The 144179-nt window shown below is 41.4% G+C and overlaps 1 protein-coding gene across 3 annotated transcripts; it reads left to right on the top strand.

The window, feature by feature from the left end:
* The first annotated feature begins 33777 nt into the window (after positions 1–33777).
* On the top strand, positions 33778–140779 carry zfhx3b (zinc finger homeobox 3b). Of its 3 annotated transcripts, none has more exons than XM_055229049.1 (11): positions 33779–34115; positions 71098–73548; positions 73705–74284; positions 74969–75462; positions 94253–94484; positions 120338–120445; positions 125654–125790; positions 126608–126808; positions 128747–128870; positions 129036–134507; positions 134776–140779. In XM_055229049.1, the coding sequence occupies exons 2-11, from the start codon at positions 71134–71136 to the stop codon at positions 136479–136481; spliced, it is 11469 nt and encodes a 3822-aa protein (XP_055085024.1). In that variant the 5' UTR covers positions 33779–34115; positions 71098–71133; the 3' UTR covers positions 136482–140779. The 3 variants fall into 3 exon arrangements, with proteins under 3 accessions (XP_055085030.1, XP_055085024.1, XP_033847610.1); XM_033991719.2 differs by having other exon boundaries at positions 74966–75462; XM_055229055.1 differs by lacking the exon at positions 120338–120445 and having other exon boundaries at positions 33778–34115; positions 74966–75462.
* Positions 140780–144179: the final 3400 nt, after the last annotated feature.

The raw sequence follows: 144179 nt of genomic DNA, 5'->3' as shown, positions 1-144179 counted from the left end.
GCCCTATGACAAACAGCGCTGGCGGCCCGAGGTGTGTGTCAGGGGTGTTTTTCCACAAACTATTCTATAAAAGTGTAACTGGGCTGTATTTGCCCTTTCCTCCTGCTATGCGTTCAGCCAACAGGCCCCCAAAGATCTCTTAAAAAAATGCTGATCCAGAGAGGGCTAGGCTAGGGCCCTTGTAATCCTTCTAGCTGTGCTCTGCTACAGTCAGCTGCTAGCCAGTGTTCCCCCTCTACACATTCCTACACTGTCTCATCCCCATGCACGTGATGTGAGTGACAATACACTGGGATGCAAAGGGGCTTGTTTGGGCCTCAAGCTAATTACCGCACATTAGAGCATGACTAAATAAATCTTAAGTGGCGCTAATTGGCTGGCATTGTAAACAATAACTGTGTGATTTACCCAGGGGCACTTAGGATAGCAAGGGGCTGGGGCACTGGGGACTGGGAGCTTTGGCATGGTTCCAGCAGTGGGATCATAGCACCATCCGTCAGCATGCTGTGTCTTCATGTTTGAGTCACACCCCACTTGGCACTGCTGAGGGATTCACCATATGCCCCACACCCACTGCACCATCCTATTCCTGACATGTTCCCCGCAGCTCGTACCAGAGGAGAATAAGCTACACATGACAAGTACAATGACAGTGGAGCCCGCTGTGGAGCCGTCATACATCACTGTGTTAATAAACATGAATTAGTAATGATACAATTAGACAGTCAAATAAAAAAAATAAACTGGCTTTTCTTTTCTACAAAGCTATACTTTTTAAATGCATCTTGCTACAATAGAACTTTAACTCACGGGGTCCCAAGCCAGTTTGCTCGTGCTGTCTGGCAAAATTCGAATGGTCTGCCCTTTGTAAAACGCTTTTGTTTTAAGCTTTCAAGCTTGAAATGGGAATTAAGGGCATCTATAACAATTGAATTTTTACACTGTGAGATGAGTAAAGTGCTCTATTATGTTACCTCTTGTACCAGCTTTGTGAAATGTTCAAATTTCAATATCTGATAAGTTGTTTGTGTTTACAGACGATATCCACAGCAAAACATAAAATGGGTAGATTGATTGTTGTGGTAAAGTAAGTAAGAGAAGTATTTTGCAAAAATACACATTTTCAAAGAGACGGAATCAGTCGTTGGTAACCTAAATCAAAACATGTCCATACACATTAGCTAAGGCTGCTCACTGTTGCACTAGAGATGCAGCCAAGCTCTGTCCCATAGTGCATTGACTGCCAAGTGGAAGTGTCTGTGTATTTAATGTCATGTTTGTTACTTTTGTAGGCTGCAGCAGACAGGCGGCGGTGACAGAGGGCTTTTGAAGAGCCTGCCTCCCAGACTCTCCGTGGCCCAAAGGTGTGTGTGCATGTGCATGCAGACGAGCCAACACAACACATTGAACAGGGCCAAACATAAAGTGCTTCACTCTGCCAATGCACTCACCAATGAGGAGAGGGACATGGACCAAACAAGTGTGGAGCTAACGCAACAAATTCACTCAACTTTCTAAACACTGTTTGTCAAACATTATGTGACTGCATTTCCAACCAGCCCTCGTTCAGATTGGGAGAATGTTAATGCTCTTTTCCCTCTACAAAAAACAAGGCTGTGCAATCATATTTAATCTACACTGTGCAATATTAAACAGTTATTCATTTTTGGTTCAATATTAAACGTTCCTAATTAAATTTATGTTTTTCTTTTTCATCAGCAAGTTGTTGAAAGTTGAAAAGAATTGCATAACATTTAATATAAAGTTTAAGAGAAAGTCTCTCATAAGATAATTGACATTAAGCTGTGACAACCGGCTACTACTCAAAAGCAATGAAGCAATAATAAAATATAATTTACAAAAAACGTGGAAAGGAGCCGCATAAATAACTTAAACTGATCATGTGTTAATAAATCACAGCAATGTGATAATGTGATAAATCATTATTTTTAATTCTTGAAAAACAAAAATTATTCTTGATAAAGAAAAACATTTGTAATTTTTCTGTTGAATTGATTTATTTTTCTGATGAATTCGTCCCAAATGTGTGTGTAACAGTGATTTGCATGTTCACCATCTGCCAGTGCTGGATGCTTGCGTCTCGACTGGCTCATTTGTACTGTCACTCTCCTGCAGTGTTTTACTACTTTCCCAGGGGACATGTGTGCTTTTGTTAGCTTTTCTGTGAACGCACACAGGCTAATTGGTTGATTAGTTCAGGTTGGCTGCTCTGTTAATTGAATTGTAATTTAGATTTGATGTCTCTAATGAAGATCCTAATTTACTGTTTGGCACCCATCCAAGGCTTTATTTTTGCGAGTGGGGAATCAAATAGGAAACCAGGAGCGCACTTATGTGCATTGAATGCATATGAAATAGATCTGGTGGTATCAAATATAGTGCAGATTTTCATCACAAAAAGGTAAAATCTAACTTTTAATTCATAAATGTAAATATGTTTTTCTTTGTTATTAAAGGTGCACTATGTAACTTTTCTGGCGGAGGGTCCGTCACCTGCTTTGTTTTAAATACTTCTATCTCCATGGAGATAGGCAGATCATGCCTCTAGGACACGTTACAGGTCAGATCTGTGGAGAGATTACATGTTTTTCCAAAATATTTAGACACCTGTAACTGACTAAATGCAAGATAGAGAAGTTTATGGTCATACTGTGGAACATTCCTGGTAAAGCACATCACTAAGAGGGTTGAGGACACCACACTAGAAAAGTTACATGGCGCACCTTTGAGTAAAGTAATAAAGACAATGTAGCGTTGACAAAAATCCTGAAGGTTCTAATGGAACAAAGCAGGAAGTGTGTCTAATCCAGGCTTAAGCCAGGACTAAATCTACATTAACCTGCACATTACCGTAAAGATTTGTTTCTTCAAAATTGCAAAAGACCCAAAAGTGTTATCCAAATAAGCCCAAGTGCCTCTATCAGTCTGTGAACCACAGTTTCAGAAACATTGCACTAAACAGTGCGTGTTAAACAGTGTCCCACATGTCACTTAATCAAGAGCGATGATCAATAGTGTGTCCCTCATAAGAGATGTGCACAAACACAAAAGTAAAACTTTTTTTTTTTTTTTTTATTGTTCTTAGCCTCAATGTTTCTGTAAAGTTTTTACAGTGTAGAACAGGTTATTGTAATATTGTACTAAACAGGTCATAAAACATTTCTTCTGAAACTGCAAACATTATATATTATTTCTATTGTGGCAATACAAATACTTTTCTGTATATAAGACTAAGAGAGAACTTTATAATAAAGGTATCTATAGTCATGACGTCAGTCTCTTCTCCATATGGTGATGGCAGATTTCTTTGAATGCTGTGTTCAGTGAGGCTTTGTTCCAAGTCAGGTTCAACATTTCAAGGTTCCCCCTGAAGCTGTTTTGTAAATAAGTATTGTATCCACATTGGAGTCCATCTTGGGGGGAAAAAAAATCAATGAAAACTTGATTTCCCTTTAACATGAGGGGGTGGTTCCACCTAACTCCACCTCCTGCTGCATGGAGCCTGACTTTGAACACTTAGTGCTCCTGAATGAACATATGTACTGAATCCATAAGATAAGAAGAATTTATTCCATTGCAATCATTTGCCAACATTCCCAAAATCCATTCACGTGAACAAACTGCATTTGTCTGTAGATAAATGTATCCATATCGCGTGTGGATGAGTGTGGATTTAAGCATATTCCTGTTTTGATTCCTCTTCTTGAAAAGTATGTATTTTTTTGAAGGCCAAACTTTCTTCCAGATGACTGTGCCGTTCATGACAGGTGCACTGCTTAGTGGGTCTAAACAAAACACAAACAACAAATACAGAAGATAAGTTATGTAGTTTTGCATTTTATTTCATTTCAGTTCATTCATGCCTTAGCTCTGAGTAGCCCCATGCAGTCTACAAACATGCAACAATGCACATGGATGCCACTGAGCATACTTGGCCTAGTAGCTCAGGCAGAAGCAGCTTCAGTCGTGGAAATTATTTTCGCTGCGTACATATTCAAACCGTTCCGCCATTTGTCATTTAGCATACGTTTAAGACGCTATCATTAGCCACCCAGCACCCTCCCGCCCTTAATGAGAAAGCAATTACCACAGGCTGGTCCCTAGTCCCTGTGGCCTGGCAGCGCGTCCGAAGCCTTCCTACCTGCCTTTAGCCTTGGTCTGTGCTCAGATTCCTTCTCCTCCTTGTACCTCTTCTGCCTTTCACTGTGGCTGCAGACTCTCTCTCTTTCTCCATCCTTTGCAGCTTCTCTCGTTCGCTCCTCCCATTGCAAAGCTTCAGGCAGCTCAGGGTTTTAGACGAATCACTCTCACAATGGCTGATCAATACAGCTATTGATCCACTGGCAAAATGTTTATAAAATCATTCTGGGCAGCTGCGGTGCAGCAGAGAGGGAGGCGGGGTGACGAAAGGACCAGAATGCCACACCATTTGCCTACGAGCGAGCCTGCCCCGTCCTGATTGGTTTGCCATTTGCCCGCCTTGCCAGGAAGAAGGCTGGCACACTGTGTGTTCTGTGTCATTGTTGCTCAGTATGCTACAGCCCTCCCTGGTCTGCAGTGCAAACTTTTTAGATCACCAAGGCACAGCAGGCGGCTTCACCTCTCTCCTGCCTGCTGATGAATGCTTGGCAAGCTGGGGCACAGCCAAGAAATTAATTAGCATAAATTACTAACGGGGAGGCTATCTCAGCCTAATGATCCCCAGTGGTTGATTTTCCTAGCTCTTATCTCCACAGTGAATCTTACCTTTCTGCAGTGCTCTGGTGTCAGCCCTGCTCTTGATGAGGAGCCTGCTCTGCAGTGAATAGGGCATTTTAAAATGCACAACCAGACCCCAGACCTGACATACTAAATACTGTATGTATCTCGATACCACAAGCAAATCCATAAATCCAGGTATATGGATGTATGATGTCCCTGGTTTTACTGTCACAGGGACTTCAGTTCTTACTCATTCCATAGTTCAATACTACTGTAAATAAAACATGTGTACAGTTGTAGTTTAGGGAATTTCTGACAACATTTAGTCATCTTGTTCTTCAGTTCTGTTCAGCTTTATGACAGGGAGGGGTCTTTGGTGATGGTGTTTCTTTACACAGAACGCATAATGGCAGTGTGGTGCAACTTTTTCCCGAATGACAACTGTAGCTGAACCAGACGAACATCTGTGAGCCATAAGGCGCGCTGCCTCAGTGACCCAGAGACCTCAGTCCTCTGGAGCTGGCACCAACCCACTGCTTGCTCTTCTCCTCTGCTTTGGAGGACAACTTTGGCTTTCTTCATTTTTTTTTATTGATGACTCAATTTCGATGAAGCACCCACACAAACAACCACATGCTTTTGGATGAGACATATGCAGAGAAAGTGTTGCTGAGTAGCAGTAATTTACTCTCACACTTTCAGTAGTGGCTGCAGCCCATTCATTACCAGAGCTTGTAGTAATGAAATAAATCCCTCATCATGTTGTGTCTGTGGTCTGTGAGCGGCGTGTGGCTGCTCACCCCTCTCTCTTCTCCAGATGTTCTTCCACGCCTGTCTATTTTCTCTGGCATAAAACATGACAAGTCGTATCCTTTTGTACTATTCTTTCTTTATCTTTTTGCATTTTTGACTGCAAATAAATTTTTCACATTTGCACTTTGTTTTTTCTTCTATCAGACTACTGAGCACTTTGTTTTCACGGGCTGAGCTGTAAACTATTCTCTAGTGCGTATTTTGTTCTCACTCTAATGTCATTATGTCGATCACTTGCTATGTGGCAGTGTCAAGGCGTCTACTAAGTGAGGCATGGAAGAAAATGACCTTTAAGGCCGTATGTTAATAAACAGAATAAAAACAGAACTATGTCCAAGTCCTACATATATAGTGTTAGAAAAGACTTTTATAAAGAAGAAGAAACTGCCTATATAAAAGAATAGCACGCACACTTGCACTTTAGTCCAGGGTTGAATCATCTTTGCATTCAGACACTGGAGGTCATGAATCTGCCACATTTGTTCTTGTGGCCTAAGTTCATGGCTTTGAATGAAAAACACTCCTGGCGCTAGTGATTAAATGACCTTTCCCAAGATAATAAAAATCACTTTTTGTAATTATCAATGCACTCTTAGTTAACATTATTTCTGCTGCTCAGTATAACTTTTGCTCAGCGCTGTATCCATCTGTCACCCATAATGGCAAATGGAACCTCTTTGACTGTGCCTGATGCTTTACAAAAGGGAAAGATTCAAAGCGATCCTGTATCTTTTTCTGTTATGCTTTGCCCTGCCTCTGTTGTAGTACAGTGTTACAGAGCGCTAGTTAATGCCGCTACAGCTGGATTGGCCTCCTTTTCCTTGCTCTGCTTTTTATTGATTTCAGGCAGACATAGAGACAGACAGAAAGAAAGGGTCTTTTCAGGAAGAAGTTAAATGGTCAAGTAGCGGGTGGAGGGTGGCTTTCACCACTTTATTGACGAGGTGGAAAAATGTCACTATTATAGAGGCCCTTGCAGCAGATAGCGAGCTGATTGGATGAGTGCCCCCAGGTCAGAGTGGAGCACGTTCCTTCTGCAGCCAAACGAGAGCAAATAAAAGGGCAGAGGAATCCGCTTGAACTGGAGGTGAGCCTGCACTCCACAGGCCCGGCTCTGGGCTACACTTCTCAGGGCGCCTGAGTCAGAGAGCGCTGGATTGGACTCAGGGCTGATCTCTGTAGCACTCCGTCGTCTTACTAAACTTTGGTTTGAAAGTGTAGATCTGAGTGATTATACTGCCTCAGGGATGGCTGCTGTGTCAAATGAAAACTAGATAGTCTGAAATCAGAAGGTAAGAAATATTACCACTGAGCAATGTCTTCTAACTTTTAGATGTGTCTTTAGATTAATTGAATGCCATTGCAAAGATTCTGTAAACCAATGCATTTTATGTGTGTTGTCTTCGTTGAAGACCCCTGTTCCGACCCCCCCACCAATGTAAGACACTATTTTTATGTGCGTGGTGGTCAAAGAGGTTCCAGGTACAGACTGACAGCCAAGCTTCCATCAGCCTTCCCCAGGGTGGCTGTAGCTGCAGAAGCTCATCGTCATCAGCAGTGAATACATAATGCACCAGAGAATGATGTAATGATCCTAAAGCCTTGATAATATTTGGGGGATTACAAAACTATCAAGTAACCCAAATGTTTTCTCATATAAAAGGAAAAACAAAATCCCATATGTTCACTGAGTGGCAGTTTCAGAGTTCATGTTGGAGGCCATCACAGGCCCCGCCCCTGCTGTCCATCCCTCTGATAATTAAACAGCACATTATTGCTTTGGCTCCTCCTCACTGCTCCAGACAGGACTATGGAAAGGTCAGCATGTCACAGAGACAGAGAAGTGCTTAATCAGAGGTGAAATGGTTTCTTTTCCAAATTGATTCCAGTTCAGATCAGACAAGAGTATCTTCTGTTAAGCCACTTAAAGACTGGAGCGGACGGCGGCAGGCGCTTTTAAGAGGGCTTTTATAACGAGACATTAACAAATAAAACCATTCTGGGGACATCTGGACGAGGGCCCAAAGACTATTGGCCTCTGAGAACAGTTTCTGTCTGTAGACCCATCTCCACTCTGTGTTTATGTCTCCTAATGGACTGCCCTGCAACACACATGCACTCACAGTATATTCATGTAACCACTGAGGAACATTTTGCTTATACAGATACATGAGAACAGTAACATTTTTATTTGACTATTGACATAAAACACTAAAATAAATATTGTGTTTTTTACCTCAAAACCAACCCAATTCCATTAAAGAGTGGACCCCAAAGGCTTGTCCCTTCACACCCTCCTAGAAGCTGTTTTTACATTGCACTTGTCACAGCCGTGTACACAGAAGATAGAAACATCTGAGCTGGCCCACACCCACACACACACATGCAAGCTGAACATTCACTGACTCCCTTATGCTGAATGCATAATATATGTAATGAAATAATGTTTCCAGTGGGGATGGCTGTGGCTGGGGGATGGAGATGTGTAGTGAATATCAATGTTGCTCCCCTCAGACTCCCTGGTTCAATTGGTTTGATAGTGGGGGGTAAATGAACATGTGGGAGTGCAAGAAGCTTTATCCCTTTGCCCAAAGCTACTGTGAAGTTCACACACAGAGGAGGGGCTCACTGCCCACTCACTCATTAGGAACATTGGATTCACATACACTGATATTGCATCACGCCATGTCCACCAGCTTCTATGTCCAACTTGGGTTAGGATCAAACTCAGGATGGACAGATAAATACTGTGCCATCTGCTCTGTTAGGTGACCACCTGTGCTGTTTCCCATCATGATGCATACAACCCCAACCATACAGTCGTGTCCACTCTGTGCCACGAAAGACACTGTGAAGTTGAACTCCTGCTGAACAATGTGATGAAAGTGACTGGAGAGACAAATTCCCCGTGTCTCACCTCTCCTGAATCTTGTCAGAGTGAGATGCTGTGTCTCTGTCAGCTGCTCTTTGATGTTTTAAACATTACCATCCATAATGTTTTCAGCATCAGAATTAATTGCTTTGCTTCTGTGTCCTGCTCTCTTCATCCTCGGCTGAAGAAAGCATAAATCAAGGCTAACTACCTTTGTGTTGAGATTTTAAGGTCAGGAATTTTCAGGTGAGACCAAACTTGCATATGTCTAAGAAAATGTGTGTATGTGCTGTGCATTATAACAGAATAACCCTGTGTTAGACTGAACTCTCGACATGAATCTACTGTTTGTAGATTCCTAACCCATTCTATACAAGCATTACAAAATTATTCATACGACGTGCCATAAATATGAATAATCCAATGTTTTCTTTTTATTATGATATCACAGCAAAATGAATTGCAAAATGTAAGAATTTTTGCCCACACTTTAAATTCCATTAAATTGGGTAATTTTACAAGAAAAAAAATCTGAACTATTATGTGTTATGAGATAGTGCTCATTGCATGATTCAGAAAGTTTTGAACAAGTTTGTGCGAGAATGTCAGAGTGCTTTTCTAATCTCCAGATGTTGAGTTATCTGTAATTCCCAGCTGTGTCCGGAGAGGTGCAATGAGCTGGAAACTGTGTGTCCTGTTAAACTCATCAGACTCAGGGAAAAGTCATTAGTGCCTTCAGATTGTTCTCTGCTTAGCAACTTCATCCTAAATAATCTATCACTAATTTCTTTTCCTTTTCAAAATGAGTCACACCCTTATTGGGACACCTCCTCTTGGGTGATGGCGGCTCTGAACGCTCTCGCAGGCCCCACAAAGTGAAGTCTGGGTGAGGAATGTGTGAAGCATCCAAGGAAACATGAATGACTCTTTTCCCACAAGTATGAAAAAACAGAGACCAGGGCTGTGGAATCTTTGTGACGCAAGAGTTGAGAGGGATGGACACTGTGCACTTGGGATTTAGACTGTTGTTTAAATGGTGCAGTCTGAACCTGATGAGCAAGCATTTGAATTTAAAGGTGCACTGTGCAACTTTTCTAGTGGACAGTGCACCTTTAAACCAGGGAGATGTTATTGCATTGCCTGGACTTTTCCACAGAATGGCATCAAACTTATCTATTAGACAAGCATGCTGATTAAGCCAGAAGGACAATCCAGATCTGTGGAGAGGCAACCCCACTCAGTAAAAAATAATGTTTTTCAAGGGATTTTGAACAAGAAAAACACCTGTAATAGGATAAATGCAAGATACATAAGTTCATACTATGGAACATTTTGGGTTAAGCAATAACATCTTTGTGAGTAAAAGCAGATGGGAAGTTATTGGCAGTAATGTAACTGAAATAACCACTGAAAAATAAACAATATAAAGGTTCCCATTTTTATAGTATATGTATATTTTATAGTATTTGGTTTATATTCACAATCACTATTTTTCTGAATGTTGTCCTGTTATTAAAAATGTAAAAAGTCATTTTTTGTTTTCTGTTGGTTCATTAATATTACAACATATTTTGCACAGATTTTATTCACCTTATTCCAGAAGTTTCCGTGGGACCCGCCATCGTCATTCGGGTTGTATTATTTTGCATGGGACTGCTGATCTTGACAGCAAATACATTCTATAGGGATTACAAAGCCGTTTGAAAACCTCCCAGAGAATCAGTGCAGTGTTGCCTTGTTGGTCACATGAACATTGAACATTTTATTCTCCATTTAGATGAACGGGATTGCCACTTAACCAGAAGTGCCACCACAAAGAAACCACAGTTTAGTCTCATTTATAGCAATAGTGGGCGGGGCATAATAAGGTCAATAAAACACAACTGTGCAGCTTTATACTATACACTGAAGACGGAATAGTGAACTAAAACAGAGAAGACAGTAGAGACGGTTTCAGCGTGATCATCTGGACATTGTTTTTACGATCAAGACGTTTTGGCTCCCATCCAGCGGCCATTTTCAATTTTAAAGAAATTCAAAATGGCTTTTGGATGGGAGCCGAAACGTCTCGATCGCAAAACAATGTCCAGATGACCATGCTGAAACCATCTCTGCTGTGACCAACTCGTGGACGAATGAGGGATTACACATCTTATAAAACAAGGAAGAATAGCACAGAAGAGGCCTCAAGAGTCCTTCGGAGAGACCTAGCTGATTACCACTCTGCCAATGCCTCTGTAATCCCTCATACATTATGCCACAAGGTTGAAAGAAATTCCCAAATACCAAAACAGAGCAAACTTGAATAAGCCTTTTCTTTTCTCTTCCTCATCTAATTACAGCTGGCCCATAATCGCTGTTATATTCATCATAGTGCTCAGTATTTATAGGCTCTGTTTTGATCATGGTAATAATGTCAGTGGTGAATCCCTGGAAGCCCAACAGGAGAGGCGCACATCAGAGTATGGAGAGGAGGCAGCAGGAGAGATGGGGGCCTCAGTTCTTGGATGCAGAAATTATTTTGATGTTGAGAGCTACGACAACAAGGCAGCTACTCCTCAGGTTTGAAAGTCGTCTCATCTGTGCTGTACTTTATTTTTCCTTTCTTATTACTCTCTCATTCATTGATTTTATTACATTATATTGAGTTAATGCTTCCTTTATTTAGGGGGAAGCCGACTGCCCCCCTCGCATTTGCTTTCAGTATATATTTAACACCCACATGTGAGGCCGGAGCCTGGGGAATGGAAAGGAAAACAAGCCTGGCCTCTCTCCTGGCCCTTCCGAGCTGCCCTACTATAAATACCTCTGTGTGGTGCACCAGGCGCTGCACCAGTGGCATGGGAACTACTCTGCCTCTGAGGGTCTATCCCGGGACACTTGAGTTCACTTTGGGAAGGTCTGGCCCTAGCTACAACACTGTGACCTGAATAGTGGACGGGTAGCAGTGTTTTGGACAAATTTCTTAGGACAGTCCATTTTCAGAGATGGGAAGAATACTTTCAAAATAACAGGGTATTTTGAAACATATTCCAGTACATGCCCAACCAGAGTACTGTAGTATGAATACTTAGCGTACTTTCATTTATATTGTAGGTTAAAAATGCAACATAGGATAAAATCATCTTAATGTTTGTTGCACTGTTTGTTTTAATTGGAGAAGAAAAAGCAAGAGTGCTGTTTTCTTTCTCTCTTGTGCAGTTTGAAAGATAACTTGCATGATCAAATATTGCATTGTAGTCTGTGTATTTTAATAGTAATAGTAATAAAAATAGCATTCTACATATTTTCGGTACATGTATTCAGTTAATTCCCTACACTGTCCCTGTCTGTATCATTATCAAAACATCGCACACAAATTAATCCGGCACAACCACTGAACTCACTGTAATATTCTTACATCAACAGCGTAAACCTGTTACTATTTTGTCATTGTCGTTCATTTACTAAAGGCAGTAAAGAAAGTCAGGGCCTTATCAAAATGACATGTCTCGTGGTCAGTTCTCACCTCGTCTTTACCTACAGCTGATCCACAGTGAGAGTGAAGGCCCGTCCATGTTGTGATCTGTGTCAGTAAAGTACATCGCTGCTTGTTATGACCAGCTAAATATAAAGAGAGAAGATATTTTTAGGCTGATTGGTTTACATTGGGTTTACGGTGGTTTGGTATACAAATATGGAGGATTCTGCTTTTCAAACGTGAGAAAAAAAAACAGTTCCCCCTTTCTTGGCTGCGGTGAAGCGTTTGTTAGTTACTCCCATAAAAATTGATTTCGACTTTTCAAAGGTTTGTTCTTCACAGTGCTGTCTCTGTTTCGATGCACGACAGGCTCGGCTCATATTTTCAGAGTTTGAGGTAATAGTTTTAAACTGACAGACTAAACATCTCTCCCCCAACTGTTCCACTTCTACAGAGTAAATAGTTTTATGTGCAATACACAGGCACTCTCCCAGCTGTGACTGACATGCCATAATGATTCTTTCTGGGGGATTTGTGGGGCACAGGGGAATTGTTCAGCTCCAGTTCAGCTTGGTTCACATTTGATTAAAAATAATTATTGAACTAATAGCTAATCGGGTTTTAGCGGTACATATTTCAGTATCTCGCGGAATAATACACGGAAGAATTTATTGGTTTACATTGTTCTGGTTGGTGATGACTTTCCTTATTATAAAATTGCACTTTTTTCCCCTCACAGTTAAAATGCTTTTGCAATGTATTTTTTGTAATAATAACTCAGAGCCGCAGAGCTTAAAACGCTGTCCCTAGATCTAAACTCAGACCAACAGTTTCGCATGTTAGCAGTAATATGGATCCACACTAAATAATTGTATTGCTCCTGCTGTTGTTTTGCATAAGAAATGTAGTTGTACACAGTTTATTGAATGTGCTGCTTTCTGGGACACTGTTATAATGCCACTCAATTACACATGATTTGGTTCTCTTGTTGCATCCACCAATTCAATGTTTTGGTTTCTTCCTCCCACACTTCTCCTCACTCCATTTCTCTGTCTCTCTGCTCTCTCTCTATCCTGCAGGCCGCTTGTTATTTCTACCTACAAGGTCCTGTAATGAAGTTTGACATAAGCACAGGGATTAAATATGCGGCGGAGGGAAGAGAGAAAGGAGCTCTGTTACACACTCAAGGCCAGTACTAAAATGGAACCAGATTGTGACACTTGGAGGGGAGAAGTTTGGGAGAAGTGCCGAGACTGAAGAGAAAGCAAGAACAGGAGGAGCGCTTGGACAGACAGGCGAGGCTTGAGCCAGAAATGCAAAAATCAAAAAAGAAAAAAAAAAAGATTTATGAACAATCTATAAATCATAATAAATGTTCTCTAAAAAGTAAAGGTATTGTGGTTAAAAGAAAAACAACATTTAAAGTAAAACATATAGAAATCATTTAGGGACCCTGCATTTGAAGTCGTACCATTTTGAAAAGCTGATTTAAATACATAGTTAATTTGACTACAGCATTTATCTGTAAACTAAAGACCATATGGCAGTTTAAGTCAGCACTATATCTTTAACACTGCCAATATAGGAAAAGGGCTTCATATAGACATTTGTGCAATACTATGGTCTTAAATGGAACTACTGAATAAATACTGTTGGTAGAACTGCTCTAACAAGTAAAGCCAACCAGAGTAATTACCTCCCATTGACAGTTGGAAAGCAGAAGAAATGGTGTGGACTATAATGAAGAAGGAAAGAGCATTGCTAATGCAATCACTCAATCACCAAATATATGGCTCAGATGAGCCTTTGGTGCACCAAGCGTGTCGATAGGATTTTCTTCTGTTCTGAACTCTGAGAGGTCTCACGTGGAACTTTGCATTCTTAAATAACTCCAGCAAAATGCTTTAATCTTAATGAGTCTGAACAGCAAATCTCTCATCTGCAGCCAAAAGGATTAGGAATGCATAAAAAAGAGCGCTGTTCCACTTTGATGAATTGTGTTTAGAAAATCCCTGGGCATGAAGTTCCCCCAATGAACAAAGCGCAAGGCAAGAACGGACACTTTTAAACAACAGAACTTATCAAAGGGAAACACAACATGCATTTAAGAGAAAATACAAAAGCACACAAGATCCAACTTCTCGCTCAAATGATAAAAATGACAAACTCCTCTCTTCAATCCACTTAGCTACTCTGGGAATCAGAGCAGCAGCTTTGCACAAATGACTTTTATTGTGTTTTACGGCTTCATCAGGAGTGTGTGTATTTATTCGGCGTGATGCATTTTGCTTTTGTTAGGGATAAGTAAATGAATTCATAATTTTTGCCTCTTGGTGGAAGCTTATGAAATGGGTGATGAAGACAGGGGTTGATGAACTGAAACAGATATGTGCCGAGAGGAGTCCGGGGCTCAGAGAAAAGCTGCTTCCAGCATTCTCTGCTGCGCTGAGTGTAATTGGCTAAACGTGCACAAGTTTTCCTCCAGCTTGAGCCTTGTGTTAGTTAACTATGCCATTTCACAGAGCTGTTTGTTTGTATTTGATTAATACATTATTGATAATATGTTAATGTAATCTGAGTCAAAGCAGCAGAGCATTTACTTGATTAATTATTGCTCTGTGGTGTAATTTCCCCAATCAGCCTCTCTGAGTGTTAGGGGTTAGAGCACAAGCCTCTGGCTAGTTCTGACTGCTCAGACTACAAAGAAGATCATTGCACTGGGACCTGCTCGGGGTTCCCCCCTACGCCCCACCTCCTCCTCTCTCCTCCGAGTGCCCCAGGCCTCCACCAAACTACACCAGGCTCATTTTCACTCTCTTTATTTTACCTTTTGTGCCAAATCACAGTTTGCTTTGCTCTCTTTTAAGGGACTCAAGACTGACGAATAAAGAAGCAGAACAGGCATTATAATGATAAACATCATGATATCTAAGTCTTTTAAATAATGGAAGGTGCTAACAGTGTGCTATAGTTTTAATGTAAATACATAATATCCCCTCTCCCGCTGATGTGTCTCTGTAGCAGAGACATCCATGTCTGCTGTGCTCTGACTGATGCTAAATATTAGCATGCACTTGACCCATATTGATTAGTAGTAGGATGGATCCTGAGTCTAAACATCTGCTCACCACAGTGTGGCTGTGAATGACAGATAACATCTGGGAAGTCCAGCGCTATCACAGGAACAATGTTGCTATCTGGCCCGCCCCTGGATCTGCTCCCCTCTCCCAGGCCTGTTCCCCTTGTCCTGCTCATAAGCACATCCCTCACATTGATTTCCCATTAACCCCTTCCAGACTGAGGAGCTGCCCACCCAGACATACACACACATAGATTGATTAACAACATAATGACATGAAAATGGCTGCAGGTCTGAGACCCCTGGGCCCAGCCCTCTTCTTTTATCATAATAGCACCTCTACTTGTCTGCTCTCTCCTCTCCTTGTCCTGACCTCTATCCATCCTGTGTGTCCACACTGCTCTCAGTTACATGCCAGTATTCACATGCTATTGAGCCTGGCCCCATACTATATTCAGGCTTACAGTACTCAATGTTCTCATCTGCTTTCACAAAGCCATGATAGAACGTATGTGTGCATTTGCAGGTATGTAATGCTGTTGTCACAGAGCAGTCATGTTCATTTACAACATTTTTCTATATGCAGTGTCATTACACACATACTCTTTATGCTAATATTTAACATATCGTTTCAAAGTTATTAGCTGTGATGGGAAATGTAGTTACAAATATTTTTTGTATGGACGCCCATGCTAATGCACGTGAGTTTCTACTCTCCTGTGCAGCGTAACTACCTGTGTATTGAAGTAGTTGCCTAAAAGGATGCATGGTATCTTTGTGCTGTGGACTTCCCCTGCAGCTTTAGAGGCTCAGATAAAGGAAAAATGTTTGTTGGTTGTGTTTGTGCATCATATTGGAGGCAGTTAAAAAGGGCCTTCCTTTTAGTGTGGCGTGCCTCCATCAGTCCCAGTCTCTGAAGTACAAAGAGCCCAGAGGAAGGAGCTTCACAGCTGTTTGTAAACTATAAGAACAGCAAAGGTCAACAAAGTAATGTAGTGGATTTTTGTAACGCATTTTCATCTTTCTGTGTTCCATAGTGAGGCAGCAGGCTGTGCTCTGCCTCAGTTGTACAGCTGCATTTAAATAAATAAAGGAGAATAATGGTGAAAGCATAACATCATTGTATTTTTTTGATAAACTCTGGAAAATGCATGGTACAAGCTAAGAAGGGCACGGTTTAAGGGCACGATTGCCTTGCAAATCTACCATAGCAATGTTTTGGTGGAAGCGATGGAGAGGAGGAGTGCTGATGGTGACATGTCGTGAGGAAGAGCAGTGGGGTTGGAAGCATGTTACAGTGTTATCTATGGAGCCGAAGCCTTTGTTCACCAGGCGAAGAGGTATAGATTTCCTCTTGGTGTCAGCGCCTTTATTTAGGGCTCCGGGAGAAGGGACAATAGCAAACTAATCCACTGCTGAATCGGGATTAATATTCAAACTGCAAAATTAATTCACAGCCGTGAAGCAAATTCTAAATGTGTCAAAATGCTCAAACAAATACAGAACAAAACAGCCCGGCTCTTTGACCAACAATCTTCCAGTCTCCACATTTAACTATGATTTTTTTTTCTGGTTACTTCATCCTCTTCTCAGTTTGTTTGATTTGGAAATTGATCTTCATAATGATTTTCTATAGAGAGGTGAGAGCCGGGGAAAGCAGTATGTTGTTTTTGGCTATTCTCCTCTCTAAGCACGGGATTGAAGATCTGAATTTGAATATTTATCATTGAAAATAATAGAGGTTATAATAATAAGTCACTTCAAAGCTCGGTTGTAAGATTTGAGGATTGGAAGTGTATCACATCAAAAAGGCCCTGAGAAGTTCACCACCAGTCTCATACCTGGAAAATACAAATATGTTTTTGCACAAAGCTTGCAAAATGTAGTCCATTTTTGGTTGATTTGCTTAAAAAAACACAAATTCTAGGTTATATCATTTGACTTGTGTCAGGAGTTGTTGTTGCAATTGTAAAAAGGTGACACTGTCTGTAAGACACAGGTGTACAACTCTAGTTCCAACATAATCTCACTTGATTGAAGAGGATGTTTGAAACATCCTGGTTTGCATTTGAAACAACTGACACCTTGCCATTTTGACAGATATTTATTTTTGTAAAGAAACGTGAGATGTGAGGATTTGATAGACAGTGAGGCTAGCAATACTTTTGTTGAAATGAAAAGCCATGCTGGTGCTCTGCATTTGGGTTTTAGCTGACAGCATTACTGACCTGATTCAAAAGAAAAATGAATCGTTTGCAATAGTGTGTGTTTTGGTGTGGTAATAGTTAGCGCTATGTGAAATTTAGTTGCCAGTCATTGAACATGCACAGTGTGAAAATGTTAATACTATAAAGAGATAATATAAAGGGGGATTTTACTTCTATGGGGTATTAATGGCTAACACATAACATAATTAGACAAGCCTTTCATTTTGAAAATGCTATATTTGCCAAAAACAATTTATTAAACTTAAGTTTCCCTGCACTCCCCCTTCAGGGCACTAGGGGCACTACCACAACACTAGTTGTGATAGTGCATTCTGTCAAAGAAACTACTGCACATTGCATCAGGTTTGTGAAGTTGTAGTGTATTGTTTTGGATCCTGCTTTTGTGTATTTATTTTAAAATGGCCATGTGGGAGCATGGGTTACGCTGACTTGTGGGCTGAGCTTTAGGTAGCCTTGTACTGCTCACTGTAAGAGGGTTACAATAGTGCCTGGGAGAGATCGCAAGATTACTCAAACATACAAGGATGACATAAAAACACACAAGGACATATAAAAGCACATCAGGTATGTTTTTGATAGAAAGCTCCAAAAAGTTGATTTTGCATAATACTCCCTCTTTAAATGAATGTATTTCATGTTGAGCCATTCTTCCTTTTATTTCCAGTCATAGTTACATTTAGCGGCACAGTAATCCTTCACCACCAGGTTGTTTGGCCATTTCAAAGAGCATTGTCCATTCAGAGATGGTTCAGAGGCTCAGGCCATTGATAAGATCTGTTCTGAATTTCTGTAAACTTCATCTTTTATACATGGCTACATAATGTGAAAGGTCATTTTGTCTTAATCCTCAAATCTGTTGCACCAGGCCGTTGCCACGTTTTTATGAAGTTAAAGGAATAATCGTACAGTCCATTTTGAAGACCATCCTTATTATCTCCTCCAAGCTCCAATCAGAAGATATCATTATGAGTGGCCTATGAATGCAGAGCTAGAGTGATTATTTCTGCTCCCTAATCGCGCCCAATCAGATCCCTGAATCAGCTGGACGGTGCTCCTGGTGTGAGCTTTTATTATGTCCAGTGATGAATCATCCAGGCTGGTCTTATCCCTCTTAGACATACAGAGCCGTGTTGACCTTTTTACCCAGGGAAAATGGGAAACCTCACCTTCATCAGCACCACGCTCACCTAATTTCACTGCTGCTCACATATAGCCTTATACAGTCAAACATTGGTTTATGATATAGACAGAAGCCTATTCGCAGTTATCCACATGTACTCTTCCTGTTGTGTGGCTGTATTAACATCATAGACTGTATAATGAAGTGGACTAAGTGAGGGAGATGCCACCCATAACATTTGGTTCCAGTCAAATGAACCTCATTGAGGCTAGTATCATAGCAACCAAGCAGCCAATCCAGAGCGAAGCTGTTGAAGGTAACGCCCCTTCCCGCCAGCACCCCTGGTTTAGCTTAGCTAGAAAGAAGGAACCTCGTTGGTCTGTAATTAATGTTCTTATCTTGATTTACTGACAAAACAGCAAAATAAAAAACCCTGGATCATGTAGAGTGAGTTAATGCAAAGATTTTAGACCAAAAATGACAAGCCTGACAGCAGCAGTTGCAGAGTAAGGGGCGATAGTTTTCCAATAGAAAGTCAATTGGAATCAAAGTTGATGGAGCCTGACGCACAATCATGCTCCCTTCCTTTTTGGAATGTGGCGACTAGCAGGTTAGCCATGTCCACTTAAATACACAGTCTATGATTAACACTCGCCTCCCATGACAGTTCTTCACTAAACCAGGGGAGAAGCCTTTTTATTGTAAGGCTAAACTAGAAGATGTTTAAAGATAAACTTTTCTGGTGGGTGGTCCGCTGTCTGCTTGTCTGCAATGTTATTGTTTCTCCCCAAAAGTTCCACAGTATGGCAATTAACATATCTAATAATTATTTATTGTTTATTATTGTCTATTGGCCTCTGCGACTGCATGCGCTGCGGCACTCTGGGCCTGCTGGTACCCGTCAGCTGCCTCGGGTGTCCCACAAGCTAACAAGGCTCGATAGAACTCCTTCTTCAGCCTGACAGTATCCCCTGCTTCCAGTGTCCACCACTGGGTTCAAGGGTTGGAGCAACAACGAGCACCACAGAACTTATGACCACAGCTACGATCAGCCACATTAACAATAGAGGCAGAGAACATGGCCCACTCGGACTTCATGTCCCCAGCCCCCCCCCCCCCCCCCCCCCCCCCCCCAGCCTTCCCCGGGACCTGGGAGAAGTTCTCCGAGAGGTATGAGTTGAAAACCCAGATGACAGAGGGGTCCCCTAGATGTCCGCAACAAATCCTCACAGTACGTTTGGATCTGCCCGGTCTGTCTGGCTTCATCTGCCAGCGGATCCAACTCACAACCAGGTGGTGATCAGCAGACAGCTCTGCCCCTCTCTTCACCGAGTGTCCAAGACACGCAGCCAGAGGTGAGTTGACGTGACAACAAAGTCGATCATCAACCTCTGGCCTAGGATGTCCTGGTGCCACGTGCACTGATGGACACCCTTGTGCTTGAACATGGTGTTTGTTATGGACAAACTGTGAGTAGCACAGACGTCCAGTAATAGAACACCACTCAGGCTCAGATCAGGGAGGCCATTGTTCCCCATCACCCCTCTCTAGGTGTCACTGTCGTTGCACACCTGAATGTTGAAGTTCCCCAGAAGAACAATGGTTGGTGTACTGGGTTGAACTCCAACATATGATAGTTGAGGTTTGGGGCAATAAGCAAGTCCACACCAGCTCGTAGCCACCCGACTGTTGTGGTAAAAACAGAGCTGAGTACAAAGGAAAAGCACTCGATTTGCTGATCAGTCTATGCTCCTACCCTCACCTATGGCCATGAGCATTGGGTAAAGACCGAAAGGGCAAGATCGTGGATGCAAGTGGCTGAAATGACTTTCCTCCGCAGGGTGGCTCGGCGCTCCCTTAGAGATAGGGTGAGGAGCCAGCTGAGGTAGCTCGAGCATCCCTTCCAGATGCCTCCTGGATGCCTCCTTGGAGAGATGTTCCGGGCATGTCCCACAGGGATGAGGCCCCAAGGAAGACCCAGGACACACTGGAGGGACTATGTCTCTCGGCCGGTCTGGGAACACCTTGGGGTCCCACTAGAGGAGCTGCACGAACTACCTGGCATGACGGATATCTGTGAGTCCCTGCTTAGACTTCTGCCCCTGCGACCAGGTCCTGGATAAGCAGAAGAAAATGGATGGATTGTTTATTGAGCCACAGTAGCTCAGTTGGTGCTCAGTTGAGTGTTTGTCCACTGATCTGAAGGTTGGCGTTGTTATTTGAGTTCCTTGAAGGTGGAAAAGTGCTATGACCGTTAACCATGTGACCATTTCATTATGGTTAATTCTTACTGTGCATGGGTTTTCCTCTCCACAGATCTGACCTGTACCTTGGCCTAGTGGTGTGGTCTGCTCTTCTAGATAGATATGTTTAATGCTATAGTGTGGAACATTCTAAGCATAGCAATAACACCTAAATCAGGGGTGTCAAACTCATTTTGGTCTGGGGGCCACATACGATTTAATTTGATCTCAAAGGGGCCGGACCAGAAAACTCAACATAAATACTAGCAACAAGTAGAAACATTTGTGCAGCGAAACATGTAAAATGTTTTTATTGAAGAGAACTGTTCCTTTATAAAATATTAAGAACAACCTGAAACTGTCTCATTTTTGTGCAGTGCAACTCAATACAGTAATTAAAAAAAAAAAAAAAAAAAAAAAAAAAGCATGTGCAGATTAATACACAAATTATTTCAATTCAACATTCTGCACAGGATTTAGTCATGCTTTGTTTTTGATCCAGAAACTTGGCATCTTTTAGCCTGCACAAGTGCATCAATATCAGGCATCATATCCTAAGTAGCTGCCAATTTCAAAATGTTATTTAAGTCCGTGTGTGTTAGCTTTGACCGCAGCTTTGTTTTATTAAGGTTCATTATTACGGTTTTGAAGATGATGCTATTTTGCTAGCACTCAGAAAAAAAAAATTTAAAAATTCAATTTTTGCTGAGTGTATTTTTATTACAAATCAGCTGAGGGCCGGATCAAGTCTGTAGCCGGGCCAGATCCAGCCCCCGGGCCGCATGATTGACACCCCTGACCTAAATGAAAACTTTCCACCAGAAAAGCTGAATACTTTAACATAATAAAATTAATAACATGATAATCAAAGGTTGTTGCCTAATGTGAATGGGGGAAAGTTAGCTAGATATTTCTGTTCAAGTGATTTACATTTATGAAACACACATCCAAAATACATTTATTCAGAGTTGATATTATAAACTGTATAAACAGTGATAGCAGCTCCAGTGGTAAAAGTATGGCAGAGGTAGTAGTAGTCATGGTATAAACATGTGATACTTTTTAATAAGCAAGCTTTCTTTTTGCATAAGTTTTAAGCACTTATGCCTCAGTTTATTGTGACGCCCTGGTTTTATCTAAGGCACTTCTGTCTTGTTGTTTAAGTTCTCCGATACTTGAGTCTACACTCTGAAAGGTACAGTTTGTTCACAGTTGCACTATGTAATTTTCCTCCATCTTTCTGTGAATTAATACAGGTCCAAAGGGTTATCCATTTAAATCCAAGTGAGTTATTAGGAATCCTTTGTTGGTGAGTGAAAGTGTGTCAGACACAGGCAGATGAAGGTGAAATATTTATTCCATGACTGCAGATGATATTTGACTGTTATTGTTTGTTTTGTTTGGTATTCTGCTCCTCATTTGTGCAGTGCTACACTTTTGTGGGTAGGTCTAACAAACATGCACATCAACTTTAACAAAGGTGGACCCCGTTGCTGTAGCTTTAATTAGACGGAAATTGTAAACAGGCGCATGGCTCTCTTTCACGGATTATCCATAGTTTATGAGTGAGTGTTTGAAGTTCTGAAGGGCTCTGAATCAGCACTGCTCCAATCTTGCACTTATAGGACATTGTTGTCTTCAATTATTTTCAGTTATATTCCTGTCTGTAAGAGGCAGCGGATCATCTATTATTTAAACATGCAATGGTTGCTGTTTATCTGGGATTTTTAAAAAACTATGTTATCTTTTCACATTTTTTTGATTAAGTGGAACAAAGTATAATAAAAAGCAGTTTCAAATAGGTGTCTGTCTGTGCAGTGTGAGTGCTCATCTGCCATTATTATGATTTAATGTGAACGGTGCCAAGCAACTGCCGAGAGAGAAGATCTAAGGAGCGTCAGGACTCCTCTAGTATGTACATAAAGGCTTTACACACACATGAACTCAGGCTGTGCATGCAGCTGACAAATAATAACAATGGCTTTTATTCATATATTCTAATACCAAATGGTAGAAAATATATTTCAATTGGAATAGTTTATAATCATAAAATAATTATGAATCCTAACCCACCACTATACACATACTAAGCTTCAAGTCAAGTATTTTTAATCATGCAAACCAATTGCTTTATTTATTTATTTATTTATTTGTTAGTTTATTTATTTATTTATTTATTTTTAACAGGTTTCAGGTTTTTATTTGATTTCTTTCAGTCCTATGTATGGATTAACTGACATTAATATATTTATATTTTTAATGATAAAAGTATTAATTATTTTCTCCTGATGTACTCTACCATGTGGTTACCCAGGTTTAATACCTTTTTTGTTTTAAAACAGAAATTATAACGAGCACAAAAAAATATATGGAAAATGATCAGTAATCAGTTTATGTTAAGTGTCTTAGCTCTGACACACCTGTTTGGTAACTCCCCTCTTACATTTTGGAAGATGACCTTGATGGCTTATGGCACAACTGTGTGGCCACAGCCAGTGTCCAGCCTGTCTGACTGTCCTGTAATGAAGTTGTCAGTATTGCCTTTCTGTCACTCAGCTATTACTGAGAGAGATATGGAGCCATTAATAGAGGCTGAACGAACAAGTGCTTGCACTACTGCATTCAGAATGTACTGGCCTATAAGCAATATAAAACAGAAATGTACAGATGTACAGATGTACAGATGATTGTCTGCCATTACAGCTGTGATCCTGTATGGAGATCCATATGCCCTGACCTTAATGACTATCTAAAACAGTGTACTCATGTGTTGATAAGTGATCAGATTAGACAGACAGGGAAAGGTCAGGCTGCTTACACACATGCTTAAGTGGTGCTGTTTCTCCCATGGCCTATTGGGCTCTGTGACACAGGTCAGAGTGGAGGAAATCCCCAAAGCCATCCAGCTGCTGCCATCAGAGACTCTTGGCATTCTTCTGTCTTCTAACTATTTAGTTGTCAGTGATTTGGTTAAGTGGAATTGACTTTTATCTGCGGTGTGCTGTGGGGCTGCCACTGGCAATTCAGAATCCCCTTTCCTCAGCTCTGTCTAAGCCTGGTGTCACATCCAGCACATTGCTATTGGCAGCTGAGCCAGTCCTAATCAATAGCCCGGTCAGGGATGGCCCGCGGCTCTGCTGTGGGTGGGCTATTGATCCCAACACTCACTCCCACAGGTCGCTCCCACAAACCTGTAAGTCGTGCCCTTTAAAGCACTGAGACAACAAATTAACAGCATCTGCTACCACTGGTCCCCGCAACTGTACACATCATCTGTGGACTCATCTTAGACCACAAACATAAACACACATATTGATATATGTACAATTATTTTTAATGTTTGATGGCTGAAGAACTAAAACATGCAACTGTGGAGAAGCTGAAACACTGTTTTCACATGTTAGACCTGTGGACAAAGAGCACAAGTTCAGTTATTTTTGTAGCAAATTTAAATGTTGCTCCCAGAGCTCCTAATCACCACCACAGTAAGAACTCTTGGGAACAATTAAACATGGGTTTAAACCACAGAGGTAAAAATAATCATGCGCAGTTTCCAAATAGAAGAGGCTTCAAAAGAGCGTTTGAGCTATCACAAACGCCTGCTGCTTGTGTGCGCCTCTTCTCAACCAAATTTCAGTCACGCTGGAATTATTGGAACATATGACAAGTGCATTTGTCTGTCTCCACCAGGCCCATGAGGAATTCAAAGTTCTTTCTTACACGCTTTAACTGGAATTGACAGCAAATAAATATGTATTGTCTAAGAGACTTTGTTGTCACATACGAGTGATCCTCTGCATAGCAGTCAATTAAATATGTCAATACAGGAATATGTCTTGTTCTGCTCACAAAGAATTAAGTTTTTCCTTCTGCATTTCCAATAACAATGGAAACTATTCACAGCAAATGATTTGGTATTAAATGTAATTTTAAGTCATAAGAGGCTATACTTACATACAAAAAAATAAAAAGGTGGATTAATTTTGCTGTCTCCAAACAGCTAATTATTTCTGAGATGTTGATGGAAGTCATTCTGCTTTGGTTTGTTTCCTTTGAGAGACATTCATTATGTTGTATTTTGGTTGGGATACTGAAATAGTGGCTTCTCTTTCATGATGAATAAAACTGTCACTCTTTAATGTCTTCCAAACTTGTTTCTAACCAGTTTATTTTTGTGCTTTTTTTTCAGGTGATGGCTCTATGCTGACTGTCTCTCCTTCTGACCTGGGAGTCCCCATATCCCAAACCATATAGCTTTGGAAATCCTGGAATTACCTGGAGTTCTAGGAGAATATCACCAAAACGTTTCTGGTGCCCAGGCACCACATTAATAGCTTTATTCTACTTAATAATCTTCTGTGAATACAAAGACGAGGAAAGTCTGGACATTTGCAATAGCCACTGTTGTTCACCATGGCTTTGACCAACCTGCTGTGACCCAGAGGGTGTGACCTTTCTCCCTGAGGACTTCAAACACACCGTGTCAGAGAGGCTTCTGTGCAGTGGACTCAAAACCCTATCATCAGGTAAGTTTGTGAAGTCTCTACTGCTCCTGCTGTCTGTGCCCAACGCTCTGTAATGCCATCCACACTTTGAACACAGATAGCTCAACCTGTGAGTTAGAGTAAAGATATATACGCTTCTTGAATTGGTTCTTTTAAGCTGTGCGCAGATGGTACTTTTTCAGATTAACACTCTTTAATTATTTTGATCAACATGAATTCTTACACTACTTTTTACCAAAAGAATATAAACTGCTATTACATTTGTATGTTTTCTACCCACCTTAACTTTTCTTTCATATGCACACACACGCACACACCGGCATGCATTCACACACACACACACCATGCACACACACACAAGCACACAGACAAGCACACAGACACGCATTCACACACACACACCATGCACACACACACACACACACACACCCCAGCACACAGACACGCATTCACACATACCATGCACACACACGCATACACACACAAGCATGCACACACACACAAGCACACCCCAACACACACACACCATGCACACGCATACACACCCCGACACGCACACACACACACGCACTCATGCACACACACACACATCTTAAGTCCCGTAATCACATTATGCGTTTACTGCATAACCAGTTTATGGTAAACATGTAGCTGTTTATGATTTCAACTGACAACATTTTCTCCTAGATTTTTTTCTTCAGCTGTGAGAGGGTGTGGTGTTTCATATGTATAGGTTGGCTTTGTACTTCTCTGCTGTTAACAAAACCTGTATACACAGTAAAATTGATATGTTTGCATAGCAAATAGTATAAAAGGTAATACTAGCAAAAAATAATACTGATGAAATCTGTAAAAATGAAGGACTTTATGAAATAGATGTGAGATGTATTTATTTCATTGTGGATGTAATTAAGAGTGTGACCTGAAATCTGTGAGTTGAAGATGCCCTAGGTCAGCTGGTCGGCAATAGCACAGCAGCATGCAGTGGAGTGTGAAGAGGAGTGGGCAGGTCTGGCTGCACAGCTCCCCTCCCTGGCCTTCAGGGCTTTGACACTAGACCTTATTTTTCATGTGGGCGGCATTCTGGGCTGGTCCCTTTGTGTGCACACCCCCCTGTTCTGAGGGAGACATGCATGATTTCATACATGAAAGATATATGTAATTGGACAGCATGGCCTATGCAATACATTTACAATTCTAAACAGCCCAAACCCAGTACCCTCCTGAGGAAATGCATTTGTACATATAAAAACATAAGATCAGAAAGAAAGGAAGACAAAACGCAGGTTATCATTCTTGTTAGATGCTATATTTCTCCTGTGAGTATTCTAGGTTCATAAACCATGCTACATGCAACATGCATAATTTCCTCTATTCTGTTAGAGTATTTACCCCCTAAATTCATTGAAATCACGTTCTGTCTGAGTCAAAACAACTTTAATTAAACATCACAAAAAACAGTTAATATGATAATTCATTTGACTGTCTTTGTTTCAGTGCTTTGAAATAACATTTAAGATAATACATTTTTAACACTTGTAATCGTACCTTTGTGTACAATAGTGTTTTCACCATTCACCATGATCTTTAAGTCATCATCAACCATAAAAACTAAAGCTACACTTTACTGAAGTATGAGATGTACAAAATAAGCTCATTGGTTAACATAAGAATAATGCTGCTGATCCAGTGAGCCTTTTCTCATCTGCCACAAATAGGAGATCACATCACTGTCATTTGACCACTGGGAGCATGTGACCTTTTACCATTCAAGGCCTATTTTTAATGTTGATATCTTTTTGAGACAGAGAAACACATTCGGTTGAGAGATGATATTTTCACTGCCCTATTACATTGTAGTATAAATTGCTCAGTTCCTTACCTTAAACATACTGGGATTTGTGTGTGGACTTTACAGTCTATATTGTAACCCACTCTCACTCTTTCCTATAGGGGTCTATACCATTAACTAAATAAAAAGCAAAGAAAAATAGAAATCCACAAGCTTCCATTTGCCTCCATTATTGACTTGATGTAGTGGCTAACTCCCTCTGTGCTTTCAGCCAGGGAAGTGCCTGAACTAAACAAAACTACTATTTGTGTTTGAGGGATAGTTCACTACAGGAATGAGGTCAGTGGACTGGTGCACACATGTGGAAATTCATAAAGCCGAGGGGATCACAGCTGGAGCGGACCACGAGGCTCAAAAGTGCAGGTACTGTGAATGCAGGTGTAATTTTAAGTGCCTGTACACAATACACCTGCCATATGCATTTAACAAAGTAATGTATTTTCTATTTTTGTAATAATTCTATAATCACTTCAATTTCTGATGCTTTTTGACATGTGCATTTAATTCTATGCATTTACTGGTCACTGCTGAGAGCTTTAAGCCTGAAATTGAAGCTTACCTACTTGAGCTCACGGCACATAGAAAAGAAAAAAAAACAAAACACCAGAGCCCATTGGGGAAACATCTATTATATTCTGCCATAGGACACTTTGACCAAGTGAAGTGTTTTTGTGTTGACCACAGGTAGCTCCTACTGTAGCTCTGGGCTGGTCACTTTTAGCTCACACAAACTGGTGGTACATGGGTGAAGTCCACAAAGGTACAGAACACTGGATTTTCTGTCACATTTTCATTTTAGGCCTATCCATTTCCTTGTGTTGCTTTACTCTGCAAAATCAACTATCTCCCAAAAACAAGAGGAGTAATGCAAGGCCTATAAACCTGAAAAATAAAAACTCGTGTTATAAAGCGAAATTCTTCACAGTTTACACAAAGGCTTCACCATGACCCTTTTCTGCTCTGGTTTGGTCTGAATAGTCGTAGTCAGAGCTAGTCTCCCCGAGTAGAAGTGACGTTGAGGCGTCCAGAGGCTGTGACGCAGGACTTGGATGTGACCGCTGGCTTTACTCTTAGACTCGACTTGTGTGTCATTTCCACCTGTCATCTTTCATCTCATCGCGCTCTTTAACACGCGCCTTCTTCACGTGGACAAATTACGCACTTTATCTTTGTTTCATGTTGCTGTGTAGGACTGTCTGACATTGCACCGCACGGTTTGGGCTGTTTTATAAGCTCTCGTGCTGCAGCTGTCTGGACAGTTGTCTCTCATTTTGGAAACCAACGCGCGAAAAAATAAAATAAAACCAGCCTTAAGCCGGATTCGGAGACAACAGCTCCGAGGATTTTCATGTTATTTCCGTTAAAATTAGTGGGCCTATTTAAAACAAAATGAGGCCTGCGTGAAATGATAGGCCTACTGTAGGCTAATGAATACGATACAAGCCTAAAGAGTTTTATATCTGATCATTTAAAGGACACGACAGATACATGAGGCCTACATATTTACATATTTATATATTTACATCTTTACAATTTAATCATCAAAATGTCATGAATTCCAAGCTCGCAACAATTAAAAAAAAACATAGGCCTATTTATTTAGTTTAGTTATTGGACCATAATAAAGCCTACACAACGTGTGTGAATCTAATTATGCGCGTTTATGTCCCTAATCTCTTTATTTGTGTGACTTAATATTTTCTGCATTTCAAGAGAATCAAATTCAAAATATAAGTTCACTGCATAATTTAACGTGTGCATGTAAAATAATAATAATAATAATAATAATAATAATAATAATAATAATAATAATAATAATAATAATAATAATTTTTGTTCGTGTCACCTTAATCCTTGTGCTATTTCTTTTACCCTATACCCACATAAGTTCCTGGAACAACTTAGGTTTTTTATTCACTTGTCTCCAAAAAGGGCACAATATAACCTTTTTCTTTTTTTTTTTTTTTTTTTTTCAAATTGAGAGGGTCCAGTAAACCTTTCAGATATGATTGCATACTGACTGATGCAGGATGCACATTTGGCTTGTTGTGTTAACACGTCTATTTCCTTTCGATGAAAGTCAAAAGTGATTGCTGAATAATGCATGCAGTCATTAATAAAGTAGTGATAGCAGCAGAGGATTGATATGCGTCTGGTTTCTCATGTAAATGGATAAAACTGACCAGACAGACGCTGTGTTCCGTTTACACTGATCTCAACAGCAGTAGTCTACTAGAAAAATCAGGTCGAGCTGCAGCAGCCGAGATGTGCAGCAAACTGCTCCATCCGCTCCCAGCGTCCACTGCGGCACCTTCTGAAGTGACACCACACAAAACAAACAAGAGGCACTGGTCCATGCAAATATTCATTTACTATTTCATTTAAAACAGCGTTTTCCATTTTATTATAGTTCATTAAACAAGTGTGTTAAAATAAAATCTAAAAAGAAAAGGCAATACAAAAGGCAAAACATGAAACATTTGCATTAACAAGTGCAATTTAATCTGAATTACAGCTTGGTCGATTTACAGTGACACACAAAGCAAGAACACATTCATTCTAGCTACTTTACAGAAGACACTTGTGTTTTTACATGAATATATTTGAAAAAAATAATAATAATAATAACAAAAATCATGTTTATATATATATATATATATATATATATATATATATATATATATATATATATATATATATATATATATATATATATATATATATATATATATATATATATATATATATATATATATATATATATATATATATATATATATATATATATATATATAATCTAACAAATAACAAAGACAAATTAAAAAGTATCAATAACTCGATTAACTGTCAAAACATCGCCTATACGTTTGGTTTTTTTTGTTTTTTCGTTTACAGATTAAAATATCACCTTATGGCTCTGATCTTCTATTGATCTGGGTACACTAGTCTTTTCTTTGTACCGTGGCATTGTATTTATGTGTTTGTTTTATTTAGACGTGTATCTTCTGTTTGTTCGCAGTTTGGTTCATGTTTATGCTCGTGTTGACAGCGCAGATTCTAACCCCCTAAAATGTTACTGGATTTATCCATATGTACGCTGTTGGAGCAGGAATTAAACTATTACGTCCAACACGAGGGTTTTTCATCTCGAATCGCTCCAGCGAGTGTAGCTCTGTGCGCGCACGGACATGAGCGCGTGTGCAGCTCCTCCGCAGGCGCTGGGCTCTGTGCAGAGGAGCTGCGCTGCTTGATCCTTGTGGTCACAGCCTGAACATAAGAGGGCGCTCCCATTGCACCTGGCTGCGCTGCCCTATCCACCCGAGTCTCTCAGGGAGCCGGACATCAGACTTTCAAGAGCGCTTCTACAGCTGCATCGACTCCCATGTTTCACGCGTGCACACTGTAGATACATGCTCCCAATGAGGGAAAAACACATTTTGACAACGTTCATAGGCTGAAACACTGGCACGGTGCTCGTGTGTCCGTTCATATATTAACATATTTCATACAGATATAGGTCAACCATAAATTCCAACAAAAGCATCTATTGACTGGTCCATCCATCAGGCGACTCTATAGAACAAGGACGTGCTTTTGAACGGCCACATGCTGCGACAGGCTAAATGTTTGTATCTGGTGTAGTATTTATTTGGTAGCATCTCCAAAAGTCAGATGCTTTTCCATGTGTGTTGACCGTAGACAGATGAGTTACAGCCTCCTCCTTGTTTGTCTTGCTCTAAAATAATAAGTCCTTGCTGACCATAGATCTTCATAAAGATGTGCGAATTCACTCAGTTCTAACTATTATCTTTAAATGCCTCCTCGCTCATTTTCTATGTTTCATCTCAGCTTTTCCTCCACTCCGGTGCGTGCACGAGCCCCATGCGCGAACACGACGGGTTTCTTAAGTGTTTAAATACATTTAAATTATTTTTGTCAGTTAACGTGACAGTGGCATTAAATCTGTGGGAGCAGCGGATAAAACGATTGTTGCGCTTTGCCCCGCGCCCCAGTTCACCATTTTGTTCCGTGCGGGTCTAGTGATGGTCAAGCGCTTTTATGTGGCCCACATCCACTGAGCATTTTGCATTTAAGCCACTCTGCCTTTCTTTGTCATATCCACGGGCTGTCATAGCCACAGGTTGTGTTGAATTTGCAATGCCACTCGTCGATGTATGCCTATTGAGAGTGGCACGTGGACAGTTATCCTTCCCACAGAGAGGCGCAATTGAATGGTGCTAACACAAAAGCCCAGACCCTGTCAGTTCCCCCTTTTTCCTTTTCAGAGATGCACGAGCCCTAAAAGCACACGGGCCTCCGTCTGCCTGCTCCTCGTTTTCTGTCGCTCCGCCATGCGCAATATGGTCACTGATGGAGCAATGTCAATCAGGCCTTTGCATAAATTTGTAAACTGAAGTTTGCATTGTTCGGCTCTAGGCGGCTGACTCACTCAAAGCTGCCTCGTACCAAGCCTCAAATTACACCAAACTCTTTTATTATCTGCGAGCCCCTTTAACTCCTCTCATACGCGAATTTAAACCTATTCATTTTTACAATCTCTTCTTCCCGAGAGAGCAGACACGTCGGAAATCCTCGAGATTCCCGCGGTCTGTGTCTCACTGTGGAGTGAGAGTGAGCTGGTGCGATCTCCGTGTCTTGTAGTGGTATCTAGTGCTACACACAGGCGTTCTACAGTGGGCTATCTCCTTCTACCAGGTAACAGTGAGTGTCTTAGCCAACGGGTGACAAGTGCAGAGAAAACGCAACGTGAGAGATGGGGAGCATTCAAAAAATAGCCTATATATATTTCATGAGCTGATTTAAAGGATATATGCAATTTTAACTGTGGAAACGGTGTGTCCCAGGGGCTTTCCGTAACCTCTCATAACCTTAGAGTCAAAGGCCTAAGAAAAAAATGAGAATGAAACACATTGTCTGTTGTGGTCACCCTTTCCTCTCAACGCATCACTATTTCACCACAGATTTACATAGACTAAAACAATACTAGTAAAACATGTTCTCAACAAAACCATTATGAGCATTCACAAAGTTGCAACATAATATTGGATCAAATAAAAATACACTTAGCCACTAAACTTGGCATTAAGTGGACCAGCACTTGTTGGAGATCAAGCAAAAAAAAAAAAAAGAAACAGAAAAGAAAAAGCGCACCCTGATACTGAGGGTTTGTCCACCACTTTTCAGAAGATGAACAATAAAAAATACATAAAATATAAAAAAAAAATTATCATAACAATGAGCAGCAAAAGTCCAAAGGGTTGATTTTTGCAGTTCAGGTTTTATTCCGAGGAAACAGGGATGGATGCAAGTTACAACGATTTAGGAAAGACGAGATGCTCAGTGCGCAAAGAAAGAGCGAATGTCAGTAAATGTACTCTGGTATTGATCACAGAGCGTTCGGAAATTCCTCATCACCAAATCTCAAGTAAAATCAGCTACTAGCCAGCTGGCCTTCTGGCAGAACATCAGTGTACACAGTAAAAGTGATGCTTTAAAGGCTAAGAAAAATAAGCAAACAATAATAAATGAACAGAATAATAGGGAAACGTGTTGTGTTTGATTCCTCTCATATACAGTAGAGCTTCAGCCTGATCAAAAGTCACCTGCTTTGGATCTGTGCACGTGTACTGCGTTGGCATTTGTTTTATTATTACAACGCAAAAGAAACACATGCACACACTGTTACGCCCAAATAGGTTACAAAAGTCTGATTCAAACTGAGCTCTATATAAGATCCTGAAACACCTGACATAAATAAGATAAAGCCTCGTGTCTGTCCGGGTCAATAAAAAAACTACATAGGCTACATTTGTGTTGAACTATGCATAAACTGACTGTACACAAAAATATAATTAAAATTAAAATGGTGATGATTAAAAATACACCTCATTGGGTCTCCAACAAATATGAGCATGTGCGAGTGGAAATTTTAAAGGTCTGTTCTGCAAATCTCTTGTTTCAGTGGATAATAATAATACAATAAAACATCATCCATGGGTCACAAAGAATGTTTTCTTATTAAGCAAATTATATGAATATTTTAAAAGCATATTTTTTTTTTATCAACAACATGTAATTATTCGAGATTTAAATAACTTCTAAATAAGAGTTGTGCCCATAAACGCAATTACACGTAACAGCCTATTATTACGTTTACATTACGCTGTTATTTTCACAAATGTCACTAATCTTGTGCATTTTAAGTTCAGATAAAGTAGCAGTAGTAACTAAATGTGGAGTAAAGTCATCGTAAAACCAAGCGCGGATTGAGGTAAATGTAGTAAAGCTGCTGTTACGCACGCGACGCGCACGTTTATGTCAAATAATAAAGAATCACAAATACATTGTTCCTCTATCGGGCACTAGATGCGCCTTTACTCGACTGTGAACTTTGTAAGTTGTCTAAACTACATCCTCTCGCAGTTGTCTATCTCGGTTAAAACACGTAAAAAGAGCCAAAAGTGATAGGATAAAACAAAGCCCAGCGGTTCATGAGCCGGAAGCGCTTGATAATTGCGTCCGTGTTTTATTTTAAAAAGTTAATTCGGTGTAAAAAGCTTGCAAAATGTGGGAAAACGCGGGGTAAAGCGGTGCATGTAGCCTCGGACTTTGCCAGCTCTGCCGCTTGCGCCACTATTAACTTGGACTGTCTTCCGTCTAATCAAACTCTTACTTTCCGCTCGTCTTAATTCCATACTTTCAATTCCTGATCATTACTTTGGTGTTTTTCAGCTTGTATCTATCCATCCCTCCTCCTCTTCGTTCCCCTCCCTCCCTCTCTCTCTCGAGCTCTCTCCTTTGCTGAATCTTATTGATCCAGAAGGCGGCTAATTAGCCCTTCCCTTCGTGCCTGTGTAATGAAGCACATGCGCACTGAATTAATCACAGCCATTTTTTGCAGGAAACTAATTAGCAGGAATAAAGATCCAAAGAGTTTTTTCTTTTCAATCATCAGATCTCACTTTCACCTCTTCCTAGCTCCCTCTAACACAAGACTCACCGCCTGCTTTGCATCCAAATTATTTTTATATTGCCTTTAACAACTAATACTCCGTTTTTACACTCCGCAACAACAATGATCTTTCTTTTGCCACCCTAAGCGCAAACTGACCAAAAGGGGACTGCATTGATGGGATCTTTAGCCAAACCATCACTATTCTGGATTAAAACGCAAGGATCACAAAGCGGCAGCAAGAAATTGTAAGTTTCAACTTTGTGTTTGTCTCTTTTAGTGTGTTTCTCCGATCCTATTCTTTTCGCTGTGGACTTATCTCTCTGTCGGTCCGACTTTCAGCTACGTACACCGGAGCTGTCGATCCTCACGTTATGAGAAAAGACTCCCAATTTCAAGTAGATTTCATGCAAGTAGTTAGCTTTTATTCACGATTGTTCTGTTTTATCGTTACCTGTGTTTACATGAGCGATCGTCCTCCTCTTCGTGAATGGAAGATAAGAACTGGGCAAGAGACAGCGATCCGCTCCAAGCAGTTGATCGTACAAAAACACCATTTCAGACAAATATGTGCATTTCTTTGCATCGTTATGGGTGTCATGTGAGGTTGTGGGTGTCAAGAAGCATGTTTAGGGCACAGAATCGGTAGAAAAACACAGTGTTACGCGAGCGAAAGGCAACGGTAGCTCCGCGTAAGCGCAGCCCAGGAAAGGAGCTCCAAGTCCAGCCTATGGGTCCATGCGTGTCCGGTGAAGACGAGAGCACCTCGCGGTCTCTGTTTTAAGACATTTTCTACCGGGCAAATCCAGTGGGGCTTTCTGAAGGGATGCTTGCTTCTAATTCTTCTTCTTGATAAACACATTTTGCTGTTGTCCGATTGTGCCGAGCTCGTGCAGTCCCTCCGCCCTGCCTCAGCTCCTCCAGCTACACTTTCTCCTTTATCGTAATCTGTCCGGCTTTTGGCCATGTTTTATTTTTCCACCCTCATACTTTTAGCTACTGTTTTAAGTCGATTCTCGCTCATTCCCTGTCGAAGTCACATGCAAATTGATCGACATGTGTATAGGCTATGTGTGTGTGGGACGTGCGCGCGGGGGCTTGTGTTTGCGCGAGTGAGAGTGTGTTGTGCGAATGGAGCCCCCGGTCTCGTCCATGGCACGAGCGGACTAGAAGTGCACCGAGAGCGGACGTAGATAGTAGGGTACGGTGCGCCTGTCATGCTGCACACACAGGCTGCTCCTAGGATCACTTTTCCTCTAATACCGGGCTCTCCTCTTTACTCCGGACTGCCCGGGAAACGATCACCAAAACTGAAAACAAAACGTGAACCTCAGCATACACAATCTGTATCTAGTTACCGTTTCAAAAATGACTGCGTTTAAGTACTCGTGGAGGGTGCACCCATGCGCTCATATCCAACTAGTTTAACACAATTTACGCGTAAAGGCCTTAACAAAATAAATACTTAGCTTGCTACAAATTCAATGCTATAGTTTAAAAAGTCAACCCTGCAAAAACAAAAAGCGGTTTTGCTTTGTATGTCTTTAGTGCTGATCGTGTCAGAACATAGATAAAAAAATAGCTCTATAGTTTCGGCCAGTAATAAAGAGAATCCCAAGTTAGTCCTATATTTTTCCCAGAATGGAATGAAGCGAGTAGGGATTTTGCTAGTAAAGCAAGAGCAAGGCTACGAGTAGGCGCCTACCGTTTAGGGGGACTCAAGGGGTGTGTGTGGGTGTGTGTGTGTGTGTGTGTGTGAGAGAGAGAGTGTGTGTGTGGGGTGGGGGGTATGGGTCAGACAGCAAGAAACCGGGGGAACAGGGGTCATGGAGTGAGCGCACAGATAAAAAGGAAAGCAGAGGAAAGCCCCTTGCAAACAGCCCAGGGACGGTAGTAGAGAGGAGAGGCTGGTTGTTGTGTGTGTGTTTTGGGAGCAGCACAAAGCACTTGTGGTTGTCAGCATCTGCACAGATTAAGACTTTGGTTTTAGTTTGGAGTGTGAAGAAATAGGCCTGATGGCTATAAAAGCTCGCCCAGGCAGCGGGTCCAATAGGCATTCACATTTTATTTAAAGACGAGAATTGTGGAGGAGACGACTGATGTGGGGGGTTGGTTTAGAGGGGTCAGATAGCCAAGGGCCATGAGAAGAGCAAGCAGGGGAAGAGGGCACACAAACAGAGTCTCATCTAAATCAAGAAAAGGAGATTATTTGTCCATTATTGAACTCTAATAAATGCATTCACATAAGTCGATAGAGTTTTTTTTTAGGTTTTTGTTGTTGTTGTGAAGTCGGCACAGTGAACAGGACAGGTACTGTTTATACCATGCCTGTAATGCTCGCTGCCTCCCCCGTCTGACAGTAACACTCCCCTCTCTCCTCCTCTTCTTCTACTCTCTGTCTATGTCTATGTCTACGGTTACAAAACAAAGACGAGCACAATAGTTTATTGTCATCTCATGTGTCTGATTCCTCTCTGTCTTGTCTCAATGTCATATTTGTGTTTAATTATAACTGTTCCTGCCAAAGCTATAGGAATGTCATTTGGATGTTTTCCATTTGATTTCTCTGACATGGTGTTTGGTGAAAGTAACAACAGCACTGTGTTCTTGTCTGTAAGGATGGACGAGCCCTCTATAGGCTTCAAAAATAATTGGAAGGCCTGTTTTAATTTTGAACCTAGCAGGGTATATTCACACTAACACTTATATTAATTAAAAAAATATATTTTTTTATTTCTATAGGGCTGACCTTGAAATTATGTTATGTATATGAAAATTGTACCCATGAAAATAATGAAATGGTGACGGACTTCATTATTTCTATGATAAACCACCATGGCGTAATGGCTATTCAGAGTGTGGTTGCCGTTATAGTTATTTATAGGTGAAAAAAAAAAATACATTTGAAGTTTGAACTATTATGCATGTGATTTCACTGATAGGTAGGTGCTGTATGGGCCAATGAAAAATCCAATTTTGATTTTAACACTTACATTACCATTTTGAACAACATCGCTGTGAAGATGGTCGAGTAGAAAAAGCATCATAGACTTGTTTGATCATATGGGGGTAACCACATCGAGAGAAGGAGACAGCGCCTCTGGCTGTCATAACCCCTTCTCCTTATTCCTCTCTGCCTCTCCCTGCCTCTCTATTTTATACAGTGTGTGAGTGTGTGTGTGTCCATGTGTGTGTGCTGCATCGCTCTCTCCCCACCTCTCGGATGATGGGCACTGGTGCAGTAGGGAGCTCTGCCATGTCCCTGGTCTGAGAGAGCCCTCTTTGGGTGAACACTGTTCTTATGCTAAATTCACAATACATTAATTTCTTGAATTTATTATCAGCAAAATCAATAAATATTACATAATATTAACAACACTAATATTATTGTTATTATTAAACATTGTTTATAATATTATGAATTATTTAAATGAAAGGCCTGTCATTTCCTTGTGTGTTCACTGAAGTGATTTTGCTGTGAGTGCATGAGGTCACACTGGACGGGTTCTTCCAGTTGCTTGGTGATGTTGTGGTGGTGTGTACGGGTGGTAGCTCAGCTCGGTGGAAGGCCAGGGTAGTGTGAGGAGAGACAGGCCGCACACATGACTCTCATGCTCAGGTCTGTGCTGTGTTCACAGATGCTGGAGTCAGTCTTTAATCTTTACAACCCTCGTGCTCACAGTTCCTCTCCTCGACTCCAGAAACAGTCCATGTCTCCATCAGTATCTCCTTTTTATCTTTACAAGTAAACTTGATGGCCATTTCTATGGTTTGTTCTCTCACAGTGTGATTTCATGTTAACAATTATGGTCATTGGTAGAGAGATTTATGAGGATAGTCACACGCTGCATCCATGACATTTTTTTTGTCTGTAATAATATTTTTAAGTTGATTTATTTTTCAAATCAGTTTATACATTATGTGAGCTAAGATAGAGACAGTTATTACGAATATATTAATATCAGTTTACCTGTTAGTCACTTTTGTTGCGACACTCTTAAAGCAGTATACTGGTTGAATGCTGTTCCTTACAGTAAAAGGATATATTGTGATCATGATATAATGTTAGTTGTATGTCCTTGAGATGAACAAGTATATTGCTTTTGTAACAAATGCTCAGTATTTAGTATAGCAGCAAGTTGATCTAGGAGTTCTTTGAATTATTAGCACTGAGTATCGTGGAAGACATAGTTGACCAGGCTGTGCAGATGTAGTATAGTGAGTAGTGTATTGTTTTGGGCAGTGTCAGCCCGCTCGATGCTCTGGGATTGGCTGAGCCGCGAGGCTGCGTCTGTGCAGAGTACATACGTCCACACACACGTACACATGACGGGATGACAGTGACTACGCCGAGGGCTGCTAAATTAAACAGAGCTGAACCTCGGCTAAAGCCCACCCCTCTCTGGACCATGGAGGCCAGCATTCCACCCTCCTCACTGGTGCTTATCATCACAAAGGACAGAATGCATAAAACATGGAGGACGCTTAGACACAAGCGGGCCAGGTTGCCTTTCTCTCCCCGTGCACGCTGAGCCCCGAACAATACGTGGGCCCCTCTGGCCTGTGACTCTGACGACACACATGCACACGTCTTTTTATCCTTCCTTACTTCTTTTTCATGCTCTTCCTCTTCCTCTGTGTTACTGTGCTCTGTGGACTGATAACTGCCCTGGCATTGTTTATCTGTGTCTGTGAAATCCGCATTGTGTTACTCCAGTGGAAGTGTGCAGCGGCGGTGGCGGCTGCTGCTGTGTGGAGTGTGAGGTTTCAATACTAACAGTACAGAAACAGCCCAGTGATATATCCTTTACATGTGTCATTTTTGCACCTTTTCACAATAGTGAATTTTTAGTGAATTTATACTGAATTTACAGCATGCAATTTTTTCCAGATATTTTTAGAAAATACCAAATCAATATAATTTGTCATGTTTTAGCTAAGTTTACATTTTTGGACAATAGCTTTTAAGGGACATTGCTTTACATAATTCTCTTTGGCAGAACCTTGTTTTCTGAAGTACATTTAAAGTGCTTGATGTGAAGTGTGGAAGTATTTTTCCACTATATTTCTATAATCTATTTGTTAATGATTATAATTAAAACAGAAATACCAGCTTATGTTTTCCTATCACAGATGATGTGGATGATTAAAGTTTAGTGCCTGCATGTTCTGGCCTCCAGTAGCTATTTTGCACTTCCTCTCTGTGTACTCCCTGTCTTATCTATTCATTTGCAAATGTGAGGTAGGTGGTGCTCCCACATTCCCGTTGGAAGAGTGGACAGAGAGGGGAGGCACACATGACACAAGCCGCAATGTATTGTGCAGAATAGTGAGAAAAACGATTGGAGCTAGGGTGAGCCTGTGCTTGTCAGAGAAAGGCCAATGCTCAATTCATTCAGTTACACAAGTTACCACAGCTCTACTCACTCATTACATAGTGCTGCCTTAGCTTATGTTCTCCTCAGGTGGGCCAGTGTTTTCCCTGTTCTTCCCTGGAGACGGCGCTGACAGTAGTGAAGGGGTTAAGAAGCAGGGATAGCCCTCTTTTGTCTCAGCGGCCCTCGGTGCCATTGTTGTGCTGGAATTGAGCTTGGTGCACCTCACTTGACCACAGCAAAGCAATAAAATGGCCTCTAAGTGCTAGAGCCTCCGTAGTCCTCTGATGTCAGCTCTCTCACAGCTTCTGCCCGTGCTGCTTTACCTGTCTCTACACTGTCCCTGGACACAACAAAAACTACTAAAGTACACTCTTTTGTTACTTTTTTACATTTAAACATGTTGTCCAGTAATTTAGTTACAATTGTTCTGATTTTAGCTGCAATAATAATAAGTTGGTGGATTATAAGAAGTTGTTGCTAGTTTATTGTCTGATATTTAAACATTTTTGTACAATTGTATTTAATATAAAATTGTGATAATATACAGTTTAAAAATCATCATGTGTTTGATATAAAAATTTAGAAATTAAAATGTGTAGGTAAACACAGGTAGCACAGGTTTATACTGAATTTTTTTTTTCAAAATGTTGTAGTGCGAGCATTGCTTTTGAATTATAAATGAGCATATTATTCAGTCCTATGCTGTCTTTCAAATAATTCTCATACATGCCATCTCTTTTTCCTTCACTATTATATTTTTCAGGAGGAAAAATGACAATGCATTGTGTTGGGGGATGGGGAAGCTGATGGCATAGATGATTGTTTATAGCTACTCCCACCTTTGCAGACATTGTAATTAAAAAAAAGATATAGTGCATGTCCGTCTGTCTCCATCCCATCTTGTCAAATAAGCATCTAGCTGCCGCAGCGAGCATGTCTGTGGATTTATGAAAGCGCTCCCATTGGCTGAATTATAATTGGCACCGTCTTGAGTGTAAACCATTTTGGCCAGGTGTCATACAGACTACAATGCACCAGGCTGCAATTAAAGCTACATTTCTGATAACCACACTCTTATTGCACGATTCCAGAGGGCGGTTCTTCTTCCCGATATGACGTTAGCTCACCTTAGCGCAGCCCTTATAGTTCATCTAAAAAACAAACCGCGCTTTCCTCTGTGGGTTTCACTGTACCTAAAACAAACGCTCTTTCCTCATTTTCCCTGTGTTAAATGAACAAACATTAGGACCTCAGTGGCTCATAATAAATTTATTAGAGAGAGGAATACTCCCACACAGCGCCTCCAAAAAGCAGACATGTACTACAGATTGTGTGTTTAGCCTGGGGAGGTGAATAGCTATCCTTGCTGTCTGTTTAAATGTATACGTTTTCAGATAGATAAATGTATTCTGTTCAACATAATTTCTGTAGCTGCCTCATATATTTTTTTATTTTTATAAATTAACCTTAGCATCCAGTATATTCATTTTTACTACCCTTTAAGAAGCTTGCATTTCATGTTGCTTACCGTCGTCTTATTGCAGTATTTGGATACCATTCGGATACAAATGTTGTGTTGTATTTTGCTGTGTCGTGGCAGAGGTTTGGTGCTGTCCGAGGGGGGAGGGGCAGATCCCAGGGGAGTGACACCGGGCTAGACGGCCGTGACAGACCGGTGACCCTGGCTTTGTGACGTCACCGGCCTCGTCTGGTCACCATGACATTCATTTTTTCCTGCCGTTTAATGAATGAAGATGGGGGCATGCCTGGTTCATATTAGTTCATGGTGATCTGAATACAAATTTCCATATATGTTTTGTGTCTGTGTATCTGGGATTAAAAACAGTTGCGGTGTAGGTGGACGACAATACGGCATGCAATAATTTGGGTTCGTGTGACGTCACCGTATTCTGCAGACCCTAGAATTAAAACTGATGTTGAAGCCTGAAATCAATGATAATAATTTGCTATATACTGTCTAAATCATTAAAATGCTTTGACCTGGTTTACAGTTAACATCTCTAATTACTGTTCCTCACCACATGAAAGAAAACACTGGTGGAGTTTTTGTTAGCGTATTTGTTTCTTTCTATATTACAGGTGATAGTGATCGAACACCATCAAATTCTAGAGCGTAAATGCAAACTATTGTTATGCCACAGAAATATGTTATTTCATGTGTAGTGTATCTAGGTCACACAATATGCCATTTCCATCGTTGCTCAGGTAGTCACAAATAGCAATAGCAAGTCTTGATGTTTGAAGCGGTACAAAAACACACCGTGACCACATGTAGGAAGTCAACATGTTGTATATGCTTAAAAAACTGCAAGGCTCTCTTTGTACGTATTCATATAATATATTCACTTACAACTGGCATCCTCTGTCCAGTCTATCCTGTCCCAACACGTATGACATTTAGTAACCATAACAGGAGGTGGACTTTTTTTTTTTTTTTTTTAGGAGCCAGGTGTCTTTCTCATGTCAGATCATGCCCTAATGGGAAACAACAGGCCACATGGCAGGTGAGAGACATAATGTTAGGATATAGTTTTCAATCTAGTGCCATATTTGAGATCTTTTAAAGAAAATATTGTAGACTGTGTTACTTGGATTAGCACAGGAAGTATAGCTGGTACGGAGCGTTTCTGTTTCCTATCCAGCAGCACTAAAAGGAGGGGGACCGGCTTTCCACACGAGAGAGAGAGAGTATGTGGTTTTGGAGCAGAGCGAGGTGGTGCTGTGGTGGTCAGGGCAGAGGGGCTGTGAGAGATAGATACCATTCTCATCACTTCCTTCCTTTCTTTGCTAATCTGTCAAAACAGCAGAATGAGATGTACAATTGCCAACTGATTGTTTATACAGAACTTGGATGTGATACAGCTTTCTGACTGTACTGCACTATTGCACAAATGTAGTCACCATAGGGTCCTTATTCATTATTTGGCTAAACAAAAAGAAAGGCACCTGTACTTTTCATCCTGTTCTATATCAAGCTTGTCTGATACATAGGAGAATGTACTTTCATATGACAAATAGCTGTATGAGGTGCTAACAGGAAGCCTGGCTGCTCTATTGCACAATGTGTAAGAAAGAAGAAGTGAGGAGTGCTCTGGTGTGAGCCAGTGTAATGCATGCCAGCCTGCCTGTTGTGGGCACAGCTCAGGCAGAGGGAGGGGCACACAAACATAAGTGGACCCCTGAGACCTCCTGGAGGGGTAGAGGTGTGGCCAACGTCTGTTTTGGGCATGGCTTGTGTCAATGTGTTTAGTGTTTGCCTGTGAGGGCATTTATATGCAAATGTAAAACAACCTATTGGGGTTGCTAATTACAGCAGGGCTTTGTGTGTGCCAGGCTGAGTTCAAGCGCACCAGGGCTGGACTTTCCCTGCTTGTTTACTTATTGTCTTTCCTTATTACCCCTCATTGACACTCCTCTTTTGTGTGGCTGTGCGTTTGCCTGCATGCTGACTCCGCCCCCTGTACTAGAGTTAATGTAGTAGATTAAAGAGCCTGCACTGGCCCTGTTTACTTCCTCTTTCATCTGGTGGCACAGCTCGCCTTTTACCCATCCCTCTGGTGCTCTGTCTAGCCACCACCATTCAGGAAGCCTTCAGCCCCTCTCTCCTATGACTAATGCTCAGCTAATTACTTTGGGTGATAAAAATGCATTTAGGTCAGATTCTAATGCAATGCAAATTTATGAGCATGTAGAAGCAAATATTAACTTGTAGAGTCAGTGATAGTCATTGGGGACAAAGGTGCATCTCCCCTAACGATTAAATGTACAGGTTTTATGTGTGTCTGCTGACAGTGTCTGTCTCTCTGCTGTCTGTTGGTAGAAAACAAACAGCAGTGATAACAGAAACGAGCTATGCATTTGGGACTGTCCCAAGTACCTTTTATTTTATTTGCACCATGTTCTATTTTTAAAAAGTACAGGAATGTCCTACTGTGTTATGAATGAACAAACACAATGAGATAATATGAATTAGTACATAAATCACTAATATGCAGAGTCATTCCTGTGGTATGTCACACAATTACTGTGGCTTTGCACTACTAATTTGCTTTTCCTTTCTCATACTATTCTGCTGAGGACTAGTATTTCTGGGCATGTGTCTGTGTGCCTGCCTTATCAGACAGGCTCTGACTGTATTCAGAAATCAGCTCTGTATACACAGCCATATCAGACTGGCTCTGCTGCATTCCTCTTAAATTGTCTGAAGCTAAAACAAAGGCAGAAGGATTAGTAAACAGCAGCATAAACTTTTACTATGTACTATGCTTAGAACTTCCTTACTTCTTTTATTCACTGACACACATTAGTATTTAGTAGTAGGACTTGGGGTGAGCCTGCTTGGATCAAAGGCCATGTGTTGGGGCCAGAGCACCTCATAGCAAACAGCTGTCCCTTGCTGTCTCTTAGCCTGGTCTGACAGCAGCTAGAAATATGAGGCCTCCCTGGACCTCTGCTCTGGGACAGCACACCCAAACTCAGCAAAGCTTTTGTCCCAGCTCTCTCTCTCTCTCTCTCTCTCTCTCTCTCTCTCTCTCTCGCCCATCCATTCATACAAAGGGGGAAAGCGAGCATTTGTCTATGCCCATTGGCTCATTCAAGCACAAAAACACATTTTCACATACACTCCCAGGACCAGCCTTCCAAAGCTACTAAATTACTACATGCCTGATTTTGCGTTATTGTCTGTTTGTGTCTCTTTTATTAGTTGTTTAGTCAATTTGGCACAATTTGTCTGTCAATCGTACTTCCACTCTCCCCTCCTCTTTCTCGACTAAACATTGTGCTATAGTCTCTTTCTACACTGACAGTAGCAGCATTTTCTCTCTTTCTTAACCACAGCCACATTTCTGGGATTTCTGGCCCTGTGCTACTCCAGACCTGACAAAGTTGAGAAAGGCATTCAGCTCGGTAATCCGGGCTCCCTCCATCAGGAATGCTAATACGTGTGATTGTGTGACCCACTGAAGCCCAGCAACATCTGCAGCAGCCTATGGCGAGCCCCCGGCCTCCCACAGCCTCCCACCCTGCCCCCTGCCTTTGAGCGCTCACTCGCTGCCATTATTTCATTGTTTCACTTGATGCCTGGGACTGGCCAGTGCAGTTAACCCTGTGCTGCTCGGACGGTGCGCTTCACAGTCCAGAACACAGGGCTAGAGGGAGGCTGAGGCGAGTGTGTGTGTGTGGGTGTGTGTGTGCGTGTGTATGATAGCCCTTTCCCAGGAAGCCCATCTGGACACCCCTGCACAGCTCCCACTGTTTACTTATACATTCCAATACTAGTCAGTGGGCATTTTCGCACAATAAAACACAGAACATTTTCTCACAACTTGTGATGGAAACTACCCTGAATTTGAGGTTTTGAGTTTCAGCACTCTGTTCTTTAGACACTAATTCAAATATATAAATGGTGTATCTTGTTTCAAAAGTTATTTACTTGTTATTAATGTGTATTAACTATGTTTAGTCTGGTTATAAATGTGAGCTCATTAATACTACACAGGCAATGGACCAATACAGTCACTGTCAATATATATTTAGTAAATATGTTTTGAAATCTGAACACAGGCATAGTTTGAATGATTTGTACTTAATCAGCATGAATGATCTCTGTGATTTTATGTACAATTTCTCAAGCAATGTTTTCACATAAATTACCACGGGGTCAGGATCTATTTAAAATAAACAATCACAAATTGTTCTGTGAGAGCAAATTTAGTATTAAAATATTGTTCTTAGTTTAATAATGGGATTCAGTGTTTTAACAGAATATGTAGCTAATAAGTTGAAGAAGCAGTTTTTGCTTTGAACTCTGTGCTGAGTTCTTTTTCTGTTAAAAACATTTGAGCAGAATATTGGCCGTATGGGAATAAGTGGGTCCGTTCCCATGATGGCTCATTGAAGTCTGTGGTGGAGGGACAGCCAGTCTTTTTCAAACTTTTACCATAACAGGATTCATTTGTAACAACATGCTGCTATAAATCTGCTCCACTATCTGCTATGTACACTTCTTTACATTGTAGAGACTGTGTGATCTGCCTGAGTGAAATAAGTGGAGATTAGCTGCTGCCTGTTCTCTTGTTTATAGACATGTTTCAGGGTTTCAAGGCAGTTTAAAAGGAATGGGCTGTGCTGAGCCAAATTGGATCTGGGTATGTAAATACTGCTCTGATGTTTAATGAGAAACAAAGTTAGCTAATTATAGCAGCTCGGAGAAACATGAGGAGGACAGTGGGAATGTTTCCATCACTCCCCAGCTCTATAGATTACTGCCTAATTGCCTCAATCGAATCAGGCGGAGACATTAGCCAGCGAGCAGAGGGAGCAGAGAAACATGGGGATAGGCCTGATTACACCTATCTTTGGGTGGCTCTTTAGATTATCCTACAGGGGACAAGCACACCGGTGTCTGTCAAAGCGCAGCTCTGGTGTCTACTGTAAGACAGAGCCCTCCCCCTGTGCAGTTATGAAGGTAGAGAAGAGCAGGATAGCAGGGTGCTGTTCTCTGCCACGCCAGCCAGCTGCACAAGTGATTCATACTCTCTGCGGAAGTGTTTAAAACTATAATTACGTGTAATTCTGACACATGTTTATGCTTGATTTTACCAGACAGCCTCTCCACTAATGACAAAGTAGCACATACATACTCCCCAAACATTTGTGTTCTAACCTTTACTGTCATGTAGTGAAAAAACATTCCACAAATCTATCTTTGGGTGGATGTTTTGACATAAATCACTTGGTCAAACAGTTTGGAAAAGCTGTTAATAGAACTATGTTTCTGAAACAGTCCCTGAGCATGGCAATGCTCCCCTCCCTCCCACCCCCCACCCCCCCACCCCCCCTCCCGTTTATTTCTGTCTCCCTGGAAGTGATGAGGAAGGAGGAAGCGGACTTGTTTACTTGTGTTAATTCCTCTAATTCCTGTTAATGAGACTGGAGGAATTAAAAGGCAGTTTAACCATTTGCTTGCAGCCAGACAAGAGAGCGGGAGAAGCTCCACTGGATGTGTTTGTGGTGAGCACAGTAATATTAAGGTCAGCTGTCTGAAATGATCTCATGTTGAGGAATCAGCCAGTCAACAGGGCCAGAGCATAACCACCATGACCACACTTAAGTCATGCACCTAACACTGCCCTATCTGCTATACAGTGCATACAATATATACTATACTTCTAGTCTAACAAAACTATTTTATTAAAAGTTTGGAGATGACCACTCAATCTAGACTCTTTTGTGCTCAAACTTGTGCCCTAGTGAGATTTGTCATGGAGGAACTGCATGTCAGATCTTAAGTGTGGGTAACTCAGAGCCCGAGCATATTTCTTCTTTAAGTGTTCCTTTGGGAAAATGGACACTGTAAACAGATAATGGCACTTATGCAGAAAGCACCGGAAGTGGGGGGGCTTACTCGCTCCAACTTTTAGCATGTGCTCCGGATTAAGACGTGTGAATACTAGCAAAGCCTGCAGTAGTAAGATAACTGAGCATTGTACTTAGGTGTATTTGCTTTACAGATATTGTATCAACAGTTGGTCTGTAACATGGCGTGTCAAAGAATTTGCTAGCGGGTCATTCACAGACATAAATATATTGTGTTAGCTGGTCACAGATGAAGCGTTTCCCCTTTCCTACTTTAACACTATTCTATGCCGTCTTCTCTCTTCCTCTTACACACGTGTTCCCATAATTTATGGCTGCTGGCTCCTTGATCAATTGATAGCAGGGAATCCTTTAGTAAATAGAGTTTTAGACACATTGCCAATAGACCTGGGCTATTGATTGGAGTGTAAATTAAAAACTTAATCAGGTCTCTGAGATAAGATTTATCTCCGCCCCAAGCAAATTACAGGGCTGACTTGGAGACATGGAGGCTGGCCGCTGGGCAGAAGAGCACTGCCCCTTTGTGGGTGCCAAGTTGTGGGTCTGTCATTCTGTGGTGGCTCCTGTTATGGCTATAGTAGATTACCCCTGAGTAGATAAAGATGTAGTAAAACATAGTAAATGTCTGCACAAAACCTGTACAATCTATTTATAATATATGTGTTCATTATTTTGTTCCTCTTCATCTTTGTCGATATAGATGTGTTTCTTTCTTTGCATGTTTGATCACCCACTTCCATAGTGAAGAAATATGTCTTTCATTACAAAGGCTTTTATTTCTTCAATAATATTCTCATCTCAGATATGATAAAATCATGCAAGTTTGTGTTGTCTATATCGTAAATGTATTTGGACAATACCTGGGATTGGACATTGATTAGGATATGGATTGCCACAGTAATTGCTTTGGGAAATTTTCTTTTCTCTTCTTCATTATCAACATTTGAAAATGGGTGTATATTCAAAGCTAACTTTCTTTTATCTTAAAGCACTAATACTGTCACTGTCTGGCCTTTCTATATTTTTAATAGAAATAGTGAAATCTAGGATAGGTGTCTGGATCTTTGAGTTAGTAATTAAAACCTATTTTTTCTTGTGATTAAGTCTGTTATTAGGCTCCTCTCAGGGATTATAGCACTTCCCATTATCTCTTATTATAGACCCAATATACCGCTGTGGAGCAGATGACATTGACCCAGAGAGAGACACGCAGCTCAGAAGGAAAATGGAGAGCAGACAGTTCAAGAGGTCACAGGTCCATTAGCACACACTGTAAAAATAATAACACAGGCAAATGTGCAACAGCATTATATACTGTATATGTGGAGATCGCTTTTGCTCCGTCAGTGTTATAGGGCCCCAAAAGATACAATATATAACCGTAATGATGGCCAAGGTTCCTCTTTGTCTAGTTGTGGGGGAGGCTGAGACCATCAGTAATAGGCTTTTTGCCTGATAAGCCCAGAAAATACTCGTTTAGTTAGTGAAAGTGCAGTGGGATCCTGGCCTGATAAACCCGCTGTTTCCTTCTGTAATACCCAACAGCTAAAATCAATAGTTGGGATAATTCTCTCGCTAGTCGTCCACCCTCCTTTATCTGCAGCTTCTCTAACCATGTACACGGAGGTGGTGGTTAAGAGGAGCATGCCTCATTTACCATGGAAGTTAGACACACACAGCTATCTTTGAATATATCCAGTTGTCCTCATTTTATTGTGTATAATCTGCATGTGTACAGGCAGTCTTTGAAGCCCCTCACTCCACTACAAAGCAGTAGTATACATGGCACATAGGTGGTCAGTTGGCTGGTGTTAGCGTTCAGGTCACCTGAGTGTAGATGTAGGAAGTGTCTGTCAGCAGCAGTTCACTTCAGCTGTCACCCCCCTCTGTCAACATCAGCTCTTAGCTCTGACACAGTGCTTCATTATTAGTCTGAAACATGTAGCTTTGGGGCTGCTTTGTGGATAGAAGTACATCTGTGGTAGTAATGCCAATATGCCTAAGCCAGCATTTTTTATGTCCAAAAGTACTAGTCCTACGTCACGGCTGAGCGTCCTGCTGCAGCCTTTTATCACCGTGCTGGCAGCTTCTCCGAGAGTTGGCTGTGTGTAATCTGTGTGGCCATCGCAGTTCTGCTGTAAAATACAGCCTCAGGTGTTAGTAGACAGGGTGGTTAGCCTGCGACACCGTTACCTAAAGTGCAGTGTATTAAAAAGCAGTCAGGGCCCTGGATCACAGTATATCACAAGGGAGAGGCAGTGATAAGACCAGGCTGTCTGCCTGCAGATCAATGAAGGTTACTGACATCATATCACAAAGTGAAAGCCAGTGCTGCACCCCTAGCTATTTATCAGCAGCAGAGGAGAGAGCAGTGCAGTGAGGACAGCAGTGTCCTCCTGTGGGGGCTTCAGCTGCTCATGGTGCTAAGCACAGGCTTTGCAAATGCATTTGGCATAATACTGAAAGAAAGACTACTTTTTATTTCTTTTTTTAGAATGAACAATGCCAAGGACTGAGTCTGTTTCCTTTCACTGAAACTGTGGTTCGAGTCTTGCTTTGGTATTTCTTAACATTGATTTGTGTTTGTAAAAGTACTTTCCAGAACCTTGAGCCCTTTCTTTGAGATCACCTCATGCATGTCGAACCTTGGTCTTGTCATTCATTTTCATTTTATATTTGACAGCCACCTGAGACAACTGAGGCTAATACATTTGAACTATTCTCTTAATAGTTAAAGGACGCAATTACATCTGTGAAACAATATCAGTTTCTTTGGACAAAGTATGTTTGTAAGCTGATGTTTATTTTGTCCTTTACATTAGTTTAGTATTGAATGGTGAGGATGCACACTGCACTGTGTCCTGTCCGACACAGATCATGCTTACAGGTGCTGTATGAGTTTCATTTATCAGCTGTCTGCGGCACAATGTGGAGGATTTCCCCCAATGGGTTAGTGTGTAACTGCTCTGTCAATACATGCTTGTCAAGCCTTTGAGAGTGTGGGGAAAAAGGCCCCTTACTGCAACGCACTGAAGCCACTTATTGAGCAGCCAATAGCTATTTACCTCTGAATAGTGGCAGGCAGAGAAGGGGCTCAGGCTGCCCAGAGAAAGTGCAGCTCAGATCATCCTGCCCCATGGAGTCTAGCCTGTATAAGCCCAGGACAGGAGGAGAAGCAGAGGCGCACACAGCACAACAGGCAGCAGACAGCAGGCAGCAGGCTCCTGGTCTTTGCAGGTCCTGGCTCTGTGTCGGTAAAGCCCTGCTTCCTCTGTGGAATCTCACTGTTGACAGAGTGCATCTGGGGCCTGGGAGAGCTTCCAGCATACTGCCTGTTACATGTATATACACCCAAACACATGTAGGGATTGGCCAGGCAAAGATTAAAGAAAACTTCAACATTTGATGGACGGATCATTAACACTTGTTCTTTTTGTATTTTTAATCATCATGAGACTTTGTTCCCTTAAAAAGCATGGACTTTGAAGCTGCCTTTTTAAGTGTGTATCTTTCCTATTTAGTTGCGCTGTTGTACTGGACCAATGGTGAAAGATGGCTTTTTAAAAACCCCTGCTCTCTGTTTTAGAGTTGTAAGCCTCCTGTCAGGGCATGTCCCATATACCTGAGTCACTGCAGCAGGAGTTAACCCTTGCAGAATTAGCAGTAGTAACCCAACCCAAAGATATACAAAGTAAAAGCAAAGTCCAGAGACCATCTCACATAACTACACGTTTCTAGCTCAGAAGCAGGTTTCCTTTCACACTCCACTTGTATTTGATGTATTTCAAACTGAGATGAGACATTAATTCTGAGCTAAGTAAGCCATATGAGAGCTTTGCAATCCGATTTCTCACTGTGCAGGACCAGCTGTCCAAACACAGCGGGAGGAAAAAGAGCTAGAAAAACACATTATATCAACATTTAACAACAGTTGCTCTGTAATCTGGTATTACTTCCACAAGCAAAGGAGTGGCCAGTGTCAGGGCAACGTGAACTCAGATACTGTTGTAGTAGGAAGAAGTTCCTTTGGAGTAGTGAGGCTGATCTGTGAAACTCTACTGAGCGTCTTAACCAGAAGCCTGGACTCCATCATTGCTGATGTGCATGTGAACACAGTCTGTTTCAGTGCTCCAAAATAAATAGTGTAAAAGAGTGAGGAGCTGCAGAACCATAATCCACCACCAGTGTCTTCCTCTCCCAAACTTCCTCCTCAGCCCTTCTGTCCCAGTACTAGCTTGCTGTGTGCTAGCTTGTGCACGCTTGTGCATTGTTGCTCGGTGTAAGATGGCACATTATGAGGGGAATTCCTGTGAAAGAGCTGTCTTACAGAGAAGTGCTTGTTTCTGAGCTTGTCGTGGGTGGCATCCCAGCATTCTTCTTTGTGTAATTTTTGCCCACAATGACCCTGTGTATTTCACTTGTCTCTTCAGTACAACAGTACATCACTCGTTAATGACTCCCGGACACCCATATGGAGCAAAAGAGCTGTTCTGCTTCCCTCACTAAAGGAACGGTGAACATTTGGAAGTCAAAGTTGTGTGGCCAGTGGAGCGTGGTTTAGCACAGAGGATGGAGATCAGACAAATAATAAGAGTGAAAATGAGAAGTCATGACTAGGCAAAAGTACGCAGAGTTGTTCACACAGTGGAGAAGTCTGGCTCAGTGAGTCCTCCTGCCAAAGCTGCAGCACAGTGCACACTGTGTCCTCCTGTGTATGTGTGTGTGTGTGTGTGTGTTACTCAGGTGCGGTTAATGTTGGCACCAGATCTTCAGGCCCGCGGCAATAAACAACAGAGCAGGCAGGAGGCCAGATGCAACTCCACAAACTTTTAACCTCTCCCTCTGCTAATCCCTGGCCATGCTAGTAACTCTTTCTTTTTTTAACTCCTACTTTCACCTCTGTTCTTTCTTCTCCTCCCACTGCCTTCTTTCCTCTTCTTTTAGTCCCACTCTCCTTTTAAGCAAAGGCACTGTGCTGACCTCTAAATAAAGGCTGGAACACTACAGCTGTTACCGACTTCAAACAGCCAATAGCTCAGAGCTGGAGTCTGCGCGGGTGCTAGAAATAATGCGGCTATTAAAACAAACTTAGAGCCGTCTTTGCTCTCAAGGCCTTCTCTGTTGGAGTTGACCACACCAAACCAGGCCTGAGACTATAGCACAGATAGGTCCCCACAGTTAGCCCTACGCCAGCTCAGTGAGAGAAAGAATGTGCAGGGGCAGTGTTGACTGGGTACGAAAATCTGCATAGATCATGCTTTTAATATGATCTTCTTAATCAGAATAAACAAAGCAGTGTGGCCTTACATTGACGTCAGTTACTTCATTTGACTAGACTTAACGTATGCAAATTGACATGCAAAAAGCTCCTAAAACATACACATGGGAATTAATTCAGTGATCACTGTGGCACTAAAAAGGCTGTTATCCATTATATCCAACATGATCAATATATATACTACTGCCTCACGCAACACTGCATTCTTGTCAAGAGCAGTTCCATTTGAATGTTGCTGTGAGCATCATTTTTAGACATGTGGTTTGTACTTTGTTTGTCCCTGGTGGAAAATAATTACAAGTTGTCAGGGTTGTTATTATGAGCTCGAGTGTCCAACCTTCTCCTCAAATTCAAGGTTGCGATATGTTAATTACATGTCTGATGTTAATGATGTCACCATACAGGCAAGTTTGTTCTCAAGCTTGTGGACAGAGGGCTTTACTGAAGGCTATTCTTGTTGAACTTTTAGTAATATAAGATCTTCTCAGAAATGAGAGGTACAAAACACAGAAATGATAGGTATTTGTAAGGTGTGACAATAAAATACCTTACTGTATGTGAAGTGCACTTCTACATAAACTTTTCATGTTCTTCTATATGTTATCTTTTCTTTGTAGGTAATATACACATAATTTTAACACTAAGTCAAAAGGCAGCATACATTCCAGATGCCAATGAGTGAATGAACAAGTGCAGGAATGGATATAGAATTTCTTCCGAGGCAGAGGGGAGACTATAGACTGACATGACTACAAGCTCAGAGAATGTTGAGTGCAAATCTCTGTCGACAAGCTGTGCCCCTGCTCTGCTCCACCTGGGGAATGCGTTACCTAATGGGCCACAAAAGTGCCTGAAGACTCCAGCTCTTATCGCTGATATTAGATGACCCTGCAAAAACAAGAATCCATCATGAGGAATAAGAGCTGCACAGAAAAGTAGGATTGAAGTCTTTTCTCATTTTTTGTGGACAGAAGGAAAGAATGGTCTGTAACGTTATCTTGTTCACAGTTACAAGAATCCTGCTTGCAGAGGCGATGGGTTTCAAGTTTCTAATATGTATATAAAGTTTCACTGCACAATGGCTCTTTTGTCTGGAGCAAACTGAACACTCCCCCTCCTTCTTTTCCTCCCTTCTCTTGTAAAAAAATGCATTCATGTGCTTGTGTGGCTCTGAGGACTCAGGTTTCTGCTATCTTTGTGTGCCATGTCGTCACTCACTCCCTCAAGCTGAAATGTGCCTCTTGCACAGGCAGGCGCGCTGCCAGGGCTGCTTCCAGCCATGGATTAGGGAGAATCCAGGAAACAAGCAACTCCTGACAAAACAGCAGCCTGACAGGTAACAGAGGAGGCAGACAATAATGACAGAGCTTTTTGTTTTCTGGACACTGTGAGCCGGCTGTGTAAGTGCCTGATCTGAAACCTCTGCCTTCTAATTACAATAGTGGGCCCCATTAGGGTAGAGGTCTACGCTGAGGATTATTCTCCTTTTTGTACTGTATATTTGTGTGGGCCAGTTCCCCTCTGCATCAGTAGTTATAGGACAAAGCCCTGCTACTTTACACACATTTCAGTGGCCCAGCTCTGGTGCACTTCCTCCTCTGCTCCTGCTGTCTGCTCAGTGCACTGCGTCCTGTGCTGACTTTGGAGATGTTGATGAATTCTGACAGTGTTGTCACAGTGCTGACTCTGTCACGTGGCTTGTGTTGCGTTGAGTTGACAGTGACTTTTGGCATGGCGTCTTTAGAGGTGCATTAGGTGGTGCCTCCATGTAGTACTGGCCACCAGAATTGTGTCACCAGGTTGATGGAACAAATCCAAAAGATTTGCTGAAGCAGTTTACAGGATAACACATGGCAATACCTTGGCACATAAAGGCATCATTGAAACGGCGTGCGATATAAACCTCACTGAATGTTATATTGGCAGAAATGTCTTAAACATAAAATGTGGGTCAATATAAAAACGTCATCAAATGCTTTCAACCTCTAGGCACAGCAGCACTGATCGAGCTGTCAACATTAGATAGATCCTGCCTCTTTAAGCTGCTAGCCCTTCTAATAGATTCTTAAGAACTGGCTTTAGTGCATGTTAAACCAGGATTACCCAATCAATTATGGCTAGAACAAACAAGGATTACTTAAAACACTACATTTTTCTTGTTGATAGGGTAAAAGCTGGGCAAATGGAAGATGCAGTGCAGTTGTTGATAGTGGTCACAATGCGGTCATGATCAGTCCATAGGCACCAGAGCGACTGGAGTCCTGTCTTTGACAATGCTATGGTTGTGCTGTTTAACCTCGGCTTTTGTATTCATTCATTTGCATAATTTCCAGGTATCGCTTCTGTGTTTCCATTGATGACATAAATGAACAAATCCTTTATTATGAGTTGGGTGTGGAAGTTTGGGGGTGGATCTGCCTAAAACTCACATACTCGCACTCTCCCTGAACTCTTCTTTTGTTTACATTTAAATCACAATCAACAGCTGTAACTTCCCTCACAATGCTGTGCAAGTAAAGACATATATTCTTGCCAAACCAGATCCCTGCACTCATGTGTCTCTGTGTTTACACATTTGCTCTTGGCTGCTGAACTACCACACACCCCTAAAATACCACAAAGTCATACATAACCCCAGTGTTACATTGTACTGACTGGTATATGCTAGCTTACTGGAATTCCTATAAACTATATGAAGACAAAAGTAAGTACTGAGCATATGGGATAATGCACCGTGTTAATTTCAGCACTGCCAATGCCTCAGGAGTCAACTGGAATTGGTCTGGAGAAAGTTGAAGGATTTTACCGTTTCTGACTGCACATACACAAATATGTGTTTTTCTCACATTCATTTTCCAAGTTGTCAGTCAGAATTTAGACAGCAAAGAATTGTCCTCTTTGGAAGTGGGTTGACAGACTGCTGAAAAAACAACATAATCTGTCTTTGTGGGAATCTACTGCTCAAATACTGTGCACCCAAACCAGTTTGTTAAACGTGTGATGAGCTATTGCTAAAAGAGGCATATTCACACGAGACACTTTAGGATTTCTGCACACTCTTCAGCTGAAATTGATGTATTGTTTTGTCCATACAAAGAAATGTACCAGATGGACTGATTCAAATACAAAAGGTAAAATCAGCAGCCTTCCCATTCTCAAAAAAGTGTTTGTCCCATTTTGAAATGAATCCGACTTAATTAGGAAGCAGAGAGAGTACACAGAAAGCATTCCTTAATTAGCTTAGGCTGGCTGCTGTAACCAGATCCACTGCATTAATGACAACACAGCCCCTGTGAAAAGCATCATTGTTCTCAAGATAATTGTCCTTTTAGTTAACGCGGCTCGGGAAGGGCTCTCCTTGTTAGAGTAGCTGGCTGGGACCAAGGACAGGCACAGTAGGCGGGGAGGGAGTAACAGGACTCATCCTGGCACTGTGCCCACTGTGACAAGCACACTTGTCGCTCTGCTCAAGTCCCCTTGGTATGCAGCAGAATGAGTTGTCCCTAAGGTGTGGCACTAGGGGGCTGGCCATTAATTATAAAGCCTGACTTTAATGAAGGAGGGGCAATCAATAAGATAAAGCTGATGTATGCAAATAGCATGCTGATTATGCCACTTGATAGCCGGTCATATTGTTGGCCTAAGAGAGCACAAAGTCAACATCGTGATGGAGGTACGACAAGTTATAATCCAGCTTTGATATGTTTTGAATACATTTATTAGATGTTTATTTGGGTCTTGCCTTAGACCTGCAGGGTTGTGATATATTTTGTAGTAAGAAAAAGGTGCAGTGACAAACATGGTTCTAAGAAATGGTGTGACCGGGGCTGGAATTTGAGTGGGATGTGTAGCTCCTGGTCTGAGGTGTAGTGCTGTTAGTGGCACTGCTGTTAGAGCTGATAAGGCCTATAAGGGAAAGGAAGAGAGGCTTGTTCACCTGCTTGGATATGTGCCCGTGCACTGAGATCTTCATTGTATGCAGCCAGCTGGAGCTGTTGGAAACTTTATACCTGCCTTTAAGCAGAGAGGGAGGGCAGCCAAGAATTAACTGCTGCCTCATCCTGGCAGCCGCCAAAGATGCTGTCTGCCTTCATTCATGTGTGAGAGGAAAGACAGTGGGGGTTGGCAACATATGGCAAAAAGTGTTGTGTTGGGGGTTTTTTTGTATTACAGAATTGTACACTGTTGATATCTGATCATTTCCATTCTGAATAAAGTCTATACTAAGAAATGTGTAATATACTACTATTTGTACTACCTTAATGTCTCGGTTGTGCATCTGGTGGGTAACAGAATTTTATGAAATTGTGGTCAACTGACCAAAGAGGTGCTGGTTGACATTACTAACTTATTCCTGTTTTATAGACATATGATAGATGTTTGGTATGACATGTGTCTCACAGAGAAAACCTCAGCAGTGGAGGACAGTCCAAGGGGAGACCCAGAAACAGGTGGTGACCCTGTGCAACCTCAGAGTATATTATTGACCAGAGTCCAGCGGCTGAATTGATTGCTTTATTGTATTGCCATGAACCTCAGTGGCCGGAGACCTCTGCTTGACCCTGGCCGGACGGAGCATCACAGTGACCCTCACCTTAGCTGAAGAGATATGTGGCTTTGACCTGTTCCCTAATGGTGAGGTCCTGACCCACTCAGCCCTGGCCTGAGCACAGGGCTAACATGAGCCTGTGCAGCTCTGTCTTTGGTGTCACTGGAGGTAATTTAGAGGCTGGGGGTAGGCCAGGGTCCTAGGGGCCATGCCGCTTTTGCTCTGACCGAGTAGCTTCCTTTGACCTACCAGTGTTTACTATGTCAGCAAAAAGTACACATTTATCTTCACCAAATTCCATAGATTATTGGAAAGGCCTGCATCTTTAATAGAATGCTTTCATTTCCAACAATCCAAAGATGACTTGTAGTCATGTCACTGGTATGAATAAATATTCCATTTGTGTAACACAATTGTATGATTTAGTTGAGACTTTGAGGAACCATTGTAACTCTTTTGGATTTTACGGTCTATGTGACTATGTGACAGGGTGCAGACTATTTCCTGTTCTGACATTTCCTATTTCCAGATAGCTGACCAAAAGAATATTTTGAGGCAGCTTTTTCCTGTGCCCACTGTACTTTGTCGTCACTTGCACTGCTGTATGAACAAACGCATTACCTGTTTTTTAGTACACATATTTTTGGCAATAGGAGAAAAAAGCTTAATCGTCAAACTGAGACTAGACTTAAGGAGTGTTCCATACATACCTGGTGAAGAGGGGAATGTATATGGCCCCACCCACAAAACTGCCAGCTTCTCTAATAGTCGCTAATCATACACTCATGAGCAGGGCAAACAGATGTTCTCCAAAAGACTGCATGTCAGGTCTCACAACGTTGGGACAAACAACTGAAAAAATAACAATTTTAGTGTGCATTTAAAGTCTTTTCTGACGTAGAACCCACATCCTCTCACTGGGTCTCTATTAACACCAGAGACCAACTGCATTGATTGGGAGTGGCATGTTATCGGTCGAGTGGGCTTGAAGCACATTGATCAAACAGAGCTAACTATGAGAAAATGTTGATCTGCACAATAGATAAGAATGAAGCTTTATGACTTTATAGATGTCATAGCTAGAATGTGCTAATAATTATTCATGTTGATCCAGATTGGGCGTACCAGATTTATAGTGGCGGTCTGTCCAGCTCCTGTGGTTTAAGGTGCATAATAGACACGCGCCACGCCAAAAGTCTACTCATTGGGGGCCTATGCTTAAGAAGGGGTTATTTTCTCCTTTCATTTAATCCCCTCCAGCTCACACGGGCACAGACGCTCACTGCCTCGTAGACAGTCAAAGGGCAAACCACTGCCCCACCTCCTGTAGGTGCACCTGGCATCTGGGAGTCCACTCGGATTACATCTTCCCAATTACTGGCTATGTACTAATTAGTAACCTTCTCATTTTACACCGGCCCTCGTGCTGTTAAAATATGAACGCATCTGTCAAGGTTAGTTTCTCAGGTTTGTGCTGGTCAAGATAACATAATAGAGGATATTTCTACATATATATTGGCTATATGTAAATAGCTGGCATGTAAATAGCTCATGCTGAACAGCTGTGTAAAGGCAAACCCTAACATGTGCGCGCATTGTAGGAAACGCACACTAGGGATCATTTAAGCTGTCATCTTGTAATTTGTAGTGGCACTCAACTTGAACTTTGAGGGTGAGTCAGTTAGGCCCTCTGTGCTTCTCACCTCTCTGAAAGCTTGTTTTCCTGTGTGCATGTTCTGAACACTGCACAAACATGGATGACTTCAGTTTGTATGTTTTGCTGCCGAGTGTGTGTGTTTTTATTAGGCCTATGCTTGCAGCCTTATGGCTTCAGTCCCACTTGGCACGTGTAATGATTCTGCATTCACATAGCAGTCTAAGTGAAAACTCACTGCTCCATAGTGATAATTCATTCACAATATTGCGCTATATTTAGTCCCATACACATTGAGCTTTATACTTTGGCACCTGCATGTCACAGACAGTAAAATGCCAATGATTCATTTCAGTGGTCAATGGAAAATCTTATTTTCTGATGTAATAGGTCCTGTCTGAAAGCTCATGGTATCCAGTTCTCGAAATGTTCAGGCTTCTTTGACTGCTTTTTATCAGTGTTCTGTGTCCTCTCCCTCCAGTTCTGCATTTGTAACATTTTCATCTGTATACTGATTTTCTTGTTGTTTTTTGTTCCTTCCTGATATTGGCCTTCAATGTGTATTTTTCATTCCTGCGATGTTCTAGGTGAGGACTGAAGCCTGGTGTAAAGCATTATGTTCACACACATTAACCTCATGTTAGCACTGCCTGAAATCACATGCTGCATAATACAGCATGTATGTTCTCCAAAAGACACAGGCTTTTTTAGAACGTGAAATCCTTGACTTATCTGCCAAAAAGTTCACCATATGTTCTTTCAATACAACATATGTGTTTTTGCTAAATAGTATGTAATAGGCTTATTTGTCTAGGGAAGTTGATATGATGTTCACAAATCAGTGTTGCGGCCTCTCCTGTCTCAGAGCAGATGTGGCAGTCATGTCATTTGGGTTTGTGAGGCTAAAATATGAGTCAGATGGTAATGTTGTTCGCTGATGTCAGGCCTTTTTGTGGCTGGTTCCTCTAGATGTCGGTATGATCTGAACTCTGACAGCCCATGTCATCTTTAATGCCTCACTCCTCTGCTGTAGCTCAGTAAGGCTGATTTATAACTACCAGGTGCTACAGTATGCAAGGATGAGAGAAGACTGTTGTGGCTATTTCATTACAGGATGAACAATGTCTACAGTGTGTGCAGACAACTGTCCGCTGTAGCTGCTCAAGAATGCAACACAGCTAACATAACCAAGTCAAATCCTACTAGCTTCTTATAAGCTCATCAATATATGTTGTACTTATGTTTTAACATAAGTAAACATGGGGCACGATGTACATAGCTTTTATTTTTTATGTGATCCTTTGTTTGGTTGTTCCCTCAGATAAAAATATTTGCAACAAGTGCAGATGTTTTTAAGACAGTCGTGATTACCTGTCAGAGAAAGTGCAGTAATCTTTTAGTCAACATCTATCTCCTTATTTCTGGATGTTCACCAACAGCAGGGGTCTCAGAACACTCTGTCAGTGTTACAGAGCCCCAAAAGCCGTTTGAAATTCCTGTACACTCCAGTGCTGAGCTATCTTTCAGCAGTACCCTCCAGGCTGACTTGTTATATGTTTAACAAGTTTTCTTTTTGTTTTTTCAGTTTCCTCTGTTGACAGTTACCCATCACAGCTTTAGTCAGCAAGAATGCGCTGTACCTACCTGAGTTTACCTAGGACTTTTCTCTTGTACACTAGAGGCTAACTTTTCTTAACTGACTGAATCATCTGTAAATGATACGTTTTTGTATGCAATTTCCACTCAATCATAGTTGTAGCTGCCTATACACTAAGAGGTATTTAAATTAACTAATGTGTAAAGTAAGATCCAATTTATAACTCGGTCAGGTTTTTATAATGGGGGTTGGAATAAGAAGAGAGAGAGAAAATGTCATGCTTTTTGAACAGTGCCAAAACTTAAAGGGCTCATGAAAAGTATTTATGTTCCCAAAGAATTTCCACTTTTTCTTTCTAATTCTTTGTTATTAATGACTTTAGCAAATGTGAAGTGGTGAGTGAATGTGTAGTGTTCAAAGGAACCCTCTAATTATTTATCCAGGATATCCTACACTAGCATTAGCGAGCCAGGGTGTAGTGGCTTTTGAGTGCTTTTCTGCTGAGATTTTAGAATGGTTTCAGCAGGACTGCCTATAATCCTTGTTCAGTTAGTAGTTCATAGTGTTGTCACGATACAAAAATTTCAACCTCTATTTCAATATTAAGATAAAGGCCCAATTCTGATAGCACAATGACAATTTAATGTAATTTTCTAAAAATAATTGTGATGTCTTGAATATTATCATGTCGTCTTAGTTCTGTTAAAATATTAAGAACATTCTAGAAAAAAAATATTCTGGAAAGTTTTATGTTTTTTTTTTTCCTTCTCAGTATCAATACATGCACAAATTAGTATTTAGTTTTGAAACTCGTTTTTGTTTATTGTTCAAGTATCATTTTTTTTGGAAAACCCCAGTGGCCAATCATGTATGCATGCCTTTATATATGCTAAAATAGGTTTATAATTGTACCCTACTTATTTTCAATTTAAAAAGACAAAGTTCCTATTAGCTTCCTGGCTGCTGTGGGCCCAGACAGCTTTCACCCACATCACTCGGGTTTCGCAGTCATTTGACCTTCACATAGCTTCTAAAGGGGATCTTATCACCCTACTCAGGTTCAGACGTTTAACCCAACACTGGGCTTAACCCGGAGCCGTGTGCCACTGCCACTACATCAGGCCCTAATGCTCCTCTCCTGCATACCACTGTCACTGAGCAGGCTGCTACCACATTTCTACTGCTACTATCTCTGCCCTGACAGTAACATATTGGTTGGTTGTTTCTTGTGGTGTGTTCTTCTGTTTTTCTGCATGTGTATCTCTTTAAGAACAGTTTTGGAGGTGAATATTTGTTTAATTCCAGGTGCTGGTAAAACCTGTGTTCTCTTTCATAGCATTCGATTTGATGTCTCACTATAGGATACGCTCTCTCCACGCCCTACATCAATACGCCAGCCCTGAGTGACTGGCAGTGGTGACATTGTGACGTTGGCACCCTCTTACAAATGCCACAGGCATGAAGTTGCGTATTAACACCTCTTCTCACTTCACTAAGTCAAGTTACTGCAACTTTTGTGTCTCTCACTGCTAGGTTAACTGTTCACAGGTAGGAGCTAACACCTCTGTCATCGAACATTAGCTGTTACTGACACGGCCTCCTGCCACCATACAGGTACTAGGACTTTGCATTGACTAGCTTTGTGTTTGCTTTAACGCTAGCTACGCCAAGCTGACTTTGCCTTGTGTGCTACCACTTTAGTTAGTGACCATGGCTACAGCTGCAAAGCTTTCTACCACCACAGAGTTGGACACGAATAGCGCACTTGTGGGGACAAAGACACACACCAGGTCTGCTTGGCATGTCTTAGACTCGTGCCTTCTTTCTCTCGGTTCTGCTGCAGGCTTTCCCTCCAAGTCAGAGACCCGGTTCTGAGCGAGCCCTCAACTGAAGCAGTTTGGAGCAGCCACACACAGACATTTGGAGCTAGACCTTAGGTACCCTCTCGAAGATGAGCTGTTCCTCCTGAGGTATGAGGAGGAGGATGGATCTTTGGATTTTTTGGTTTCAGAGGACGACAAGGACACGTCCTTTGTTCACCCGGGCCAATGCCAAAGCTCCCCACTTGTGGCTCAGGCCAAGGATGACCGCTCAGTGCCGACTTGGACAACGTGTATAAGGATTGCTTCTGATTGGATTGTGTACCAACAGGTGCTCCAGTGCTTTCAGTACTCCACTCCACCTTGTAAAGACAGAGAGCTGGAGGAATTACACAAACTCAAAGTGGGTGTTAAGGACTATACACTAGAGGCTCCAATTTGCCACTGTATCTCCCAAATCCAATGTCCTCTTCTCCTTCCAAGTTCAGGTACAGTCAGCTATGATCCTAGCAGAGGAAATATCCAATATTTATATCCAATATTAATATCCAATATCTCAAGATACAAGTTTCTAATGCTCACACACTTGGCCTTGATTTGTTTGATCCATCCAGGCGATTGGTTCACATCCACCGACCTGAAAGGTGCATATTTTCATATTCCCATTTATCTGCCTCACAGAATATTTGAGGTTTCTGTTTCAAGGTGTGACTTACAAGGACACGGTGTTCCCTTTCGGTCTCTCCTTGAGCCTGAGAGTGTTTGTCAAATGTTCTGAGGCTGTGCTTGCCCCTCTCAGTATTCACTTAGCCACTTATCTGAGCAACTGGCTTGCTCAAACAAAAGATTGTACTCGCTCATCTGCGCAACTTAGGGTTCATTGTGAATATGGGTTAGATGGCTTTGGTGATCCTTGTAGTGAAGCTAAGCAGGCTTTACATTACACCTTTTCAGTTTTGGATGTCTGCACTCAGGCTGGACTCTGTACATCACCTAAGGCACATGGCCCATGATCACTCCCCCGGTGCACACTCTCATTGCGAGTATGGAGAAGTATCCTGACCTTGGCACTGTCGATCAGAAAGGTAGTCACGACAGATACCTGCTTGAAGTCCTCGTCTCCATCGCACGCACATATATTATGTAGAACTTATGGCAGTGACTCGTACACTGAAGTATTTTCTCCTGTTCCTCTGGGGGCACCATACGCTGGTGAGGACAAACAACACATCTGCTGTGTCTCATGTGTCTCAAGACTCCAAGTGGGACTGCGCACCCTGAGAGTGATCACGAGTCATCAATGTAGGTGCTCTTCTCTTCAGGGGCAAACCCTTGTATGAAAAATGCAGCTGGTATGCCACCAAATGTTATTAACTCCATTCAGAATGTAAGGGTTGCATCCACAATGTCACTCTATGATCGTAAGTAGAACATTTTTGACTGTCAGCTGAATGTCATATTGTCATTTCTGCAGGTACCATCCAAGTGTACTTGCTTGCTCTTTCAGCATACCTTGTTGGCTTTTAAGTCTGTAGGCCAACACCTGCTGGTTTGTCATTTCATGAAAGGAGTCAGGAGACTATTGCTTGTGTCCAAGCCTATGTTTCCGTTATTGGACCTGGATTTGTGCTTCAGGGACACTTCAGGCTCACTGTCCATCCCTTTGAGGTATTGGGGGGACATTGATCTGAAGACACTGTCACTGTCACTTGCATCCTGTTTCTATGCAATTCAGCATAGATAATATCAGAGTGACCCTGAGCCCCAATTCAGCCTGCCAACCACCTTTCCCAAAGGTGGTTGGCATCTGTACCCAAGTGGATGTGGATGCTTTTCAGCCTCCTCCCCACACATCTGCTGAGCAGCAGCATTCACACAGGTTGAGCCCTGTCCGAACTCTGAGTGCCTACGTTGAAGGGACCAGATCGTTTTGACAGGCGGATTAGCTGTTTGTGTCCTGAGCTCAAGGGAAAGCTTGTTTCTAAAACTTTCCCTCTGGATTGTAGAGGCCATTTCATTGGCTTATTCCACTGCAGGCCTTCAGGCCTTGGTTGGCCTTTGGGTCCATTCTACGTGGGACATGGCAACCTCATGGGGCTCATGGGAACTTTAGGTTACTCTTGTAACTCCGGTTCTCTGAATAGCATGAGTGAGATGTCTCACCAGACCACCCTTTTTGCTGCCAAGGTGAAGCGAGAAGAGGTGTGTTTAGTGAATGACGGGCAACGCTGTATTTGTGGCATTTATAGGGGGTGCCAACGTCACAAATGCACCACTGCCAGCTACTTGGGGCTGGTGTATTGGTATAGGACTTCTATGATTATGTGATGGGGCATGTCCCATAGTGAGACATCTCATTCATGCTACTCAGAAAATCGGGGTTATGAGAGTAACCTAAAGTTTGGTTTGTCTTTCAGATTACACAGAAAGACCCGGGATTGCAGACATCCATGTTCTCTGTCTACATATGGCCCAAAAATTTGTTTAGCATTATTATTTCAGTCATCTCTCAGGTACTAAGGCAATCAGATGTATTAGATGATTTATGCAGAGTTTGCATAAATTTGATGTAAATCTAATCACAATTGCAATTCTTGTCTGAAAAATGTATATTCAATCTTTTTCCTGTAATTTTTCAGAGCTAAGTCATATTGGACATCTCACACCACAGCTCAGAGGTTGACCTGATATTTGCTTTCTTCCTATTTAATAAACCTATGCATTATGCTGATTTTGAGATTAATCCAAATAAAATGGGTCCTTGCACGTTGCGGTTGGGCTGTGGCTTACAGGAAGAATTATTGGGAACAAATTGAAAGTGCGTGTGTTAGCTGTACAGTTGACGGGCTCTCTGCTACATTTACTTAAAGCTGTGATAATAAACTGTTTTATCATTGGCCTGCTGATCAATATTGTGGCTTTTTAAGGTTTAATATTTCAATGGTATTGATCATTTTAACAAGTGCATATGTGGTTGGCCTTGACTTGACTGCTGTTTGAAAGTGTGCCTGTCTATATGTTTTCTATAGCATGTTTTTCAAGTTTGATGTATGCCTGTGGAATACCTTATAGTCTGATTTGAATTCTTAAACAGTTTGTGATCTCTCCATCTTATCTAGTTACAAATACAATTAAATGGACTCACTTAAGTGTATTACTTTTTCCCATAGATTTTAAAAAAGGTGGACATTTGATAATTAAACACATTTTTTGTAGCTTTGAGACTTTAGTTGAAGTTGGTTTGCCGTATCCTTCCTTCTGCCTGTGCTTTGCTAATGCTACCACTCACACTGTTTATCTATGAATATCTCTCCGCTTCACATCCCCCAAAGAGATGATGGTTTGAATCTTGTTTTCTGATTGATTAGTACCAGGGCAGCCCTTATACAAAGTACCAAGTGTTCTCACAGCATTTCTGCATTTCTCCACACTATGGGAAAGTTCACACTGGATGGGAAATATGTCAAGTTCCATGTCAGACTGTTGCAAATCAGTTAATACCCATATCTGTTGGTCTAAAATTGAACAGAAATGGCGGATGTGTGTCTAACTAATCAGATCAGTATCTTCTTAAGTCTTGTGTGAACTTTTAACCTTGAGATGAATTGGCCTTTAACCTTACTTTCTTTAAACCAACATTTTAAAAATCTCCTTTAAGCATTTACAAGGATATATTTTATGCTCTCAAACACAATACATATATTTCAGAATGGTTTAGCTTGAAGCATACACGTTTTGCAATGTATAAATTGAGGTTGCATGATCTGAGATAAAGATAATTTCAATAACTGTAATTTGTGCTGAAGAAGCAGCAAAACATCTTCACTCCTACAACTTTTTGACCAGTTCACAGATTTTATATTTTTCTTTTATTATGATTTCTATTGTGATAACGATATTATTGCAATACTTGAATATACTTCAATTTACAAGACAAACATAAAACAAAAAAATAAAATAAAATAAATAAATAACAGAGATTATACTAAGCTACAATAGTGAATGAAAATTAAGAATAAAATTGTACTTTTTTACCTTTAGATGCTTTAAAAAAAATAATTTTTATCATATGTCACAGTATATTTATTTCCTTTTTCTTTCTTTGATTATTGCCTTAGTCAGTATTGCAATATCAGTATTTTAGCTGTATATTGTGTGTGTAAATGAAATAGTTCTCTCAAAGCTGCGTTCATAAGAAAATACCTTTATTGTAATTGAAATGGCTGTAGTTCTTTTTTTCTCCTGGCATTTAGCGGAAACCTGGGCGCTCCTCTTTCTGATAATATCACTCATATAAATTGCAGCGTGACATTTAGGCTCCATTGTCAAAACTGTTGTGAGAAGATATAGAAATAGATAATGTTGTGATCTCCCGTTCTCTCTGTGAATGTTTGAGTGAAATGATGCCAGCCCCCCCATGCTGACTGTTAATTGGCGGGAGACTGGGAGCGTCCTGCTGCGTCTTCACTGCTTGCCTTTGCTTTGCCACCCCGCCAGGTTCCTCACCAACACAAGGCACAACCCTGTAATTAACCTACAGCTAATTAACTTCTTCTAATTACACCAGCATGCTGTTTCCATTGCGCCCCTCTGAAAGTTAGCATAGTCAATCTCAGAGGAGGCTCCTATCTCACCAGTTTATCAGACTATCTGTGTACTTATAACACCCAGTTTTGCCCTGATGTTTTCTTCCCTATCCAAATCACTTTTCTTCCGTTATGCAACACTGAAATGGATTAGCAGAATTAGATGGTGTTGCGTAAAGGGTAAAATCATTTTCAAGGTTCTATTTCAAGTCTATTAACAAAAGAGCCAATTGATAGTGAGTACAAACAAATCAATTTTAGCTCCGGCCATTGTTGCTTGTGCGAAATGGTTACTAAATTGAACGCTGTACAACATAAACAATCAGTGTTTTGTCTTCTGGGTATTTGTGTTCATATTCTAATCAGCCAGGATTGTTTTAGATGTTGCCAGTTTTGCTTTTCCTCCTGGGCAGTTTTATTTAGTATTTAGAAATCTGATCTTTCCTACATCCCTTTGGTTTGCAGTGCAGAGATAAAGAAGCTGTAGTTGCTGCTATGTTTGTGCAACTTTGTTTTATGAATTTTTTCCTCATCAAACAAGAGCTATCCACAAAAGAAAGTGCAAATTCATTGCAGAAAAAAACCCCTGAATGACTGATATAAATCAAATGCACCTTATTGCCTTGTTTCAGATGACACCACAACATTCTATGCGCTAATAATATTTAATACAGGGGACTAACATTAATATTGTTAAAATGCTGTTTTTTGTTGAAATACAGGTGCAATATTTGAGCATTTTCATGGCAAAGTACAATGTTATCATTAGCAAAAACTGCACAATAAAGTCTACCTTATCATACCTTTCAAATTTGTGCAGGATGTGAATAATTTTGGACAGTATCTGGTAGAAATAGCATCTTAGTAGTGACTGTGCCTTTTTACTCACACACTTGTAAACACACAGGCCAGTCCCCTCCCTCCTTCTCTCTCTCTCTCCGCCTCAGAGTCAACACAGCCATGGCTATTTCTGTTGCGCAGACTGATAGCTCCTACTGAAGATCATTGATTTTACGGGAAGCCCTGTTTACAGGCTGAGTGCCATCGACCTGAGGTGACTTTTGCCTCCTGCTGCTCAAGCACTACTGTAGCTCCTGTACGTCTGCATTAGCACAATAGGTAAAGATGATATATGCAATCATCAACAATACTGCTCTTTTTACTTAGATTCAATTACAAACTTGAATCGTATCAATGTTTACAATGCTCTGTAGAGATAAAGAGAGCGAGATATGCCCTCAATAAACTATCTTGTCTACAGGTAAATTAAGATTCCCTTTTGTGCATTTGCATTTGGTCCTGGATACTTTTTATACAATATAGAAAAATAATACAGAAATATGCTTATTTGTGGAATAAAAATGGCATGTAAAAATGCTCGCAGTGAAGTTTTTAAAATTTGCATATTGTCGGTTTTGTTGTGTTGTGACTTTTTCATGTGATAATAGTTTTAGATGAGATTTTAGCAAGATTAAACAAAAGCTCTTTTCTCTGGCCTGGATAATATAATTGATGTCAAACTCTGAATGGCCATGTTTCTTTTTTCAATAATAATAAATAATAATAATGTTACATATTGCTTTACCAGATGTCACTTTTACAATTTTGTGCATTATTCATTCATTTCATACTTGATGGTAATATATTATTGTAGCCACAGCTGCCCTGGGGTAGATGGAGGGAAGCAAGACCGCCACTTTGCTCCGGTTCTCCGACCACCATCGATCACTTACCCTCACACCACATCCGTACTATTACTATTATTTACCCAAATAAGATATTGTTTATTTTCTCTAAGTGCATCATTGACTTATGCTAATGAGAACAACAAATGCTTGCCTTTATTGATAGTTAATTGTAACAAAACTCTGAGATAAACCTGGGTCTCACTCCGCCTCAGGACTACAATGGTTCTCCCATCAATGAGCATGTCCCTAGTGCAACATCAAAAGCCTTCTCCTGCTTTATCAATAAGAACCCTTCCTTCCCACATCTTCCTGTAACTTGCTTAGCGTTCACACCATTGATTTTCCAATAAGCACCCCGTACCCTGCGGTGGCTGGCCTGGTTCTGTGATGTCTCCCAGACGAAACACAGATGAGCAACATCACTGAGGGACACTATAAACTAAGGCCGCCTGTATTGTTAAGGGGCCTCTAGGCGTATTAAGAATTAAATTTTTTTTTCAGGTGTTATTCTCTGACTGCCAATGTGGTAGGGGAGAGGCAAAGATCCACATCATATCTAGTGCCTAGTTAGTTGGAGTTGTGATAGAGCTGTAATCATCCCCAAAAGAGAGGGGTCCTCCTAAGGTTTGACCAAACCCGGGATGAAAGTGATGAAACTCGCCTGTAATCAGATTAGTACTGTGTTTCATTTTGATCCCTATCCTTACAAATCAACATCTCTAACAGGTATCCATTCACTGAAGTATGAATTGTATCTACTCTTATGTAGTTTTGTTAAAGGAGCACTATGTAACTTTTCTAGTGGTCTCCTGGGTATTATTGCTTTGCAGAATGTTTCACAGAATGGCATTAAACTTATGTGTACTGTTTGTATTAAATTTCAGCTGTCTTAATGCAATAAAAGGTATAAATTCTTATTGTGAGAGGGATTGCTTCTTTGAAAATCTGACCCATAACTTCACCTGGTGGCTTTACCTGCTTGTTTCCATGGAGATAGATAAGTTTAATGCCATATTGTTGAACATTTCAGGCAAAGCAGTAACATCTCCATGGAGACAAACAGCTGGACGACCCTTCACCAGTAAAGTTAAATAGTTCTAAAGCACTAATCAATCATGCTACTGTCATTAGGGATTTTGTTAAGCCATATTGTTTTTGTTTTCCCATGTCGTTCAGGCTGGTTTTGGCAACATATTACCTTAGTGGTTGAATAACAAGGTTGCTTTATTTACTTTCCTATAGCATCTCCTTGTCTATGTCCTGTACTAGCTCAGTCCTTTCAGGTTATTAAAGCTCTAAACAGGTGTGACTGAGCCAGGCAGACCTCGGAGAGACAAACAGTGTTATATCAGCCGGGCCCATCTGCGACTTGCCGACTCCAGACAATCCCATTGCTCATCAGTAACCGCTGCAGGTTATTGAATTACACCATCTTGATTTTAAAGGGCAATCCTGTTTTCTGTAAGCAGTGGACACGGCGCTCTGAGCTCCAGTCTGCAGGCATTATGTGATCCTGTCTGCCACTAATTGTTGAAGGTATATTTTATAGGGATAGGGATAGGGGTAGCAGAGCAGGAGAAGGGAAACTTTTCAGGTCATGTGTGAGAAGAAATGTTAATGACTTCTTGCATGTGGGCCCAGTGTGTCAGGCCTGGTCGGGACAGGCACTGGAATCTAGAGGAGGAGTCGATGCTGCAGATTACACGAACAAAGTGTCAGTCACTACTGTGCTTAGACAAGACACTTAAAATCACTGTGCTTACTGGGACAAACCTAAACAAAAGCCAATACTGTTGCATGTTTGTTTAATCTGACTGCTTCCACTTATTTATTGATCTATTCGGTAACACTTTATAATAAATATCCCTTTAATAGTCTTAATAAAACATGAGCAAATAGTTTATTCAAAGTGATTCATGATTCAGCAACTGCATAATACCCTAACCCTAACTCCTAATCCCTTATTTAAATAGTTACTTGTATTGTTTTGGTCAGCAGTTGTGTGAAATTCAGTAGTTTTGCTAAAATCAGTCTACGATGATTTATTTATTTTCCATTACAACATAAGGTTGAGTAATCCTTATGAGCTGCAGTGCTGAAAGAGCTCTTCATCAGACATTCATGAAGAAGCATGCAGACATTATCAATCTCCCCTCTGCCTCACAGCTTAATATGTGACGGTGTGTGGGGGTAGACTCTATTCTGATCACAGCTGAAATTTGCATCTCTAAGTAAATAAGTAAATAAATCAAGTGGGTGCAGTGAATGTGCTAATCAGCTGAAACATGGCAGCGAGCGTGGTGCCGGGAAACTTTGCTCATGTAATATTCAGCACTAGCAGGTTAAAGGGCAGGCCGGAGTTATTGGTTTCAGCCCGATTGCCCCCTTTAATCAATGCTGGCTGCATCCCTTTAATAAAATTATTAGCTCAGCAGTATCTAGTGCTATCATTTTATCTCTTCTGCGCTCTAAATTGCTGCCTGTGTTGGGCCGCTCAGATGCTCGGGGCATGGCCAGGCTCCCGAATGCTCAGCTCCCATTTATTATTTCAGAGGCTAAAAGATGGCTGAAGCGTTTGAGTGTGGAGGTTATTGGATGTTGAATACACAGCTGTAGTGAGGTACCCACTAAGCTAACGCATTTTAGGCAAACTAAAAATTCTTGTATGGTTTGTCTCATCTTTTCTTGATAGTTACTTTTACTCTAACTGTATGCAGAGTTTAAAAAGCAATAGTATGAAGGTTTCATGTTTTTGTTGGTTATGTAAATGTACCACACACTGATGGGTGGTTTTTCAGTGTCTAATTATCTCTCAACGAATCTATTTGATCCATTAAGTTAGCCTGTTTCTCTCTTTCTGACTGCGAGTTAATTAAAAACGGATGTAGGATCTGCAGAATATAAGATTAGGGGTGTTGTTTGGAAGGTGAAGATAAAAGATGATACCTTCTTGATATGGCAGGCAGATGAATCATGGATGGCTTATTAGTGCTTGTCTCAGGTATTGTGTTTAAGTGCCTAATCTACTGTAATGAGCGCCATGTCATTTTTCCAATTATATCTCATACTTTTGTCTTTCACCCTATGTGCCATGCATCTAGGTTGAATCTTTTAATGCTTTTATACTGGTCTTTTTATTTTCCATTATAACCGTAATAATCATCATATCATATATTTCTCTCACTGTCATTATCTGTGTGTATTTTTACTTAATGTCTCCAAACAATAATCTTACCTACAGAGCAATAATACATTTTCTTTTACTTTGTGTCTTCACAGGCCTGGATGCGATGAACGCCTCATGTAGGCATCAGCATGGACAGCTGTGAGTCTCCCGTAGTTTCTGGGACAGACAATGGGCTTGGCTCCTCCCAGCAGCAGAAACCACCACAGCCCTGGAACGATCACTCTAGCTCACAGGTCCCTTGTACCAACCAGGCCCCTTCCCTGGACCCTCTGTCCATTCCCAGTCCATACTCTTCTCTTGGCCAAAACTCCAGTGCACCTCATGAAGGGGTGAGAGAGCAGCCAAAGCAGACATCACCACTCACCCAGCTGGACAGCTCTGCCACAGGTCAACTGGGCTCCAGAAGAGAGGGCCTCGAGGAGGAGGAGGAGCAGGAGGGAGTGAGCTGTGGAGAGGAGGAAGACTTAGAGGACTTGGATGAAATGGAGATTGACAGCTGTTTTCCAAGTCTTCAGCCCTTTCCTGGGGTTACAATGGCTCCAAGGGGAGGAGGGGGCATACCCTCTCTGCTGCGTCACCAGGCCACAAGACATCAGGGAGCCCCTGAAAGTGGAAGTGAAGGAGAGGAAGAAGATGAAGAGGAGAGTAGTGATGTGGAGAACTTGGCCGGAGAGATAGTCTACCAGCCAGATGGCTCAGCCTACATAGTAGAGAGCCTGAGTCAGTTGATCCAAAGTGGTGGGGGTATGGTACCAGGCCTACTCCCTACAAACTCTCTCAGCAGTGGGGGGAAAGCAGGGGAACCTGCAGGGACAGTCTACCCTCAGATCATCAATACGTTTCACATAGCCTCATCATTTGGGAAGTGGTTTGGTAACTCAGACCAAGGATTCCCCAATACCTCAACCATGGCAGGCCTCAGCCCTGTTCTGCACAGTTTTCGTGTTTTTGATGTGCGGCACAAAAGCAACAAGGATTACCTAAACAGCGATGGGTCTGCCAAGAAGTCATGTGTATCCAAAGATGTTCCCAACAACGTGGATTTCTCCAAATTTGATGGGTTGGCCCTTTATGGCAAGGGCAAACCTATTCTCATGTGTTTTCTCTGCAAGCTGTCCTTTGGTTATGCACGTTCCTTTGCCACACATGCTGTTCATGATCATCGCATGACACTGTGTGAGGAGGAGCGGCGGCTACTGGGGGACAAGCATGCATCTGCCATTATCCAGGGCATAGGGAAGGATAAGGAACCTCTCATTAGTTTCCTGGAACCAAAAAATAAAAGTACTCCTCTGCCACCTAACCTGCTCCCCATTAACTCTGGTCAGAGCTTCTATGGGACCTTCAGTGGTGTCCATCTGGAGCCTGGCAGCAGCAGTGCAGGTAGCGAGGGTGTCCTGAACAAAGACTCTGAATCTGGCCTTGAGCAACAGCAGCAACCACAAACAGCACTCAGCTCCGTCCTCTCGCTTGGCGGGCTCAGTGTTCCCAAAGCATCCACTCTTACCTCATCCCCAGGCTCTGCCAAAGACTCCAGTTCCCTACAGGTAGGGAGAACAGAGGAGCCTGGGGGGAAAGAGTTGGCTTGCAAAGGTGAGGATGGGGGAAAGGAACAACATGAAAGTAGGGCCCACCTCCTGAGTCGGACTGGAGGCTCAGAAGAGGTGGAGGATGTGTTATTTAGAGAAGAGGAAGAGGAGGTGGCCTGTGGTGGTAACAGTAGCAGCGGTGAAGCAGGGGAACCAGCTGTCTCAAACCAAAGCATTTCCAAATCTCCTTTATTAATGCCTAGTAGCGCTCTCCAGCCTTCTGCCTGCACCTCTGCAGTCAGTTCCACACTCAGCAGCAAAGCCCTTGCTTCCACTTCCTCTTCTGTCAAGGACGAGGGCTCAGCTGCAGACGGTGGAGGGAGGACCTCGGAGCTCCCTCTGAGCTTTAACTGCCAAGGGTCCTCTGGCTCTATGGCAACGGCGGCAAATGCCGTCAGACGAAGTGAGGATGACACTGCTGGCACTCCCTCCTCACCTCTGTCCTCCAATGCTGCTGCTGATGAAAGTGCCAATCAAGATAGTGCCACAGCTCCAGAACCAAATGATTGCCCGGCCGAGGGAGAGGAGGAGAATGGCTCTCTTCTGCTTCATCACCACATGCACCACCACCTCCATGCCTCGTCTCACAGCCACACCCACCCTCTCACAGGGGGCCCCTGTGACCTCTCTGTCCTCAGTGAGTGCTCACAGAACCATGGGAGTGGAGTTGGTGGAAGCAGCGGGGTAGAGTGCCCCAAATGTGACACAGTTCTTGGCTCATCGCGGTCCTTGGGTGGTCACATGACAATGATGCACTCACGAAACTCATGTAAGACACTAAAATGTCCCAAATGTAACTGGCATTACAAGTACCAGCAGACGTTGGAGGCCCACATGAAAGAGAAGCACCCAGATTCTGGAGGTTCCTGCATGTACTGCAGCAGTGGTCAGAGCCACCCGCGTCTGGCCCGAGGGGAGAGCTACACCTGTGGGTACAAGCCCTTCCGCTGTGAGGTAAGACATCGCTCTACCTGCACTCTCTTTTGTTTTTTACACCTCCATGTTGTATTAATTTAATTTAACCTTCACTTTAACAGACAAAACATTAACAACAAATTCTTACTGATGTCTCACTGTCTAATCTAACAGTTTGTTAAAATCTTTCATCAGGTTTGTAACTACTCAACCACCACAAAGGGTAACCTCAGTATCCACATGCAGTCGGACAAGCATCTGAATAACATGCAGTCACTGCAGAATGGAGGCTCCATTGGCTCTGCACAGGAGCAGGTGTTCGGGCATGCTCCAGGAGGTGTGGTGGCTGTGCCATCGGTGACACAAGCCAGCAGCCATCATCCTCCTCACCACCACCCCACTCAGTCCTCCAGCCACATGGGAGGGCAGTGTGGTGCTCCTTCACCCACCAAGCTGAAAAACAAGCCCACGTGGAGGTGCGAAGTGTGCGACTATGAAACCAATGTTGCACGGAACCTTCGTATCCACATGACAAGTGAGAAGCACATGCACAACATGATGCTGCTCCAGCAGAACGTCACACAGATGCAACATGGCCGCCTCGGGCTTGGAGCCATGCCTTCACCGTCTGAGGCTGAACTCTACCAGTACTACCTGAGCCAGAACATGAGCCTCCCACCGGGACTCAAGATAGACCCTGCTGGAGCAGAGGCACAATTTCTGATGGGGGGCTTTCATCTGGACCCTAATATGGCTGCCTTGGCTCCTGCACTTGGTAAGAAATAAGTAACTGTTAATAAGTATTTTTTTAATTTTTATATACAATATTATATATATATATATATATATATATTTTTTTACATTTATATTATATATTATATATTATATTATATTATATATACAATATTATATATATATATATATATATATATATATATATATATATAAAAAATCATGGAAATAAAGAAGAAACATACTTTTGGTAGTATAATGATACATAAGCACAGAAGGCCAGTATGACAAATGTCCATAGCAATAACTACTGTAGGGTCATCTCTCATTATGGACCTACATAGTGGAAATATTGGCCTACATTTGTATCCCACACAGTAAAGTAAATCTGTAAATGATTCTGCAGTTCAATCATATTTCTTGGAGAAAGTTGTAAGAACTGCATTTGGCAGCAATACTTTTTGGCGCTATAACTATGTATTATTCAACCTGAATGCTCAGACTGGCACTGAAAGATAAAAAGGTTATTTGCCTAAATGTTGTTTTTTGAAACATTAAAATGAACAAGCATCCTGTTGTCCCATCACTTCACCATTCTTTTGCTGTCTGAAGACTACATGCTATATTTGCTACTTGCTTCCAAATATATAATGTATAACGTGTGCAGCATCATCAATATTGATATAGTAGAATATAACAAATTTTTATCTGTAATTTGTTCCAGTAGGAGGAGATATTCCTATGGATGTCCGATTGGGTGGAGGGCAGTTGGTGTCTGAGGAGTTGATGACTTTGGGAGAGAGTCTGTCCCAGACCAGCGACCCTTCCCTGAAGCTTTTTCAGTGTGCTGTGTGTAACCGCTTCACTACCGACAACCTGGAGGTGCTGGGCCTGCACATGGGAGCTGAACGCAGCCTGCCTGAGGAGGAGTGGAGGGCTGTGGTGGGAGACTCACACCAGTGCAAGTTGTGCCACTACACTACCCAGCTCAAGGCCAACTTTCAGCTGCACTGCAAGACAGACAAGCATGTTCAGAAGTATCAGCTGGTGGCACACATTAAAGAAGGAGGCAAAGGCAACGAGTGGCGCCTCAAGTGTGTGGCCATTGGAAATCCAGTTCACTTGAAGTGCAATGCCTGTGACTACTACACCAACAGTCTGGAGAAGCTGAGGATGCATACTGTCAACTCCCGACATGAAGCTAGCCTCAAACTCTATAAGGTTGGTGTAAAAACACAGTGCTATTCCCTCCCTTTAGCTTTATTCACTGCCATTACCAATAATCTGTCAAGCTTGCAAGGCAAATACGAAGTATTTTTACAATTATTTTTCTCTTATGAAACCTTGCACATTGCATATATACTAGTGATAGTGCTTGTTTGCTGTTACTGTTCGCTGGTTGTAACTTTTAGTTCATATTGAAGCCACACCAGATAGTGGTAGAGGAAACTGGTTTGGCTGCGATGGCTGAACCAGTAGAGACGAATAAAGAAGTGTGAGGAGACAGAGGTTTGGTGCTAATACTCCTCGGAGCGGGAAAGGCTGAATCGTTCTCGACAGCCGTATTGATTTTTGCTGGACTTGGAGCTTCACCTTCTCCTCTAATCATTCCATAATAGCCAATGGATGAACACTCACCGAACAAATGGCCATAAATCTAACAGGCCTGATTCCACTTAGGTATCTATCCTATGTGTCTGTGGCTTTAGCCACTCTACACTTAACCTAATCTGGCATAGCTGTGCACACCAGCACATTGACCCACAGACACAGTAATAAAACATAGCCCTTCTATTATACATACACTGCTATTAGGAAATAATTATAGCTGCAAGCATTCCCTCCTGGCATTGCATACTGTCATTGAATCTTTGGCCAAGAGATTTCACCCACCATATCTGTATGAATACAGATGTGTTTACTAGAGAGCATTACTCCTTGTTAAATAAAGTAAAAACATTTACATGTATGAATACCAAACAAATTAAACCATTGAATCATGTCATTTTAAGACCAAATTAGTCCCACTTCAAAATGCACAGGATAGCTTTAAAGACAAGAGGATATTTAATTAAAGCAAAGAGGATATTTGTTTGAGTAATGTGCTGGCGTAATTACAGTGTTTTCTCCAGACTGGAGCTGGGCTGAAGTGATTCATTTAAACTCACTTAAAAAGGCTATTTGAAAGTCATCCAACAATGTGAGTACTTCTGCTCTCTAGTGGCATCTTTGCACTTGGGCTTTATGCAGCAGATATTTTTTATTGTGTGAAAACTGACAAGACAAAGGAGCTTCTAGAGAATATTTCAGACAGAGTATTAAGATATAGTCAGATCAGTATACAGTATGTGTGAATAGTCAGTTGTACTAGCAGCAAGTATACTATGGTATTAAACTCTTGGCCTGAGGAGCTGTACTGATCCTGGCCCACATTCCAATGACAGTACCACCAGCCTGAAATAGACAGGCTCTGACACTCTCTTACTGCTCCTCACACCTATCAAAGCGCTTATTGGTCTCCCAGGGTAAATACAGCGTAGACAGTAGCCCATTTACGTTTTATGATCTGTGCGTACCACTGTAAGCTGTAAGCCTAAAATGCAGAAGACACTCTCTTTTTGAAGACAGCAGACATATGTCACACTGCTGCTCAGGCAGAGGGGATTAAATATGTACAACACATCCAGGCATGATCATTTTTTATGACTTAAGCCTCTTAAGATGGCTCCATATTTCTTAAAACCAATTGATCTTGTGACTAAGAGCGTGTTCATTTGTCCAGAAGTTACCTGCTCACTCAGCCTCAGAACAGTAAGGCCTTTATGCCCTCTGCCGTATAGACAGGCTTCAAAAACAAAGATGTACAGTGGTTGACAAGAATTATGTCAGCCTTTTATGACTCTCAAATGTGATTAGCAGACAACAAATATATATTTGTGAGGTCTCTTGGCTGCGCAGACTCCCCACATCGTTAGAGTCTGTGCACTGTGTTGGATTTACTATTCTGGTAAAGATACTGACAGCCAGAAGTCCACAGTGGGCCACAAGACCATAAACAAACTTTGAATATTATGCAAAGTACAAAAACAGGAAAAATCATCATTAAAGTATTACTCTCACAAAAAATAAATCTGAAACAAATGGCACCATTTGAACCTTTTTCAGGGGAAAATAAATCATTGAGTCAGCAAACACAGCGTCAGATGTGGGAGATGCTAGGGACACTTCACCCAAATCAAACTGGTTTGCATTAAATAGAGCCTTTGTGTGCACAGCTCCATATAAATTGGAGTCTGTAATTACAGGAATTAAAAAGGAAGGTTTAAACTGAGGGCTAAGCTGGATGGGATAATTTGAGAGTCTGTGGTATGTGGTCCATATTAGGGCTTTCTAAAAATATCACCCCAACTACCCCGCATGCTGGAATGTTCCGAAAGACTACTGAAGATCCAGCGAGGCGTCCCGGCGGCATGAACCTCTGTAACCTATGTCTTCTCCCGTTTACTGAGAAATATACAGTTTTAACTTCCAAACAAAATACCAGTAGAATAATGACATGTCTTGGGGCTCACCTGGACCCAGGTGTGGCTGCAGCACAGTTCAGGATGCTAAGTGGTGTTCCTCTCTCACCTCATTGGCTGCCTCCACTGTATCTGTGAAAACAAAAAAGCCATTCTAATTTGATATAGATACAGCATGTACATAGTTCATTGTTATGTAGATAGCGTATTGTGTGAACAGTAGCTTTTTGTCTGCTTATGCTGCTGAGATGAGTGGAACTAGTCCAACGGGCCTGTTATATGCAGACATAATGGGTGGGGTTTAGGCCCAGCCACAGGCCTCCGCTTCCAGTCAGGGGTTAGGCAAAGGGGAGGAGCTCAGCCTTGGGGTTAGCTGGCTACCTTCCTCGTCTCAGGGGCCGGTGCAATCGGCGGTAATTGAGATTGATTGGATGTTATTTTTCCTCTTGCAAATGTAGTCCATTAGCTTGGCACATGCATAATCAGTTTAGAGCACAGTTAGCCGAATGTAATCATGTTCCTCGGTGTCTGCTAGCACAAAATCCACTCCAGATGCCGCTTGGCAATGGAAGGAGAGGAAGAAAGTGCCGTCACTATCAGACAGAGAATCTTTAACCGAGAAAAGTCCTCACACCCTGGAGCTGCACACACAAACTTTTCACATGTTGGCTGCATGCAGTGTCTTCATCTCTCTCAACACATTTGATCCCACATGGTTTTATCTATCCTGATTCCTGACATACACAGGGTCATTACACAACATTTCAGATAGACTTGCACTATTTTCCCCTTCAGTGCAATCCAAAAGAATCAGTTAACATGGAAGAACAAAAAATCTCATCCTCACCACAGAGAGAATAATCACAATGAAACCTAATCGAGGTGGAAGGGCTGTGATGTGAATGAGAGGATTAGTGGTTACATTAAAACACATTAGGGTATTTTACTGATGATGCTATTCAGCAAAACAACCCGCTTCTCAGATACAGGAATGCTTGCCCCATTGACCTCTTCCCATTAATGACTATAAGTACTAGGATTGACTCCATTGCTCTTGGACAGTATACACTGGTGCACTAAGGGCTGGGTCAGAACCATCATGTATCATGCTGCAATTAAGTTCCCGTACATTTAAATCAGATGAGGCTTTACCCATTTTCAGATGATATATGATTTATGCCTGTTATACAATAAGTAAGGTATAATCAGTGGATCCTAATGGGTTCAAACTTTGAGAAACAGAACAAGCCGTGCCATCTTAAAGCAAAATATAATGATAATACTTTATACTGGGAGGCAGAACAAATTGATGGTGATAACTGATGACAAAAGGAATAGAAAGATATGGAGGAGCACATATAAAGTGACTGTGTGCAAGATTTTGTATTGGATGTTAAGTCATTAAACGAAATATATGCAAATGAAAAAGTTACATATTGAAATGAAAGGCTAGTTCCAGATTTCCAGATGATTGCATGTTGTTTTTAGTTACATTTGGCATCATATCATAGCTGATTTTTGGGAACTGAGGTTGTAAAATTGTGCCAGGTAAAAAGGAGGTCCAGTGGGCGCCAGACTCCCCATCAGACATGTTTAAGAAGTGGACAGGGATGGAGGCTGCAGCAGCAGAATGAGAAGGGGCGACAGGAGGGTTGGGTGAATAGATACTCTGCTAATTATCATGGCTGGCCTATGATTGTTCAGTAATAGTGCTCAGTGGGAAAGGTTGCAGCAATTCCAGGAAGGGCTGAGCTCTGATTTACTGGTACTACCGCTCTAATAAAGCGCTTGCAGCACATCCTGGGAGACAGCCCATTCTCTCCTCTCACATGCACCAGCGTGTTAATGCACATACACACAGAGCCGAGCAGGCCTGCCTCTCAAGTGCCACATGACAGCAGGCATCTGAACTCCATCAATTACATCATTTATTAATCGCCGTTTATACACATTTTGATCAAAACTTTCACTTTGCATGTGATCAAAAACTGACATCACTCATAAGAAGAGCTAAGTCTCCATAGGCCTCTGTAACACCTACTCAGTTCTGTCACCTAATCCAACTTTCCTTTGTGCTGTAGAATTTGCCTGTGGGAAGTTGTATGCTCTAACCCATGTCAAACACATTAGAGCTACGTAGAGTGGTGAGTGGAAGAAGAAAGAATAGAATGTAACAATACAGAGAGGAGGTCTGTGAGGGGGCAGAGGGGCTCACTGTTTGGCAGTGTGCAAGAATTTCACAACTTTTGCTTTTTACCTCTGGAGAAGACTGAGGGAAGATCCCAATGCTCCGACCTGTAACACAGCTGCAGCAGCTTTGAGGGTTGGTCTGACGTGTGACACCAAAAAGAATAGGGAGGAGTATGGTATTTGTACATTTGAGAAAACTGAGTATAATGCAGGGATTTAATGCTTACAGCGGTCACAAGGCAGTGCTTTTGTCTCTCTCCAGGCACATTTATCTGTGCCTGGACACGGACAAAAGTGACCCCAGAAACAAAAGCATCCAGAATGTATTCACTAGTAAAGGAGCTATTGTCGTTTAAACATACCAATGAACTAACAGTATGTTCTGCTTTTATTTTCACTTGATGTTTTAGAATACAGTTCAATCACATATGATTCTACTTTGATATTAGGCCCATGATTATTTGTTATTAGCTGACTATTTCTGTGAACACATGTATTTGGCATTCAAACTTTAGTAAAATTAGTGTCCATGTAGGTTCCAGATCACCTGAGCACAAAGTCATTAATTAACTCACGAATACTGATGTAAAGAACAAACATGATAAAGTACAGAATACTAGACATTTATGGCTACATTCTATAGGCCAATACAGGTTAAAGTTATTGGAAGCAGGAAAAATACATACAATTGGTGCTCAGATTTTTTGTGTGATCATGGATCTAAATCACTACTATGTTGTGGATTTTCCTCTTGATAATGAAATGCCATCAGTGCAGAAACTACCTTCAGTAATTCAGTGATTATAACACTGTGGAATATGAAAACTGCTACAGTTTCTGGAGGAAGTTATCTTTATATTTGGTGACTGTGCCAACTTGAGTTGAGAATATCTGTGCTGGGGACTATTTTGTGGGCCACATGTTTTATGTGATGTCTATAGACTTAGAGGCCTCTTCTTTAGTGGTGCAGCAGAATAGCCCTTTCACAGCACTATGTTCATCCGTGTTTTGCCTAATTGCTATGTGCTGGAGTCTGGGCTAGAACCGGGAGTTATAAATCTATCAGCATTGTGCAGACAATGATTTCTCCAGATGTAGCCGAGAAAGGTTTCATCCTTTTGTAATTAAGTGGAGCAGCCCAGGGTGTCATGTGTTTTTATTGGAGCCTCTGGTAAAGATCATTTTGCACCTTGTTTTCTCATCATAGTTTTTATTGAATACAACGACTAGTTAAGATGGAAAGATTACAATATAAAAGCTGCAGAGACGTGAACGTCTTGTTTAAATGATTGTATGGAAATGACTTGGCAGTGATGTAAGAGACATTGATGAGGGAGTGTGGGTTGGAGCCGCAAAGGGGAACGAGGCAAAGTCTTGGAAACAAAGCAATTACATAGTAGCTTAGATGAAGAATATGGGGAGAAAAGTTCCTTTTTAACCCGAGGAATGTTCCCAAATGTTATCTTTCCCACGGGTACTGTCTTCTACACCTGTGTTCTACTTTAAACTCGCTGCAGGAGCTGAGCGAGGGGGAGGAAGCGGGAGGAAAGTGATAGTGAGTGTGTGTGAGAGAGACAGCTTTAAGAGTTAGGGACAAGAATGCTCTTGAGCTTTTCAAGGGCACAGATACTTTATGGCCTGTGCATTCCTCCATGACAAACTGATGCCCAGAATAGACAGAGTGGTCCTCACCTTCACCTCTGCTGCTCCTTTATGTGGCAACCTCAGGGTTAGTCCGTCTGAGGACTTTTTACAAGGCAGAGTTGCTGAAAGCAAACCATTGAAGTTTTGGCTCTTGTTCTCTGTAAGCACTTCCACACATTTGTGGCTTATGAAGTTCTTTTTCAATCCCATGTTCATTTACAAAGACCCTGAGCCTCACAGATCTCCTCAGATGCACAAAAAGCACTCACTGCTTTGTCTTAGCTTAGAAAACATTTTCATGTCACCACATTCAGTCAACACTGTCCTTAAAATTAAGCACCACTGAATAATTCAAACTTAGCGTGCCTGCTTCAGATGACCAATCTCTGTCACTAGATAGGAATTTCCTTAATTTATGCCTGTTAGGTTGGAACAGTCATGTTGAAATAATTTGAACCATAAGCGCTGTCTGTGGAGCTACTGTTTAAACACAAACTTGGGGAGCTGTTAAAAGTTGAACAAGGATTTGAGAGATCTAGAATGCAAATAATTATTCAAATGATCAATGTATTAATTTGCAAGGCAAGAGAGGGGGAGAGAGAGAGAAAGCATCTTAATAAATGGAGTGCTATTTTTACTGATGTCACTGGGGTGTGTAGTCTTTTTGCATCTGTAGATACAGTGCAAATCTGAAAATCTTTTGCTTTCTTTTTTGTCCAGCCATGCACATATTGTTTTGATCAAACATTCCATCTCGTGTAAAACTTTAAACTTTAACCATAAAAGTACTAATGATCAGAACTTATCTAAAAAATATAGAACTATTCCAAGCATTAAACATAACTTTGAATGATTTAACAAGATGAAGCCATCTCTACAAAGTCACGGGTTTCTATTCAAAAATCAAAGCCCATCTGCCATCTCTGATCAGAAGCAACAGCCATCAGACCAGGGTTACCAAGGCAGAACCGGAAAAGCCATTAACTGCCAATCATTGCATCGATCGACAAGCCGGTCCACCAGCAGCCCCCTTCACCCCCTCGCCCCCTCCTCTGCCCACAGACACACACTTCCACTGCTCTTACTGTACACTGACAGACCACTCGCACTGACAACTTACATTAAGCAACACACATCATTATGCAGCAGTCTGTGGAGTCCATCTTCAACCTGTTTCTGTTATGATCGTACACAATTCTATGTAAAAAGCAATAATAATATTTGTAATTATATAAAGTATGCATGCTACTGGAAGAAAATAGTAACTTGTGTCATGACCAGCAAATCCCTCCCTTTTCAGTGCTTCTGTCGGTACAACTGCTAATACTACGTACGTCCTCCATGTAATGCTTATTTACTATAGACAATATAACAATTCGGAAAAAGAATGTCATTACTATTTATCAGTGGCCCAAATGAAAAGATTTTGTGTAGTGGTAGAATTTGAGGAGTAAAGGTCACAGCTGGTGGATGTTAGTGTATAGAGCTAAGAATCTAGTCCTACTGAAGAGTTTCAAGCCAAATATGGTATCAATTAAAATGTATTTAACTGGCTGTAAGAGATGGATTTGCTATTGTACTATGAGATTTACCAACCATTTACCAACTATCCCCTGCGTAGAGAAAAAAAAACATGTACATATCAGCGCTTTTCCTTATGGGTTTGAATCTGGGCTTAACGGTTTTGGAAAGTTATCCAAACAAGTCTATGAACCAACAAACTAACACAAGAATCACATGTATTTCAGAACATGCTTGAACAGATCTAATCTATATTTAGCAGTTTTTATGCAGGAAAATAGAGGATATTTTGTTGTTCATGGAGGTACTTAATTACAGCCTTTGCAATTTGCTAATTATGTTCATTCAAAATGTAATTTCGGTTTAATTACTATTAACCCTGCAGCCCTAGTTTTGGATCTGTAAACCCCTTCTTAAAGTTGCATTCAAACCCAGTAGTACCAGATCTCCACATTCCAGTCAATACAAGCCAAACCCCCATAGTGTAATGTAGTAGTTTTAAACAAATGCTTGTGTTGGTGTTTTCTGCTCTACTATCTGTCATGCCTAGTAAACGCTGAGTGTTTATTGTTGCACTTGGCTGCGCCCTCTGCATGGCCACACAATAGGCAGAGACACAGTAGCAGCAGCAGCAGATATGATAGATGCAGCCCGAGGTCTATAAGCTTTAGGTCTGTGGTGGCCTCATTCACACATCAGCACAGAGACACTCCACACCAGCCATTTTCTCTGCTAAATATTTGTACGATGGATTTCTAAACAGTGGAGCAGGAGCCCAGATCAAAGTGACACTTAAAATAAAACTGCCACTATTCACTACTCACACTTATCAAGGACAAAAAGCTACAACACCGAATGGCCACTTATACTTGAGCCCAGCGTTCATGCAGTTGTAATGCAGCAAGTAGAAGGTCGAAAGTTACCAAACAGTAGTTAAAGGTTATGAAAATATGTTATAGCTGCAACACTGATATTAGCATCTACACTCCCCCAAGGTCATTGTCTTTGAGATGGATTGTAAATGGTTGTTGTAAAGCCCAGGGGCTATGTTAAAATATACCAGCCAAGAGAAGAGATAGGGTGTCGTGGTCGTGGTAGCAGTGGTCATCCCAACCGGGGAGCAAACCAGTCAGAACAACCAAAGGCCAGCACAACAGGGATTTGGATATGAAGTACTTGCATTAACTATAGTGTATATTTAATGTTAAGTTTATACAAGGTGCTTAAAGTCACAGTCCAAATGCTCAAGTCTCCAAGTATTGACAGAGGGCACAGATTCCACGCCCACAAGTTACCCCTTGCCACTCAAAAGCTCAATAAACATACAGTATATGGGTGTATATCTTGTTGAACATTGCCATTTATGCTTCTATTGGGGCCACATGCAGTATTGTATGATTCCAACTTTATCTCTGGTCAACCATACAGAAGGAGAAGGATGTGGCTAACCTCTGTGGGAGGCTATTGGGATCGAAAATGAATGCATTTATATTGACACTTTCCCCATGGCTGTATAGCACAGGAGTCTCGGGGGCAGGCTAGTTAGAAACTGACGTAAAATACTGTGCAAAAGTTGATGAACGACAACAATAAAAAAAGCCACTGTGACTCAAACTTTAAGATCCAGTACAGTACAGGTTCGAGGAAGTTATAACTGTATGTAAAATCTAGTAAGATAATTCTATGCTATCCCATCAACAGCACTGTCTTTTGTCTATGCCTCCGTTGCTGCACAGACAGACAGTAGATTCCTCCTGCTGGGCGTGCGCGGTAGTGCAAGAGTGAACATCAGAGAGGTGGTGCTGAGTGAGGCCGGCTGACTGCAGGCTGTGGTCTGCAAGGCTCACTGAATTATTACTGATGGTTTCAGGGCCAACTGTCTGACCACAGGACTGGGGAATATTAATCATTTATTTGATTGTCTGCATGTGCTGATTAATCAATTTGAGTCGGATCTCCAGGATTAACTACCCTATTATTCCCCTGTATGAACAGATAAGACTTTAAAATATCATATTCCATTCATCATTTATATTTTTAGGTCCCTGCTGATAAGGGTGAAATAAAAACTGAGGTGAGGCAGTAACACAACGGAACATTCACGGGACAGACGATGGGAAGGAAAAAAATCTTTAACTGCAGATTTGAATTTTTTAGAAGATTGGGTAATGAGAAGCTCTTCAAAAGGTTGAGAACAGAATCAGTTTTAGAGCACAGAGAGACAGTGAGGGGGTGGAGACAGAGAAACAGGAAGTAGATGGGAAAGTGATATGTGCCTCCACCTGGAGTACTACAGTACACCACACAGGAGGAGGGGTCTGCTTTGGTTTGGGTAAGTCGTGCTCTAACTCTCATACAGCTGTGAGTAACTAATGCGACTATAGCTCTTTCCTGTTTACCTCAGCCACTATCTGCTCTCTATAAATCCTCAATCTGTCAACTGTTTAATGTGTTGTGTCATGTGGTAATGCCTTTGATTCCAACATGCCTCCGTTTGTAAATACAAGAGGCACTCAAAAGCCTGTGGTTTCTTTACAAGCATGGCGCCCCCGGCGCTTTGGTTGGGAATGCACTGAGAGAGAGAAGAGCGGAGAGCAAGTCAGAGGTGTTCTACGATATACTTCCCCTTGCTCTTCTGCCAAACCCTGTCGCCACGGCAGCACAAACCTGCTTCAGAGCAGAGCGGTGCTCTACTTACAACATTGTATTATGCTTTTTTGTTTTGTTAAAACTACTCATTAGACTGACACTTTTGTAAGATTTACTGATGAATCAAAAAATGTAATTTAACAGACTTTTCACTGCTGAAGAGACTGTTATAGAATGTTACATCCATTTGAAAACAGTGGGCGTAAAATAGTTGCTCCAGGCTTGGCTCTGCTTCAGCACCTCCCTAACCGTCTTATCATGCTCTCTGGGAAATTAGAGCACTCCTTTTGGACAGTGTTTAACATAAAGGTCAACAAATTGTTTAATTGGAAGAGTCATCTAATGCATTAGATCCAAATCACAAGTTGTCCCAGGAAAAAAGAATTGAATATAATTGTGTAACTTACATGTGCAAGTTTTACTGAGGAACACAACAAGCTCTTGTTGGGTGCTGCCCTGTTTCAGATGTCCCCACATGGACAACCAGCACAGTGACCTCAGTGATGACACTGGCTAATGGCGTGGGCAGTTATTTTTGTAGCATCCAGTAAGCGCTCAGAGCCAGTCTTTGTGGGCCAGTGCAGAGCTTTTTGCCTTTATGACTGCAGCAATAAGCCTGCTCCAATTAGCCCGGGCCGTGTTTGATTTTTAGTGATGACAACTATATTTCAGCTGCAATTACGCTGCGCTGGGAATGATGAAGGTTTAGGTTATTGATTGTTAATTGACCAGGTTGATCAATGAACACTTTTGTTCCATTTTTATAGAAAGTGGAGGTAGGTTTTTCTTTGCTAATGAGCACGCCCAACGGAATGACCCTGTTAGGAAATCTGTGTTGCGCAGCTCTATATGTATTAGTGATAGATTTGGTTTTTGCTGATGGGAAAGAGGGGGGCACGGCAAAGATCACCATTTTTCACCAGAAGTGCATTATTCCCCGTGGGCATAGGTCAGAGGCTACCAGGGTCTTGGGCTGAAAAAAATCCAAATTATCTTTCAATGACATTGGAAGCATCCGTGCCTTTTCAATTTCCATTACACACACGGAAATAGCTCCTGTTTTTACATAAGACTAAATATTTCAGATTTTGGTGCTAAGTTCTTCTTGACCCTAAAAGTGCACCGCTATTCAAATGCTCGACCCAATGGTATTTTTCGTGCCACTTGAAACCTCTCTGCTCTGTTGGAAGGTAAAGCATTTCATTTACTGCAGTATAAAAAGCTCAATGGGGAACACTGGTGGGATGGATTGTGCGGTGAATTGCTTAAAGAACCCTCAACCGTAGTTTCATGTTCTATGCAAATGTGCTCATATGTAGACCTGCTCTTTGTATTCAAATCCACTCGACCCTTCCTATTAATTTTGAATTTAAAGACCTCTCTAAAAAGCTGCTTTTTCTCTCAGAACTATAATGTTTATACACATGGCTATGTTAAATATTGACACCAGCTGAGCACATCTTAGTCCTAATGAAATTCCAAAAGGCATAAAATATTTACATTTTACATAACAAGAATACAGCTTAGTTAGAAAAATATGCATTGCTTCATTTTATGTAGCCTGAAGCAGTGACCAATTATATGGCAATAAAATATTTACAATACCAAACTGAGATTGCCAGCGGTGAAAACCTGATAATACATGCTTGAGGAGATTGTTCTCAGTTTTATATTTGAACCAAGGCCAAAATGTTAGCAGAAGTATTAACTACCAATGGGATTTTTGTACTCCATTCTTGCCATTAACAGTCCTATACAGTTGTTGCGGCGGCCAGAATGGTGCCTGTCATGCATTCCTGGAATTTGCCTTCAATTCCCAGAGACATACACTTCCATTTGATTTATAGTCTAAACCTTCTCTGTTTGGTGTAACAAACTTGTAGATAGTCTTCTGGGAATGTTACTCAGGATCACATTGTTGTCATATTAGACACAACTGACATTTAAACTGGGGTTTTAGTTTTTATATTATAAGTAGATAGAAGGTGATTCAGTGACATTAGAACAGGCCACAATTTCCCCCGGTGAATAGTATGCACAAATGGAGGTAAAGCATAGAGCATTTGATTATGCTGCTGTTTGGTACCAGAACAGCATTTCACTCACTTTCATTTGAAGGTAATTTTGTAGGAAAAGTTATAATGTGTTTCCACAGTACGACATAACTAGTGATAACGACATATCTGTAGTGAAACGTCTTCTTAATAATGTCTTTATTGTCACCGTTGGTCAAAATGGAGGCCTGTTGACAGTGCAGCGTGTGATAAAGTGAATGGCATGGGCAGGTCCTGATTTGCCTCATTCAGCTCCAGATGGTACTCTGCCAGTGGATGTCAAGCAGTTGAACAGTTGTTTGGGTACCCCCATGGCTCCACCCTGCTCTCGCCTCCTGCAGGTTGTCTTATTGTACTGCAATTTTGGCAAGCTCCTCCCAGCATGGCTTTCATAAAAGCACCGGGAGGTTAAGCTGTTAATTAGCTACTGAAAGAGGAGGGCAACAGCTTGCTGTTAATTTGCTTTCCTCTTTTTTCTTGTTTGGGGTCTGACATCATTTCCTGCCTGTTTAGAGACATGGCTTTGTGTCACATAAGCAGGGGCCCGCTCATTAGGAAAGGGGAGATGTGTTTATCAGGCTGCCATTACAAGTGCACATTATGTATGTATGGTCATGCTTATCCAAATGTTCTTAATGAGAGAGAGCCAAGACAGCAGAGCAGGCTCCTGTGGGCATAGGCCCGGGCTCGTTATCACCACACAGGGCATTGATCTCTGCAGCGCCTGCACTGGCTGCTTCCCCTTCTCTCCTCTCTTTCAGAGATAGGGCCACACATGAATTATGTGGACGCATTGATCAGCTGATTGAGAGCTATTGTTTTGAACCGAGGGTCATTATTGAAGGAGGGATTACCCGACTCTTGTTCCATGCATGTGTATGGGAGAGTGTATTACTCAACTCCTTGTCACAGCATTACTTGTGTTAGTTCACGTCCGATTTGCAGCTGCTACACAAACGTGCCCCATACACACTTAAAGTGCTGCAGCCTACACAATCAACATGGCCCAAATGACTGCCTGCATTGATTGCCTTCCCTCTGCAATTATGTTACCATTGTTTACTTTCGTGCATCTTACTCATTCAAAAGGAATTCAATAATTATTGCTTTATTTAATGTTAAAGTAAGTCAGAGTGGTGGGTGTGGAGCACTGGTAGCCGCATTGTCTTTAAGTATCTCTTTACACCCTCCATGGCTGCTTTGTTACATAGGCCTGTGTTAAGTCTAGCTCTCTGAGGACTCACATAGTGATCTATCTTCACCCCGCTGCCCTCCATTACAACTGAGGTCCGTTTGGTTTTTACCTCGCCTCCCAGAGACAAATATGCAGCCTGGTTTTATTCACCACTAGTGATGGATCATTACAACTCGAGGCACAGGAGGAAGCAACTTAGTGCATTACCGGCTTTGAGACGTCGCTACAGGATGCAGGGGAGGTGACAGGGATTAAGACAAGTAAAGGAGAAGAGACAGGGGGATCCTGAGCAGGAAGTCTGAGATGTCTGCTTAAAGTAAACAGTACCTTCTTCTTCCACATCTTTACTTTGAAGAAGATTGAGATGTGTGCTTGTTCATTGATACATAGCAGTCTCTACACCTCTGTGGTTGGAGGTGATGTGCATATTACTTGCAGACTGCACTGGCCTGAGCTGCAGAAGCACACTGGATCCATTCACGGTGAAATAACCTGCTTGCGTTCCAGGAGAATCCCACGGCGCAGATTTATGAGTGTCAAGTCCCCAACAAATGTGCGCACATGTTCGTATACCCTGCTGCTAGGAACAAAGAAGTCATTACATTGAAATATTTCCATTGTCTGCACTGTAACCCTAAACATGATCGTCACCAGTCCCTAAATTTACACTAATCCTGATTTATTATCAGGATGAGACATTGAGCAACTGCATATGCTGTATTTATCACTTGACTTTTCCGTGGATTCAGTTATATTGAGATGAGATAGGACTCCAAAGTCACGCAAGGGTGTTTTCAGCTCCCTTTGGCTGCAGTGTGATTTTTCAACCCAAGAGCTAGATTACATTGTCTGCTTACAGAATGAAACAGTTACCTCACAGGGTATAATTGCTGCTATGACATCATTAAGTTTAAATAACCAAGGTGTTGCTTGCCTTTTTTAACAAATGTGTATCCAGGAATAGGTTTCTGTCTCAAATGGCAATGAAAAAAGCATTTGCTGATTTGAGAGGAGGATATTGTAGAAATGTTGGTGTGAACGATGTTGGAGGTTCAGAGCCAAAGTTCAGAATTGTGTTTGTTTGTTTAATCTGTAAAAACTACTGACCTTAATAAAATATAAGTAGTTTCAGTTGAGATATAATGGTTTTGTGGCTAAATGGAAAGATCATGGACCCCTGAACTCGAAGATTTTCATTTTCACAGAGAAAGAATCAGAGCATTTGTACAGCACTCTATTGCAATTTCTTTTAATACTTTATGTCTGTGTAATCCCTTTACTGCTTTCCTTTTGCAGTAACCACACAGCAATTTAATGGTAGAAAAATGCCACTGATCATAATACTGTGTGGCTGTTCAGTTGTATCTGATCTACTTGATGTCTATTTTTGTAGGTTGTTGTTGCATGTATAATAACTCAGTATATGATATGCCTCTATTGGGAGCCATTCTTTTGGATTGCTGCCTCCCATCCACCCTTCCAGTAATATACCCACCTCTATCCTGCACTCGACGGGCTCTCAGCGACCACAGTGTTTGGTGTTAAAGGTGCACTTTTACTTTGCATTTAAGTGGATGGAAATGCAGATGTATGCAGAGCTGTGGGTGGCTACCGTTAGTGATAGGAGCAGGTACAGCCCACTCAGAGGTCGGAGGGCACAGTGGAGTTTGGAGAGAGGGGCCGGGGTGGTGCCCACACTGTCCTAGTGCCTCTTTACCTGAAAAAGACTCAGGGCAATGCGGCAGCCTCCACAGAGAGTGCAGCAGTGATTTAAATGATATCTCTGTGGAGTTAAACCAGGGCACGGCTGTTGTATTTAAGTACAAACTAAGTAAATATGAGGCTTTATTTTATCCAGAACAGCAAACTTTGACAAACCAAATTTACTTCTATTTTGTCTGTGTGTCTGTGGCCATTTTATTTCTGTCTGTTTCTGTCAGTTTTAACTAATTCTGTGTTTGTGACATTTGAGTTTATATTTTTTTCATAATGTGTAATTTCTTATCCAGTTTTATTACGAAGAATTTTTCTAACTTTATTTCTCTGCATGTGTTCTAAGGACTTTTTGACATATTCTTATTTGCCTTGAAGTGTAACAAAGTCATATCTCTCATGCATTAGGAATCCACAGCAGTTTATATTGTATGTCTATTAAATCCAATAACACACGATATGACGCCTTCTCATGCGAACGCCACATCTTCCATGGTCAATTGCTGCTGAGCACATCAGTATATCCTGCAGTGTATACTAAGCAGTCACGCGTTTGTACTTGCTCAGCTGAATCCACTATACATCTGTTATCAATTCCCAGGCCTTAGTGGTATTGAACCCATGCCACAGTACCCTGGGCCTGCTCCTACCCCCTCGGCCCCACAGCTCCCCTCCTGTTGGGGCCTCCGTAGGGCGCTACAAACCCCTCAGCCATGCCGACCAAAATCCTCTCCCGGTCCAACATGATTTTTTCATTAAGCTGCCAAATTCCTGCACTCCAGTTGGATGTGATTTATCAACCAGGGGCTTCATTGCAGATTCATATGAAACAGACCCAGGTCCTGTCCCAGTCCTTATTATATTTCAAAGTGTACACAGCATTTACCGGTGTGTGAAAGTGGAGGGATGCAAATGTGAGGGTGCTTTTGGCTTATTTTTAAGTTTTTACATGAAACGGTGAAAGATATATATTAGGCTACAGTTTACTTAACACACAATGTGTGGCACAAGAAACTCAATGTACTGCATTATTGTACAAAATACAGTGAAGCTAAGTCGTGGATTAAATATTTTTTCTTATCATCTTGAAGTAATAATATTTTTTGTAAAAAAAAATGTTCTGACCAAAGTCCTAATAAACCCATTTTTACTAGTTTTAACTATAAATAGAAAGCTTTAAAATCAAATATTTCAATGGATTTTCAGTAACAGATAGTACTGAGCATTTTTTTAAATACAATAATGTGTATGTGTACTTTTTCTTTTGTATCTGTAAATCTTGCACTGTATTTTTCCAGCTGTCTGATACACCAGGCTTCTTCTGTCATTCTATTTAATATTACCTCTGCTTATCTTGTCTCTATCCAGTTTTACTGAGGCAGAATTAGCCCCCGCTGTCCAGGTTGTGTCCAGTGCACAGCAGTGAAAGTGCTGCTTTACAGGTGTGGCTGTTTGACATTGCAGAGCGAGGCTTCACGCAGTGGGGTGGGCCAGCTGTAGCCCTGTAGAGACTCCACTCTTGGCCAGGTTTATAGTGAATTATGGGCAATTGTGGGGCAGCCGGTCTCAAGTTCACTCCTATATAAACCTTGTGCTTTTTATGAGAAACAATAAAACTCCCAGGACTTTTTTTCCTACCTCCAGAGACCGGCTTTGAAGTTCCTCTCAGGTGCTATCATTTTTTAAAACTTGTCTTCTGGTAGATTTTTGAAGTAGGAGGAGCCTTCTTATTTTAATTTGAAACATGTGGCCTGACTAAAAGCAGTTTGCATGATGGATTTGGTGTTGTCTATAACTGAATCTGCCTCTCAAGCATCTTAGCTTACCTCAGATGTAAAAGGGGCTGTGGAGGAAGAGGAGGAGGGCTCTAACAATATCCAGCAGCAGCACCTATTCATGACATCATGCATGCCTTCAAATGAGGAGAGAGACGAGAGCACGCACAGACACCCAACCTTTTAAAATCACCTAATAACTCTATTACACCGAGCAAAGGGGCTCACAAAACTGTAGAAAAAAATCCTATTCTTTTTTTCTGGAAGCACTGTCTTAATGCACATTTTAGGTGTAGAAGTGAGAAATATGAAACCGAGGAGAAGGAAATACAATAGTCTTGGAAGCCCCAAAGCAATATTACAATATTGCCTGAAAATTAAACATGGGTAGGAATGGACAAGAGCATTTCAGAGTGGTATAACGTTATTATGACTTTTTTCATGGTCTTGTCAACACCTGATTTAGACTTAATGCGGTTAAAGGTCTAATGTTACCTTTGCTTTTACCAGCTTCCCTGGTAAATTGTACTATAGAAAATGGTATGCCCCTTTAGATGAGATGTGTTTCATGCTAATTTGGCATTTTTAATAAAGGGTAAAATTAACATTATGGCTATAGTTCATAAATGCGTTTCACATTTGATGCTCAGACAATATATATCATATTTGTTTTAAAATGTTAACCTTATCAGAATAATTACAATCAACATATACAATAAACTGCATTGACCGCCTGCTGTTGTGTTTGTAACCACCTTCAAATCAAACAACAATGAAAAAAAACTTAAAAGAACTTCTAGTGATTGACATTGATTACATGTGCCTCTCTCCACAGCTCAACCTGGAGTGAGTTCTGCACAGACATGACACCGCGAGGCATACTGGGATTGGGCCCTTTATATTGTCCACATGCAGAAACAATCAGTGTGATGCTTTAGGATAATGGTCAATACTCGTGTAGTGCGCACAGGCCTTAGCCATATTGTGTTGGACTTGCATCATTGATTGAGCCATGCAGGAGGTAATTAGACTGGATCTGTGTGGTGTGACAAGAGCTTGTGGTGGTATGCTGTCACTGCAGGGTGTGGGCCATGTTGTGATGCGGCGCAGGGCGGGCTGGTGAGCCTGGAATACGCCTGTCCAAGTGTATTTAGAAAGAGCACTGGGCTTGACAGGTCAATACCGCTGCTGATTTCCTTTCCTCAGAAGGTTGTCCTCCTGTTGTGGAATGTTCCAGTTTGTCTCTCAGAGCGCTCAGTCCCCCACCTGCGCCACCATCCAGGGCCTGGCTTCCTCCACTAGTGAAAGAGAGAGAGTCGGGATTTAACGCGCCCTGATCAATATTTAGCATCCCATGCGTGAAACAGGCAGATGTTTGGAGTTTCCTTTTTAGAGACGAGAGGCTTGTGTTGAGTGAAGGGGATCAATGCTGCCTTTCCGTCTGAGAGGCTGGGCCCGGGGCTTCTGAAGGGGGCTGGTGGTGTTCCCATTCAGCCTCTGGGCCTTGGAGGTTTGCGTGGCCTCTCTTGGCCTGTTAGCCCGCTGATACACACACTCGCGCAGACAAAGTGGCCAGTTCAAACAGTTGTCCTGAAGTGAAGAGGTCTGGATGTTAAACAACAGCCCTGTGATTGGGAATTGATTTGTTCATTTGCCAACTGTGTGAGTGAAAGTGAGCCAGTGGTGCCTAGCCAGCTATCTGCCATCTGCAATAACCTGGTTTTATGTATGTGTCTCTCCCTCCTGCAGCACCTCCAGCAGCATGAAAACGCAGTGGAGGGTGATGCGTGCTACTACCACTGTGTGCTGTGTAACTACTCGACCAAGGCCAAGCTCAACCTTATCCAGCATGTGCGCTCCATGAAGCACCAGCGCAGTGAGAGCCTGAGGAAACTGCAGCGGCTCCAGAAGGGGCTGCCCGAGGAGGAGGACGACCTGTCTTCAATCTTCACCATCCGCAAATGCCCCTCATCAGACACAGGTCAGGACCCAGCACTGCACACTTCTAATATTACATCATACAAGCCGTTTTCTATTGATGCACCACTTCACATTGAGGCACTACAGATAAGTATGAGCAGATGAGTGCTGATGCACACTAAGGTAGTACTTCAGAATAGCATTTTACTGTTCGAAATTAATAATGCAAACTGTTTATATCGAAGTGAAATTCATTTTTATTCTAAATTTGTTTTGTATTTGAACAAACAATGATGTTTGTTTGGTAATAATAAATATGAAATTCCTCACTACATAGGTTTTATAGTTCTTTACTGTACTTCTTTACTATTATAATTGCATATTGATTTGGCATGGTTCACTGAACATTACTCCTGCCTGCCTTCTTCATTCACCTGGGCTTGATTAACTAATGTTTTGGAGATATTATGTAGTTATTCTTAAGTGTTACCATAATATTTTTAGATAAGTTCTTTCTCAGGGATAATACAATACATTGTGTGTTGATTTGTTTGTGTAAAGCAGAGTGTTCTTATTTAATAGGGTTTAATAACTGATTAAGGCACATGGAGATAAACAGGAGGAGGAGCTGGACAATAGTAGCAGCTGTTACAACAAACAAGAACACCAAAAACAGACCTTGCAAAACCAAAACATCGGTGCAAAGAGTGACAAAGTGTCTGGAATGCTCATTTATTATGGGCTGATTAGGAAGACTGAACTGTGGTCAATTAACACTCTTTCTAAGCAGAGATTTGGTTTTCTAATCACTTTAACTCCGGTGCCCTGACAAAGGGGCTCTATTGTGCTCCCTATGAGCGGGAGCCATTACTCTCTCACACACATACTCACTGTCTGTGTTGTGGCTGAAAAAAGAGGGCCAGCCTGTGAAGACGCTTTGTTCCAAGGAGGCAGGGATAATGAAGCCAGCAGCCGGGAAATTGCGCAAAAGGCAGTAGCAGATCTGAAGCAAATCATTAGAGAACATATTTAGCCCAGCAATTAGGGACAATTAAGCTTTCTGTTCGCTGCACTGCAAATATGTTAACGACCAGAGTGCACTGGACATGCTAACATGCCAAATGCAAGAGGCAAGCTGTTTAGGTTTAAATGCTTTCAGATATTTATGTCTATTGACTGTAACACACTGGGTTTAGCCGTTTTTCAGTTGAGTGTCTATCAATATCTTGTTTGTTTAATATTTGTTGAATCTTTGTGGGGCACTTTTTATAATACAATTAGCATCATTTGTTATACACCATTTCCACAAAACGAGGATTCGTTTTTGTACTTAGACCCATTCTCTTCTTTATTTTGTAAATCAGTAATGACTAGATGTAATGATTACACCAAGTGCCAATTATATTTTTTAGTTGATCAAATGCTGGCTTCTTGAGAGGAGGTAAAAACATACAATTGCATTGTTATAATTGCAAATCATATTAATTTTTAACTTGTGCTGTTTTGCTAAACATTCTGTATTCATTCATAGCTTTCAAACATTATTGCTAAATTGCAAGTTTAATTGACTAGTCCAGTTTTGTTCCCCAATAAACTTAAGCCAATAAACCTAACTATATAAGAATTGCATAAATTGCTGACTCTATACCTCATACTTTTGCTCCAACTGCCTTAGCTTCTGTTGTCCTTCTCCGACTGGACCATTCCCACGCGTTGTAACATTTAATTTCCTCTTGACTAGCTCTTCTGTGGCACATGGCTCTTTTTTGTGGTTGAGGCACAGTTGCGAAAGTGGTGGAACTTTCCCTGGCTTGTTAAAACAAAGTTGCCCCTGGATTTCTGGGTCACCTCCGCAGTAATTCCCTGGCCTGCTTCTGTTCTGTAAATCCTTCTGCCGTTATAGGTGCCGGCACTGGGAATTCCCCAAACAACCTCACCTAAAGCAGAATACATATATATTTTTTGCATTTGGTTGTGGCAGTCAACTAAAGACATTACTTATTCGTTTTTTCCTTGTTTTCCCTGCAACTATTCCTAAAGCTGATGTTCCTTATGATGCCACAGCATTCCCATTCTTTAGGGACTGGTGCCACATATAAATCCTTTGTGGCTGGATGTCCTAGGAGAGCAAGGGCAGCAGAAAACACAGTGCTCTTTCCAATTAGACTAACACAGGCATAAAAAGGCCATGCATTGTTTTAATTTTTGCTCAGAGTGAAAATGTGCTGTTCAGGCATATATGCTTATAGCTCCGCCCACATTTCTCTTCCTTTAACCATGTGTCTATGGGGAGACTAAGGAATCTTCAGAGTTACTGCACTTCCACACAGATGTTTGCTATATGCAGTTAATAAAGACCATTGACATTTAGCTGTCCTGGTTATGTAAATGAGCAAATTGGATTTACTATATACGCTAGCAGTTGTTTGTTATCTTAAGGCCTGTGTGCTCTTGTTTTAAAGCTTAGAGTCAAAACACAGAGATGTTGATATCAGAGGTTAAGAAGACCTGAGTATTAGACAGAGAAAGGATATGGAAGGGCGTGTTTCAAGTTTAGGAGAGCTTGTGTGACACTAAGTGTACAATGGCCCTATTCTATGTGAATGATGTGCACCAGGGCATATAGCTCAGTGACACATTGGGGTTTCTAATTTCTTCACACATAATCGACCTAACTTACTTTTTCAGTTTGGCTGAACAGAATGAGATCATGTCGTCTAAAGGGCAAAGTTAAATTTCATTCCGAGGTTGGTCTCTGTCGTCAACGTTGATTCTGCAAAGAGACATTGTTAGGAAGTTATAAATAAATCAAGTGTGTGCCTGTTGGTAGCATAGTATGTGTGGTTATGGATATGTAGGAAGTCAAGATGGAGCAGAAAGTGATCTGACAGTGTGGATTAGCTCCTGCTGTAAATCTGCCTCAGTCACAGATGGCAGGCCCTTGATCGCTGGGCTGTGACGCTTTGGCTCTCATCGTGAGGAAATCCCTGTCTGCTGAGAAGGCTGGAGAAGGGGGCTTGGCAGAGACTGACTGGCATTGTACTGGAGAACAACATCTGGGCACTTAACAGTGGCTACACGCAGCATGATGGGAATGCTCAACGAGACCATGGTATACAGAATAGTAATTTAGAACAGCAATTTTTATTTTGACCCATATTTTTTTATAATAGTTTTGTGAAAGTGGGCAGAAACATAGTACATTTTATGACAGTATAAATGTACATGTACTTTAAGGGTCACACAGGTCTGCCACAGGAGTCTCTCTGCTCAGTTTCCCTTCTTGCTCTCGTGCATAATTCTTGAGACACACCAAAATGATCTGTGATGTGAGAAAATGCATTTGTAAATTGAATACAGAAGAGCCATTTATATTGTAATGTGCAACAGATCGGTGCTATGATAGTGGTGATCCACATTCAGTCGCTCCAACAACAATAATGTAATTATCATTCTGCAGGCCTTTTTAGACTCCGTCCCCCTGTTTAGTAGGGGGTGGGGGATCCAGCTCCACAGCTGTACTGTATGTCCAGTGGCTAGGCTCAGGCCCTTTAAGATATTAGGACAGATAAATGCAGATGTGAGCCAGGCCTCACTCTGCTGACATGCAGGGGCCAACTTTTGAGCATTTTCTTCCTACAGGCATGCGCTAAACAGACGGCAGCAATTTCTGGAATGTTCTCTTTATTCATGCTTGTTAAAATGCAAAGTTAACCTTTTTAGAAACAGGATATTGTAGCTCCTAACCAGCAGACCACTTCTACATGCCACATTATGGCCAGTCTGCAGACACTGCAGCAATGCACTTTTAATAAAGGCTCTTATTGCCTCGGTGATGCAAAGTGGATATGAACATCAGGACTGGGCCCACAGTCCAGTAAGGCCGCAGTCGCCCGCCGCTAATCCCACCCAAAGGCCATCTAGACTGCATAGGAAATTGTTTGCTGTCCACAGAACGTGCCAGGAAATTCATAAATACATGATTTTTCATTTTGAAAATATTACACAAGACGAGACATTTATTAAAAAGACACAATGATGGCTTTATCATTTTTTTGCAATGGCATTCATATTATTCTGATGTCCATCTTCTTACTGGACAACAAAAGTGCATTGCTTTTGCTGTTCCTAATATTAGATAGATCACAAGTCCATGTTTACTAACAAGGTGCAGCCTGTTAAATATACCCTACTTACGCTTTATGTATAGCTACTGTAACTGATGTGAAATGCCCGTAAACAAGAAGTGAATGCTCCATGTAACTAAAGATTGTCATTAAAAGTAAAGTCAGATACCTGAAATGAAAGAAAAAGACTAAACCTGAGCCTGTAGCCTGATTTGGTGTGCTTTCTGACATACAGGTGTAAATATGTGTCTTGTTTTATTCTGCAGACTCACATGGCTGTAAAGCAGTGCACACATAGGTGTCCACTGTAGTGAGAAGCAGGCAGTGTGTGAGTGCGAGAGGCTCCCCCTGTCATCGAGCCCATTTCCACAGCACAGACTGGCAGCACATTATAATATTAGTTTCCCCCTCTCTTGTCATTACCAGACACTCTCCTTGAAAGCTGATCCAAAAGATAGACAGTCCATCAGGAGACAGTCATCTCATTTGTACTTACTAAACGTGTTAATGAGTTCTATTCTGGGGCCCGGAGCTTTGGCTGCTGGATATTGGAGTGGAGGTGGCGAGCGAGCGGCGGTGTGAGGTGCCGGATTGCAGGCTGAGGGCGAGCGAATGTCACAGAGAGAGAGTGACCACAGCCGCCACAGGGGCTGTCAGTCAATGCTCAAGGCGGGAAGCTTGTGGTTACATGCTGACAGAGACAGGGAGCACAGAATATATTAGGTGACAAAGACATAATGGGTTTGATGGGTTTAATTATAGCAGTGGTCATGTTAGTAAGTACTATACATAAGACACAGAGTTAATTCTGATTTTATTCACATGTTCAATGTTACAATATTTAACGATAAAGTGTAAAACTTACAGTGGTGCTGCTTAAATCAATAGGAAAACAGAATGCAACCGCAGCAAGTTTTCGACTATTTATTGAGTAGTTTTGTTTGTTGTTTAGTGTTTAGTCTCCATGTGTATCTCCGGCAAACTGGGAGCTGGAATTATGTTTTGTTTTGCATGGTACTTTCTTGAATCCCACTAATACAAACATTATGATCTTATACTCATGTTTATCTGTAATATTGACTATAGTGCAAGTGCTCGCCAGGTAGGAACTAGAACCAATAAATTGTTAAACACTTACATTGCTTCATTTGCTACTGTATTTTGGTACTGGGTTGTGTTTACTGTCAGAATTTGTCAGCCCAATTTTACTATCAGAGAAAATGCGGGTAAAGTTTGGGGAACTAACGAGTAGCAGTTTTATTTAGACATTTCTAATAAGGCTGTTTGTGGCCCCCAGAGAAAGCTGCTGGATCAAAAGCCATCATCTGTGCTATGGATGAGTTCATATAGGTCCTACTCAGCAAAACTGAACCACAGAATGAAGAATACCCTACCCAGAAGCTTGGTGCCCTCACACTCCAAAGGCATTATTAGAATAAAGGCAGATGAAACAAAGACTGGAGTAGTGAAGTACACATGTAGCGAATCATTATCCACATGTGGACGATGTCGATTATGTCAAGTTACATGTGACCAACAAATACAGATATGCACAATCTCACACACTGAAACACACTTAACACAAATGCGTGTCCACATTCTGAGTGCATTAGCAAAAAGAGTTCCCCTCCAGTGCCTCAATCACATCAGCTAAAAGTAGCCAGGCAGATGGCAGCAAATAGAGAAGTGCAGAAATAATTCAATAGTGAACCTCTCTAACCTTTACCTGTGGGCGTGAGCACAGCCATTGATTCAGCCTGTGCTTGACAGTACACTATACACTACCTGAGGAGGGGTGAGGAGAAATGGACAAATTTGGTGAAAATACAAAAGGAGAATATGAGTGGGAGGGAGACCGGACTCTGATAGTCGTGATCATGTTGGTGGTGACATTTTAATAGGAACATGCACAGATGAAAATTTGTAGTATTAAGTAATTACCTCTTTATTTACAAGACAGCAGTAAAATGTTTTGGTTTTGGCACATACATCCATAAACAGTATTTTCTTTTGTTCACCATATATGTGAATTTATGAGACTACAATATGATCAACAAAAGGGAGCATGTTACGTTGTTTGAGTTCATCTTCACTAGGGGTGTCAAGGTGATTGGGTTATTTGATAATTAGGATTATTTTGTTCATAATATACTCTTAAGAACTAAAATATAATATCCATGACTATTTTAGACAATAAATTAAGTCATTCCAATTCAGTCCATACATTATACATTAAGTTAAATTCAAATGTCAGAAAGTTTGGTTATATAAAGTCAATCAAAAGGGAGCATGTTACGTTGTTTGAGTTCATCTTCACTAGGGGTGTCAAGGTGATTGGGTTATTTGATAATTAGGATTATTTTGTTCATAATATACTCTTAAGAACTAAAATATAATATCCATGACTATTTTAGACAATAAATTAAGTCATTTCAATTCAGTCCATACATTATACATTAAGTTAAACGTCAAGAAATGTCAGAAAGTTTGGTTATATAAAGTCAATCACATCATAGAGGGATAGTGATCTATTAGTGTGAGGGAAAGTGCAAGGATTTCATTGTTTCATTCGTCTTCTCATAATGACTCTTATATACTAAAATTTGATATTGTGTACATCATTAATATGTTACTAAAACTACATCCACTGACTGCAAAGCTCCATGTTAGAAATGACAGGGCCGGACTTTGGCTATGTGGACTTTTTGTCAAACATATGCTGAATATTTGCAGTTCTTGGAAAGGCTGAGCTTGTGCAGTGTGAGAGACAGAGGCAGCTCACAGTGGATGTGTGTGATGTCACAAGTCAATGCCAGCCAAACGGACTGCGCCCAGGGCCTGAGCAGATTTAGCATGGCGCGGCGAACATGGCAGGCAGAATGGGGAAAAATGGTCTGTGTTTTGTCATGATAATCTGGTGAGAAAAATCTAATTGGCTGGGGGAAAGTGAATAGCAATGCCGTCTTTGTTTAAGGGCCCTGCGCAGTCACTTTGCAGGACCTTTTGTGCCTGGGCCATAATAGCATTAGCAATAGCATTAGCTCCTTGTGCTCTTGTTGTGGCTCTCTTTTCTTTGGCTCTGTGCAGTCAGCTCCTGTCCGTTCCACTCTGTCTACACGCTTCACCTCCATGCTCAATCAAGACTGTTCCAGGAATTGAGAAACATGCCCCCCACTAGAAAACTGACGATAAAGCTCCCTTAAGACAACAATTATCCTGTCTTTTTTTATATTTAATTTGGAAATAGTCCTTTAAGTTAGTCTAAAAATACTGATTACATTGTTTTATCCACAGTGGCATGTCCTCTATGTATTTCTGTAGTTTCAAGACCTGCTTTTATGAATCATTTTCAAACTGTGATCCCGTTATCCTGAAGACATCAAATCTGATACTGGTGCTATATCAAGGATTTCCATTATGTTGTATTAGTGATTTCCATACATACAGAATATCCATAGTGAGTTGAATGTCATAACCTTAAGCGAAGAGCAGGTTAAATAAATGAGTTTTTCCTCTGTAATAGGACCAAGGTTACAATCTAGCACTTCCTGCATCTTCCCTCTGTGCAATTTGAATAATGACCAACCTCTGTATATTTACTGGCTCGTTAATGGCTGTGTGCTTTCTGAAGGTTTAATCACGCGTGTTTAAACTGGGCCCAAGTTACAAACCCAGCAGCAATCTTGTGTGCATTAAAGTGTCCTTTTTTTGTTCCAAAGGTCATTCATAACTGGGCAGCGTTGTTGATGTACAGTGAACGATATTGATTGATTAATGCATTAAGTGCTCACAATCCATTAGGTTCTGTGAAAGGGACTGAGGGAACAGACTTGCCTGCCTCTCACTTTATATTTTCACCCTGTTGTTTAAAGGCCACATTTTTTCCCCTGTTGCCACACATTCAGGGACAAAAGCCAGAATTTCCGCCAAGTAATTCATTCAAAAGAACATTGCTTATCATAAGTGTCACTTGAGTAACTCTCTAAAGTAAGACAGGGAGTTGTTTTTATGCTTTAGCCTAAACTGACCTACAAACAAGACGGGGTCCATTATTCACCCAGATACAATAACTTTTCTCACCTAATAATGTTGATTTTACAAACACAACATTTTCAGATGTTTTTGCTTCCGTCAAACTAAAAGGAGCTGTAATGATTATTTTAAAAGCAAATTCTTTTGCTCTTCTTGTATTCTGGGTTGCAACAGTGTAATGTTTTGTTTTTTTTATTTATTTATATTTTTGTCTAAAGAAGATCAGTCAATAATAAGATAACAATAAATGTAATGTAATGTTTTGTATTCACCCTATTACATGCCCCTATTTTCCATCAATTGTGGCTTGGGACCGACACAAAGAGAAGTTGTGGCTGGATGTTTGCTCTGTATTTTAAACTTTATAGCTTAAATTAACAAATAATTGCTTAGTATTTGGTTTGGATAAGGTTTGTACATGTTGCATTGCTTTGGTACATATGAAAATTCAGCCTTAGACAGAATAGTTTTGGATGAGTCATTTTCTGGTGTTTGTTTCTGCACAGAACAACAGGTTGCCGTGTGAGTGACACAGAAAAGCCTAAGTAGTGGATGTTGTGAAGGGGCATTGGCAGTCAGTCATTACCTCAGGAACATGGGCTGCATTAGACATTCATAAGAGAGGAGCTGTATCTGTGCACCTTTCATCTCCACTGGGCCTGCTCCATTACCATCTTTTATCTTTGTGCTGATGGCTGCTCTTGATAATGGGGCTGCCGAGAAATCCCCAAAACGACACGCTCTCACACTGCTGCTGCTGCTTTCTTCAAGACAAGTACTGTACACTATATCTAGTCCATTGTTTGAGGTCGCATCGCTATAATAGAAGTATCCCTTTGAATGAACTGTTTTTTTTTTTTCCTATCCAATTACCCATGGTTTATAAAAGTATTGCTTAAGTACTGCTAATATGTTTTAGACACAGTACACACACAGTGAAATATTTGTTATCAACATTTTAAAATATGTATATACTTTCTAATAAATACAAAAATATCCATCCATTTATTTAAAGTGTATATCACATGTTAGAGTACTATTTTCACTAAAACATACTTAATGTAATTATATATAAGATTTCACACCTTTATTTCGTTAAATGAAGGTTTAAACTGCCTGAAAAGTGCGTAAATTGTCCCTGTGTTTTGGATGGAATGATCAGCTTTTTTCCCACAAACTACCACTTGACTGTAAAACTATGATAAATATTTACTCCTGATACTATCCCACAAAACCAAGTAATAATTAGAAAAACAAAAACTTGCCATATGCACTTGAAGTTTGAATCAGATTGGCTTTTTTCCCTGCGTGCTATCAGTACACAGGATCAGGAGTTTCACTACAGAGTTCTTCCTTTAACCGTATGTTTTTATATATTAAACATGCCTGCATCCTTTCACAATAACGCTGCCCTTCACTGTGCCTTTGCTAACTGCTAGGCTACAAATAATTCTGTAAAGTAAAGCTATATTAAAACAATGACATTATTCAAATGGATGTCCCCATGAAAATGCAATAATGGTATTCCACGCAAAGCCTCATTCAAAACGTAGCTCTGGGCACACAAACACAAGTGTATAATGCTATAGTAATTCATGCTAGCCCAATGTTTCTCCGACATTGGAGTAATTATGAAAAATATTCCTCCTATTTCCTACATAGCAGCAGCCGAGCAAATCTCATTTCCAAGGCAAAGCAGAGAGGAACACACTGAATAATCATTGTGTTTAATGCTCTGGTCATAATCCTGGCTTTTATGATGGTTTTCTAATGATTTTCTAATGATGTTAAATATTAGTCCAGAGTACAGCCATAATTTGAACACAGCAGTTGTTTTTTTCCTGGCTGTATCAGCACACCCGATTGCAACTACAATGAATATTGCGCTGGGAATGAGATTTAAGAGCCATCCCTTTTGGTGTTTTATTTTGCTGTCTCCCCATCTGCCATAAATCCTCATTGGCGTGTTCTTGAAGCCTGCGCCCTTGCTGCCTTCCCCAGGTGGGAATACAATTAGGTGCAGGGGCCATTTCATTCAGTGCCACTGTCTGTCCACTGCAGTCATTCGTAAAAATCGCCCGAGCTGTCCCAGTGGAGACAACAGTGGGCTCATGGGAAATCTAAAAACAAGGCAGGAGGAGAAGGAGAAGGGGAAGGAGGAGAAAATGGTGGACAGATGAGCTCAAAGATGGGGAAAATCTCTAGAATTGCTGTCAGAGAAGATACGAGCTCAGGCCCTGATGAGTGACAACACTGGGCAAAATATGTATCGGAGACAAAGGCTTTGTCTCCTTCCTGTGCCTTTTCAATGAATTACACCTCGCCGCCCCCTACCCCCAGCTTTTTAATTAAATGGCTGCGGCTCCATCTCTCTATCCGGAGCTCCCCATTACAGAGGGTAGATAAGGGATTGCTATCTGTAGCATGTTAAGAAAGGCTTCTGGGCAGCCAAGCCTCATGAAATTTGTCACAAGATCTCATTTTCCTCATTGCCAGACGTGATGCTTATAATTGATGTGGAGGCAGCAGTAATTTATTGGCCGTCTGCAATTATCATCCCCTTCTAGCAGGGGGATGTGACTGCAATTTCTAAGTGTGTATGCTTATGTTGTTTGTGTGTCCGAGGGGCTGCTGGTGTGGCTGTGCTGTGACATTGTATCATGGAAATGGAGACGAGGACTAAGCTAAGTGTACATGTGTGTTTGCAGATGACAGACGTGCTATCATAAAGAATAGATGGCCTGTTCTGTGTTGAGGCATTGTGGAGGTGTTGAGGCGGTCAGGGTGCCAGCTGGACTTTCACACAGAGCGGGGCGGGGGGTGAAAGGGCAGAGGCCTGGGACATATGTGTGTGTTTGAGTGTGTGTGTGGAGGTGTGTGTGTGTGTGTGCATGTGGGGCATCTGTGTGTGTGGGATGGGAGAGAGCAAGGGAGGGGTCAGAGGGGAGGCCCAGGGGGGCCCTTTGTCCAGACCATAGCACCTCCTCATGTCTTCATGTTTTGTTTGTATAAAAAGATAAACATGCTTCTGCAGTGAAAAATGGTAGCGGCAACATTTTAACATGTGTGATAAATAGTGACTTTTCAACCTATAAAAGGCTTTGTTTTTGGGTCAGCATTAAGCGCCATCAAATAAAGTGAATTATTATTATATGATTTATTATTATTATTATTATTATTATTATTATTATTATTATTATTATTATTATTATTATTATTATTGTTGTTGTTGTTGTACTTTGTACGTTTTATGTATGTTTTTATGTTTTCTTCCTCTCTCTTTAATTAAGAATATATATATTTTTTTATTCTAATTGTCACTCTTTCAAACGTATTTGTGAAAAATGCAACAGATCTTTAATCTGTTAATGGTCATAATTCACTAAGTACTGGCTGCTTGTTGGCAGAGGGAAATACTTTAGTGATAGTCATGTTGAAGAGAACGTCACCTTATTTCTGCAGAGTGTGATGTACAGCTTAGGTAATGCATAAGGGTTTTTTTGTTGCACAGCAGGATGCCCAATAGTCAGTGGATTGCTGTCAGGGCCTGGTGTGGTGGAGGATGAGGAGTGTCACCGTGAGTCCTTCTGAGCATGCTCAGTTTGTCTACAGAGGAGAACCTGTTTGTTTTGTCTACCTGCACGCCTGTTGTGTGCAGTTGCCAAATTAGACTTTCAAATCAAGTTGCCAGTGGGAGACCAAGACTCGAGTTTTCTCCTTCCCTTTAATAATCATCCCTGTTTACTCTTCAGGGAGTCATCTTTATATATTTTTTTCTTAAATGTGCCCTCTAAACACGGTGAGTGTCTTTAATAAAGCAAGCAGGCAGCGCGTCATTTCAACATGTGAATTGCACAGGAGAGAATTGAGAAATTGAAGCAATAGAGGAACACTGAAAAGGGAGGGGGCGAGGGGAGCAGCCGCCGCTGCATCCTTCATGCTATTATCTTTATAGCATAGCCAAACATGCTTCAGGCAATCAGCATGAAATTGTTAATTGCCCAGCCCACTTGTGCATTGCTCAGGGGACAGAGGCCTCCAGGAGGTCCCATATAGGCACTAAGCGCTGCCCAACAGAGTGGCTGTGTTCACTCACTGCACACACTACATTTGAGTCCTCTATGACCTTCACTGCATTGTCAGCTTAGTTCATAAATAATGTTACTAATAAAGGATTTTTGCTGCAACATTGTTATCAGTAGTGTTCTACTGGTCAGAGCCATAGTGTTAAAAGTTAAAATAGCCTTGGCTTTTAATATTCTGAAGAATCTGACCTAGAGTGCAAGCAAAAAGAATGATTTTCAATTTGTGACATTTGCTCCTGTCTTTTGAAATGCGTGCACTAACTAAATGGTTGCTCCCAAAATATCCTTGAAAGTGGCTTCTTATAAACCATTGGCTAATATACATTCATCCCTGGTACTTGAGGAGTTAACAGGCAAAGCAGGTTTGTGTTGGGGAAGTTGGAACGTCTTGTCTGTCTGAAAATCCTTGTCGATATAAATATTGATGCGCACAGTATGCCTCTGCAGCTTATATGTTAATGCAACCTATTTAGTGTTGTTGTAAATGAGTATGAGTAGTCTTAGCTCAGGTGTGCTGCTCATCATGTGATGTTTCCCTAATGTTATGGAGGGAGTGCAGATAAGATGTACAATCTATGCAAGAATAACATTTGCATCATAGACATATTATCCTTGCCATCTCATGCCCACACCAGTGTGCCCCATTTGAGTTGTTTTTCTATACTCGATGTGTTAAATGTAAATGTCACACAATGTGGAAGAGAACAACATTGTAGGGGAAAAAATGCAATTATAATCGCCAACTATTTGAATTATTGCATTACTGTGGAAAAATGTACACATTTACTCACACCTATCCTCACGTAACCATATCAGAACAGCCTCTTTCTTATACACTGATCTGTCATTAACTAAATGAAGCGCTAGGCCCAAGTAAATCCTAATGTGCTCTTAGCGTAGTGTTTAAGCAGGCACCATGTTTGAAGCTGCTTATACTCGTTACATGACCATGACCATAAATGCCATCTTTATGAAGTAGGAAAATAGAAAAATGTGATTTTGCACATTTTGAATTATTAAAATGGATGACAAACTGTACATGTACACTTTTGTATGGGCTCAGTTTGTGCAGTAGGCGTGTTACATTCTCTCTTATATACAGTTGCCTGGCTGCATAGCATGGCTGTGTTTACTCTGAGCACCATAGAGCGTTTTACTACATTGACTAAAGGCCCCATACAGCAGTGTTTACTTCTACACTTAATCACAGCTCAATCAGTCGACTGTGTAACAACCTCCACCTAAATAACTGTCAGGAAATCCCTTAATAAAGTTTTATTTGACATGGGGGTCTTTGTCCCAGCCCCTCTCATCCTGCTAAAGCGGGGGTAACCCAAATGGGGCGGGCAGATAGGGGGAATGGCAACTGCCTGACAGCAATTGATTGCATTAATTGATATGCCAATATGTAAGCTTGTTACATCCACCATTGCTAAGGATGATGGCTAACAGGTCCGGCTGATCAATGGAACCAATAAAGGCTTCATCCATTAATGAGCAATGTGGTAATTAATGTTATCCCTAAACCAATTACCTCAGGCAGTGCATCTGCTGAAAAACGCAGCAAATAGTCCATGCAGGTTATCTCTGCTAGAGGCTCACACTTGTAATTTGTACTTGCAGCTCTTACGTCTATGTAAAATCCAATGTATTTTATATAATTTGTAAAATCAAATTTGAGAAGAGATTTTTTTTTTTTTCTAAAAATAGCACACAACTGTTTCTTCTATTCACACTCCTGATACTTCCATGGGCCACTTTGGATGGACACTGGCCACTGCAACAGAAATTCTACCGGAGTTGCTTCTAACTTAGATCCAGTCTTCTGCAAATTATGAATCGTTCCCTGTCAGAATCATTCCAAATCTGCTAGTTTTTCTTGCTTGACCTTGAGGAAAAAAATATTTGGACAAAGTGTTAAAAGCATGATGAATCAGGAGTTGTTTTGCTGGAATCATACGGCCTTATATCCATAACTTTTAAAAACTTCTTTTCACTGTGTGCAATCAAGCAATGCGGCTTTAACCAGTCTATCGGGCAATAACTTTTCACCCATATTCTTGTTACACCTCTAATTACTCACATGTACTTTCTGTGGAATGGAGAATGTCTGAAGTTGAAGTCGCAGCCACAAAAGCCCGATTGTCTTGGCAGTGGCAACAAAGAGCCAGCCACACTGTCTGTACTGGAATAATAGCAGCTCTATCAATCAATAGCTTTGTTTCACTGTTTTAAAGAAGGACTCACTTAGGATTCATAACCTTATTTGCAGTTTGGTTTTTTCCACTCATCTTACCTTAATACAAAGTGGAGTGTAGCTTTGAAGAATCCAGGAAAGTATAAAAGTAATGTTAAAGTTACTTAATATGCAGACCACGCATATCGCACATATTTCGTCTGTATCAATGTGTTCAGGGTGTAGTGGTCAGATTAATTACTCATGCTCTAACCTATATGGTACACAACGAGGGCAGGCTTTCCTGTTGTGGAATGAAAAAATAAATAGCTAGCCTGATTCTTATAGTATTCCTATTGCAGTGGTCTAAACAAAACAAACCGAGCTAACTGTGAAATGATGACTTATTAGTTAGGACAAGGCCTTTACACCAAAAGTTTATGTAATGAGCGCAGCAGAAGTGCAGAGAGGCCCATCCGTCTCCCTGCCTATTATCCCGAGCCCTAATGGGGAATTACAGCTGGGCAGGCTAAATAAACAGTAAGTAAGTTGTCTTGGATAGAGGAACGTCAATGCCTGCAACTTGCTCAAGCCTTTGCTCTGAATGGTTCTGTATTGACCCCTGAGGACCCCCTGAGAATTCCCTAATTGAAAATTAATATTGAATCAATGCTGCGGGCCATTTGCATATTGATTATAAACATCCAGGAAGGCACCAAGTATGTCTGGGATCAATAGGGCCCTTCTGCAGCCGGCCGAGTGCACTACATCACATGGCAGGGCTGCTCCGGAGGTTAATGACTGCTGCTTGTTAAGGAGCTCTTGTCAGGTGGAATCCAGCCGGCAGCATTGCAGCAGGTGAATAGCACAGAGGCTACACGCACATGGAGGCCAGGAGCGTAAGGAGGGTACTAGCCAGTCCTAATCCGAACAATTAGCATGGTTAGCTCATTTAGCAAGAGATAGAAATATATGTCTTCTTTTATCTTGTTTATGTTTACTGTACTGTCCAGTATAAAGCAGAACCATATAAGAGCCCAGCCATCTGCTTTCGTGCAGTTGTGTATATGAGAGGATAAGGAAGGGAGGATGATCAAAGATAACAGCAACCATTTCCTTCCCCTCAAGCTAGAGAAAACAATATTGGGTAGATCAAAAAGTCCTTTTTAATTTGAAATGAAAATTTCACAGCATTACATGACAAAAGAGGCAAGAATCCTGTGCTTTAGAAAACTGATTAGGATTCAGCCCATGCCTTTCTCCCTCCCAACTTTCCATAATAGTTTCCACATGTTGAGGAGAGATAGCAGAGACAGTGGAGTGAAAAGGTTAGATGTAAATAAATGTACGCAGTGCTGCTACCTGTAACCTCAGAACTCGCTTAAAGGCATGGACTTAAAATCAGGTGACTCTCCAGCTCCTTATGGGATAGCAGTAAATGTGCACCTTCCCTTTAACACTTGCTGTGTGATAAAGGCAGGTGCTGAATTAGTGTCTGCACACTGTGCCCACTTTCCCTGACCATTGGGCCCACAACACATGCACTGGAGCAGGCTCTGAGAGCAGCTTTGAGGACTGGCCCAGAAAGCCAGGCTGCATCTGATTGCTTCATTACTGGCCCTTTCATTGACTTGGTTGCACTGAACTGATGAACTGAGGCAATGGACAAGAGCACATAATAGGAAGAAATGAATTCTTATCACAGCCTTCTCTGGAGGCCGTGGTCCTGGCCAGAGCCAACAGAAGCCCAGGCAGAGCAGTGAGGAGGGGGGAGCTGGGCCTTTATGAGCCTGAAGTACATGCAGGCTGAGGCTGTGATGCACTGTTACACACTGGATTATTTCTCCTGAGACTGAGCAGAGATCCTGTGAGAGATGCTTTATTGCAGACAGCCTGTTTTTAAATATTAGTCTGGTGATTAGTGTATGTTTTCTCCTTGTAACTGGCAGTTTTTCAATTGTTTATTCGACACATTCTCCAGAGGCAGACCTCTGCTAGTTAAAGTCCCTGCTTAAGGCTCACATCGCAGCACCCAAACAGCGACCACTGAGATGAATAATTAATATTGTACCTTATTTGGCTCTGGCCCCTCACTCCAGAAGCTCTCACTAATGAGTGAGAAGATTCTTCTGCTGCAAGGACAATAACGACACCATTATAAAAACAAGTGCAACACTAACAGCCATCGCCATGCATAAGAATGGCATCATGCGCCAGCACCAATTTAACAGCAGCAGCTTGGTCTCTGTGGACCAGGCTTTGTTAATCCCGGGCCACGCTGGAGTGAGGATACTCCACAACAACCTCTTATGCATTCTTCTACCTCTGAGCTCTGTCAGCAGTGCATTAACAAACAGCAATCACTCACCTTTATAATGGTGGGTTCATCAAACAATGTTAATTATGACTAATATGTCGTTTTGGGACATGCCACCATACTACCTGTGAACATTTGAGGATGAGTCACTTGTGTGTTATGGACACTACTCTATATACTAAACCTTAAAAACACAGCTGTTATTTACTTGTGCTGCCTTGTGATAGCTGGTCCCAGTGAGTGAATGTATTTCATTTAGGGGTAACTCAGTGGTTTAGTCATTGTTGCCATCTTTACACATTAGACCCACCACATATCTCTAATATATTACAGGTCACAAAATCACTTCAGTCAGCTGTTGTTTCTCTGAAAAAGATTAAATAACCTAATATAATGATGAACTCCTGCTTTTCTTCAATTTTAGGTGAAAGTGAAACCCTAAAGCCTTTTTGGAACTCACCCAAATTAACAGAGCCTGGATATACCACTGAGATTATGAAAGGATAACTTTTAATCTCAGTAAATGGTTGTTGAGTCAGTGCATTGCATCCTATCATCTGGCTTCCAGTCTATTTTGTAATTAAGGCTGCAAGGTGTGCACAAAATAAATATATAATTCTGCTGAAATTAAGTGATAATAAATTAGAACATTACAAGAAGTGAATAAAGCAAGAACTAATTGCACGCGATGAGTCTTTTTCAGTAGGCTTCCCAGAGAAAATTTCATTATATGCATCACAAACCATAATGCCAGATGGAATCCAGTTTTCGCACATGCAAATTAGGAAATATTTTGTGTTAGGTAGCTGCCCTGGAGGTATTTTTGGATAGAGGTGGTTTTAATTTCAAACACAGAGAAGTCAATGAACACTTGTTTAAAATGCCTGTAATCATCTCTACTATGTACATTATTTCATATATAATTTTAAACAAAGTATTTTATTAGCTTTACCCTTTGTTATTTCTCAGTACAATCTAATGCTTTAACACAAATAAACTTAAATGCATCTCCAATAATTGCTCGGCAAAGTTGGTAGATTATTTTGTACATAATTACAGTGGAAAACAACCCATACCTATTAAGCTTGTAATGGCAGTAATACTAAAAGCAATTACCATTACTTTGCTGCTCGCACTGAAAAAAAAGATTTCTCTAAATGAAAAGGATCTTGTGAGTGGGACTAATTGTAAGGGGTCTTGCACAGACATCTGCTTGTACATCGTTTGTTAAGGCTAAATGAAGAAGCCTGCTACTTAAATGTGTGTTTTAGGTTACTTTGCTGCCACAGAGTCTGATCGCTCTACAGCAGCTGGGAAAAATGCTCGACAGGCTTTTAAGAAATGCCAACAACAAGGAAATATATTTTATCCATGTACAAAAATAAATGGCTAAACTAAAAGCATAATAGTTGTTGGTAACGGTAGCTTACAGTCTCAAACTTCTAAGACTGAACCACTGTTTCATTCGTATAATTAAAGTTAAAATTTGCTAAATGATCAAATTCAATAGTTGTTTGTGTTCTGTGGAGTGTTTCTGTTCAGTTCATATCTCACGTTCTGTTTTTACACCTATCTAATCCCAGCGTGCCATATTTGTCTTGCAGCCATTAGCAGTTAGCGATTCCATACTAACAAGCAACATGATGTATCTCAAGCCTCCCAAATGTATAGATTCCTTTTTTCCAATATTTCCCATCCAAGTGAGAAACTTTAAATTGGGAAAACGGGGGTTAGAAAAATAAAAAATCGGAAAAGAAAGGTACAGAAGCAACCAGCAGTTTTCCTATTAAGCAGAAATGTCAAGCGCAGTGGTGAGGCAATAGTCTGTGTGCATCCCTTTGTTGTCCTCCCTGACATTGAAGGCTAATTTTTCATGGTTATTTGAACTGGAAAATGAAAGAGAGGTTTGCGATTATTTCCTATAAATGACAACACAATCGCATTACGCTTCAGTACAAACACAGAGAGGATATTGCCTTTTCATATTTCATGTGAAAGTAATGGATGGGCTATGCAAAGAGGAAGAGAAACAAAGACAAATGGTGAAAGAAGCCCGGTCTATTTGATTTGTATTAGGAATTGAACGCAGAAAACGTGGAGGAGGAGCTTTTTCAATAACCACTCCTGTAGTTGTTTCAAGAGTCGGAGCAGTGTAATGATTGGATTCGTTAGCAATTAGCTGTTAGCAACCGGTGAACTGATAGAGGAGAGCTGAGGAGTGGACCGTGCATTTGAGACACTGGGTTTTTATATATATTTTGGCATGAAACAGAACAGTAAGTAGGATAAGAAAGTAAAAAGAGACATTCACTAAACTGGAGCCGGAAATATATAATCCTAGACAGGCAGCGAGCAAACCCCTGGACCATTTGGCACTGGGCAGAACTGCTTACCTTGAAAGTAACAGAAAATTATGCATGTTTTAATCCGACCTGCAATCAGTTATGATGTTTCAAGTTACACACACAACCTAGTGATGTGGGTATGCTTGATGCATTTTATTTGAACTGAATTTTTGAGAAAGTATTAGCATCACAGACATTCCCAGACTATTTGACCGTGCACCGTGGCATGATGTAAGAAGTCAACAAGTCTAAACTACCCAGCACCTTTTTCCTGAGCTTAACATGTTGTTAAACTCAAGACCACACAAATCAATACCATGCTATATTTTATATTTTAAATAAAATTGATTAGCACAATTGGTATTCATAACGTTGCCAGATTCTGTTTTATCTCGCTGTACGCTTTCATAAACAAACAGGTGGTCAGGGCTTGAGTGGTGCGTGGAGAGGGGTAGGAAAGCCATAGACGAGGATAGTAAACCAGTCTAAAGGAGTATGCTTGTGTATTTGTGCGCTTCACCTCTCCAAAGACTCAAGTAGCGTTTGGAAAGCCTCTGCCGATAGAACTCATGCAAATGGAAGCCAAGTGGGAGCCGCGAGCCGGGCTGCACACACGCGCCGAGGTGGGCCCTACGTACGTCCATCCATGGCAACATTGATTTTCTGAGCTAATACCTCCACTGAACAGTCCACAGGCAGATGGATGCACTACAAAGATATGCAAATGGCACATTCAATAAATCGACAGGCCGAGATCTTTTTCAGACAGTCCACTGTATACTGGTCTGCACCGTCTAAAAGGAGAGATAAACAGATAAGTACCTGTTAATGGTCACACACATGCACCAGTGAGGAGACACAAGTAAACACGAGTGCACCTGTCTGGTACTCAGGAAAACTTCAATCTATTATAACGCTTTATGTTACCACTTTCTTTGTGTTTCTTTATAAGAGTCATAGTTTAAATATGACAAGGTATGATTTTAATTCCCAAGTATTTGTGAAGAGATGTTGTCTGTAGTATAACTCTTATAGAAAAGCGTGGCTATATTCATATTGGGTGCAGAGCTTATTAGTCAGATATGAAACAAAAGCTGCCGGGTGTGTGTCATATATAATGGATGTGGGCTGTCTTGTTAAGCCCAGCAGGCTGGATGTGGCTGTGTCTCTGTGGGGAGAGGCTGTGAAGCTCTGCGTACCTGGTAATTAAAGAGAGTTTGTGGCAAAAGCCAAACATCAGGAGAGACGAGCTATGAACAAAAGAGTTGTGACAGTTTCAGGTTATGTGATTTTCATGTCCCTTTTTGCCAAATGAAAAATCAATACATTTTCCGGGTTATACATATTCAGAGTGTCCAGTGTGCTTCCACCCTGATGGAGCCCGGGACGGTGCAGGCGGGGAGGGGGGCAGCGTTAGGGAGAGTCGCCTGTCCTCCTGTCACAACTGTACCATCGCATTTTCCAACTCACTGGTGAATATTTCTGAGCTGATGTGATTGCCCTCTAAGTCAGTAGAGATGCATTTTTTCCAGACACCCCTCAGCCAAGCCCGTCAACCCACCTCATTTCTGTTTGGTCTTTTTGAATAGGATCTGGGGAGGAAGATGCTTTCATAAAAGGACGGTGATTTAAGAGGAGGCTGGTGTAGAAGATGATAAGCATAAATGCATGGCGGGGGATGGAGTGATCTTTTGTGCAGGACAATATCCCTGGGGCAGAGTAGATGGGAGAGCAGCGTCCAGTGATGTTTCTGCCCTCTATCCAGGCTTTTAGCCCACTATCCTAGCTGGGAAAAGTGCAGCCTGCATCTTCCATTGTGGGCATAATACGTGTTAGCCTGCTGGACTAGTCTAATGTGTGTTGTTGTGTGTGCGTGTCAGCCAGGGCAGGAGACTGAGCAGTCCCTGAATGCTCACTCCCTGCGTAGCCACATTAACCTAGATCTCCCACTCTCATCACTCAAGACCCACACAAAGACTACAAGTAGAGCAAAGCAAGTGTTTTATTCTCTTTATTTGTAATGTATCTAAACACACCATTATCACAAGAACTATTTCTAATTAGTAACATTTCCCAAGAGATAGCACATTTGGGAGAAATTTAATCAGCAGTGCTCAGAAGCAGTTATCTACTTAGTATCAAAAGTCAAACAATGTCCTTGTCAAATATGTATTTCTTTGGCTACCTTTGGTGACTCATACTGTGACCTGACTACCTTCAAATGACCAGTCAAATGAAGTGTATGGTCTGTGGGGTCTATGTGGGGTCTGTGTGCCGACGAGGATGGCGTTACTGTGGAGGAGGGGCCGCTTGCTCCGAGGCGCTGTGTGAGCTATCACTGCTGTTTGTGATTAACTTGCCATTTAAAGTTTTTTTGTTATTAGCTGTGCCCTGAACCCCAGCCCCCTCCTCCATCTGCTGCACCTCTGCCTGTCTCAGCCCCCTCCCTCTCCCGATCCCACACTCCTTTTGCCGACTTTGCCTACTTGCCCTTAGCCCCATGGAGACACAAAGTATTCATTCACTTTAGGATCCCGAGGTCACGGCAGGGCCAGCAGGGAGAGGCCAGCATGTCCGCTCCGTAGACAGGTCAGGAATCTAACATGTAACTTCGATTAGCAGTGCTAGTGGAGGTGGCTCACTCACTTATTTTTGCTCTTTCTCTTTTTAATGCAAAACGCAAGACTTGACTTAATTTCAGAGTGATATCAGATAATAAAAATAATAGAAGGTTTTAGTAAGGTGTGGAAAAATGCTATTAAAAACTGATGTGATTATTAATATTAAATGACTCGTTGCTACTGACTTGTACACTTTATTTTATTTTTTTTTTTTACAGATTTTTGTACCTAATGTACTATTATTTGTTCTTAGTTCCACAACTTCTGCACAGTACTATATATCTATGTAAGACATTTGAAATTATTACCACATGTTAACCCAGTCTTTAAGTGCAGTGGCCGGTATAGCTCTATTGCGGTTTATTGGTTGTTCATTGGCTAAAGTCCCTCTTGTCTCTGGCTCCACTGTGGCCATGTTTTTCTCAGTTTTGTGGTTTTATTAGAGGTAGCTCGCGAGGACATGGCAGGGAGGGGTGACTTGTGAATATGTGCGGTGTTGGGGGCTATTAAGAGAGGGAGTGGGATAGGTGCAGGGGAGGGGGGCTGGTCATCTTGCATATGGGGCAGAGAGGTGCTGATATGAGCAGGGGATAATGCTTGAAAGCCCCCCAGCGTGAGTCCTGTGTCTCATTGTCCCGCGGTACACTCCTGTCACTTTCATTTTGCACCCTCTAGTCCGGAGTCAGGCCAACTTTGATATAAGGAAGGGGTGCAAGGCATGATGGGAGGGGCAGATTTTGAAAAAAAAAAAGCAGATAGGAGTCTGTGAAGTGTGAAATAAGATTGCTTTTCATCCGACACTGAGAGGAAGCTGGGGTAGAAGTAGAGGGGCACCGTTGTGTGATTTCCAGTTGACACCTGGTTAAAATGATAACAACAGCTTTAATAATCATAATGAGGGTAATGAGAGCTTAGGCACACAGCCCTATAGCACACAGCTGAGGAGAGGCAGGCACTTGAGCAGGAAGAGAGGGAGTCAGTACTGTCCACATGCCCAGGACTTCTGGATAGACAAGATCATGTTGTTTAATACAGTATCATATAGGGCATGCAGCCTGTCACTGCACTTTGAGGAGCACGGGAGCCTCTCTCAGGTAGGACGACTTAAATTCTTTTTTACTTTTTTTTTTTTGTGAGAAAGGTAGTTATCATCATAGCTTGTATTCTGCTGAGGCCAGAGCACGGAGGAGGAGCCTGACCTTGTGAAAGATATCTAGAGTGACTATTATTACTTGCTCCTCTCTACAGTCTGGGAAAGGCAGTACTGGAAAGTGCAGTGGTTACCATCAATTATTTATCAGGCCGTTTGTGCTTGTCAGTCTGATTAGCATTAGTGTAATCACTGCTCTTCAGGGGAAACGCCGGGCCGCTCTCTCTTCTCCTCATCTGAAGGTAATCTCGCCATTTTCAGTCTCTCATCTTCACCGGACGCCTCTTGCATAGCATCTGCTTTTGTCATCTGCACATATTTCTTTCTCTCTACCCCCCTCTCCTCTTCCCCTGGCGTGTTTCTGTCTGTTGCTGCTCCGGCCCCCTTCCCTCCTCACCTCATTAATGCATGTGAGGACTCGCTCTGTTCCCAGCTTGTATAGAGTGACACCTATGGGTGGTATGATGTATCTGCACTCTCTCGGGCGCGCAGAAGGGGATGCCGCTGTGTCTGTCTGTGGGAGCAATGAGTGAGTGGCAGTGCAAAGCTGAAATGTAGCCCGCTCCAGAACAGATGAGGCTAATCTCTGTGTCGACAGCGGGCTTACCCAGCTTGCATGATTAGATTAATGGAACTGTTTCATATCATTGTATTAGGATGGTTAATGAAGACAATTAATTAGAAGACAACCTTCAGGCTATTGTCCTTTACATTTGGGTAGGAAATGTCCCCGCTGCGATAGCTCTGAGTGCTTCTTCTCATCTGCTCCAGAGTTAATCTACAGCGAGGTTTGAAGCATCTCCTCCATTCACATCCTTACTCTTAGGCCACTCATGACCTTTCATTAATTATGCCCAGTCCTGCTTTAATCATTCTGTAATGCTGCTGAAGATGAGATGAGAAATAGGCAAAGCTATTTGCCACTTTAAGATGTAATGCTTCTCTGTGAATTAAACCTCTGAATCTCTGCATAAATTATGGATTGTATTTGTAGATGTGTGTGCTCAAAGTGTCACTGGTTGATTTAATGTCTAAATAAAATACACATTGGGAAGACGGTGCATATAGGAGAGGAGGGTGCGAGTAAACCCAGATAGCATTCGAACGCTAGCTGCCTATCACAGTCATATTTGAGCACAAAAGGCGTCGTGTGCTTAAAACATGGTGTGTTAAGGCGTAGGTGGGGAATTAGTCTCACTACAAGTGTCACATAACTAAGAAGTGACACCCTGCCCCATTTTAAAGGTGAAAAAATTTACCTAGGGATTATTTTGTAATCTGAGCACCTATGCAGCTGTACAGGCTCCTAATGCTTGGAGTTGGGGGGAGATTTATGAAGGCAAGAGTTAGATGGGATTTGGGGACGTGGCTACAGATCTCTGCTTTCTGCTCGCGTTTAAGATCTGCTCCACAAGCGCCGGATGGAATTTATGTGTTGCCTTGGAAACTTACCAGAAACACAGTTAAAAATAAAAAAAAAGAATCCAGTGTATTTCTGTGGGTGAAATCCAGAGAACATTACAGTTTTTGACTTGAAGCCAGTCGGCCTTTTTGTTTCTACTTTTAGTTTCACATGAGATTGTTGGATCTGGAACGGGTATATCAAACCGTTTAATATGCAGTTACTTTTCAGATTTGCGAAGCGAAATGTTAAAGGGATTGCAGTCTTCATAGTATTTTTTATTTCTTCCAAAGCTTTGTTTACTACCATTTTGCATTTTTAATATTTACTGTCAGTATTACACTGTTGCTATTCCAGCGCTTCTAATTTACCTCATAGTGTATTAACCAATAATCTGGAATAATAGCATACAATTTCAGCACATGTATTTTAACATAACCTCCTTCGTGCCTTCTACTTTTGCACATTTTGAAATATATTTTTATCCTGACCTAATAAATAACCTCCATGAAGCAAACACGAATCTATAATCGCATCTTATATAGTACGCCACATAAGGAAGTGCACATGTTCTAGCCCTGTGTGAGTGTAGTCTAGCGTGCGTGCTATATTCATAAGTGACAGTATAAACAGTAAGGATAATGTAGCATCATAAAAGGTGGTTTTGGCTGTGGCTGTGCATGTGGGGAGCTGTGTGATGTCTACAGGGCTGAATTCTTGAACAGGGCATTTCAGTAGCTGTTGTAGCATTGTCAATATATCAATAACGGCCTGAGCGTGAAAGCGTTTTCAAAAGAGCATTTAAGTACATTTGCGGAGAATTAGCTGACTTGTGTAATAACTGATAGGAGCCTATTGACCGCAGCCTAGTTTACTGTTGTCAAATCAATGCCATCAGATGCAAGTCCCCACTACCTTTTAAACAAACTTAACAGGCAGAGGAGATGTTCAGGGGGCACTGGAGAGGAATAAACAAGATTGATGCCCTTTTTATTATCTGTTTTGCTATCTTTTCCTCCTGTGTGTTAGTTACAAATAGTGTTATCGAATATCCATTGTTTGGACTTCGATGCGGCTAAATGGCCTGATATATTGAGCGGAGGCTTTTAGGGCGGTTACAAGGGATTTCGGGCTTCGACTTGGCATAAGAGTAAAATGAATGGCGCTCGGGCAGACCTTTAAATATTTATGCTTTTGCGTGATGCTAGGATGGAAGAGGTGAAATGAGCCTTGTATTGGTAAGTAACCTAGCAGATTGCAAGGGACAGTAATCTATGTGTGTATTTGTATTCAGGAGAAGAGGGAGGTGGACTGTCTACTAAAAGGTCTTCTGCTGAAAGATAACACTCATGCAATTATTTTCCCATACACCACACAGACCACTTTGTCTTTTTATTTCTTTAATAAAGTAAATGAATAAAAAAGTAAAATGAACATGATTTTGGTGTTCTTGTTAAATAACCTCTCAGACAGTACAGAACATGCATAGGCTGAAAACAGGTTCGAACCTTTGTGTCTGCTAGGCTTGCAACTGTGTGTCAGCAAATGTAATTGTGTGCAGCTCCTATAGAAAAAAAAAAATGCTACCGTCCCTTTAAGTGCTTCCACCAATTCTGATGGCGTGGTGATTTACATATCCCATCCTCCCTCCCCCTTCAGGAGAACTGAGCGAGGATGTGGAGGCTGCTAGTGAGACCACCACAGACCAGGAGGACCAAACCAAAGAGAGAGAAAGTGGGGGGGACAAGGAGCTCACCAAAGGGACAGGTAAGGCCCAATTTCAACACTCACTATTTGAGGAGCCTCTTCACTGTAACTACAAGGACAATCAAACATAGGCCATTTGTCAAAACTACATTACACATTTTAAAATTATTATGGGTTATGCTTTATAGTATTCAAAAATTTGGCAAGTTTGGACTTTTTCATTTATTATTTATTCAGAATAGTCAAGAGGCCTGTGTTTGTTTGTTTTTTTGTTTTTTTTTATTTTTAAGTTTTACAGCATGATAATGATGCTAAATCTCCCTGTATCACCCAGTATACTCCATCAGGTAAAGAGGGAGGTGGTACTGTTAAAGGGGTTGGGTAAGAAGAAAGGGGGCGGGTTTAGGCCTGAGCAACGTCCAGGGAACCAATCAGACATTGAGACTTTCTGAAACATGTGCTATTTAAAAAAGCAAGAACTTCAGGTAAAGTTGTTTAGAACTGTGATTGAGGTCATTTTGGAAGAAGTGTGCATTCTGTTTATGCATTGTAATGCTGACACAGTAATGACAATAATTAAAACAACAAACTAAAATTTGCATACAATATGATGATGATATGTTCTATATTTTCAAACAAAAGTGAAGAGTACAGCTTTTAAATCAGAGAAAAAATTGAGGGTTTTTTTTAGGATGTAGCTTGTGAGTATTGAGCTGTTGTGTGACTGTAAATATGGTTTCATGCACAGTTTCCTTTGGTGTGTTGCTGTTATAAAAACAAAGCCTTCAGTTAGACATGTCTGATTCAATAGAAGTGATTTCTGCTAATAATGACACTGAACAGTAACAGGCCTGGATAGATGCTTTTCACTTGTCTAACTTCTTGTGCTACTGCAGGATGTTTTGATTTACACTAGTCAGGTTAAAAGCTGGAAAACAATTTAGACCTTTTGCATACCTAAGTTTTTTATAAAGTGCAGGGGAAAAACTTCATCACAGTGTTTGAAGCCGTGCCTTTGTAAAATGTCTTTGATATCCGAACTTCTATTTTAAATGAGGCTGAGTTGTTTGTGCTCTTTGAAAGGGCGACACTCTTCTTTGATGGAAGAAATAATGATATGCATGCCTGACTGAATATGGCTAAAAGTATGTTTTAGCACATCAAAATAAAGCACTTTAAAAAGCATTAAAATGAGCTGGCCGATTAATAATTCACTCATACCTGTGGTGCACAGGAAGACGACTCCTCGCATTAGGATTCCTCCTTTTTGAAAGGCATGCAATTTGATACAAGCATATTCAGTTCCTTTCCTCCCCTCTGTCAGTCGCTAATCACCAAATAAGTGTGTTTCTGTGTTTCCACAAAGGAAATATGTGCTGCATATGAAAAATTTACAGCTTCCCAGCAGCTTATTAGAAACGCTTAGTTAAAAATAGCATGTGCATTAGGGAGCGGGTCTGAGGTTGTGTTTGATGTCAGTGAAAAGGTGCTGTGGAGGTTGGGCTGCTGGGTTCAAGGCTGTGCTGTCAGCGAAAGCTCGACAGCTGGAGTGTAATGGAAGGTCCTCTGCAGCAAACTTTTTCTCATTCATAATAACAATGGTCTTAAAAATGGAATAAAAATCATTATGTAAATATGCCAGAAGACAATGTAGTGGCGAGTGGACCCCTCATTTGGTTGTGTCTGACACACAGTTAGAGCATGTTGGAGCAGTGTACATGCGTGGACCTATTATGTGTGAGTGGTGCACAGTCTGAGGGGGAGATGTCTCTAAAGTCCATCATTAGAAGTACTGAAGTATTTTTCTCATGGTTGTCATGTTAGTGTTGGAACAGAGCACAACATTGTTCCTTTACAAATGACAGTCACTGTCAGCAGACGGCACGAGAGAACAAGAAGAAAAGGCTGCCTCCCTTTTAAAGCCACTGTCAATCTTGTTTTCTCTTTCTTGTTCTGCTCCTCCTCACTATTCATTAAAATCATTTAGAGCTACATCACAAGTCTTTGTAAAATGCATATGTATTTGGCATGTCATCTCCTGAGAGATGCCTTCATTATACCTGGCTTTTTATTTATCCTGAGAATAATGGCTACATATACGTATGTGTGTGTGTAATTTTAACATTATAAAAGTCACACACCTCCATGCGAAGACATGGATGTTTTAAGACTATTTCTGAGGTTCTTAAAGGAAATGTTAAATGTATATAACCCTGGAGATAAAAATACAATTTTGTGTGTAAAAAGCCAGATCATTTCTCATATTAGTAATTCAAAGGGTCATTTTAATGCTGTCTATTAAATATGTATGAACAGAGAGCATAAGCCCCTGCTCATAAGTTCTTCACCTCGCTGAGACAGCACAGGCACAAGAGCAGCACTGGAGCGGACCAGCCTTCATTAAAACAGCTTGTATTTATGCAGCAGATTAGTGTACGGAGGGTCTGTGGAGAAAGGGAGTGCTAAGAATGGAACCTCTTTGGATTAGTAAGCTACGCGTAGGTCTGATAATTATGGAGAGAAAACCTGCATTGTTCAGGGCTGAGTTTGGCCCGAGTGTTTTGGTCCCTTGGACAGGACAGTGGTGCTGTGTGCTGAAGAGAAGTGAGAGGGCAGCATGCTGCCACCGTTCCATTTAGTCTGCTTAATAAACATGCTGATTAGCATCCCCTAGATGGAGCACAGTGGCATTACAATGCACTCACTTTTCACTGCTCTCCACTGTGCGGCTCAGCTGTGCGCAGGCACAAACTGCTACGGCGGTTCAAGTTTAAGCTTTAGTCTGGGAGGCACTGCCTTTTTGATTTCTTTTTATTGATTTGCTGTTTAAATGCATGTAAATTTTCAAGTATGAAGATACAACAACCCTCACACAACACAACAGAACAGCACTGTGAGGGTTTTATTTCCATATCACGTCCTTTTAGTGCTTGTCATTCCTCAAATTCTAATTCCTTTTGTCTTTGAAGATAATGGCTCATAAATTGTCCTTGTTGTGAGCCAGTTCCTGAAAGCTCATGTTTATGAGTTTTGCCTAGAGGTGTTTATTGGATAAGACACTGTGTCTCCTGCAAAGGTGAACACCATTGTCCTGTTGTTCTGTCATCTCAAAAATAATCTGCTTCTGACAAATGGCAAACAACGCTTTTTTACCTGTAGAGGTGGTCACATCGTAGGATCCAAGATACCTCAAACGCACTAAATGCTAAAAGAAAAAAAGTAAAAAGTAATAATTTACATGGATAAAAGTCTGTTTTCAAAATTGAAAGTAGAACTGTTTTCTGTCAGTCTGTCAAGTCTGCCAAACATTGTGAATGCTTATACTGATAATAATTCCTTTAATGATACTGTCTGGCTCTGAGGGGAAAGACAAGGTGCCAAAGTCCAATTCACTTACGGGACACAGCGGCACAAATGCCTCTGGTTTACGGAAAAGGGCCATGAATTAATAATTGCCCAAATGAGTCGTAAACACTTGGCTCAATTTGTGCTCACTTGGTATGGATGAAGATTTGACTGTAATCATATGCTTTGGACAGGATTGCAGGCTTTGGTAGAAATTACACTTGTTTCTATGTAAACTTATTTATGTAACTTCAAAGTTCACTTTAAACACAACACAACCTATATAACCCATTGATTATATAACATTTACACATATTATTGTGGCATGAATGTGTTGTTTCCATAGTTTAACTGTAATAATTGTAACTTGTCAGTATTAGTAGTCAGTTTTTTGTTTCATTAATGAAGTCTTCTACATGTGTGTCTATGGAGGTACCTGAAAGGTATCAATATTATACATACTATACTATACTATAATTATACTGTCTCAAACAGGACCTAACTGCATGTTGCATACAGGATTTAAAGAGAGCAGATCAGAGCCAGATTTGTGAAGCCCTAATTTACTGTGACAAGAACTAGTACAGTGTTTCTTCACCCCCTCGTCTGTCTCACACACCACATACTAGCTGTTCTTACAGTTAAGTGTAGGTTAATAGAAAGACAAACCTTTTTAGCCTCTCTAGTGCTATATAATAATTTTGATAGCATAAAGTATGTACAGGCTATAGGCTAAATATGATGCATAACCTCTCAGAAAATAGTTTGAAAGTACTGCATAGTATTGCTATAATTTGTTTATGAATAGTTTGCATGTTATTGTAGAATATAGTTTCCATGTTATTGTAGAAGTGTTGTGCACCAGGTTGGAGTTCCTCTGGTGATTTTTTTTGTACTGGTGGACAGAGGTGATGCTGTAGAGTGGTGAGACAGTGCAGTGACTGAGAGGTTAATGTCAGAGAATGGGAGGTTCCTTTTGCTTAACATTGCCTGTGTTTATTGGCGGATATGTTTAATGGGATTGAGTGTGACTGGACCTAATAGGGCCTCCCTGGCTGATCCCTGTGTCTCCGTCCACAGCCTGGTCTCCCACTGGGTAATCAGTTCAAATGGCCCGCTGCTGATTGGAGGTGACGTTTTAATGTCTCCAGCAGGAACATGGTCAGCCCTTCTTAACCTGACCCCCTACCACTGCCCCTCTCTGCGCTACATTGCCCTCTGTTCTCAATTTGCCCTTTTAGGACTGTACAAATCGGGCCAAATGTAACTCTTTATGGTCTTGTTAGGGCTCAGGCAGGACATCTCCTTAAGTTTCATTGTGAGTTCTCTCAGTTGGGGACAAAGTGTATATCTATCTATCCATCTATCTATATGTATGTATGTGCGCATATATATATATATATATATATATATATATATATATATATATATATATATATATATATATATATATATATATACACAAGGACAAAGCATAATCTTCTGTGTGTTATCTTTCCCATTTATTTAAATTCACATTTTTGTATCTATTTCACTAGTACAAAAAAGCCAAAAGGGAATGTCAACTTTGACACCACACAGTCTTATCTGTGTTCAAATGTGTAGCTAGCTTAGCAGTACATCAATATAAGTCTCACGTTTAAGAACTCAACTAAAACTATGTTATTGTAGCGTGAAACCCAAAACTGCCCCCTGAGGTAGACTAATATTATCATTAGAAGTCTTTTGAGTTGTATGAGAGAAGCTCCAAAGCCTCATGTGATCCTCAGCCCAGTTTTGCAGCACACATTTTGTCTTATTAAACACACTTGTATCACATTTAAAGAAGACGTTGCGATGTGCTTTATCCACAGTGTTATTGATTGAGCTGCTCCCATGCTGCCAGTGCTGATCTTTGCCAATGTCTCTGTGCACGTGTTCTAGCTGTGTCCGGCCCTTTTGAGCGGCGCCAGTCGGAGTCCCCGGTCCTCTCCAAAAGGCCCTCTTCTCAGCCCGAGACCTCCGAGAGCCCCTTCTCCACCAAGCGTCCCAGGACAGCCGAGAAGAGCGCTTCGGAGCAGGTGAGGAATCAAGGAGAGAGATGCATAATTAAACTGATGACTTTAGATCAAACCCTTTTGATTAGCCGATTCTTGCTAAAGGTTATCTTATCCTCAATTACCAAGGTCTCATTAGAAATCTCAAAACTTTAGAGTAAAAAATACAGCTAATTATTTCTAGTTAGGCTCCTTACTTTTAATATTAAGTAGAGATTTATGTCTTATTTATATTTTTTAGCTGTGGAGTTTCTAATTGTGTATAAGGTAGAAAATGAAGATGGTATTTGACAGATGAGAGCACTTTGAAGTGGGTGCCAGGACTTGTCGGTTCACACTAACACACACGTCTGTGATCATAGGGATGTGTCCGCTCAGGTTATAGGGGCCGCTCCCCCTCGCACATCTATAGCTGCTCTGTAGCACAGTGAGGTTAGAGATTAGATTAGATTAGATACGGTTGATTTTATAGGAAAATTATGTTGTAAAACTACAGCTTAATAATAATAATTGAACATTACCAACAGTGCTCTGATTTTGATACATTCTGCCTACATATAAACACATTATCTACCAAATACACTCAGATCAGTCCATTCCAACTTTAGCACAATATTGTTGCTATGGGATTTGTTGTTTATGTAATTACTTTACATTTAAGTGATTACTAAACCTAACTAACTGGCCTGTGTAAATAGCGCCTCAGGTTGACAGTGATAGTGGATAGTAATAGTAGAAACAGCTGTAGTGATCACACAATACTACTGAGTTAAGTGCACAGGTAACAAGGTAAAAATGACTGTACATGTTTCCCATTTTAATTTGAATCCTTTTCCCTCAGATGTACCAGTGCCCCTACTGTAAGTTCACCAACACAGACTTGAACCGGCTGAGGATGCACGTGATGACGCAGCACTCGGTCCAGCCCATGCTGCGTTGCCCCCTATGCCAGGACATGCTCAACAATAAGGTCCACCTGCAGTTCCACCTCACTCACCTGCACAGCGTGGCCCCCGACTGTGTGGACAAGCTCGTATCCACAGTAAGTCCCTCTAATGCCACTCTGATCAGCTGTTTGAAAAGATGTCATGTTAGGCCTTTGTAACAACTGTACACTATTCACTCAAGTTTTCCATGAGATAAATTATTTGTTGTTAGTACAAAAAAATATAATAATAACTGCAAATGTTCTTCATAATCAATAGTCAAGAATTGTTTCCGAAATTATGGTTGTACAAAGAGTTTTAAGATTACTTGAAAAATAACTCACAAAATATATATAGCACCATAATAATGAAATAATTTATTTAGAATCTAATTTGACCTATGCCACTATTATGTATGTTGCATCTATTTTAGTCCAGTATATTTTCTGTAATTTGCTTCCTATAGAATCTATTAAAAAGGTCAGATCAGGGAGCACTATGGGGGTCTATGAGGATGACTCACTCAGTTTTAATCAGGCCTCCCCCAGCAGAGAGCTCACTAAGCTATTAAAGTCCTTGTGATTTTTGCCAGACACCCTTTAAATTGCAAACATTATTTTCTTTATCAAACAAAGAATGTTGTTAATTGTAAAATGGCTGCAGGCAATCCCATTGGCTCAGCAGAGATGATTGTGCCTTTTAAGATTTTTCTTTTTTTTCTTTTCATTGTCTTAATGTGCCCATCATCAGAGGCTTCTTTCACCTTTCTTGTAATCACAGTCATTAAAGAGGTGAACTCTGTTTTGTGTTTAAATGGTTTGAAGATGAGCACGTCTTATCCTCTTGTTCATGTATTAATACACTTGACATTACTTTCATGTCTCAGATCAGCAGACTTCTAATCAAAACAGAATTACAATTAGGGAAAACTAATTGTGACAAGGTTAAAAAAAATCTGTATTAAACACTTCTATCAGAATTAAAATAGAGATAGTCGTAAATGCCCATTTTTCCAATCAAAGTTCTGCCACCTTAAATTATGTGCACACCCGTGTTAGACCATACAACCTAAGATTTATATCAACTGCAGTGCACCCAGTGAGAGAGACGCTCACTGCTCTTTGAAGGGAAATAACATTTTATTTGCCCTGTTTTCTTGTAAATCACCGAGCAAATCTTTGCTCTGGTCTGTGCCGTGAAACTAAATGGCTTGCTGGACAATCACAGAATAAAACATTGGTCTATCTGCTGCCCGGCCATCTCCCAGCTCCATCTAGTGAGTAAATGGCACGCACATTAGTATGGTAGATGGCAATATTTATTTCTTTTATAGAGGTTGTAATATACTGAAGTACTATGAGGAGACCGCGATAGAGGAGAGGTAATATAAACTGTATTAGACCAGCACCTTTTATAATAGAGGATGTAGATAGAGGCTGTATTGTTCTTTTCTATGTCACACCACCATTATATACTGTAAGATGGTTTGCAAAAGCCTTTAATCTTAGGTGAATCACTTGCTACTATCTGTGCTTTTAGTTAACTCCATTGAATTATCTTTGTTTCCTTTTCATTTTTTTTTTTTCAAATGGAGATAATCCAAATATTTTGGCTCATTAATTCTGAGTCTGTCTGGGTGATGGCCATTTTGAACTGTTTGCCCATTAGTCAGTCCAAATTAAAAGTGACCTTGGGATCTGACGCCTGCTCCCTCTAATTGGCAAATGAGGCAGTTGCCCAGAGATACCCCACTTTTTAATGACCTTTTTTGTTTGTTTTGTAAATGTTGAGCACCTTATTATCTCACAATGTAATAATAAAGTGTTTTTCTTTGTGCACTAATATGTAAACAATTGATACAAATAAGGGTAATGCACTGCCATGCTTCTAAACACAACGCTCAGTAATTTGTAACATGACCACATTTAACTGTCCATCATCACATTAGTATTTTGAGTCCTCTCTTACCCTTGATCATTCTAAATAAAAAGATGTTACTTTGTCATCATTCCACAAGATTAACACTAGGATTCCTTTGCGCTTTGTCTTTTAAGGTGACAGCTTCGGAAGCATTGCCAGCCAGCATGTTCATACCTGTACCAAGTCCTGACAGAGAGTCCCAGAGCACCCCACATGCAACAACCAACTCCAACTGTGAAGAAATAAAAAAGCAAACTGGTTAGTATTATGGTTTGCAAATACACTGGTTTTGCCTTCATCAATCTATATATCTATATCTATCTATCTGTATCTATCTATCTGTCTATCTATCTATCTATCTGTGATGTCAAATGATGTCTGAATGTTAAGCCATATTTCCTTCTTTTGTTTTATTTTTCACAGAAACCTCAGATCCGGATATTGAGAAGAGTTCATCTCTATCAGCAGAAATTGTCGAAGCACAAAAGTCACCCCCAGAGGACCAGCAATCAGAGAAAGATGATGCTACTGGATTCTTGTGCTGGAAGAAAGGCTGCAACCAAGTGTTCAAATCCTCCAACTCGCTTCAAATTCACTTTAATGAAGTCCACAACAAAAGACCCCAACTGCCTGTCTCAGATCGCCATGTCTACAAGTATCGCTGTAACCAGTGCAGCCTGGCATTCAAAACTGTGGAGAAACTGCAACTCCATTCTCAATACCATGTAATCAGAGCAGCCACCATGTGCTGTCTATGCCAGAGGAGCTTTAGGACACTACAAGCCTTAAAGAAACATCTAGAAACCAGTCATCTTGAACTGAGTGAGGCAGATATACAACAGCTCTATGGAGGTCTACTTATGAATGGAGATCTTATGGTTATGAGTGAGCTAGCTCTTGGTGAGGACCCGAGCATGCTGGGAGAAGATGACAAAGATGGAGAGGAAAGTGATCCAGAGGAAAAACAAAGTCCAACAGGAAGTGACACAGGCTCACTGCAGGAGGATTCTGGATCTGAACCTAAACGTGCTTTACCCTTTAGAAAAGGTCCCAACTTTACCATGGAGAAGTTCTTGGATCCATCTCGACCTTTCAAGTGCACTGTTTGCAAAGAGTCTTTTACGCAGAAAAACATCCTTCTAGTTCACTACAACTCAGTCTCCCACCTGCACAAAGTCAAGAGAGCTCTTCAGGAGTCCACCACAGGCCAGCCTGAGCCCACTAGCAGCCCTGATAACAAACCATTCAAGTGCAGCACCTGTAATGTGGCATACAGTCAGAGCTCCACTCTGGAGATACATATGCGCTCAGTCTTGCATCAGACCAAGGCCAGAGCGGCTAAACTGGAGGCAGCAGGAGGTAGTACTGCATCTGCTAGTAACTTAACCAGTGGAGGGTCTAGCAACAGCACTTCAACACCAAGTCCAAGCCCCGCAAGTAACTCAACATCAACCTCCACTAACCACACATCCTCCACCACTCATGCTACCCACAGTGCACATGGAGGAAACCATGTTAGCCAGACTCATGGCCTTGAAAGTCTAGGGAACTCCTCTATGAGCAGTCACTCTTCTCTATCTGACAACCATGAAGTGAAAAAGTCTAAATTATCTGATCTGATGTCTGTCAAAGGCCAGCAGCAACAGTTACAGCAACAACAGCAGCAGTTGGCTCAGGCTCAAGCCCAGGCCCAGGCACAGCTCCAACAAGAACTCCAGCAGCAGGCCGCACTGCTCCAGTCCCAGCTCTTCAACCCGGCACTACTGCAGCACTTCCCAATGACAACCGACGCACTTCTACCACTGCAGCAGCAGCAGCTCTTATTCCCCTTCTACATCCCTGGAGCAGAATTCCAACTGAACCCTGAGATAAGCCTTGCAAGCTCAGCACTTGGCCTGGCAGGATCCTCTACCAGCTCTCTGTTGGAGGATCTGAAGAACTCTGCCCAACAGAGCTGTTTACAGCAGCAACTCATGCACCATCACCTCCAACAGCAGCAGCAACAGTCTCAGCAGCAGGCTCAGGGGCAAATGGCACTGCTGCAGCAGAGTGCATCTCTCCTCCAGCAAGTTGAAAGCAAACAGAAAGCATCCAGCTCTCAGAATGACAAAGACAGAGACACTCAGAGAGACAAGGACATCTCAGATAAGAAAGAAGAGCATGCTAACAGAGACTCTGTAGACAACAAGATGAAAGACAAAAAAGACATTCAGAACATAGCACTGAACATGAACCATGACCCAGGCATGCTACCACCAAGGATTGCCTCAGATGCTCGTGGAAATGCCACCAAAGCCCTTCTTGAAAACTTTGGCTTCGAGTTAGTAATCCAGTACAATGAGAATAAACAGAAAGTCCAGAAGAAGCCAGTTGGGACTACAGGACCAAGTGGTCCAGGTGGGATCATAAGAGTGGTGGACCCTGTGGAGGGCCTGGAGAAACTGGAATGTGAGGTTTGTGGGAAGCTCTTTTCAAACATCCTTATTCTGAAGAGCCATCAGGAACACATCCATCAGTCCTTCTTCCCTTTTCGATCCCTCGAGAGATTTGCTAAGGAGTACAGAGAACATTATGACAAACTGTATCCACTGAGACCTTCTACACCAGAACCCACAGCTGCTCCCGCCCCTCCTCCTCCTCCTCCACCACCACCCCCTCCTCAAAGAGCCCCCACCCCAAACATTCCTGTTAGTGCAGCCTCACTTACCCCGCCCACTGTACCTCCAGCCCAACCACCCGTCCAAATGGCACAGATCCCAATGCCAATGGACCTGCCCCTGTTTTCTCCCCTAATGATGCAGCCAATGTCCCTACAGTCCCTGCCCAGTCAGCTGCAGACACAGTTACCCTCAGTGGAGCCAAGCCTTGCATCAGACCTAGCCCAGCTTTATCAGCAGCAGTTGACACCAGCTATGTTACAGGCACAACAAAATAAAAGGCCAAGAACACGTATCACAGATGATCAACTTAGAGTACTACGACAGTATTTTGACATCAACAATTCACCAAATGAGGACCAGATAAAAGAAATGGCTGACAAGTCTGGCCTGCCACAAAAAGTAATAAAGCATTGGTTCAGAAATACCCTCTTCAAAGAGCGACAGCGTAACAAAGATTCTCCATATAACTTTAACAATCCACCTACAACAACTCTTGAAGATACAAAAGTTGACTCAAAACCACCTTCTCCTGAGCCAATGAAACAAGAATATTATGGGAGTAAGAGATCTTCCAGAACAAGATTCACTGACTACCAGCTGAGAGTCCTCCAAGACTTTTTTGATGCCAATGCGTATCCAAAAGATGATGAATTTGAACAGCTTTCTAACCTCCTGAGCCTTCCCACACGTGTCATTGTGGTGTGGTTCCAAAATGCCCGACAAAAGGCCAGAAAAAATTATGAAAATCAAGGAGAGGGTGCAAAAGAGGGTGAAAGGCGGGAACTTACAAATGACCGCTACATCCGCACCTCTAACCTAAACTACCAATGCAAGAAATGCAGTTTGGTGTTCCAACGCATTTTTGATTTGATAAAACACCAGAAAAAGTTATGTTACAAAGATGAGGATGAGGATGGACAGTATGACAGTCACAATGAGGATTCTATGGAACTTTCCCATGATTGTTACACCCCTTCTGGGTCATCCTGCCATACTCCAATGCCCTCCTCTTCAAGCCTATGCCCACTGCCTCCTAACAATTCAGCTTTCTCCCAGCTCACATCCAATGAAAAAGAAGCAACATCACCAGCAACCTCCTCAAACCTATTTGATGAAAAACCTAAACAGTTACCAGAAATCTCATCTGACCCTAGAGAAAATCAAACCACTATCAAGCAAGAAGTTGTCCACCAGCCCCAACCTGAGACACAGCACAGATCTCAAAGAGATGAGAAGATTCAAAATCTCTCCAAAACTTTGAAGCGCTCATCTCCATCATTCTCTCAACAACAAGCACAGTGCGGCCCTTCAGGCTCTCAAACTAGCCAGGCCCCCTCACAGAGCTCTCACATGGGACTCAACCCTCACCTCACCTCTGCCTCACAACAGCTGGCCCAGCACATAATACCATACCAGTGTGAGCAGTGTAAGATCGCCTTCCCTTCCTTTGAGCACTGGCAGGAACACCAGCAGTTACACTTTCTTTCTGTGCAAAACCAGTTCATCCACCCTCAGTTCCTTGACCGCCCAATCGACATGCCGTTCATGTTATTTGATCCCAGCAATCCTCTCCTGGCAAGCCAGCTTCTCTCAGGGGCAATGCCACAGATCCCTAGCAGCTCTGCCACCTCACCCTCCACCCCCACCTCCACCATGAATTCTCTCAAGAGGAAGTTAGAGGAGAAAGCAGGCACTAGCCCTGGTGAGAATGACAGCACAAACAGTGGAGAAGAGCCACAGAGAGACAAAAGGCTTCGAACCACTATCACTCCTGAGCAGCTAGAAATCCTTTATCAGAAGTATTTATTGGACTCTAATCCTACTCGGAAGATGCTTGACCACATTGCTCATGAGGTGGGATTAAAGAAGAGAGTGGTTCAAGTGTGGTTTCAGAATACAAGAGCAAGAGAAAGAAAAGGCCAGTTTAGAGCAGTGGGGCCTGCCCAAGCTCACCGCAGGTGCCCCTTCTGCAGAGCTCTGTTCAAAGCAAAGACTGCTCTGGAAGCACACATTCGGTCTCGACACTGGCATGAAGCCAAAAGGGCTGGCTATAATCTGGCTCTTTCTGCTATGTTACCTGACCAAGACGGTATGCCAAAAATGGATGCTTTAGATCCATCAACCTTTTCGCAGTTGCTCTCTGCTAACAATGATGTACAGGGTGCATCCATGTCACCTGTGAACAAGGGCTTGGATCTGTCTCCAAGGGCTTTGCTCAGCCCCTCGTCTATTAAAGTGGAAGGAATGGAAGATTATGAAAATGCCACTATGTCCTCTGTCAACCTAAGCTTTGATCAGAGCAAACTTGATAATGACGACTGCTCCTCTGTGAATACGGCTATCACTGACACAACAACTGGTGATGAGGCTAATGCAGATAATGACAGTGCTGATGCCAAGCACAGCCAGAGTGGTAGTGATTACCTGTCTAAGTCTGGGGGTACAGTTCCTCTGCTTGAAAATGATGATCACATGTCCTCTGGGTTGGTTAGCCCTGCAAGCTATTACGCTAAAGACTATGAGAATGAAAACATGATTGACCACAGTGAGACATCCAGCCTGGCTGATCCCTGCTCCCCCAGCCCTGGAGCCTCTGGCAGCAGGAGCCTTGATGGTTCCGACCGCCCGGGCCAAAAGCGCTTCCGAACCCAAATGACAAACCTCCAGCTTAAAGTGTTGAAGTCTTGCTTTAATGACTATAGGACGCCCACTATGCTGGAGTGTGAGGTGCTTGGCAATGACATTGGACTTCCAAAGAGAGTGGTTCAGGTGTGGTTTCAAAATGCTCGTGCCAAGGAGAAAAAGGCAAAGCTCAACATGGCAAAGCATTTTGGGATAAATCAAACGTCTTATGAGGGGCCCAAGACAGAGTGCACCTTGTGTGGTGTCAAGTACAGTGCTCGCCTCTCTGTTCGTGACCACATCTTTTCCCAGCAACATATTGCTAAAGTCAAAGACACTATCGGCAGTCAGATTGACAAAGAAAAGGAATACTTTGACCCAGCTACTGTCCGCCAACTTATGGCCCAGCAAGAGATGGACCGTATTAAAAAAGCCAATGAAGTTTTAGGACTGGCTCAGCAGCAGGCCATGCAGCAGCAGGGGATGTTTGATAATCCTGCTATGCAAGCGCTGAATCTCCAGTCTGCTTATCCAAATCTACAAGGCATTCCACCTGTCCTGTTGCCTGGGGTTGGAAGCCCCTCTCTTTCCAGCTTTAATTCGTCTAATTCAGGTATATTTTTAGTTCTTATTTTATATGATTCTTATTTTATATGATTTATATGATTATTAAATGTGATCTGTTTATTTATTTAATTAATTAATTAATTACATTTAAAATGCAAATTAAATCAGAGTCAGTCAGAGAGTCTTAAATTCAAAATCTAAACATAAATACAAGCCCATACATATCCATACAGGCTGCTACATAAAATATTTACATTATTTCTAATCTCGTGTCCAATATTAACTGTCTGTTTGTGTTGTTGTGTTTGTTTCAGCTTTAACTCCTCCTAAACCTTCGAACCTTCTGAATATGCCTGGTGCCAGTGTTCCCTCGCCAAGTCTCCCGACGTCTGGATTGCCTAACAAGCCCCCCTCGTCTACGTCCTTGACCTCGCCCAGCCCTGCCCAGACCAGCACATCTGTGTCTCACTCCAGCTCTACTACCACCTCTTCTTCTTCCTCCACTCAGTCCATGTCCCGGGCCGACCATCCCAAAGAGCGTGATGCTGAGAGGCAAAGAGAAAAGGAAAAGTCCAAGGAGAAACCTGAAAAGTCCCAGACTCCTTCATCCACTGGAAGTACCCCCGCCCCTTCCACCTCTGCAGCCAGCGCCAAAAAGGACAAACCGGACACTGCTGTTCCTGCCACTTCTATGCCCACCCCTGGTATGGAGTATGTGGTAGACCCCGCACAGCTTCAGGCCCTTCAAGCTGCCCTTGCCACTGACCCCACCGCTCTTCTCACTAACCAGTTCCTGCCCTACTTCATGCCTGGTTTTTCCCCTTATTACACACCACAGATCCCTGGAGCCCTCCAAGGGGGCTACCTACAACCAATGTATGGTATGGAGAGCTTGTTCCCCTATAACCCATCACTGTCCCAAGCCCTGATGGGCCTGTCCCCAGGGTCCCTGCTGCAGCACTACCAGCAATATCAGCAGAGCCTGCAGGAAGCACTCCAGCAGCAGCAGCGGCAGCTTCAGCAGATCCAGCAACCCAAGACAAGCCAAACCCCAAACAATTCTCAGATCATGGGGAAAGATTCAGCGAAAGAGCCAGTGAAAAATGAAGAGCAAAAGAGTGGTGAGCCCCAAAGCACTTCCTCCTCTGGCTCTCATAACAAAGCCCCTTCCGAGCAGAATGAGGTGGATGGCAAAGCCGTGGAACCCCATCTAGATCAGTTCATTGTCCCTAAAGTCCATTATAAACTTGCGTGCCGAAAATGTCAAGCAGTTTTCAGTAAAGAAGAAGCTGCTGTTGCCCACATAAAGTCAAACTGTTTTTTTGGTCAAGCTGTTTCAAACCTGCAGGAGATGTTGCTGCGTGTCCCTGGTGGCACAGGCTCAGGGGGTGGAAGTCTCTACGACTGCCTGGCTTGTGAAACTACATTGGACGGGGAGAAAGCTCTCAGTCAACACCTGGAATCGGCATTGCACAAACACAGAACAATCAAGCGATCGGTCAGAAATGCCAAAGAGCACGTTACTAGTTTATTACCTCACTCTTCAGCCTGCTTCCCCAGTCCTAACACCGCATCTACCTCGCAGTCTGCCACTCACCCCATCAGCAGCCCCCCTCCCACCACATCGGCCGCCATGTCCACCTCTCCTGTGTCCTCTTCGCTGTGCTCTTCTTCCTCATCTACCAGCCCAGTCAACACCACAGCCGCTGGGAAAGCCTGGCCCCAGGTCCCTTTCAACAGAGCTTTAGCTGGAAAGCCCAACGCCAGTCCCTCCTCTTCGTCATTCCCCCCAGTGTCCTCACCTTCAACGGTTACCTCAAGTTCATTGAGCACCTCAGGAGTTCAGACCTCGATACCAACAGACGTCTTTAGTGACGAGTCGGACTCTGACAGCAGTCAGAAGTCACTGGACAGGCTGGGCCGGCCGGCGGAGGAGCCGCAGCAGCCCACCTTTGTCAAAGACAGTAATAGTTGTAGTAGTACTCTCACTAGTGTAGGAACAGACTCCATCAGATTGTAAAAGAGCTTTCTGTGATGGACAATATTTAAAGAAAAATTAAAAAGACAAAAAAAATCTCAAATGGGAAAAACATAAAAAGCAGCAATGTTAAAATACATTTAAGTATACAAACAACAAACAATTTCAGAAAAAGATGTGTAAAGACTAACTGCAATTCCAAAGCTTGTAACCAAAAATGTAAATGTTAGTGGATTGTTTTCCCATATCAACATGCTGGTTTTCATTTTTGTTCTTTTAATTGTTTTGTTAAAACCAACTATACATGCATCCTAACACATGAGAATAGAAAAGATTGCTGCAGTTATGTTTTGGGTATTGATAAAAAGGTGTACATTATGTAAGTGGACTGCCTCAAAGTCGACAAATTGCCCAAGAACCCCTTTGGAAGAATCTGAGTGCCGTTTGTCCCTTTGTTTTGTTTTAAGTTCTCTGTAATAGCACAGTCACCAAAAGCCAGTATGTACTGTATGGGAGAATAGTCTATCAGTTATCTTGCTATTTAAGCATTCAGATACCAATGGCTTGCAAAGTGAATAATGTAATGTCTATTTTATTCTCAGGTCAAGAGCTCACAGCTGTTTTTTTTTCAGTTACAGTAATTCATGTTTTACATGTTTTGTTTTGAACCGCCATTAAGCATAAGTTTTATTTCAAAAGATTTTACAGAAGGCATTGATTTACGGGCATTCAAATTGGGTAAATAATGTGCTGTTTTCCACAATAAGAATCTTTTTAATGGGTGAAATTGCAATCCCGTTTGTACCCAAGGACACCAGTGCTGACATGACAGATTGGATGAATGAAAACTCCTTCTGTATTTACGGTAGACTTTGGTGTTACACAATGTTGCATTGGGAATGAATTTAAAAATAATGCTAGGATGAAAAAAAAAACTTTGTACATTTAGCTTTTGTATTGTCCGAATTAAGGACATCTGATTTGATGTTGTCTTGGTCATTCCAATAGACTAGATTAGCAACAATTAATTTATATGTTTTATTTTCTTGGGAAAGTTTCACCCGATGCCCCTCCTGACAAGACAGGACATTCGTCTATTATTTAAATTCTTTAGTTGGTTGGGAATGGTCCAACCTAAAGATCCTGGGTGAAATCTAATATATTATTTAATTTAATGTGTTACCTTTGTGCACTTATCACTATTTGACTCTCACTTGCTCCTCTCTGGCACTTAGTTTGTTCATCTGCGTTTGTGGAATACACTACAAAGCAGCTTTTCTTCTTAATGTAGTGTGGCTACAGTATTTGTTTTCATTTGGACATTTTTGTTGTCATAAATGAAAATGAAAAGAATACTAATAATAATTCTCACGCTTTAAGACAAAAGAGAATCCAAAGACTAAACACTTTCACCATTGGTGCATAAAGATAAGAGGCTCCTTTATACTTGAGGATTTGTTGCTGTTTTAGAGGAGAGAACATAACGTTTAAAGATAAAGAAGTACGCATTAGAGTTGCCGTTCGGTGGCTTTTTTACGTAAATACCAAAAACCAAAAAGGGCCCATGTCCTTGCATTGTGGAGTAGCACCGTTACAGAGCCATTGCAGTTTGTAAGATAGAGGTTATTAATCTTTCTTTGACTTTTTGTCACATTCAAATGTCCATTTTTTTAAAGAAAATGTATAAGGTCTGGTCTTCAAGGACAAACATTTGCTGCTAATGTAGAATTTTGAAAGAAAAAAGAATACCTAGATGCATGCTCATTTTGCTTTTGGCTAAGCTTTAACTAAAACAATAAACCAATTTCTTGCCTCTGCAACACCTTTTTTTCTTGTTGCAAAAACGGAACTTTGAAGACTGTGAATATATGTTCCAAAGGACATTTTGACTTTTTTTTAACAGACCAATGTTTAAAGCCAATGATCTATACAGTTTGTAAAGAACAGTGCATTCCAAATATCACTATGGATTTTTTTCTTAAGCAAGGACTGAACCTGTTTCATTGCTTTGAACTGTCACAATCTTTTACTTTTCTCATGTTTAAAGTGACTGTAAACTGTTGTGTAAATTCTTTGCATCACCTCCATGTGTCATTGTGCTGGCATGGAAACATGGCTGATCCCCCTCCATCCAGTCGAGGTTGTCACTCACTTGAACAGCAAGTAAATAGTGGTTACCAAAAATGTATATAATACATCTGGTACTGAGGCATCTCTAGGTTTAGTCTCATTCTGTTAGTCTCCATGTTACTGATCTCAGAAGGAAAGGCTGCTGTGTGCTTGTCCACTCCCCTCTCTCACCTCCGTATCACACAGGCCACTGGTTCTTAAAGGGACGTCTTCATTCCAAAGCATTATTTCTGGAAAAGGTTCTTTGAAGATGTCCCTGGGAACGTTTAAGGCTACTTTTCATGTCCAAAGAAGTCACAAACTCCATCTTACTGCAATGGAAATATAGTAGTGGTGTACCTATTTTTTTCCTCTTCCAGAGCCCTTAACCCCCCTTAACCTATTATTGATAAATCTATGAATAAAAAAGTTTTTATTTTTAAAACCGAGACATATTTAAAAATGTGAAGAACTACTTTTTTGGCCATTCTTGTATAGCTGATATGATTCTCCTGACGGCACAATCTCCAAAGTCTTTATGTAACAAGCAATGTGATTGGGTGTTCCAGCATGCTGTGAAAGTCACTATAGATTAGGTCTACAAGCTTTCTTGAATTTCCAGTCCGATAATATATTCTTACTGTAATTAAATCCCTTGTGTGTGTGGATTTCCTTTGTTTTATGTTATTTTATATGAATTATTTTATTTCTGTATATTACTTTTATATTATAAATTAACACTAGCTTTAATTTGAATTGCTTTAAACTAAATCAGACCTGGCCACTTTATGGTGTGAGTAGTTCTTCATAGTGATTGTCAATAGTTTCCAATGTGTAATCTTTTGGGCTCTTATGTGGCAGTGTCCACTTGACATGAACTATGTGTGAGGTTGTATGCTAACGTGCATGTTTTGTTTAGTTTTTTTTATTTCTTTATTTTAGTGTATGTTACACACCAAAACAAGATGAACCACAAAGTTAATATTCCAAAACTCATTTGTAACCGTAGGAGAATGAGGAGACTGAAGCACTGAGCATTTTGATTTGAAAATCTGAATGTGGCCAAAGCTTTATGCAGTTTGAAACAAAACTTACAATTCATTTAAAACCTGTGCCCTATTTGACATGCATAAGTGTATATTGAAACATGGCACAAACGTACATTGGGATACTTGATGTTAGTGATTATTGGGAGGATAAGGCAAGCTATTTGCTGTAGATGCCATCGTTTTGCCCACTGTGAAAATGTATACAGATATAAATATATTTAAAACAAGACAACAACGTTTTTGAGATTAAAAAGTGAATGAAAAGTGACTAAAAGGAAGAAGTGCAAAGGACCCTGGGAAGTTTTTGGGAGATACAGGAGGACACTCTGAGCTGATAGAACAGCTCGCCTACAGCTTTAAAAACCACCTTCTTGTTTCGGGAATGGACTCTTTAACCAATGGCAGAGATGAACTGTATGCCTGGCTGCCTCTTCCCTCTTTCTGCTTGTGCTCTTTTGACGCTGGACGTGCTCCAGGCGTTACCGAACATGGGGCGCATCTTTTTTCATTCACGTTTACCTGTTTGCTCAGTCCTACCGGCAGCTCGTCCTCACTCCGTTCATTGCTTCACCCACACAAAGAGTATTAGGCCCAGTGAGGGAGTGAGGGCCGGCATCTCCAAGCTGTCACACTTTTAAAGGGGGGCAGTTACACTTAAAAAGCGTATTAACCAAAATGTAACAACAACCAAACTAACAACCAAACAACCATTTTTAGCTCCAAAACTTCAAAGACAAACTGTTACATGGAGCTGTCTGTTCCTTTTGTGACTTCTGGTGCCACAATGTTTTTTATGCTTTGTTGATTTGTTTTGTTTATTTTATTTTTCTTGAATTTCTCCTCCTTCGAGCCTCATAAGCATGGCTCTGTGGCTCCAGGCAGCCCACCCGAGGGTAGAAAAAAACAGCCTTGCAATGTACAAAAAAGAGCAAGTTAAACCAAAAATGTTGTTCTTGATGTCTTTTCTATACTGTAGTCTTGTTAGCTTTTTTGTTACTGTATATGATGAAGATTTCCAAACTGTACCAAATGACATGGAAACTAACATTACAGACCACATGGAACTTCAGACTTTTAAAGAAACTTTTGTCACAGAACCTTGTTGTCCTAGTTAAGTTGATTGTAGATGGTAATTGAATATACTCCTTTGAAAATATTTCATCAAGTATGTTTCTTGCTCATTGTGATACATTAAAAAATATGAGCATAAGCTATGGTGGCTCACGACTCGTTTTTGTATGTCTGATTTTACACCTGAAACACTACATCTGTACATGTACTATTATCACTTTATTCATCCACGGAGCAATGTTATTATGCCACTGATGTAAGTATTGGGGCTTTGCAACTTTCCAAGGAGCAGACTTAAAAATAGTAAATAGTAAGTAAGTAAAGTCCCCCTATTATACTATTTTCTTGAATTAATAATTGGCACCATTCAGAATAATAATCCCATATATGTATATTTGACCTGTGACATGAATATATTTGAACTTTTAGTTTTTCATACATACATATTACGATGTAATTATATAGGTGTATATGAAATACATTTAAATGAATATGGCAGTGGCTTAAAGTGAGTCGAAGATTTGGTTTCTATCAATTACAACCCTTCCCAGTTTCCTATGAAAACACTACACAGGGTCCCAAAGCACTGTAGAAAATCAAAGCAGATTTTTTAAAAAACCATGAGAGTCATTGTCCATGTTGAGCCAATTAACACACAGGGGCACATCCAGGATGAATTAAAAGGGCCCTAATTCAATCTATTAAAAGGCCAGTGCTGTTTCCTCCACAGGTCTGCTCCAGATGGCACACACGGAGACAGGCCAGCCCCAAGTGCACACTGTGAAATCGGGTTAGCTCGCAAGTCAAACACAGCAACCAAAAGCCACTATGTTAGCCTGAAGGTGCTATCCACACCTTACTAACGTGGGCCTAAATTTAATTACAGCGGTTCTGATCTGAACCGGCTTTTTGACAACAGCACAGATCTGTTCATATGTTACATATTAAAATACATATATGCACTCTCTACATATGCTTATACAAGTATGTTCATGAATGTGTTGTGAGTTACTGTAAAATGATCTAAAAAATCATCCAAGTGTACTATTGTCTCCAGGCTCAAAGGGAACCAAATATTTTGGCTGATGAGTCATTGGTCTAATATCAGTTTTCAGCCTTTGGGCCACTGCAGCATGTTCACTAAAACTGTTGTCCTCTTAGCCTAAAGCATGTCTTTCTGACCTTAGCTTTTAATAGCAAAAGCTGTGTAAAACACCACACATGACATCACACCACTAAATGATTGTGACTATTGTGTAAATCACTCTAGACCACAAAATAAAGTCTACAAAATGTGATCTTCAAAATCAATACCCCTAACAGAGAATACTAGAATCAAACAGAACAGGGTAATGTCCCACCCCCACACCTGCACATCTTTGTCCTCATATCTTGTCTCTGTATGAATGTCAAAGGCAAATTACAGCACTGCTTTCAGGAGGGGTCAAACTAATTCAATCTAATCTGTCAGCTAAAGTGATGGCCGGGCCAGGATCAAAGAAAGATGGAGAGATGTGGGAGGAATTCATATGGATGTACCACTTGCATTTAAATTAAGGCCTAAAGTTAAAAGATTTCAAGCCACCAATGAATCTGGACAGCTTGTTTTAAACCACAAAGACGTAACCGTTGTGAAGTAAGTGTGCAACCCACTTTACAACAATTTATTAATGGCTGAATATCTAATAAATTGTATGTAGGATTTCATTCAAATGTTGTGACCACTATGAGATTTAATAGCGAGAAAAGGACAAGGCTGTAGAGAATCAGCAGAGACGTGTTGCAACATTCAGCATCTATATTTCTATATTACTAATCATGCTGTAGTTTCTGTAGTGTAGAAGTAAAACATGACCTTAAACGTATATATTTGCAGTACTTTACACCTCTGACCATAGCAGCCTCTGGGTTGGACATAGTGCTTCTCTTGACAGTAGGATCAGGTATCTGCTTCCTCACCGCTCCTTCTGGTTCTGTTTAAGGAAATGAAGTCCATGAGAGGAGCTGTGTAGGACTGGCTCTGCAGGGCCCTGTCGGCGGCAGCATTAGGCCGCTCCTCAGCACCAGTAATTGAATAATAACAGGCCTCCCTCCCACACGTTCTTAATGAAGAGAGTCTGTGCAGGGAATGTGTTTGTCCCTGTCTATCCCCTGCTTGCCCTCCTCTCTGCTCCTCTTCCGTCCTAATAAATCATTTGTGCAGGCCGAAATACTGGATAATTTGACTTTACATCAAAGTGCTTCTTCTGGTGTCGTCCCTGTAACCTCAATGTGCTGATGCATTAAGAAGGCTGGGGCTGGAATGTTTTTGCCGAAGTGCTGTTGATAGTGCCGTGAGAGCGTGAGGTGTGCTACATGAGACATCAATTATCACACCTCATTTTGCTCTCATATGCAAAATCATAATGGTCGGAGCATGTCAGGCTGGAACCATCGGCTTGTCTATCCACTCTGTGCTAAATGTGTTTCGCAGACGGGCCTCTCGCTGCTAAATGCCTTGAACAGTTTGGAGAGGCCGGTGGGAAAGGACCAGAGTTTGCCTTGATCTGTCTGCAAATGTCCCTCTGTGGAGTAGCTTATGAGTGATATAACAACAGCATAAAGCTAGCACTCAGCATGACGTCCAACAGCACCTGTAAACATAACATTCACGTTGTAGAGTTTGGATACTGGAAGGTAACTATGTGGAGGATTTTGTATTTGTGTCAAAACAAGTAAATACTGCAAAAGGATTCAGAAGTCTATAGTAGTGGTTTATAATTGGGGTACGGTTTTCTGCGCTAGTATGTATTTTTTCTAGTGAATCTAAGACATAAATTCAACCAGTTCTGTTTAGTTTAGCACATTTGAATTCTCCTTTTCATGCATGGGTTGTCCTGATTCTGGTTTAGTCCATTTTTGACAGTTTTTTACATATATACTACCATGAAAACAGGATGGTTTAATGCTAGTATACCCCTGATTTGTACTATTAGTTAGTGTTAACCAAGATGTAGGCTAATATTAACACTTTCCAGGTTAAAATTGTCTAAACTCCGGGTCCAGAAGCACCGCTTTGAGGGACCACATCTCATATATCCAAAGTTAATACAGTAATTGCTTTGAGACTTGTTCATATTAATATTTCTCCAACTGTTGCATGTCTTTGAGGCCTAACTAGAATCAGTTGGCATGTATTGCTGGAGGAGTGCCTGTCAGCCCGGGCCCTGACCCTGACTGGCTGCTATAATGATGGGAAGATGAAAGCAGCAGCAGCAGTCCCATTCCCAGACCGGTCCGCTGAGGAGGGGCGCTGAATCGGACACATAATGGAGAACAGGTGTGTGCAGAGCAGAGGCCAGACACTGTTTGGTCAGACTGAGAGCTCCACTCGTGTGTGGAGGAGGGTACACTACTGACATTCACTAAAGATACTACTCTCACTACTTCTATAAAGAGGTTCACTTCTAAGTTTTTATTTTCCTTAGATTGAGAAAATGGTCTGCCTTAGTGTGTTGTGGTAATGTGACAT

This window comes from Periophthalmus magnuspinnatus, chromosome 3 (genome assembly GCF_009829125.3).
Source record: "Periophthalmus magnuspinnatus isolate fPerMag1 chromosome 3, fPerMag1.2.pri, whole genome shotgun sequence".
NCBI classification, from domain to species: Eukaryota; Metazoa; Chordata; class Actinopteri; order Gobiiformes; family Gobiidae; genus Periophthalmus; species Periophthalmus magnuspinnatus.
Note: the sequence above shows the minus strand (reverse complement) of the source record. Positions and strands in the feature narration are given on the sequence as shown.

Excerpts from the sequence above, each read along its gene's own strand:
- zfhx3b (XM_033991719.2), top strand. The coding sequence starts at position 71,134 with ATGGACAGCTGTGAGTCTCCCGTAGTTTCTGGGACAGACAATGGGCTT. Across the intron at positions 74,285-74,965 it reads TGCCTTGGCTCCTGCACTTG|TAGGAGGAGATATTCCTATG; the intron begins GTAAGAAATAAG and ends AATTTGTTCCAG. Across the intron at positions 128,871-129,035 it reads AGAAATAAAAAAGCAAACTG|AAACCTCAGATCCGGATATT; the intron begins GTTAGTATTATG and ends TATTTTTCACAG.